We start from the raw sequence: 118,034 nt of genomic DNA, 5'->3' as shown, positions 1-118,034 counted from the left end.
ATCCACAACACTGGACTCTCTGAGAGCTACAGGACTAGAAATTTTATCCATGAACTAATTGGAGATGAGAGAAGTAGTATTTGACATTCAATGTGTGTGTGTGCTCATGTTTTTCATTTGATCCTCATTAATCATTACATGTAGCTCACACTTACACACTGGTTATTTCATCTGCCATAAATCCCTGAGATATGAAGGGGGTGGTCAGTGTTGTGTAACAGGCTATTCCAGATAAGAACTACTTTGTACCGGGTGAATTTTAGCTGAAGTCAGTGCAGAGAGCAGAGGACAGGTCATAAAAATGTATATTCAGTGTTGCTAATGCAGTGGAGGTGTAACTGCTTTCACCTCAGGAGTAGGAAAGCTCTTGGGACATCTTTTGAATGTTAATTTTTATACCATCTTTCTTAGGGATCTATCTTACCTATTTATCAGGGTGAAGTGGTATCTTTATTTTCCTCTCTGCAGTTGCCACAACATGGAGCAGGAGCAGGGAAATATAATTCAAATTTGTTTGGAACAGAATTTTGCAAAAATGAGAGGAAAAAACATTTCCTGTAAGACAAATTTTGAAACCTAACCAGAAATACTTCATTTTGATTATTTAGAATTTTTAATTATTCTTTGACTTTTTCAATTATAGCATCTTAAAGAAAAGTATTTCCAAGTGTGGGTTTATCCCAAACTTACAGATGGCCTTCACTCATTGTACATAATCCCAGTTTTATTTATGTTTTATTTTTAAAAATATATTTATTTGTCAAACTATCTATTTTTTAAAACATAGATGATTCTTAAGCAGTTTTTAACTACAATTAAGAACAAACATTCAAAAAGTTATGAATTGTTACACCATCATATACAGCATTTTACCAGTTATAGTCAAAGTTTCATGCAATCATATGAAAGCTTGAAGGCTTGCTTTTTAGAGTAAACATATCTGCAGGTAAAGCTGTAAAATAAGTGAGGACATTTGATGTTACAGCAACAAGAAAATTTTTCCTATTTTGGTAACACACAAGTTACACTGTTTTTATTTGACAAGTATATTTCTGCAGTTAATACTTGAACTCTTTTGTCTCTTTTTCAGACAAAAAGATGGATATGATAAACCTCTATGCACTTTCAGCTCATAATATCTCATGATTGGCTCATAATATCTTACCATTGGCATCACTTCTGTTTTTGTGGTTGCTGTCTGCTCAATATACTTCTTTTATACAGTATACTTCTTTTATACAGGCAGATCCCCTTCTAAAGCATAAGCATGAGTCAATGTTTTTGACAAGTTATCTCTGTAAGCTGCTGCTACCTGTACAGGAGTGATGTGTCCTGTATAGCGAGAAGACACTCCTGTTGTATTGTTTGGGTTTCGAACAAATAGTTTTTAGATTTATAGCCATTTCTAGAATGGTTAAAAGGAAACATCTACCTAATGCTGCATACTTGAGATGATTCATAGTGCCCCATTGTATACGTTCTTGTGTTTATTTAAAAACCTTGTTTAGAAAAGCACAGGATGTGAAGCAATGCAAAATTTCCAAAGCTTCCTTCTAGAATCATTTGCATTCCTTTAGATTGAGTACACTTGGGTTCAGAGCTAAGAGGGTGGCTTCCCTTTGGCTTATGATAGTAAAAACCAGATTGCATATTGATTTCCTGGACTTAAGTATTTCATGTCACCAAGAAAGCAATCAAAATATAAACACATGAGAAATTGCTCTTTGAATGTTAAGGTGATGAAATTCATTGGAAAGTTTCTTGCAATGCAATGTTAAGGCAAAATCAGGATCAAAATAATGGAAGTTATATGAACAAAATGATCAGTTTTGGTATCAATATTGAAGTATGTTGATTGATTGTATACTTCCAGAAAATAAAACATTTTTTATTTACTACTGACTCCTTGATTGCTATTTATCACTAATACCGAATATGAAAAATGGGATAAATATTGTCACCTATAACAAGATAAAATCAAAAATTTACCTCAGGAAAATACAATGTCCTTATTTAAGCAGGAAAGTCTGATTTATGAATCTTTTTCCTCATAGTTTTTTCTTATTTTGTGTGCATGTATGTGTGTGCACTACTCCTGCAGCAAATCAAAAAGCGTAAGATTAAGAGGGTGGTATGTCTTAGAGAGGCTATCTGAATTATTTTAAGATTATTATGCATCTGTTCAAAGTCCACAGACAATGGAGAAGCTATTCATGTGCAAGTTGTAAAATTATGTTTATCATCATAAAAACAGAGATACTTTTGGTTTTCTGGTTTCATTGCTTGTGAATACCTTAAAGTTGATCTAAAGGCTCTGAAATTTTTCCTGAATTATTTTTATGTCACTTTGACATAGTTTGACAGAACTATTAAATGTGACTTATGAATCAAATGACTTGCCCACTGGATTTCATTGTTCATAAAATGCGCATTTTTTAAAGTGTTCTCCAAGTTGCTTTCTATTCAGCTTAAAGTTTGGATGTTTTTTGCCTTCTCCTAACACCAACGCTTAGTGTTATGACCAATAGCTTTACATGCCAGGTGAGCATCTCTCCAAAACCAGGTGCCTGCCATGGAAAGGCAGTGCTAGGAAGGTACGGAGGTCCTGGGGCTCTGTGGGAGCTATAACAATTAGCTGCAGGCACATGTGATGTGTGTGATTTTCGCCAGGCAACAGCACCAAACAACTTGTTACTTTTTCACATGCTATGTCTTTGCAGCACACATGCAACAATATGAAGTACTTCATTACCTGCTTTAAACTGAGATGTTTTTCTACATGGTAATACTTCTGTTTACTGCATCTGGTGGGCTAATAAAATGCTCATTCCTCAAAAACCACTGGCCTATGGAACTACACAATGCTTATTCTGTAGGAAGAACTGGAAAACAACCGGCCCAGTTGTGCCAACATCTACCAATTCACCAGGCAGTCAGGGATGACTTTGGGGTCATTGACCACCAGGGACCACCAAAGAGACTCCCAGAACAGAAGACTGGATGTGTAAAGGGGAGGGAAAATAGGTTAACAATTTTGGGGAAATGATTATCATGTGTATGTTTATTCTGGGAAAATCAATGAACATGTATGTAACGTACAGTACATGAACAGGAGTTCTTCTCTACTCAGCATGCATGATTTTTGGAGGGGATATCCCCTTGTGCATCTGGCTGAATAAAGAATGACTACTTCTTAATGCTACATTGTGTTAAGGAGTATTTTCATTTTTGTTGATTTTTGGTAACACTTCCTTTCATTGCTGCAGTTAGAAAACCTAAGTAAGGTAACAGAAGAGATTGAATACGGCAATTTTAAACAGTCAAATAATCCATTACTGAAGTTAATGTGAAGGTTTTTTCTTCCATTGCACCAATTTATGCTGACAGAGTTGCCTTGGTAGAATATTATGCTTTTATACACAAGAGTCAGATCTGTCCCAGAGGTTTCAAAGTGAATATGTCTGCCAGACAGGAACCATAAAGTGTGCCAGAAGTCTGAGAGCAAATTAAGACAAATGTTCTTTATATCCTTTGTGATTATAAGGATTAGCTGTATGTAAGCTTTCCTTTATCTCTTTATCTCTCATATTGCCTTGATGAGTGTTATATGGGTTAGCAAACCAGCAGAGCGTCAGAGGAACTGTGCTCTGTTGGTAAGTTTTAAGTGAAACACGTACTGTGGTTGTCGCTGTTGGTATCCTGCCTCTCATTTGTGTTGAGGTGAAATGAAGCAACCAAGAGAGCTTAGAATTCTCTGATTGCCTGATTCTGGAAGAGGACACTTCTGCTTCATGCCGGGAGATACCAACACTTTTGGGTGCTGTGTGTGGGTGGGTTTTTTGGTCTGTCTCGGAAAAGTGGGGAAAACCCGATTTATAATACTGCATGAAGCTTCCTTATAGAGACTAGTCCAAAGCAATCTGAATACCTGTGAGCACATCTGTGATGAAACACACCACTCTGAGACACTTATAAACTCTTGGAAAGAGTGGCAGAATAGGAAGTTACACTGGGTAATAATCTGTTGTACTTAAAGGAGAGGTAATTATTTATATTGCATAAATGCAATAGAATATATTGTAAGTGTTAATCATAGACATGGCTGATGAAATTGTGTAAAGGAATAATCAAATATCCATGGTTACTTTGGCTAAAAATCATGTGAACATATTTTGATACATCTGAGGAATAAGAGACCTTCATTTAGAGACATAGCTATCATTAAATGTTTATTATAAATAATAATACAGATGCAAGTGGTTCAAGAGCCAGCCCTGCTCTGAAGCAGAGTAATATCTCCATCATGTAGGGTGTGGTAGGTAGGTTGCCAATTGTAGCAAAGGGAATTGTGAGACATTTATCAATGAAAATTAAACATCTCAAATCTACATGTTTTGATAGCATATACTTGGACCTTTAAAGGCACTCATTACGTGTATTTTTTTTTTACTCCAAACTATGTTTCTTCACCCAGCAACCCATGAGGATGTTGAAACAATACAGCTGGGTGATATTAAAAAAAACCCACCAAACAAAACTCCACCTTCCTCCCTCCCAAACACAGCATTCAGTAATACCTGTGACTTGACCACGAAGAAAGCAAAACATACAATTGCTGAGAACATTATACTAATCTCCACCAGTGAGCCACTGTCCTGGGTTGCAGTGTATTCTATTACCATCCTCAGGAGCCGTTGAAACCAGGTGGGGCAGTGTTTCCTTGCCTCCTCCCCCCAGACTATCTTTCTGTTAATTGCCCATCATTGTCCTGCCGCCTGACTCAGAGATAACTCCCTCCGGACTATCTTCTGTTAATAAGCCTAATCAACACTCTGCCTCATGACTTGTTACCCCATTGTGAGATGCTCTGCCCAGAGGGAGGAACCAAGCATCCCATCGTGGATATAATCTGAGGCTGAACACCAGAGACACTGGCTTCCCACTGGATTTCCAGAGGACAGGAGCTACACAGCCACCATTGGACTTCCTGAGGAAGAGCAGACTGTTTTACTACAGGATCACTGCTTCAGAGGACTGCAGCCACCATTCTACCAGACTGCTACCACCACCCTGCCTAACAGGGTGTCAGGTTGTACCTTGACTCTGTCAGTTTGACAGTGTTTTCTTTTACCTTTTTTTCCCCTTTTCTTTAATTTCCATTAAATTGTTATTCTGACTTAGTGCCTCCCACTGGTTTGTTTTCAAACTAGTACAGCCACCAAACCAGAAAGCATTTCCTGATCCACTCCTATCTCCATCAAAACCCAGGGGATGTAAGCTGAAGTTAGAAATCTCCAGTTTCAAAGCAGAAGGCACCTTCATATGAGGATAATTCAGTATTTCAAAAGAGGGGCACTGGAGATATGACACTGCACCAATTTCTGATACCTTAAAATGGATGCAAAATATTTCCTACAATGGTTTTATGTATTCTATTTCTCTCTCTTTTTTTTGTTTTAAAAAAAAAGGATGCACAACTAAAATCTGTATTTCACTTGGGATGTTTTTAACATTTTCAGCTACGTAAAAGAGAGAGCTGGATATGAGCTGGCAATTGTGCACTTGCAGCCTAGAAAATCAACCATGACCTGGGCTGCATCCAAAGCAGCGTGGTGAGCAGGTCAAGAAAAGTGATTCTGCCCCTCTGCTTTGCTCCAATGAGACCCCACCTGCAGTGCTGTATCCAGCACTGTCCCCAGCATAGGAAGGACATGGACCTGTTGGAGTAAGCCCAGAGGAGGCCACCAAGATGATGAGAGGGATGGAGAACCTCTCCTATGAGGAGATGTTGAGAGAATTGGGATTGTTCAGCCTGGAGAAGGGAAGGCTTTGGAGTTACCTAATTGCAGCCTTCCAGTACCTGAAAGGAGCCTACGAGAAAGATGGAGGGGGATTTTTAAAAGGGCATGTAGTGACAGGACAAGAGGGAATGGCTTTAAACTGAAATAGAGTAGGTTTAGATTAGATATCAAAAAGAAATTTTTTTACTCAGAGAGTAGCAAAACACTCAAACACGTTTCCCAGAGAAGTTGTGGATGCCCCATCTCTGGAAGTGTCCAAGCATCTGGGATGCTGCCTTCCCTAGGTTTGGCTGGCAGGGATTTTCTCTTGAAACTGAAGGTAGTAGTGGGGCTTCTGTAAATGATTTTGGATGTTTCATTATTTCCTTGCCTTGGGCATTGTTGTCTTGTTTCTTGCCTGTAAAAAATCGGTTTATTTATTCATCTAAGAACTGTAAAACTTCTGTATAAATCAAGTGACGAGTCTCTGTCTAGGTGTGTCTGTAGGAAATTACAATGATTCATGAGAGTGGTTACCTAATCTTTAAACCCTCATACATCACTGTGAAGCATTAGATTTACTTGTAGCCTACATGCAAGTCATAAAGAAATGAAGAATGTGTGCATTTTGTTGTTTAGTAAGCTGTAGATCAGCAGTGATAGGAAGGCCAGACAGATGAATGGAGGTAAAGTAGTGCCTTTCTCTTTGTTTAAGCTCTGTAAACATGGCATGAAATTGGAGCTTTCTTTCTGTCTTTTGTTTAGTCACTTATATTTTAATTGGCTGGCCGCTTTCTGCCCCCATTTCATTTTTTCTTTATTACCCTCTTCACCATTGCAAGAGATTGCTTCATAGATAACTAGACCAAGATTGCTGTTGGTAAGAAAGGACTTTCTTTCAAATACTTTCAAATACACCTGTTAGTATTCTTAGAGAGCAAAGAAAAGTGGCGTCCATAAACAAATTTCTTTCTTTTTGTTACATTTTGTAGAAAAAACCAGTATTGAGTCATCTTTGAACCTAAGGGCTTTGTCTTTAAATTAGGTGTAGTGTGTCTGAGGGAAGACATTTGGAAATATTTATTGCCTGAGAGACAAGAAAAATAGGAGAAGTGGTGATCTAGTCAAGAGTAGAAAACATAAATCATAGGAGTTTGGCTTTTCTTTTCCTCAATGAAATAAGAGCAACCAGACAGTCTTATTGTTAGTCTTTGAATAAACTACCTCTGAGTGCCAGTGTTCTAGGTAGTCCTGTAAAAACTACTGTGGCTTGAAAAATGTGTGGAAATACTCCATGAGTGTTTGTGCATCTCATTTGACACAGAATAGAAAGCTATCCCAGAATGACTTCATATTAATTGCTGCTATTGTTCCAGTTAAGAAAGGTGCATACAAAAAAAGGGCTTGTCATTATAACAAAATGTTTTCCATTCTCATTACTTTCATTGCTCAATGAAGTACGTTAAATTTGTGATTTTTATCTGTTGAAGGTGGTATGTGACATACTAAATTATGCAACTGATCTTTGGGTGGTGTGATTAAGTGTTTTGTAAAAATAAGTCTGCCAAGCTACTTTACCTTTCATGCCTGTTCAGATATATTTTAATTTAGGTACAGCTAAAGATAAAAGCTTGATGACATAAACTTCAAGTGATTGATGCATGTATTTATTTATATTCCTGGATTACTGATCAAGGGCAGTTAATTACTAAATCCAAAAGTCCTGCCTAATTTGAGTCTGAAAATCTAAAACATGTTGTGACAGCAAGTTCTACCCTCTGCTGTGTCTCACTGTGTGGCTGGAGCTCTCAGGTGTACAGACACTGTGCAAGGAGCTGGAGACCCTTCATAAAGATGTATACTTTAACTAGGAGAGAATGAAAGAAATTTTTCAGTCATTTTGGAAGAAACCTAAGAGAGGAGGGAAGCTAGGACTTTTTTGTGAAACACACAGCGTACTTGGTTCTCCAGTGACTTGGGCAATAAATAATATTTTGCTTTAACTATTTACTTATGTGCTTATTTTAAAATACATAATACATTTAAAAAAATATATAATATATATATTAAGTATATGCTTATGTGTTTATTTTTAAATATTATACATAGACATCTTTTATGACGCCAGTATTACTGGTGGTAATTTAACTAGTAGTACAGCCTGCGAGGTTATGGGAAGAATACCATTGTGGTATCACAGTACAAGGTCAGAATGATTGATTAAGAAGCCTGTATGACTGAATTCTTGATACAATGACATTAGTGGTATGAATTTGGTTTTGGTGCTCCTAGATGGGTAGAGCCTATTCTGCAAAGTGATTGTTTTCATGAGGAGACTTCACGTTAGGCAAAATGGTTACTCCTGTGAAACTCAGTACAGCAAAGCTCCAATTTTCCCTGAAGTGCTGCAGAGTTCCATCAGAACTGCCTGGTTCTTTTCACCAGAACAGTTAATTTTAAATAAAATGTCTGTTATAAATATTTATTCATTTTTTTCTCCTTCTAAACACCAAAAAGGGAATCCAGACGAAAAATATGCTAAACTAACATCAAGAGTCTGATTAAATTTGGAAGATGCAGAGGTAGGACTCAACAAAACAATTCTTATTTTTGTGCTGAGTTATTTTGCATTGTTTAGTTTGCAATGTTCCTTTCCTGATAGACTGTAACAGCTGCCAAAGCATAACTTTAATGAGGTAAAGACTGGTTTAGCCTTGACTGTAAATGGTTCGTATGTTATGCTTCCCTGCATTAGCTGTATCCTTGAGAAGCATCCTTTCATGTAAAAGAGGTTTAGAGAATAGAATGAGAAAGAACAGACTATAAAATGAACATGTTAACAGGAATTTAAATTTTAACCTCCACTGTTGTGCTGGTATTATGCTTGATGGAAAGTTACACTTGAGCATGCTCACTGCAGAAGTAGTTTTTGACTAAACAGGACTTTTGTATGAAAATAGGTGCTTTCCCCAGGAGGAGAGACTGACCTACAAAGGACAGCTAAAGAATGAAGCACACAAATTTTCCTGAAAAAGCTAAAGCAGTGTTTCCAAACTTTGACCAAAATATTGAGATTATTATATTCTCTTCATCTTTGTGTAAAATCTAACATTCTGGTTATGGCTACAGGTACAAAGTGAATTCATAGATTCACTGGAAGACTTAAGAATGAACTACAATAACGCATATACGTCATTAGAAACTAGGTAGCAATGAATTGAGTCAGAAGGGACTGCTGCGCGCAATATTTTGTGCATTGCTCGGAGAAGCAGTTGGAGGGCAGATCAGATTTGGTAGTGAAAAGCTGGAAATGCTCTGAGTAATGAAGCTATACATCACGAGGATAAAGTATGTTGTATGAGTACTGACTTAGTGAATGGCTCTAGACTACGAAATTTGCTTCTGCAGAAGCTTGCTTCAGTACAAATGTATAGAGAAGTCAGCTAAACCTTTCCAGATATCTCAGGGTTTGTTCATCTTGTTAGATGAGCAAAAAAATTTATCACTTCCCTGAAGTTGAATGGGCTCTGACCCAGCAAATTATCTTGGATCCAAAAGCCATTTGAATATTGTAATCAGGCTATGCTTAAATTCATAGCCTTTTTGCCTTATCTTCTTTCCCACCAGAAATTTTTCTGGGAATTTTTTTTTATTGTTCTTGAAGTCAGCCCTGTCTGTCATTCATTCTTTTGTAGGAAGGGCAGCAAAAATCTCTGTGTGTCTTTACAAATAGCAGGAATTTGTCCCTTGGGACAAACTGTAGTCATGACTTTAAACTCGAAGCTGAAATTATGCTAAATGCTACCCAGGAATCATGGCACTGTTGATGTTGTAAAGATAAGTGAAATTGGCTATTTTCTGTAATGGCCCCTTTTGCAATTTAAACTTAGTAGGAAATATTTAATCCTTACTGAAGATAATAAAAGACTTTAATTTCTTTTCAGAAAAAAAAACCTATCAGGTGATGTTTGTCCATTGTATACAACTTAAAATGACAAGTCACAGACTAGAACATCCTTCTAGTTGAAAGTAAGTGGTATTGATGTTTCTCTGAGAGGAGATTAATCTAGATGATTTCCTGGGGTCTCTTTTAGTCCCTCATGTTCACAGTTCCTAGATGCTGACAACAAGGAAATATTCAATCAGTTCAACATGAAGCTAAGTAAAAAATACTTACAATTTTCTTGCAATGCATAATTAAACTCTATCACGTATTGCCCCAAGATTTCATTGCAGACAGATGGCAAACAGGAGCCCAAAAAGTCTTAAAATTTTATATCTCTTCACAGTATTTACAGTTGCGCTAGAAGTGGGAATTATAGAAGGGATATAAACATTCATACTTCTGCTGTTTATCAGATGGGAATATGAAATAAAATTGGTTAGTGTCAAATTTTCTTATTTTAGAAAACCATACATTTTTGTGTATGAGACAAATTGTCAGGGTCTGTGTGCTAAATTCTGTGCTGTTTAATTGAGTAAATGGCTTTTGCCTGGCAAAGGCCTATGGAATTCAGCCCAGTTATGTCTTTTCTATGTGAGTCCTTTTTCATGCAGTGCTGTGTGCTGCAAATTAGGAGGCATTAGTGCAACAATGCAAGTCCTAAAAATTTTACTGTTTTCATGGAAAATTATGTCTCTTGCCCATCATTAACCAGCAAACAGTGGCTCCCATTCAGTATTTTATACACCACTGAATAGTTTGACATGTCTTTAAACAGCCATTTTAGCAGTTTAGTTTTAAAAGATTCTGTGTTGCTGACAGAGCAATTGAACAGCTGGCTGACTGGCTGTACTTTGAGCACTAGTGTAGTTAGAGCACAGCTTTAGTGAAGTAAATAATAAAAAAATACTAACTGTTAAGTCTTGTTTGTGATAGAATGAAGAGTGTGTTCCCATAAGTTTGGGAAGACAGAGATTTGTAGTTCTGTGATACTAAAGCAGAACTAGCATTCATAGAAGATCTAAAAATTTTTTTCTGTGATGAATGCTTTGAAAAATCTGTTCAGAATGTTGCTAATTTACACTACTGGAATGAACAAATTTAGAGGTGATTTGTATGTACACTATTCATAGCACATCTGAGTGCTGCATATGCTGAGCACCAAATTCCACCAAAGACATCAGTGCACTGCTCCTAGATGAGACTCTGCATTAAGGAAAAGACACTCTGCTGAAAGAATGATTATTGTTGAGAGAATATGTGCAGACAAACCGGATGGGCAAAGAATAGATTTTCAACCCAGGGCTTATTGGAAAGAAAAAAAGCAGTCAGCTGTTTCTTAATATCTAATATTGTAACAGAATATACAAGTATTGTACTAATAACTTTATATTTTCTGAAGTGTGTAATAATTTCAATGACTTTAATGTGTTGCCAATGTTTAAGCTGACTTAATTGGTATAATCTTTTTAAATCTTTCAGAGCTATTCCATCAACTTAGTGACTATTCCATGAATCAGTCAGGGAATGTGTGAAAATACACCTAGGTTTTGGAGGAGAAAACTTCCACTGTAATTTCAGAAATTCTCTTCAGATCTTGGGAGCTGTTTCTGAGTCCTTTTTGGTTTTTTCCAGTATCATATTTTATTTGGATTTCTTTTTTTAATTATTAATTGTGGTAGGTAACCTAAAAGGAGCAGAAAGGCAAGGATGACATATGCCTCATTGTGTATATGATGACATATGACCAAAATCTGGTTAGAAAGCAAAAAAGTGCTCTGGAGGGCTCTAAACAGGCAATAATATAAATATTTTTAAAGTGGAGGAAAAGCAGAAGTTCGTGTTGCTCTTTCAAGCTTCTGTAGGAATACATCAGCTGTAGAAAAAAATGGCTCATCTTCAGTGGTTTTTAGTCCAGAGAGAGCTGTCAATCACCTTGACTCCCTTGAGCTACCCACTGCGGAGTCAATAACAGCAGTTGCCAGTGTTGTTGCCTATAATTTGAGGACCCAAATGGCTTTGGTTTGAAATTAATTTATAGAGTTTTGCAATTTTTTTTTTCAGAAACATTCCCTTCTTCTGGTTTGATGTCAGTTGAGAGGAAAGAGGAAAACACTGTGCACATACAGATACTGAGGTGCACAGGTCTCCACAAAACCACACCCAGCAAAACCTTCTGTAGCTTTCTGTCTGGGACATCATCTCTACTAGATGTGCCAACATAGCATGAAATTGTCTTTCACAAATAGAGCAACTGGTTACTCTGAGAAGTTTGGTGAAAGCAGAGTGAGACAAACAGCAGAGAAGAAAGGGAATTTTCGGGAGGGTCAGGAAAAGCATTCAAAGTAAGAAGAAATCAAAGCGTACCTTCAGGGCTGGAAAATATTTTAGCTATTCTAGAAAACACTTTGGCTTCCTGCTGCTTGATTTCTCACCAATAACACAAAATCTCACACTCTCCTTGAAGACTGGAGACTCAGCAAGAGCCTCTTTTCCTTAGCGTGTTCAGGCACCCACACTTCTGCCCATGGCCCCAAGCACAATAGGATTGGACATGCTCCTCTTCCCATAGGGGTGCTGAACATGTGGCTCTGGATGCTGCTTTTGAAACCTGCTTAAAGAGAAATGCAACAGGAAGGAGACTTGTTTTAGTAACTGGCAGTGCAGAAGGAATGAAGGAGTTGTCATTTATTATTAGCTATTTTAATCATAAAAATTGCCTATAGCAATCACCAGTCTTCTGGCTGGAATAATCCCTGTGTGATGGGTTTGGTTCATTCGTCTATACCTCCATGCATGAATAAAATGCTGTGCTATGTTCAGTGGTGTTTACATAGCACTGGCATTCTGGGATGAATGTAGCCAGAAAAATATTATAGGTATTTCTGAAAGAACCAAGCATTTTCTTTTGAAATTGATGTGTTCAGTGCTTTGAAGTCCCTTGAGAACATGACTGGGATAAATTCGTCATCATTAGATTGTGGGGCACCTTTGACAACTGCAGCAAGAAACCACACTAAACTTGAACTGAGATTTTCTAAGCTCACAGGGCGAAGTTTAGGTCTGGTGTAGCCAGTGTCTGTATTTACAAATACAAATACTTTGGCTTTGTATGTCTTACTTGCTAGTACTTCCTAAAAAAAATGTAATATCTTTAAAGAACTTGGTCCATCACTAGTTTGTATTGATCATCTGTAGGCAAAGAAGGGTGTTTTTTGTAGACATATGTAGTTAAAAATAATAAGATTCACAACATTGCACAGTACCTGATGCCAGATAGTTTCACTGTTGGAGTTTTATGGGTATATTAGTACTGATAATTCAGTGCTATTAGATCCACTTGCATAAAGAGCCATTAGTACTAAGAAGTAATGATTAAAGTACTCAACAACTGAATTATTTTTATTATGAGAGGAGAAAGAAAATGTGTTATTACTACAGATGCTAAGAGGTTAATACTTGTAGTAAGGCAGCTCTGCACAGCTTTGTGAAAAGAGTGGAGAATTTTTTCCCTAGAGGGAACAGGAAAACTGTCTAATAATTCTATTCTTTAAATTTGCTGATGGCTATGCATAGTTAATGAAGTTAAATCAGTAAGAATTTTCCTTCTATTCAGGAGAAATAAAGCTCATAACATAATAAGTGCTTGACATATTGCTGGCTGAAAAATGTCCAAGAGATTTAGACCCATCTTCCCACATGTAGTAGGATTTAATAGCTTGTTCCGAAGTACCTTTTCTAGTTAATTATTTCAAAAATATACTCTTTTTAACAAAAAAAGAATTAAAATTGTATTTGAGCTTAAAATTATAAGGATTATTTGTTTTGCATAAAGAAATAAAGTTGGAAGAGCCATTTTCCATACAGAATTTGATAATTATTCCAGGAATGTAGGAATTTTTACAAAAAATGCTTAAAATTCTTAGTTAATTATATACTAACTGGCTAACATCCTGATTTTCAAGAATGGCAAGAAAGACGACACTAGAAACTACAGGCCTGTCAGTCTCAATTCAGTGCTTGGTAAAATCATGAAAAAGATTATTCAGGGAGGTATTGAAAACACCTCTGGACAATGCAGTCATTGATCTCAGCCTACAGGGCTTCATGAGGGCAAAGTTCTACTTGTCCAACCTGATTTCCTTTTACAACAGGCTAACCCACCTAGTTATCTATGAAATCCAGTAGATACAATCTTTTTGGACTTCAGCAAAGCCATTGATGCTGTGTCTCACGGTGTCCTTGTGGACAGAACATCCATCCCAGAGCTGAATAACTGCGTTATGCGACAGCTGAGCAACTGGCTCACAGCTTGGGCACAGAGAGTTATAGTGAGTGGTTGGTGTCTGGTCATTCGTGGGGTTCCACAGGGCCCCATCCTCAGCCCAGTGCTCTTCGACATCTTCATTAACAGCTTGGATCTAGGACTCAAAGGAATACTAAGTAAGTTTGCTGATGACACTAACTTGGGAAGCACTGTTGACTCCCTCAAGGGCATAGAGGCCCTGCAGAGAGACCTGGACAAATTAGAGAGATGGGCAATCACCAATCATATAAAGTTTAACAAGGGCAAGTGCCAGATTCTGCGCCTGAGATGGGACAACCCTGACGTGCCTACAGACTGGGGAATGAGAGGCTGGAGAGCAGAAAGGGATCTTGGTGTTGCGGTGGCTGTCTCACTTTACACCCCCTTAGTCGCCTTAAAAGTGGTCTCTCCTTACAACACTGTGCTAGGAAGTTCTCCCTTTGTCTAGATTCTGCTGGTCACTGGCCCTCTCCCCCTCCCATCCCTTTTCCCATTGGCTCCTGTTACGTCATTCAACCTTGCCTCTGCCCCCTAGCCCTCAGACTATTGGTTTTGGATGCTCTGCCTGCCTTTGGGAGTTTTTGGGATAAAACGGGCACAGGCTTTTGGTTTGGTTGTTCTTTCTTGCCTCTGCTCCCTTTGGGTGTGTTGCCGTTAAATGCCTCAGAATGCATGCAGAGAACCCCTCTTGCCTCTTTGTCTCCGGTTCGTGCACAGACTGTGTGTGTGAGGGGCTGTTTGCAACCACCTGCAAAGGTGAGACTGTGTGCATGTGTAGGTGCTGGCAGAGTGTTGCCTGAGCGGTCCACGAGGGACCCAGTAGGGACAAATGCGGCACCGATCCACTGAAGCCGTCTTCCATATCTGGGGGTCCTGGTTGATGCCAGGTTGAATATGAATCAGCAGTGCCCTGGCAGCCCGGAGGGCCAACCATGTCCTGGGGGGCATCAGGCACAGCATCGTCAGCTGGGCAAGGGAGGGGATTGTCCCGCTCTGCTCTGCACTGGGGCAGCCTCACCTTGAATATTGTGCGCAGGTTTGGGTGCCACAATGTAAAAAAGACATTAAGCTATTGGGGAGCGTCCAAAGGAGGGCAGCAAGGATGATGAAGGGTCTGGAGGGAAAACCTTATGAAGAGTGGCTGACGTCACTTTCTTTGTTCAGCCTGAAGAAGAGAAGACTGAGGAGAGATCTCATTGCAGTCTACAACTTCCTCATGAAAGGAAGAGGAGGAGGGGCAGGAACTGATCTCTTCACTCGTGATAAGTGATAGGACTCAAGGAAATGGCATGAAGCTGAGTCAAGGGAGGTTTAGGCTGGATATTAGGAAAAGGTTCTTCACCCAGAGGATGGTTGGGCACTGGAACCAACTCTGTCAGGCTTGGTGCTGTGGCCACCCAGAGAAGTGGTCACAGCACCAAGGGTGACAGAGCTCAAGAAGTGTTTGACAATGCTGCCAGGCACATGGTGTGACTCTTGGGGATGGTTCTGTGCAGGGCCAGGAGCTGGACTTGATGATTCTTGTGGGTCCCTTCCAACACAGCATATTTTGTGATTCTATGTCTATAAATTATATCTTGTGTTTTTTTCTAATTTGAAATACATCAATGTATCTAAGTTGTCATCTATTTTAAACTAAGGCAACATGTGCTTTAATACTTTCAGAAACCTTACTAGTTGACTATGTCAAACTATCAAAAGAATTGGCAGAATAAGTGGAGATAATGATCCCTGTAAATGACCTTGAACTGTGGAGCCATAAATAGACCATAAATGCCATTTTCAAAATATGACATGAAATTTTATTCTCATTATACAGTATGCATGTAACTCCCAAAAGTGAGTCAAGCAGAGATGATACATTCCCAGACTATACCAGCTTTACCATGAGAACAGAATGGGAAGTGAATTATAGTTTCTTCAGTTATAATATCTTAATAAGATATATATGACGAACTGATTTATATGTGAAAAACTTAAAATGCTGACTTGTTCCAGTTGAGCTGCCACACTTCATGTTTTCACATTTATTGTTTTCACATAAACTGGTAACACTTTCAGTAATCCCTACTGAATCCCTTTAATTGCTACATGGAAGAAAAACAGAAATGTTACTTCAGAAAAAACTGATAAATCACTACTCTTTGATTCAGATTCAGATCAGGTAGGGACAATGAAATTTGTATAATGACCATGTAATTGAATTTTGTTCTGGTAACATACAGTACATGGCAGGAAAATGCTGTCTGTATCCTTGTGATGTGTGGTACACAAAGGCTGTCCCTTTGTGGCTGCTTTTTGAAGCCCTCAGAATAGCCACAAGGAGTAAACTTTTTCCTTAACTTTTGCTGCTAGGTCTATACAACTTCGGTCCAGTGGATATTTCCAGGCTCTTTTCTTGTTTATCCTAAAATATAAAGAGAAATAGAGGTGCTGAATTTCTTGGAACATCTGCGCAAAACTTGAAGGGACTGCAACAGAGGGGTACGAGGAAGGCTGCATATGAGTGTAACATGAACAAGAATAGGAAAAAGGGAAATGGCAGTTGTTTTCTTTCTGGACAGCAACTGTGGGAAGGCAGATAATTCAGGTGCAATCTATAGGAGTAACTTAACAGAAACCAACAAAAAAATTCTGGTTTTGATGTCTTGGTTCCTCAAAAATTACTAAAAGCTGTGGGAAGCAAGTTATTGCAATTTGTATCTTGTATCTTTCCCTGAGTTCAACACTAGTGAAATAAGTTTCCTTCAAATATATTAGGTCGATTAATGATTTCCTGCTCTAAGTTTATACAAATAAAAAATCACTGACAATTTTAATTATGAATTGACTCAAATCCTAATATAATTTTAATTTGAAATGTGAGTTTCAGCACCCAGTAACTTGTTTCCTTGCCAACAGTAACTATGATCTCTCCCTTACAGCTTGTGTGTGTCTGTGTATAGAAACACAATATAAGTCTTCAGTAACAAAGCAATAAAGAAATCAAAATGGATAGACAATCAAATTATACTCCACTCTGAACATAGCTGAAGCAATCTGCTCTTATGCATCAGGCTTTGATTATAACTCTAATTCCTTCTTCACATAGTCTACCTCCTATATTAATGTGTCAATTCAAGTACTCTTTACTCTTGTCCTACATTTGATTAAAAGAGAAAAAAATCACATCTGGGCTATATAATTTTAGAATAGGCTCCCTTAGTAATGGTGACCTTGGCTGACCTTATTTTTTGTTTTAGAAATGTGCATATCACATAGTCAAATGAGCTAAAGACCCATTTTCTAATAGAAATGAGAACGTAATGGTAGTGAAAAGAGAGTGAGCCTGATCTGAAATCAGTGTGTAACATTCAATCATACAAGAGGGTAGGGAGAACAGGAGGCATGGATAATCCAGTAGATGTGGTTAGCAGCATGCAATATTCAAAAACTTCTCTCCAAGTAGTATGGATAAAGTATCTTCTCTTACCCCACTTCCCCTTACCTTGCAATATATAGGAAATAATGTGTAGCTCAGTATAATGATCAGACTGTATATAGGGGAGAATTTATATACATAAATTTTGTGCCAAACCTGCACAACTTTATGGTTCCAGCATGGTAAAAGTTGCACTGGGACATACAGTCTGGTATACCTGTATATTTCCTGATTTAGACGCCTGAAATCTTGAGCTTTCCATTCCAGGATGCTAATGATCATAAAAGGTATTTTGTACACAAATTCAAATAATTGCTTTCATGATCCTCAGAAAATAAATACTATCCACACATGTGAAGGTGGAGAGGCACATCTTCAAAAGCCGTGAGAAAGATTTTGTCTGCAGATGTTTATAGAGGAATAGTTGAGGGGGTTGTTTTTGTTTTCATCTTCTAAAGAGTCTAATCAGACTTACATGGCTTAGAAATAAGAAGTCCCAACAAGTCCAAAACAGATGTCAGGTCCCGTTTTCCCAAACATTCAGCTTCTGTTATTCATTGCTGTAGTGTGTGGATTCCTCTGGGATTTAGGCCACCAAAACATGTTTCTTTACTGATGGCTGGGAGCCCTCCATGCACTGAAAAAGTGCTGCCTTTTTTCCTTTTTGAGTAACTTTAACCTTAGCAAGAAATTAGTTCATTAATAAATGAAGAGGAGTGAATTAATTATGAATTGAAAATGGCAAAGATTGAGATTCTCTGCAAGATTTCTTTGTCGTATATGCACACACAAACTAGAAATAAGGGGAGGTCATACAGAAATAATTTCAGGGCAGGACAAGGGAGCAAGTGAGGAAACAATTGAAGAAACAGAGCCTGGGGGATTTTCCGCTCTGGAGAATTTATGGCATTCAGTTTTGGGGTGAATACTTAACCTGTCACTTGCTTGAAAATGGGAGAAAGCACATCTGGTTGTACTGATTAGTAATTTGGGAGTAGAGAAGAAAGGGGTAGAGGTGGCAAGATAATCATGAGCCTTCCATAAATTTAACTTCTGCTTCTAGAAGCATAATAGAATTGTAGCAAAAACCATCTCTCTACACATATAAAACCATTTTGAGCAGGAAGTATCATGATTCTTATAAAAGTTGCTTTTTATCAGGCATGTTTTGAATTGTTCTTTTGAAAGTACAGTAGAAAATCAGTGGCTGTACAGACTGCAGCAGATGAAATAAAATATCTTTGGATTTAATTTCAGAGTTTAATCTCATTCTATGAAATCAGCTGACAAAAATTAATTTGCATTTACTTGAAAAGAGTAATAGCATATGTTCCATAAACAGAGCTGAAGGACTACCAGATGTATTAAAAATAACAATATATCAAACAATATAGCTATTTAATGACCTGTTTTAGGGACTAATAATTTAGCAGCATAAGTAACGTATTTCTTATGGAAATGGTAAAACATAACCATGAGTTCCAAACATCCAAAGTAAATCGTAGAGCAAACATTGATTTAGAGTCAAGAGTCTTGATATACAGGCAAAAAAAAAAAAAAAAGAATGTGACAATATGGAAAGATGTCTGTCAAAATGGGTGAAATAATTTTGTAATTACTATAGACGCAGAAAAATTTAACTTATCCCTCTCAAGATTGTCCTTAAAAAGGAAAAAAATGCACAGGTGAATGAAAGAAAACCTGTCCGGAAACAGTTTTCTCTATTTTGCAATTTTGGCCTTAGTGTTTGTATTATTATGTTAATTCCACAGTCTTCAGAGAGCTTTTTTTCCCAGAAGTGGAATGCCTTGAAAAAATATCTTTGGAGGGAACTGTGAAGTTTCCCTCCTCCAAACCATCTTAATTAAAGATTTCATCAGAGAATCTGTCCTTACGTGGTTATAGATGAATCAGGCTTTGCTGGAGAGTGAATTACCAGATACATCATCAGCTTAAGGTGAAGAAGAGCAACAGAAATAGATGGAGTGACATATGGGAAAAGATAAAATGGCATTAAAAAATGCATAGCTTAGCTTCAGAAATGACTTCATCTGTGATGGGCTTTGACGATAGTTTGCAGCTATTGGGAAAAGTGTGAAATAAAAAGAAGGAAAAAAATTGTGTGAAACTTAAGAGTATTTTTGTTTACACCAAGATTGAATTCAGCCATATGTTTTCTGTAGAGGTGGCTGTACATTCCTTTCAGCCTATATCCACTAGATACTTCAACAGTTTGTGCTCTGTGAATAAAGAGGGTATACAGACCTAATATTTCCCCAGCTCTTTGCCATCCATATCTCTTCCCAGATCACATTTTTATAGGTTTTGGAAGATTATTGTCTTCATTCAACAGATAGGAAGGCTTCCAGTGTGACTGCAGGAGCATACAGGTACCCCAGTGCAGGCTTGTGCATCACCTGCAGAGCCCATTGGAAAGCCATGCCAAGAATATGATGGTATACTGGAAGGAGTTTAATTGCCTAAATTGGCTTATAAAAGTTTACACCAGAAGGATGTGACAGGGCACGGAATTGAACCTTCTTGACTCCTCACTTCCCATATTGATGTGTCATATTTCCTCCCTCTCTTTAGTTAGACGTGGTTTTACGGGGAGATTGGCATGGTAGGAAATACTGCTGTGGTGTGAAAGGAATCCTATCCTATGAACAGAAACACCACTCAATTCAGCCCTTTTACAAACAGGAATAGGTGAGCAGTTAGTCTGAGGTGGTAAGTAATCCTATTCCTATGACCATACCTCATTTTCTCCAAAAGGAACACAGATGTTTTAGCACCTGGAAGTCTCTTCATTTCATTGTGAATGCTGCACTAAACTGCATGAGGCTGTGGTCAAAACTCAATTAGTTTCAAATAATGTCTGCAATGTGGCCAAAATCTTCCTGCAGCTTTACCTTCAGGCTTCCCTTCTTCCTGCTTTTTCCTCTCAATACTTATAATTTTGTTGGGATGTGAGACTGGTTGTTGTTTTCTTCTCAGTGGTGCCAGGTGGTCACTTTTCCATCGTGGCAGTTTTAGTTAAGAGTCGGCTTCCTGGTAGCTGGATGTCTTTCCCCATTAGTTGGCTGTTGCTTGTTAATGATTGAGCTGCTGCTTCATGTTTACCACTTTCTTTTCACAGCTCTCATCTTGTTTCATCAGTTGACATGCCAGTAGACTCCCTGACAACATCAAGTATCTCCTTGTGCTACCTCCCCTCCTCTTGCTGCTTCTTCTCTTTCCTGTGCCTGGCATTCTGGTTGTTGTTCATTGGGTTTATTGTTTGGAACAAAAATCTGCATATCTTTGCTGCCTTTACTTCTGAGTTTTTATTGAGCTATTACTTTATGTTCTGTTGTATTGTTGGCCTTAAGATCTAGAATTGTACTATAGATAGGTGGGCTATTTGGAATTTTTGTTGCATATTTATTGTACATAGTAAGGCAGTGGATAATTCTGGGTATAGCATGGTGGTTAAATCATGGATGTTTTATTTGTGCAAATGATTTGGACATTTTTTTGCGTTTCTGTTCCTAACCAGCTCTCTGTGAATTTTATTTGTTAATGGTGTTAACAAAGACTTGAGACTGGACTTTGCCATCTATTTCAGAAATGCAATACAGGTAACATAATTAAGCCTCTTTCTAAGGAAGCAAGATCTGTTTTAAATTGAAAGATATAGGTTAATTAGCATGGAATTTAGATCAGAGACACTGCACAGCAAGACTTTGTTTTTCAAATTCTGATCTTCAGAAGTCAATATGTATCTCTATTGACCATGCCAATGAATGACTGAATGGTGTGTTTTACAAAATCAGACTTTAAAGTAGGCCGCTACAAGTGTCAAATCTTTTAGAGGAAGAATTGAAGCCAGAGTATTTACCTCAGTGGAGAGCATTAGTCATGCATTAATGGGCTTCTCTAAAATTTTGTATCTGTGTCACACAGTTCCATTTTTGTCAAAAAGGGCTCTCTGCTTGCCCTCTGTTTGCAAGGAAGGTGTCCTAAAACTATGACTGCTTCATGTATGCTTATAATTATTTCTGTTCTGAGGAACAGAATAACTCTTAGGCCACTAAAAAGCTTTTGCCTTTACATGCATTGACCATGTTTTTTGAGATGAAATGATAGCAGCATGAGAGAAAATGTCCTGGGATATAGTGATTTTATTTTATTTTATTTTGTTTTGTTTTTTAGAATTTCATGAATACTGTATGTGTACTTTATTGTATTGCCACTATGTATAGCATTAATATGACAGCAATAGCTTATACTAAGTTATTACAAAACCCTGGGTTACAAGGGGTCTGCAGTAGCACTGTCTCCAGTGCTTTCCTGATCACCAGCACATGACTAAAAGGTTAAAATCATGTGACATGTGACATCCAAAACCAGCTGGTGGGACTTGGATGATGAAGCCATCTTTGATTGTCTGAGCTTCAGTTTTGAATTAGGCACTAAGCCAGAAGGAACCTTCTGACTTATGCTAGGAGCCAGGGTGTTTTTTATCTTGAGTCGGTGGGTACTAGCCCATGACTTGGGCATTGGATAGTTGTGTCCCTCTCACCTTTTTGTGTCCCTTTTCATGATTCAGACTGCTTGGCTCTTCCCAGCCTATGCAGAATAAAATGTCAGCTATTCTTTTGTGCTGTTCCAGAGCTTTACCAAGACTCAGGCGCTGTCAGAGCTGTCTGCAGTCATTTGTGTGGGAGGTGTGTGAGGGGACTTACGCATTAACTGTGCTGAAATAATTACTGTATTTGACTTGACTAATAAGTGGTATTTTTTGCCAAAAAAAAATTCTGGACAAGGGATAGAAGAGTGTTTTACTCATTTAACTCTGTACTCAATAATTCCACAACGATGAAAATATAAAATGCTTTGATGAAAAGAAGCAATTACTTCTAAAAGATGTAGGAAGCACTATTTAGGAAATAGGCACCATTTGTTATGATTTTTTTGCGCAAAGTTTAAACTCAGAATACTGAAGTCTTTGGAGAATAAAATGTTAAGTAATTCTGCAGTCTTATTTTTTTTTAGATGCTGCAGTTTCCCTGTGTTGCCATGGTAACATACTTTCTGTATAATTGCCAGGCTGCCTTACAGTGATGCAAATAAGCAAAGAAGTTGTCACATGGAATGACCTAGGCTTATATTTGAGTGGAGATTTACTGCCCACAGAGCAGCAATAACACCAAAGATATCTGTCACCTGCAGGATAAGGAATTACATGTCGCTGAAGTGCTGCTGAAACAAATGGCAGTGGATGTGAAGTGCTGGGACTTGCTGTTACGCAGGAGGACTAGAAGCCCTCCCCCAAGCCTACTCCTGCTGAGATTATTTTTTCTTGTGCTTTACATGAGTGGAGGATCAGAACTTTTACAGCTAACACCAGCCCTAAGCATGTTATTTAGGAATTTAATTTGTCTTGGAGATACAAGAAGTCTGGAGCAAAGAGCTTTGCAAAGAAAGAGTTACAGCTCTTACCAGAAAAATCTGGCCTCTTCTCTGAGATGAATTAGTACTGGGATCCAAAGAACTCCTCTCAAAAAGGGATGAAAAAAAGGGGAAAATTGTGGGAGAGGGAGGAGAAAGGGGAAACCAAAGGGGAACAAAGGCATTAACAAGTTTTCCTTAGTTTCTATTTGATGAAGGCAGCATTTACATCTTGCACTCTTCTTCAGGACACTTTTGATGTAAACCACAAATCCCAGTGGTTCCTGGGAATACCCCTTTACAGGAATCCCTCTCTTGGCCAAGCTTTCTGCCCTCAGTCCTCACTATATTGTGATGTTTTGCTCCATAAGGAAGAAAGAGCTGGGGTAATATCTGGTAATATCTTAGTGATGAGCCCTGGGCATTTCTGACAAGCAATCTGAGAGTGCTCATCACCACATTCAGCTCAGGCTAAAAATAAGTTTCTTAAAATACAAGTTTTAAAACATAAAAGTCAGAAAAAAAATTAAAACCCCCAAACCAATAAGCCACCAAAAAGTGCGGTTCTGCATCAGTCTTGGCACTGTAAGAATTCCCTAGTTGCTCCAAATTACCCATTTTTAGGACACAGTAAGTACCTCAGATGTTCTGTATACTTTTGCTCAGAGGTTTTCCTCTCTTGTTGGACCTCTTTGTTCCTTTGTTAAGTATGGATGCTGCTAAAGCTCCCTTTTTCACTGCCTCAGCATCTCTGCTAGGATAGATGCTGGGGGATTACCCTATTTTGTTGGGGTTTTTAGCAGTTTTTTCTGTAAGACGTTCTTTTGGTCTTTGTTAAAACCATATTGTCCCTAGAGTGAGTTTCTCTCCTTGTGCTCACTCGACTTCCTTCTTGGTTTTCTTATGCATGGCTGTGAACTTACTTCCTCTCTTGTGAGGCTAATTGAACAATAGTGGTAAAAATGATGTTTTCTTATCCCTTGCTACCAGGGGTTAGGTTTATTTTCTCTTCCGTCCAAATTTGCCTCTAATTATTTATAGTTGTAGCGACCTCACACAGATATTTCCACCGTGTTCCTTAATTAGTCTTCCTGGCTTCGGGCTCTTTCTTCAAATTATTTTAAGGCTGTAAGAGAACTTCATCTTCCTAGATTAGGAGGAGGATTCATCGTTCATGCACAACAGAGTGTTTGTGACTTCAAACGTCACATTAGCTTCTTTCTCAGAGACCATATGTGACAAAACAGTAAAAATAAAAAATCTGACATCTCCTGGTTTCTATTTGTCTGGGAAAAGTCTTATCATTGAAATATGTATCATTGTGAATTGTGAGTTATTATGGATACATCATGACTGTTTTCTCCCTATGAAAGCAGACGTAGAATAAAAAAATAGAAGTGTAAACTAGGGGAGCTATTATACATAAAACTACAGGATAGATTCAAATTGCTCGTAGCCCACAGCCTCATGGGAAGCACAATGATGTTTTTTCCTCTTTCTTTTTCCCCCTTTCTTTTTTTTTTTCTTTGAGGAGAAAAGTATGGTAATTGAATAGCTGTATTTCAAATCATGATTGGATTTCAAGAGTAACTTTTTGCTTTCACAGTATGGTTGGTCTTCGTACTGTCTTTTTTGCAGGAATGGATTATGGATCCAGCTGGATTGGCAGAATGCAAAAAACAATGTCTGAGCATATCTGACAGAGAATGTTACCTAAGAAAAACCTTTATCCATCCCTCCTATGCAGGAGCTGTGAAAACATCAGTATAAACATTCTGAGCATGCAAACTGAAGTCCATAGACTTATCACTGACACTCATGACAGGATAATTCAATTTTTGTTATTCAGGACACAGCTGTGTCAAAATCAGATTCTTCCTTTTTACTTATTTTAGAACTCTGATGTTTAAAAAAATGTACTAATTGTCACTGGATAAAAATGACCATGTCCATATTAATTCTCTATTAATCTTGCTTTAAAACTCTGGTTATTTTAAATGTAAGAGTTACAAGAAAAAAAAAAAGTCTTTGAAGTTTCTGTACATGCCATCATTTAATCAGGAAAATCAGTGCAATTCAGAATCGTTCTCATTATAATATTTTACACATCCCATTAAAAAGAATGTGTAATTTGTTTGAAGCAGGAATGATTTTGTTGTTGTCTTTATAATGGCATGTTGGTCTACTACTTGTACCCAATGCTAATAATAAAGATAATAGTCTATAATTGCTATGTTCAATGAAATGCTTGTAAATGGGAACACATAAAATTATTGTGTGAACCTCAGTAAGGTAGATGAAAACTTGCTTATATGAGTCTGTTGGGGTTAAAAAGTGACTATTTCAAAAATAACACAGGAATTTTAAATTGCAAGATAAGTTTCTTTCCTCCTCTTTCTGAGTATATTCTGTTTTGCCCTTTTTCACATTCTCTTTATTTTGTTGTCCATCCTCTGTTGTTCAGATGATCCACTGATACTTAAAATCCCAAGGGAAAATATGAGACATTTTCAACTTATGCCAGCTCTTGTTTCAGCCTCAAAACATCAGCAAAGAAATACTCTTCTCTCCCTAGTATTTCTGAAATAAAAAAAAACCCAAACAACCCAACTGTTATTTATTTTTTTACTTTCTTAAATCAGCTTAACTTTCTGTTAGTCATAGCACTGAAAATCATGAGGAAAGCTATGGATTTCCATCCTGAAAATTGCACCAATAATTTTTTTGGTATCTTTCTATGGGACTTCAGTGTATGAGATCCACTCTTAGGAACAGAGTGCCCAGACACACACACAAAATAAATGTGTGTGTTTATCTCCCATATCACTCTGGTTCTGCCACTTTTATGACATGAATGCAGAACAGAAACCCGGAACCTCAGGAGTTCTCGCCCTGCTGTTCCTATCAAAGTGCTATTTAGTCTTGGGCATATTACAATGACAGCTTGTTTCCGTGCTTGTAACCCCTTCTGCAAACTGAGCAGGAAAATATTTCTTACAAAGTCGTCTCCCTGGGGTGTCCTAAGGATTAATTGCTTTAAGTGCAGTTCCTGGAACACATAAAGTTCCCTATAAGTATCCATCATTAAATGTTATATCGCCTCAAGTACTTAACCACATTAGTTTTTCTTAGTTAAGTAGCCCCAGTGATAGCTGTTTCTATTAATTATTTTTACTATTTTGCATTATTCTTAAACACAAGCTAAATGGCTTTGGCTGTGAGAAAGCAAATTCACCAGACAGCTGCTTTCTTCTGTATTTAAACTATACATACCACAGTCTTTTTTCATTACTTTACTCACTTAGGTTTATCTTTGTCAATGAATTTTTTACTCCAGTGATTTTCTGACTCTTATTTTTGTATTAGGGGAAGTGCTTTAAAATATTGGAAGTAAAAGATTTGCACAACCCAGTAGCAGAGAAATTAAGTAGAAGAGAATCAAAAAGCATCACACATCCTTGCAACTTGCAGAGGTTTCTCTACCAGTTTGAAGAATGAGGAAGGAAGACGTGGCAATGAAGATTTCAGGAAGCTATGACTTGAGCTGGCATGCAAAAAATAGGTATGTTTTTTAAACCAAGTTCATTAACTTCTAATTAATTTAGCATCCAGTTAAAATTTTGCTTAGAAGGCTGTTCTTAAAGCTCACTGCCTATCTACCATTTTTCTATTCCTTTTATTCACTAGAGCTGCCTCCTCTCTTCATGTGTAGTCTTACATATGCAGACAGAAATTTTTTGTCCTGGAGTCCTGCAGGCAGAGGGTTCAATTTCCTGCATTTTTCTGATTTCCTATTAGCGTGCCTAGTGTATGTACAAAGGTTTCTAAACATAGTTAATACATTATCCAAAACCAAGTCACCCTGTCCTCTTGTCTCCACTCTTTCCATTAAACAAGTGAAGAGAATTTAAACAAGAGAATTTAAACAACTCATTTGGTTTAATCTGCATGAACAAACAGGTAGAGAGACCTAATGTGATGATCTAAATGCATTCTTCACCAACAAGGAAGGTACTTCATTCTTTCTGCTGATGTGGTTGCATTCCTATCTTCGGGATTTTCTTTGTTTCATTCTCCTTAGCAATTTATTTTGTAGCATTAGCAATGTCAGGATAACTCCAAATTTAGGAGTCTTGTCTCTCTCCTTATTTAAAATAAATAAATACTTTGATAAGTATCATCGTGAAGCTGGTTAATTACTTAGGACATTCATGGCTAGATCAAGATAACCCTGGTTCCTGACGTATATGAAATGTTCCAACCAAGATGTACTCCAGATCTTCCTTAAGAAGCATTTAATAGGACTAGAAAATAATTAAGGCTTAATTCCTCATATGTTTAAGCATGTTCCTTAGCTGGGGGACACAAGCAGTTCTATTGACTCCACATTCTTATCCGTAGCCTTTAATTTGAGTATCTTGCTGAATCAGAACAAATAATGAAGATGCTCAAAGGGAAAAAAAAGTTCATTTGCTCTAAATGAAAGAATAGACAAGATACATTTTGATTTTGGGAAAAATATGCAGTCCTTTCCCAATCCAGAGGAAAAAAACCTCAATGTATTGCACTTGCCAAGTACCAAAGGGATATTAAGGACTTACTACTTTCAAATTTAAAATCTGCCTTTGATTTATCTCAGTTCAAAGCCTTGGAGCTGTAATAAATTTCTGAATGACCTTATCTGGCTTCTGATACATCCTTGGCAAGGACACATATATGAGACAAATTAAAATCTTGGACATTCTGTATGAGAACTCTTATCCTGGGATTCTGTAAATAAATATCTTGCTTATGAATTTAAACTAGCCTATACTCATGTATCAACCTATTTGTGTCTCAGAATATGACAACATATTGAGCATATGAAGCTGCCCAGAAACTGAAATCACAGGTGTTTGGTATACCAGAGATCACAACCCACATTTTTCTGTACAAGCAATGATACATTCCTATGCAGCTAATGCTCAAGGTTCAACGGGAGAACTTCCACACTCCCAGACCAAGAGTCTTAATTACTCAGAAAAGAGCCTGAAATTAATCTTTCAAATTCATCTTTAATTCCTCCATGGCACCTTAAAAATTGCACTATATGTACAATTTTACAGCTGTCAGATCACCTTCTTTGAGTGTGAATATGGTTTTCTTGTGGCAAGCTAGCGGTTGATTAAAAGAGCATGCAATTCACTGTTCTTCAACAAAATGTTAAGTTACAGGTTTAGCGGCAGTTCTTAGATCTCTGGCTAAATTAGGTTTTCCAGTAGGAACCTCTATGGATTCCAAACGTGTTCATATATAATAGTAGAAGCTAAATATGTGAGATAAAGATTTTGGCATCATGAATCAGAATTGATACATTATTTTTGACTTTAGAGTTTGAGCTTGTGCCCTTATGCAAATTTATTAAAGAATATTCCATTGATTTTGAAGGGCACTGTAACAGGGTAATCTGTTTTCTGTACACGTAACAGCATCTGGGACCAGCCAAACCTGTTAAAGACCTGCTATTTCTAAGAAATCAAATTCTGTGAAGCATCACCAGCCTTGGCTGGGATGGTGCAAGAAAGAGAATACAGGTTTCCTAATGCTATGATTATCTGCCCATTGAAGGGTGTGTTTTTATAGCAGAAGAATGTTTAAGATCAGGACAAAACTTTTGATGACTTACCCTTTAAAGTACTTTATGCATAAGCTGGGGTCAGAGACGATGCATTATTTGGATTCTATCTAATGGAACTCTTGTTTTTTTAAGCATTATAAGTTTTGATGTTAGAAACTTTTTTCCTCTTGTGACTTACTCATCATAGTGGTTCACTAACTGATGACAATGATCGTATATCATCCTTTAGGCACTGAGTCACTCTGGAAATGTGGATTTCCTGGCTTCTTCTCAAGAGAACAATATATTGAAAAGACCAAATAGAGAAGATGGGAGAACAGTTCTTAACGGTATATTTCTTAGGATATCAGTAGGAGAGAAATTATGATTATGAAACTTAGGGTTGACTTTCCAAATAGCTTTGTCCTTACAACGTATTAAGTCTGTCTCTGAAACTCTCCCTCTGGGGCAGTAATGACTTGCATTAGGAGTCTGAGATACATCTACCAATAGCCCGATAGCCTTAAAAAGCCCAGTGCACTCAATTGTTTGTACTAAGAAGGAAGTGCAGACACGTTACATGTGATCCACCATTAGGCTCAAAATTCCTAAAAGCAAGCAAAAAACCCCAGGTGGCTGATGCTTTTGAATAAATAATATAGAAAGATTGTGAACCACTGTGGTTCAGTTATGGCCCAGCTATTTACTAAGTTTACAGAAAATGGATGTCATGACACCTTTTGGGCACACAGTCCATTCTGGAAAATTGATATTTTTCTGATCCTTTTGCTCTTGGGTGCACTGGAAGGCATCCTATGCTGTGGCACTTTTTTTGTCACGATAGATGAAATAAGCTCTTACTCTTCATGGCTTTTTCCCCCGTCTGTTGTCTGAAAATAAGTTTGCTGCTTGTGTCTTATATACACCTTTCCTCAGTCTTGTACTTGCTTCACAAATGTGGGCCAAATACAGCTAATTCAAGATAAACAAAGCCAGAAATGTACACCTTCAGACTGAAAATGAATCCTCTTTCTGCAAGGTATGGAGTCCTTTCCTCAAGCTGCCAGAATTAATTGAGTCAATGGACACATAGAATCACAGAATATTCTGAGTTGGAAGGGACCCACAAGGATCATCAAGTCCAACTCCTGGCCCTGCCCAGACAATCCCTGAGTCATACCAGCTGCCTGAGAGTGTTGTCCAAACACTTCTTGGACTATGTCAAACTGGTGCTGTCACTGCTTCCCTGGGGAGCCTGTTGAAAAGCCCAACCACCCTTTGAGTGAAAAACCTTTTCCTGTTACCTAACCTAAACCTCCCCTGGCTCAGCTTCGTGCTGTTTCCTCGAGTTCTGTCACTGGTCACCAGAGAGAAGAGATCAGTGTCTGTCTCTCCTCTTCCCCTCACGAGGAAGGTGGAGACTGCGACGAGGTTTCCCCTCAGTGTCCTCTTCTCCAGGCTGAACAGACCAAGTAACCTCAGCTGCCCCTCATACAGCTTCCCCTTAGGATCTTCCTAGGTGAGATCCTGTCCTGATACTGGGATGAAAAGAAAGTTCACTGTGGCTAGTCAGTGGTTAATGAGAAAAAAATTCTTCAAATAAGAATTAAAAGATATGACCTGATACCTAAGTTCCTTTATACATAACAGTTTGTGAACACATAATTAAACACTCATTTGACTGTGGGCTTGATTTATGGCAGACCAACTCAGGAATTTACAATCAAGTTCCAGTCTTGCCTATTTAATTAACTAATGAGAAACTAACTTGTTGTAATTTAATAAAACTGAAAGCAAAAAACATTTTCAAAGTGTTATTATTTGTATTGGGATATGGATTATAAAATATGCAAGATGACCCTCATTTCTTGCTGGATTCCAAGACCCAGGCTACTTTTCATGCACAGCTTCTTTTTTTTCCTCCATAGTAAATCTCAGTCTTTCTTTTTCAACAGAGGCTCAACATATTCAAGCTTGAAGTCTTATACATTGTGAGCACTCAAACTGCTTCATTGTCTATTTTTCCCAAGATTACCATCACTTTCTCCTTTTCCCCAGAAAAAAATATGGCTGCTAATGTCATCTCCGTTCACGGTATCTGTGAATATATTGCTACTACTCTTTCTTGGAATCTCCATATCCACTGCTTTCCATATCAACATCTAGAGCAGTTTTTTAATGGAATAAGTAGCAAGGAGAAAAATCATTACCGTTCTTCATTTCTTGAGATATTCGTAAATGTTAACTAAAATCCTTTGTGCAAACATTTTTTTATATGTGTATGTAAGGTTATGACCATTGAAGAAATTGTTCAGTCAAAAAAAGCCTCAGAGCAGAAACGATATATCTGCTGGTGACACGGGACTTACTGTGTTTCATGAGTGAACACTGCACAGTATCACTAGGGCTTCATTGCAGAATGTTGCTGTATTATTGTTCAGTTACAGACAATAAATATAAATACGGTATCTAGAAAGAAAGTAGCTGAAGGACATACTATATTTGTTCCTGATCTTAGAGAAAGGTACAAAGAAATATATTTGCTACTGTCTTTGGCTTTTGAAAGAGATTTGGTGCTGAGGCATTATTTTTACTTTGAAAACTTCCTTCTTAGAAAAGGTATCATTGTTAAAAAGCCATGTTGGTAGAGTACAGCCCTCGTGCTGGCTGCTTTCCTAAATCAGAATGGCTGAGTGTGCTTCATATGTCTTGGCAGTGAGGATACCTTGCACTACTACCAGAGAAGTTGTGGATGCCCCATCACTGGAGGTGTTCAAGGCCAGGTTGGATGGGGCTCTGAGAAACCTGGTCTGACAGAAGGTGTTTCTCCCTGTGGCAAGGGGGTTGGACCTAGATGATTTTTAAGGTCCCTTCCAACCGAAGACATTTTTGGGTTCTATGATATGCTAGCACTCAATGAAAAATTAGCAGCAGAAGCATCTCTAGTGGCAGGTGGGAGAAGTGGGAAGGCATGACTAGGAAAATGCAACAGTGCAATTTCAAGATAAAGTTAAAAAGCATCTTTAGGGAAAGATCCAAACAAGGGGGCCAATAAAATGTCCAGCATGATGGTAGCAAGGATTAGCATTGCCTAGCAGCTATTTATTTTAGTGTTATATAGGAATTATAGCCGTGTGGCAAACCACGCACAGGGAGCAATTAGTGGATAAAAATAACATAAATCCAATCAAAAAAAAAAAAACATAAAAAAAGGTGGTTGGAATCCAATCTAACTTCAGAAACTATTCTTTGTCTAACTAGCTAAATTGAATTAGCTATTAATAATGCAGTGACCTTTTGAGACATTCAGCCCATAGAAGTGATTTACTCTTGATATGTCCAGAAAGCAGCATTCTAAAAGGATAAGCAGAAGTTTCAGACTACAGAGGTTTCTTGCTGCTTATGTACTTACGGCTCCTTCACTGAAAAGGAAGCAGAATGTATATGCTGGGATCTTACTTTTGACATGAGATTCAAGGTAAGACTGGATAGACATCACATCCTAAGAAATAGAAAGTGTTCCAGCTTCAAATTGACCCATGTATCTAAATCTATTAATTGTATTTTCAGGTCTTAAGGAATAAATCTTTCTTGTGTCAAAATGTATATATGTAATAGTAGATATTGCTAGGTCCAACAAATCTCTGCTGAAAAAATTCTTCTTGGCTGACAGTATGTTTGGAAGTACAGCTGGGCCTGTCAAATAGCTGATGGCTGACACAAAGGCCAGTTCTGCTCCTCCTTCTGCCTCCCAGTTAAGCACCTTCCTTTCTGGGTTCCAGCACAGCCTCACCAAGATGGGGTCCTGTTCCATGGTTAATTTATTCAGGGACCTGAGATGACAGAAGTTAGGATACAGTAGTGCAGTTTAGGGTTTGAAACTGGTTCACTGCAAGTGAGACAAATGCTAAGGAAATAGTGTAAGGAGAATGTTGGGATCACTTGACTGCAGCTGGGGGTTAGTTTCTTTTAGCTGTAATATGAAACTGCCTCTTTCACATAAAAACATGCATGTACATAGACACAAATATAACAGATTATAAAGAAACAGTAAAGAAACAGCTGTAAAGAAACAGTCAGTAGAACTGGACATGAGATGGACATAGCTTCTCTGCCTTTATATTTACTGACATCTGTTGTCACTTCCCTTTCGCTATTTTCTTCTTCTTCTTCTCCCCTAGGACTGGCACATTTCCAAGTGGTATGGCCCAAAGCTTAGATCAATGTCCTAAGCCAATCCATCTCTGGACAGTCTGAGGAAAGAGGGAGCCCTGTGCCGTTGACAGAAGAGGTGGCTACTGAAGAAAGGCAGATGCTTGATGACTGTGACTTTAGCCATGGTTCTGTGCCGTGGGTGTACTGAGCATTCCTATCATGCCTCCATTTTGTTAACAACAGGCCCAGAAACTGAGATCAAATATTGGTCTCCTGACTATCTGAATTAACTGATAGCTTGCTACCTGATCCTGTTTTGGACCATATCATCTCACTTGCTATGTCAAAGTGTCCTTAAGCATGTGGACACTTGCCTGACTGACTTTTATTTAGCAATAGAGACATACCTTGAGTGATTAAGAGAAAAGTCTTCAGGGGAAAATGCTATACATATCCCACAGCAGTAATTTAATCCCAGTCCCTCTAGCAATAGTCACCTTTCATACTCCCTCTAATGAGTCAAGTACTTCAATGTGCAGGACTAGGGTGAACGCTCCCTTCCCCATGGCTTGTGACTGATACGAGTAAGTCTTGCCTCTGCAGGCATGAGGTCCCAGTTGTTGATCCATGAAGGGGCTGGGCTCTTGGCTGAGGACTTAAGTCACAGCCAAGCCCAATTTATGTATGAAGAGAAAGACAATGTTGCTCAGCTACTAGTAAATAAACCTGATCTCAGCATTCAAATTACCTTTACTATCACATCTGTGAACCTGGCTGAAGTTTTGGATCAGGTCATGGAATGTGTTTCCACACTTATTTTCCTTCCATCAAATCAGCTATTGAAAGAAAACAGAATTTTATCTGAGTCATTGCATAATAAACCCTCAGGTCACATGCTGGCACCCTTGCATTCTAGGTACCACTAGTATCTAGGATCAATCAGCAATCCTACTGCAGTTAATAATAATAAGGATGTGACCTCAGAAAAACCAAAACCATCTGGACTCTCATGAGTATTTGGAAATGCAATTCTCTGAGATAAAGGCCCCACCAAATAGGGAAAGTGATAAAAACTTTGAAAGAGTATTAAAGTTGGTATATTGTCTCTTGTTCCTCTTGTGAACCTCTTGGATAGGATTGTGTGGAGAAGCTGACTGTGGTTTAATTGAGACACATCAGAAAGCAGTGCTCTGGTGTTGCTTTAATTACAACATAAGGAAAAATAGCAACAGCAAAAAGTACTTGAGTAGTAATTTCAGCAGGTACATTGGCAGTAATAAGAAATCTCATTCTTGCTTATCATTGTCAACAGGGGGGACATTGTTCCTTCAGCTCTTTCCAGTGAATCACCAGATTATCACAAATCAGTCCCCAAGTGCTATTTCAATAGCACAAATTGGAGAGACAAGCAGTGTTCAGATGTATTTTTTATCTGTTGATTTTAACATCTGTTCATTTACAATGGCATTTTCCAGTGGATAATATGGGAAATTAACTTCCTGTGTCCTCCTGTTGCCACCATATTATTTCTGGGGAGCAGTATCTCCCAGACATACACACTGCAGAGATTTCCACCACTACGTGTCAGCACAAAGACTACAATGCCAGTCATACTGATTCCTGTGCAACAGTGACCGGGAAACAAGAAACTTGAGAGCAATCTAGAGGCCAGAAATGCTTATTAAGTGTCCATGTAAAAAGGATGTTAATTTGGAATGGAGAGTAAATTGAGCTGAGTGATAGATACACAGGATTTCTACCCATTTTCTTTAGGATGCCCAAACACCTATCCCTGATGAGAGGGAGCTCAGACTGGTCACCAGGGTTGAACATTAAGCAATGAGGGCATGTTCCAGTTTGGTGAAGGTTTTAACTGTAACTAAGCTGAAAGACTCAAAATATTTTAATTGTCTCTTCAGATTTTTTAAGAGCTGAAATTAAAATTTCAAAGGAAAATGTGATCTTCTTTTTCAAGCTCTAGGAAAAAAAAAGATATATTTTTGCATAAAGAAAGGAAAAGCTTTCCTTGTAAAACTTACAGGGTGTACTTTGCTCATACACTTACACTTCTGCACAGCAATCCCTATGCCAGAGCTGTCTCAAATACATTTGAAGAAACAGCGTTACCAGTTAGAAAAGCCGGTGTCTATAGGATGTCTGAATGCTGGGTTCCACTGAATTGAAATTTTTTATCAAAAGTTTCTTTCTTTCCTTTTGAGATAAAGCAGTTTCAAGAAAAAAAAGTGATAGCTAATGCCAATAATTCTACATTCCTATGTTCCTATCTCTTTTCTGGTACATTTTACAGTAATGTAGTGCTTTTTGAGTAGGACAAGAACAGTGAGCATGCTATGGATGTATTTCAGAGAGCAGCTGAAAAAGACAATAAATTCAAATAAAATCCCTTTCCTTCCTTATTCTGCTACTCAAACATTTAATTGACTCAGCTATAGATATTGTGAAGTGTCAATCTAAAATACTAAAATGAGATTATTGGAAATGCTTGTTTAAATCTCTTGACTACAAGCAGGCAAAAATAATCCAGGGTATAATTTTATAGCACAGTGTTAAAATTTGATTATATTTAACTCAGATTTCTTTACCCTGTATAGCTCTTGTGATCTTTGCACAAAAAAGTAGTAATTTATACCTTCAGTAATGTCTCTGAGATGGAAGCAAATATTGCATATCAGGGCTGAAATGTACAGTCCATATCGCAAGAGTTCACTGGTGAAGATACTTATGAGATGGAATAGCAGTCATGTCTCTTGAAATCAGAGACAAAAGATTTCTGTTGACCATGAGGACTGAATTTATTAAATGGCTTTTCAGTCTACTTAAATAAATTAATACTAAAGGGAACTGTATTGTGAAAGGTCCTAAATGAACACAATTTAATAATGTAGTCGGTTTCAAATATATCAGACATGTTTGTGTCCCTGGCTTGGTGAAATGTAAGATTTTTTTTTTACTCTAGTTGTCTGTTTAAACCTTTATTTTGACTGTAATACTTACTAAGCATGCAAATGCACCATAAAAAAACTTAAGAGGGTAATAGCAGAACTATAGCTATAAATTCAGAGGAAGAAAAACGTAGCAATTTCTTAGTTTGTTTCTTCCCACACTTATTTTAAAGACTGATCATTTAACACACTAATTCAACCTTATTAATCACATTAAAATTTTACATAAAATCATATGCTCAGCATCTTAATATATTGAAACAACAAGGGATACAATCTCTTTGAAATGGCTGGCGAGACATTTGCTTTATATTCTAAAATGAATTTTTATGAAACTCCTACATGTGAATGAGAAGCTGGGTTAACAGCTCTTTTAAATACTCTTGTGAACTAGCTTTGAAAACCAGTGCTTTCTTTGCAACAACCTCAACACAGCACAGCTTGCATTTTCATGCAACACTTTCCTGTCTCATGTTGCATAAACCACTGGATTTTAAACTTTTTCTCCAAAAAATATTTTGTGTGACTTGTGTATAAGACACCTCTGACATTAGGAAGAGAATAGTATTTCCCTGCAGCACAGGAAATTCAAACACAAATTACTTTATTTTACAGTGGGTATGATTTGAAGTAACAGACTGATTAAAAGGGTTTGCACCAATGGGGAATGGTGTCTGTCACCTATAGGCAGAAGTTTGGGCACTAGGTTCAAGTAAGGATTTACAGGTTTTGGTGTTTTTACTTTGCTAGCTACTTACACACTTTCTGCTCTGCCAAAAGCAGAATGGATGCTGAGCTTTTCTGTACAATTGGAGCAACTGTCCCTGAAAATCCAAAATACCCACCCACCACTTTTCATCCAAATTAGAAAAATCTGATGCATATGGGGAAAAGAAAGAGTAAGTTAACGTTTCTCTCTCTATTTTTTTCCCCCAAGCAAATTCTTCAAAAATCTCAGTGAGAAGTGCAGAGAGTAAAAACCCTGTATGTGTGTGTCTGTGTGTGTATGCATGTGGTGGGGGGTTATTTGCTTGTTTGTTCTTGGGTTTTGTTTTTGTTTTCTCCAGAACACATCCCTTCTGGAAATAGCATGTACAAAGTTTATGGTAGCTGAATTCTGGACATGTCTTGATAGCAATATCCATGAATCTTCTCATGATCTCCATCCTGTTTGGTCATTCTTTTTGCTTCTACATAACAGCCTGTGGTCCCATAACCGAGATGGAGTTTGTTCTGTTGTATGTTGATAGACAAGTTTCCATAGTGTCACACAGAACTAGGACAGTGACTGGGGTGCCATTATGGGAGAGGTGGGTCAGAATGTATTTGGCAGATAAATATCCACCTAGAATGTAAGAACCAAGTGCCTCAGTATTTTCTAAAAATAGAAAACAGCTTGGTTTTGAGAGTAGTTGTAAGCTCAGGAGAAGATGTGTGTAACTAACAGGCAGCTGTTCTGGACCTTGTTTGAGGTATCTAACATGAGGTCTAGATTCTGCTTAAGTCCTGGTTTGGATACAGCCTCAGCTGCTTGTCTCAGCACAGCGTGCCTAGGACCTAGGGACTGAGCACACACCAACTGGAAAAACAAGGGGACATGCCAGACTATGACAGGTCCATTTTCCTCCTGGGTGCCCTATCTGAGGTGACAACTGCACATGCAGAAGGGAAATTTTCTCTCCAGAATAATACTCCTCTGGCTGTAAAGTACATGCATAGAGTTAAATTGATTTCTTGAGTTTCCTGATATGTTTGCACTTGACCGATAGAAATAAAGAGACTCTAGCTGACTAAAGGAAGAATTCCTAATAGTTATATCCCTTTAAAGTGAATCACCATTGGCAAAGCTCTTATGATGAAATACACAATTGTCTTCAATATATGTAAGTCAATTCTCACCAATTTAATACTGTTTCAATGGGAATTATATCCTTGGGCCTTTAGGAAGGCCTGTAAAATCAAACCATACAACTAGAACGTGTCACAGGACACATTCACTGGTTGGTTGCAATCACAGTAAGGCTTGGACACTATGGTGGGTTTTAATTTGTGAAGTCTATGGTTTCCTTCTCTAAGGGTCTGAGAAAGGGAACCATGAAATGTTAGCAGGCTTAAATTCACTATATATCTCCACGGGGAGGATTTTAGAGGTCTGCAAATTGAAAATGTTTGAAACCAAACTGCATTAGGTCATTATATAAAAGGAGGGACAGAAAGATGATAAAAATACATATTTCAAAGTTTTCTGTGGAACTCTGGGCCCTTTATTGGAAACATAAAAGTATACAAAAGTTAAAACAGTGATCACTGTCTCTTCATAGTATTGGGAGAACTAGCGGCCCAGCCTGCACTTGTTAAACGAAGTAGAGAATGTCCAGAGAGGGCCAAAGGCTTGCCTGGCAGGTAAGGGAGGTAGAGGAAGGGAAAGGAATGCTGCACACTGGCTGACTACTAGTTTCAGGTTGCACAAACAGCCTGGATATTGCTGATATTTAGTTGTATTGTAGTTGCTGTATAATTAATTCATTTAAGCCCACAGAAATGTCTTTGTCATTTTAAATCTAAATAAACCCCTTCATCCATTAGGGCACGATCCAGCATTTTGAAGTGTGTGTGCATTTTTTGAGAGCTTGGGCACTTAACTGAATCTCCAGGTGGACAGCTTTCATGCTGCAGCTTAGTATCAAAAGCAAAATCTTTACCTGGCAGCAGCGCTGTCCTGGAAATGCCTTTCTGGCATAACTAAGGCAGCTTCTGCTGGGCACAGCATGACTCAGACATCAGCAGTCCCTCTCCTGGCCAAGTGTGTGAACAACTATTCCTTGAGCTGCAGGAGACATTTCCTTTTTTTTTTTTCCCTCCCCGATTCTTAACTGCTTTTTTGCTGCAGAAAGGCATCTATGCTAACTTCAAGTTTTATGAGTGTCCTACTACACTTATCCATGTATTTCCTTCTTTAAAATAGAAGAATTGTCTTTTAGAAAATTTTAAAATAACATTTTGCAAAAGCTTTTCTGTATTTCTGGTTCGTAATTCTGGATAAGGACCTGGAAGTGAGTGACAGATGTTGCGAGCTACTCTGTTAACTGTGTCCCATAGTAATAACAGCCCAAAGTATTAGCAAACTGTTTTTTCTTTGTATTTAAATGTACCTATTTTTCTTCTTTAACTAATCAAGGTTAAAAACAAGGCTGTAGAATTTGCTGGGGAATACACCCCCTTGAGAAACAAGGAAGAGAGGGGGGATTCCTGACCATTGAGACTGGCTTTGACAGATGACCACACTGTAGGAAATACACAAATGTTCAATCCAGCTTTAATACAGCAAAACAACAGTATCCAATCCAGCTACTAAAGAAGCCTTTCCAATGGAGTAAATACTTCTGTCCCTCTTCCACCTCTGTAAAACTGACTTCTCTCTACTAAAAGCATTTTTGTTCTACATTTTCTTGTTTTAATGACATACAATTCTATGTCCAGGTATCTCTGAATCTCTGGTTTCTACTTTTAGCCTTAGATATCAAAGTTCCTAATTGAATTCATGAGATAATTTTCTTTTGTTATTATGGTCTTCTATTAACCTTTCTCATTTCTTTGAGATTTATTATCTAATCTTTGCTTGCCAGCGGCTGGAATACATTTGCCATTTGCTCTTCAGAGTTCTGGGTACAGTAAAAAGGATATGGATTGTAACCACATTCATTCTTAAATGACTTTGCTAATAGTTTTCATTCATCTTTTATCTTCCATCCCTTTTGGGACTTAATCAAAATCAGGCCTAATCAATCACAGTTTTTTAGTGTGTCTATACATATATACACACACACACACACACATATATGCCATGGTTCATTCTGTCTAATAGAGAAAAAGTAAATTTGAGCTGGTAGCATTTCAAAGAAATTATGGTGATGCTGTAAGGCCAGTAATTTTTACTATACAGTAAAATGAGATGCTATATTATTAAAAATATTTTTTTATAAATACTTCGACAGTTCTGTAAAAATGCTTTCCTGTTCAGCAGAAAAACTCCAAACTTGAACTTCACCCACGCATACATTTTCATGAACCTTGAGAAACCTCACTTCTTTCTGACTTCTGTCAGCACTATCTTACTCTTCTGAGGCATTCAGAATATATGTTGTCATAAAATATACAACTGTGATGTCACTGAACCCATATTGAGCCTTAAAGGGAAAATCCTGAACTTATGAAACAAGGGAAGGAACTGTAGTTTGTTCTTGATGTCTGTTGGAAGAAGGTAGAGTTTGTCTCAACCAGCTAAGAAATCTTAAAAAAAAAAAAGGGGTTAATTTTGTGTTTAAAAGCTCTAGAGCAGGCATGGTAATATATTTTAATACTAAATATTTTTCATAACCATAACAAGTGGACATAGTGAGGTTTCTTGGAAAACGGCAGGTATCACATGTAAGGAATCAGCATATACATTATTTGTTTGAAAATACAATTTTCTGCAAGACAGGTCCATCCAAAAACTGGACAGTGGTGGTATTTAAATATCTGTGAAATAAATGCTACCAATGTTGCCAAACTAACACTCATCAGCAGTGTCTGTAGGCTCTTACGATAAAGTGTGCCCCTCAGTTTTGTACCATATTTATTATAAAATTGTTGCTATCATTAATTAGATTTTATTTTTCTTCTACCACCAAACAATAGTGCTGAAACATTCAAGATGTATAGAAGTAAAATACCTCACTCTGCCCCTGCCTATAGCTTTTCCAGTCTACACTGCCTTTCAGTAGAAAATATAGCTGAAGATGATGAAAGAGGTGTTTCCAGTATTTTCAAAGTTTAATCAAAAAATGAGAAATATATCCCAAAGCAACAATCATCCAGAAAAATGATGCTCAAACATCTGGTTTGCTCCCTTTTGCTTACCAATAGTTGTGTTTTTCTCTCTCACAGTGTTCTGTTGCAGGTGTTCCACTTTGCTAGAAACCCTCTGCTTTCATGGGTACATCTATTCAAGACCTGTGGTTACCCACCCCTTTTTGTCCTTCAGCAGCAACATCTCTTTCTTGCTTTGGTGTTTCCTAAAGACACCTTGTCAGAGCTTCCTATCTCTCTTTGCCTCTCTTTTTTCAGCCTTCACTATTGTAGGCACAAGAAAAAAACTCTTGAATTTCTTCTGTAATACAAGTAATCCTGTCATTTCCATGGCCCTTTTGGACCGAGGTTCTGATTCCTTCTTCTGAAACACCCATTTAGAAGTTGATCATTATTATTCCTGACAGGACCACATAAGCATCTTATACTGAGGCACTAAAACTTTTATTTCTCCTGCAAAAATCTTCCTGGTGTGTCCTAGGATCACAATTGCTTTACAGTGCCACTTTACAACAGTGATTCAGAACCACCCCTCTTCTCTCTTTCTGATTAATGAACACTTACTTTAGCAACAGTATAAAAGAAGCTACTCGCAGACATAGGACACACTGTGTGCTGAAGATCCTGACACAGCAGCATATCCAGACCCCTGTACATGTTCCTTTGACAATCTCCCTGCATCCATGCCCCTGTTCATAGTGCAGTAGTAGTGGTCACTGTCACCTGAGTAGACTTTGAGGATCTTGAGGAATCTTTCCCTTCTGTGAACACAATGAAAGCTCTTCCTTCTCTTTCCCAGTTCTTTATATGCACAGATTTATTTCTGTTCCCCTTGCCTTTGATGTTTCATGCCTTCTGAAAAGAATATAGTCATTCACAAGGTCTTAACTATTCAAGGCCATAAATGCTTCATTTTAAACTGTTACCCTTGAAGTCTTTGAACTCCCCCCAGTTCAGCATTAATTTTCCTGGGTTACTTGCCTTGAGTTAATTAGTTCTCTGTGCTCACTGCCCACATCTTTGATTTGTTTTAGAGGTTTCCTTACTTGCTCAGAAAAAGATTTCTTCTTCCTGCATGTGAGTGAAATGTAAAAATGGTCTTCAGTATTTTGCAAGATTATTAATTCAGGAAGATGAAAATCATATTGTCATTCTCTACGGGGAAACCTATTATTATATCACCATTAAGTACTGATTAAATGTACATTGTCCTTGTATAAATACATTATGTTAATAGTCCTTCCGTGGTCTTATAATACTTCAGGATTATTCCAAAACCAATATATGTAGAAAATTCCGTTTTTTTTTTTTGGTTGATAATGTGTTAATTTTCCTCTACATCCCCAGTCCATCAGATAACAGGTACAGAAGAGAGATTGTGGAGCATATGCAAAACTTTAGATCTTAAACATGTTTTATAAATACCGTATGAAAATCATAAAGCTTTTAGGGGGATTCATCCTGATACAACCAGTATAGAGCAACCTGCAGACAAATCTGGGTTAATAGCACTAAAACCATGGAGTTACCTACCATCAAGTGTTCACCCTACCATCTCAAAAGTGCAAACATTATTGAGCAACTTTTGTTGCTCCTATTGCCAAATTACACACTGTTAACAGAATCTGAGCTGCTTTGAAGCTTCTTCACATTTCTTTCCCAAAAAATTGCAGTTTACAGATGCTCTTGCTCAGACACAGGTATTTGGGTGGAATAATGTGCTAGTCCCTGCCATTCTTCTGTGAAATATATCCAAAGAACTCACCTTCAAATCAGTCTCTGAAGTGAAAACTCTTGGAAAGAATTATGGGCCCTGTGGAAATCATGAGAATTGGTTGGGGTTTTAACACTACCGCTGGTTAGCCAGGTGACTGGAATGTAAGGATACATAAAAACTTGAGGAAACACAGCAACAATATGCAACTGGTTGCATATGATTAATGTTTTACAAAGTGCACTTTGAGAGAGTTGAAGTACAAAACATATAAAGTAATGAAAACTGCAAACAAGCAGTCTTTGTTTAAATAATATGTTTGAATAGTATTCAGGATCAACTTAAATTTACTCTTTCATTTTCAGCCAAATAAAACCATATTGTGTCGTTTGAGAAGACTTTCATGGCTTTGCAAGCACTGTTTATATTTTTTGAGACTTGTTCTCAATGCTGCTGGTGTATTAGTGAAATACAAAATTCTTCATTGCCAAAACTTTTTTTCAGTTTAAGGGATGGAACACCAAAGACTCATTTTACATTCAAAATAATGTTCACAAAATTAAAAGTAATAACAATTAACTTTGAAATAGTATTTTTCCCAGTGTTTTGATGATGTAACACAGGAGCAACTTGAAGCCTGTGATATTTTTCTTAAAATGGAACAGGCTGGTAGAAAATGCAGGAAGATGAGAAGAAAATCACCCTGAAGAAGAAGGATGATTATATAGCAAAGATGTATTTAAATAAAAAAATCTTTATCATCTCATTGAATAGCTTGATGCATTTGATTTTTTTTTTAATGCATTATAAGAATTAAGTAGACGAAACACTGTGTTTATGCTGAATTAAAGACAGACCTGCTGCTGTGCAGAAAAAAAAATAATACCCCCCATTTCTTGAATATACTCATGAGGGACTGGATTGAGTAACATAAAACCAGAGAAGAAAGATGTTCTCTGCAATCCAAACTACTCCAATGAAAGTATGTGAAAGCTACAAGTCTGCCAAATTGGGCTGCAGGTGCATCTCTAATATAAAAAGTGCACAAAGACTATCTTGCATGTTTTCTTCAATTTCTTGAATGTACGCTGTTGGTGGTTTTTGGTAGACTGATCTCTGAGTTAGCTACAGATTTTATGGTAGGCTTTAGGTTCAGAGCAGTAGAAAGGTCTTATATAGACAGAACGTTCTGCTAGTCCTTTAAAATTTCAAAAACTAAATACGACTCCATTCAGCTACAATTTTTTTCCTTGAAAATAAATTGATTGGGAATTGTAACAGCCACCTACACTTTTTTTTTAAGGAAATAATCCTGTTGGGCAAATACATAATTCAAAAAATGCACAGCCGAGGATATGCTGCTATGAGGTTCCTGGTCGCCTGTGAAGCAAAAGAAAGGAGTGGGAATTCTGTGAGGAGTGTAAAGTTGGAAGTTTAAGCTGTGTGACTTGGTAAATTAGATTAAAAAAAGACTTTTTTCTTCCATGCCTCTTCAATCTCTTGCATCCCAGATCCCTGTCCCTCTGCCTCTGGTGTTTGTGGCAACAGATGGAGGTGCTTAGGCAGAGCCAGCACTGGGGAGGATCTTGTCCCAGCTAACAAGCGTGTTTGCGACATCTGGCCATGTTCATGCCTGCTTTTCAACACAGTGGCAATTTGGGGTTAGCTAAAAGCTTCCTTCTTCAAATGTGGTCCTGCACTCCCCAGGTAGGGTGGGGAAGGAGCTGTCCCTGTACAACCCAAAGCATCCCTTAGGGCTTCCCTGGAAAAGGGGACTTGCAATGCACCAAATGAAGGCTCTGAAGCCAGGAAGCACAGTGGGAAAATTGTGCAGAGAAAAAAAGGAAACCCAAACAGGGAAGAGGGGCCTGTTGCCATGTTCCCTAAACAGGGCATGCAACTTTGTCAGCCCATGCCAGGGACTGACCAAGCCAAGGTGAGAACCTGTCCAGGTTGTTAGAGAGACAACAGAGACCAGAATGAGCTCAGAGCACAAAGCCAGGTACCACAGAATCAATTTAAAAAGACATAACAAGCTCTCTCTTCTCAGATAATCTTGGTGATGTTTAATGAACTCTGGGCACCCCTTTTTGTGTGGCAAGCTTGAATAGCACCATGCAGAGCTTTTGGGTAACACAGTGCTTACTTTGTAGACAGTAGCATATTAATTTTATTGCAGATGCTTTCTTGTGTCCAGCAGTTGGTACCCAGAAGCTCACAAATACAATACTGTGTTGACATAAACTATCTGCCATGTGCAACTATTTATACATTCTCACTACATCCATGACACATGAGGGCAGCTGTTTTTCCTTGAAAATCCCTTGGCACTTACAAGCAGTTTTGACTCAGCCTTGTGGAAATGAATATTAAAATGCAGCCCAGTTTTTTCCCACTTTGGAGCATGGATGGCTACTGCAGACTCACATACGAAAGAGAAAGCATGTTTTGGATTCCCCTAGTGAGTCATCACTCTTTCACTGCTGATTCATTGCTTTAAAGGAGAGGAAGGTAAATCAGGACTGTTTATATGAACTGCCATCCGTTTATCTGGTTATTTATTTATTTTAGCCCGGGGCATTCTCAAAGCAATAGAATGCAGCTGTTCTGACAGTGGCCGAAGTCTGAAGCTTCTTCTCAGGCTCTGGGCTGTACTTGGCACCTGCATGTTTGGAAGTGTGCAGAGATGAGATGGAGAACCTTCATCCACATAAAGATCTCTTACACTCAAGCATGGAAGAGTGAAAGAAGGGTTCATACTGTCGGCTTAGGTGCATGCTAGGAGCAATCACTGGGTAATTCAACCTCCTCCAGCAGGGCAGGCTGAGAACCCATCTAATCAGCTCCTCAGGACCTGGGGCGGTTCTCATCTGCCCAGCTTGGAAGCTTCCTGATCTCTCTATCTGTTGGTGTAGGAAGGGGGAATTTAGGAAACAGCAATACATAGAGCAGGCACTGAAATCCAGCAGTTTGTTTATGCAATTGTCTTTACTATGATTTCATTGCCATCCTGCATAATATGTCATCTGCAGTGTGCTGAAAAGCTAAATTCTTCTTTTAAACGCATAAAAATATTGTAATGACAGTTAATTAACCCAGATATATTTATATATCGCTCCATGCTTCTGCAAAATGTGAGCAGACTGTTATAAACTACAGCTACACCCCTAAGCAATTATGTGGTTTATGTTTTTTTCTAAAAAACATGGGACATAGCACAACACTTTTCCTCCTAGACTTCATCGATGAAGAAGCTACATTTGTGTTAACTCAAGTATGGAGTGATGTGATTTTTGTCGTCGTTGTTGTTGTTGAAGCTAGGCAAGACATTTCATGTTAGAACTGTCTTTCGATTATTTGTTGTTAGTGATAGAAGAACACCTTTGTGTGTGTTTTAGCTAACATTAGTCAAAGACAGGAGGAAACTCTTTGAAGTCCTGGGAGGCAGAATGACTTTTAAAATGCACGCTTTTTGCCACCCAAGATAATGTAGTCTTGGATCAGCAACAAAAGCTTTTCTGACTAGGAGAAGTTACTGAACAGACTGCTAACTGAATTCTGGCCATTTTCTTGAGCAGCACTGAAATTAGGCCAAAGGACGGAATTTATTTCATATAAGGAATTTAGAAAAGCATCAATTTTTTTAAATTTAAAATTTGAATGCACTCTTAGTAGGAATAAACACCCCATGATTATTTTCCACTCAAAAACTGGTACTGCCAGAACAGCCAATTTCAGCAATTTTCAGGCAATCTGAAGGTCTGTTTTGTGCTTCTTGTTCTAGAGAGACTTGTGCTTGTTTACAAAAGACAGTACTTTTTGAACCAGTTTGTCTGAAAAGTTCATCCCTCCTTAATCACTTTGTTTGTCATACGACACTCCATTTAGCTTTCTGCTTGTTTTTACTGATCTTTCATATTACTGAATCTCCAGAAGCAGAATTTAAGTAATTAAATAAATATTTTAAACATAGAAATATCACTCCTCAATTGTGTCATCTGCCTGCAGCCTGCATTATGGTGGGGGAAAGAGGTGTGCAGAAGCACATTCTCTAAGAGGTTTTCTGAGGCCCTGAGGCTTTGGCAAATCCTGTGGCCATTGATAAATTCGTGTGCATTGAACATTATTTAGGGTGGCCAGTATCTGCAAGTGACAAGGGGAGATGAGGCCTTTGCAGAAACAAAGATAACCATTGACAAATGATTTATCATATTACCAGGTTGCAAAGTCAGCACATGGCAATTTTGTAGGCCACACAAAGTGGCAGAAGTCTAGTGTCTTTCCTTTCTTTGTACTCCTAGAGAAAGGGTTGATCTGAACTGGCCCTACCTCTGTAAAATTTTCTCTGAATATCAATTTCATTGCAGAAGTAGAAATGGATTTGATTTTGAGCTTCAAAATATATTCAAACAAAATGAAACTCAAAGTGGTTCTGTGTTGTAACTCTGATTTTTAGAAATTAAGTATATTTCTAACTTTCTAATAAACAGGCTCTACTTGCCCCAAACTGGACACTTGAAACATGAAACATCACAGATCTGTGTTGCTTTATACTAAAAAAATCTTCAGAGTCCAAGGAATACTTGAGTGAACAGCTGAAAGATAAACTGTATTTATATAAATAACACAAAAGTAATTATATTTATAGAACAATTTAACATATATTTTCATTTTCAGCATTCTGTCTTGTCTACTCCAGCAAAGGTCTCATTTTGCTGTAAACTCATTTTAGCTATAGCTATAAAACAGAAAACAGGGATTTGCAGATGAAGAAAACTGTTACTTTTATAAAAGCAGATCTCCCCTTCCTCTCAACTCAGACCAAGAGCGATTAGCCAGTTCTATTTACCTGAGCTTTCCTGTCCCAGCTGGTGAACGTGTTGTATCGCCCTCTGTCTCTTGTCTTACATTTCTCCCGCCAAGGAAGAGCTACTCTAAAAGGATGATGAAAGTTTCACTACTCCTGATAGACAGCAAAGACTCTCTGCTAACTCTTTCTGTAGATATCTGCGTGCTTGGAGAAAGCTAAAAAGCCTCGTGAGGTATTTAAGGTTCAGATCTGGGAGAAGTATAATCCTGGGAAAGAAGAAACATTCATCAATGTTCAAGGTGGGAAAGCTCATTTCAATTTCCTGTTCTGCTGAACTTCTCAGTGCACATTGGAAAGTAACTTAAAGCTGATTACACACAGCTGAAATGAAGCTGGCACTGGCACTTTGCTTTTGTTCTTCCATCAGGAAGACTGTATGGTAGCTAGAGCTTTTGAATGAGCACAGCAACTCTTCCCAACTCGTAAGTGTCACAGATTGAAAACTCTAAGATTCGCTCAGACCCTTACAAAAGTGGATACTGCATAAAGTTGTAAGATTTTTCTTGCTTTCTTGTTACACTAGCATCTACTGTTGGGTTGTGCATCTCAAAACAATTTCAACTCTCAGAGAAATTTGGGCTGCAATTTTGCATAAGGAGGAGGAGTTTTGGACACCTGAATCGTCTCTTCTTACAGAAATCTGATTTCCATCATCATTCTATGGGGTTCCTGAGAAAAGCCAGCTTCTTCCTTCCTTTCTCTCAGATCAGCAGTCATGTACCTGCATAATGAGCCAGTTTAGGGACTGACTAGGTCAAAAACTAATTGCCCCTTCAATTTTTTTTTCATCATTATTTACAAAAAGAAAACAACATACATGTTTAAAATTACGTAGAAATTATGTCTTGGATACATATCTCAAACACTTGAGCATATATTTAACTATTTAATTAATATAAAGAGAAGTTTAAGAAGGATAAAACAGTCTATAAAAATTAAAATAATATTGAAATGTTTCATGCCTTTTTAGAGATCAAAGCATCTTTAAAAAGCATAATTTATACTAAAAAAATCCACTGCGTATCACATACAAAAATTTCTGATATATCACTTCAATTTTCACACTTATGCATCACTTCATTGAACTGCAATGATTATTGTTTATATCCTTACAGCTCAGAGTGCTGCTGGCCTAGATATAAGGGTGGGGATTATTCTCAAGTAGTACAAAGTAAATGCTGATTACCTCAATCTGCCACATTTTTTCTGGAAATGTTATACTGCAGAATGTACCCCAGATCAGAATTATGTGTTAAGTTCTGTTTTGCATTACTTGATTATGTCCATGACAGAAAATGATTACTGCCACCTCCCTAGTGGCTACAAATCAGAGGTATTGTTTCTGAGGAATTTATTTTGCCTGAAGGATGGTGTAACTTTGTCATATAAATGATTCTTTTAAGCACAATTTTAAAGGAAGCATTCAATCTAGTGTTTTGCAGTCTGGATAATGACTAGCCTTGGCTTAACCTCTCCTGTGTTTCTATTACCTCTCAACTGTAAGAAGTGCTTATGAAATGTCACATACCTACCCTGCTATTCAATTTGTGCTCACAGAGGAAGTCATTCCAATCTCACAAAAGAATTCTGAAACATCATTTATCAGCCTGTGCAGAGTTTTGAGATCCTTGGCAAGGGGGAATAATAGGATTGTAAGGTCCTTTGTTTGTTTTTAAGATTTTTAAAATATCAAAACAGGGATTGAGTTCTATTTATATATTGCAGCAAATATAGCACAAAAGAAATAAAACCTCTTAAGTAAAATATTTTATTTATAGTTTGAAAGAAACCATTTGTAGACCTGCTGCCTTTCTATGGACTATTTCAAGCCCTATTCAAACCAAGGGCACGACTCCCCACCTTCCAGGGTGCTTGCATCAGGACTCAGGAGAGTCTCACAAACCCAGGTGACGTGTTAGGTGCCGCATATCACTTAGAGTTAATTGAAATTCAATAATGAATGACAGCATTCAATACCATACCACAAATTATAACACAGAAAGGGAGAAGGGTTCCCTGCTGACTGTGCACCTGAGGGGGCTCAAGCACACTTTTTCTAACCAACTAGAGCAAACACATCTAGCATTTGTTAGCTATGCTTGCATGTAACCCAAAAGACCCAGTAACACCCCAGCAATACCATAGTTTTCTCCCCAAATGCTTTCTAGCTCACCAGCAGCACAGGTTAAAAGTGTGTGGGACTAGCAGAAAAACCTTTCTCTCTGCTAGTAATTATACTGTCTCTGATTTTTCACATTGCCACAGGAGTTTGTCCCTGTACTGAGCTTTCCTGTGATATGGGATACCCCATAGGGCTGCCCAGCTTGTTTAAAATGGGAATGAGGGGTTATTTTAAAATTTCAAATCTGAGGCATGACTTCAGTGCATGAAGCTATGGTAAATCTCAAAGAACATCATGGGTAATAATTGTGGTTAGAGCCTAAAACCCAGCACATTTTTCTTGGGAAAATGTATGAGCACAAGCTCATTATAAATACATACCTACCCCATGTAGCCTTTGAAGAATGACAATATCCTATCACAGCAACAAGGAGCCACTGAGACTGCTTTCCTTAATGAATGTGGTTTTCTATTTTTTGATGCAACTCGCATATGAAAATTAGATTATAGTTTCAGTGTTATGATTACTGGAAGTGTGTTTTGAGAAGGAATGCCATGAATACCTGTGGAAAAAAACCATTCTGCTTTGATTATATAACGTGTTTCATTTAAGAATAAATCATGAAGATTCTTCACTTTCAGTGATTCTTTTTTGTCCTCCATTTTGATATTTGTGAAGTCACTTGTTCTTAGGACAAGTAGTTAAAACTAGTTTTCTTTACTGTGAGGGTTGATTCTGCATGTAGTGTCAGTCATTAACTCCTAATACATGGGACATACAGGCAGATCCAAAGAAGACCTTAGATTGACCATAGATACCTAACTGACAATGAAAAGAGCACATTTTCACATCTGGACAGGGAAAGATGAGGGCTTTGTACCTTAGACACAGCCAGGGTTAGATGGCTGCTGAATGCGTGTTTTTCAGATTTCAGTTTTTGCTCCTGTGTCCTTATCTTTGTCATTTTCCACAGTTCGGGCTGTCATTTTACTGGTTATTTGAAAACAAAGCCATTCAGCTTATTCCCTCTCTCTTCCCAGTCTTACTCCAAGTCATGAAATATTTCAAAGTTGGAAGGAACAAATTGTCTTGATAGCCCAAGTGTTTTTCTTCCTTCTTTTGCTTCTCATCCTCTATTGTGGAGTCATTAAACCTCTAAAGGAGAAGGAAAACAAGGACACCTCCAATTGCAAGCTGCAACAATTAGGAAGCAGGAACACCCCATTTCTACAGGCAACATAAGAAATTTTTTCATCTTTTTTTTCCCCACTTCTTTCTCCTTCCCCCCCTTTTCCCTCCCCCTCAGCCGCCCCCCCATCCCCCCCCCCCCCCCCCCCCCCCCCCCCCCCCCCCCCCCCCCCCCCCCCCACCCCCCCCCCCCCCATGTCTGTGCATCCTATTTCACATGTTAATTTTGGAACTAATATTGGTTCAGAACCAAACTGCATCAGAATAATTTCAGTTAAACACAATAAGCAGGCCAGTGACATTAAGAGAGGATAATTGAGACGGTGCTTTGGGCAGTTAAGAGATTGAAAGGAAAGGAGATAGACGAGGATTGGTTTAAAAAGGAAAAAAAAAAGCTGAAATGTTATTGCCAGCGTTACTTAATTATTTCCGAGTTAACAACGCAAAATGAGGGTACACTAAATATAAATCCTTATCTTTAATTATCAAGCCTGTCCTGTTCTACTTGTACTGGAAAACCTGAAATCAATGGGAATGAATCCTAGCAGCGATCCAGTTACTACCAGAGCAGGACTACATATACGAAAGGAGGGCAACGTGCTTGAAAAGACAATACAACAGAAAGTAATGCAATTTGAGGCGGGGGGGGGGGAAAGGAGGGGGGGGAAGCGAGGTTTGTTTCCTTGTCTGCCTGCATCCTGAGCTCACTTTAAATGATAGACTTTTCTTCTCTCTGCATTCCAATTAGACTGTGCCAATGGACAAGTGGGGAAGGGAATGTTAATGAGGCAGCCGTGAAGCGGGGTGGGAGCCGGGGTGGCGGCTCCCCGCTCCCGCCGCAGTCCGGGGGAGCTCGGCGGGGCTGCCAGGGCTGTACCCAGGCAAACGCGCACTTGACCAGAGGCGATTGAGAGGCTGAGGAGGGAGGCCCACGGGAAATGTGTTGTACCGTTCTGGGGAGCGCTTTTCGCTCCGTTTCCCCTTCGCGCACCGGCGACGCTGCCGCGCCCGCCCGCTCCGGGCTGCCAGGCCGCGGCAGCCGCCCCGGGCCGGTGCCGGTGCCGCCGCGGGCGGGGACCCCGCGCCCTCCGTGCCCCGCGGGGCAGCCCCGCGCCCGCGCCCCGGCACGCGCAGGCACGCGCGCGCGCGCCCGCCGCTCGGGAGGCGCTCGGTGCCGGCCGCGCTCGCCGCCGCCGCCCCGCGTTCCCCGCCGCCGCCGCCCCGCGTTCCCCGCCGCCGCCTGCCCCGCTCGCCGGCGGCACCCGCCTCCCCTCCCTCCTCTCCCCCTCCCTCCCCGCCCCGGCCGCCCGCCCGCTCCCAGGTAGGGTCGCCGGGGGTCCCCCGCGGGCGCGGGCAGCGCCTGCCCGTGTCGGGGGTTCTGCTGCGCTCCGCAACTTGTCGCCCTGCGGGGGCTGCCCCCCTCCGCCCCCTCCGGCGGCGGCCACCGGTGCTTCGCCGAGCAGCTGTCAAACGTGCTGGGCGCTCGGCGGCGACGGGGGGCGGCTCGCCCGCGGTCCCCGCACCGAGCCCCGGCGAATAGCATGACTCTGCCTCCCGCCCGCCCCCCCGCCCCCCGGCTGCGGTGTGCCGTAGTGAGGCGAGGGGTGGTTAAGCCCCCATCCTCCCATACATACGGTTTTTATTTTTTGTTCCTTTTCGTCTCGGGGCTTTCACATCACGGAACAGGAAAGCATCTGATGCGCCGGCTCACATGCCACTTCTGATCATACGTTGCCTCTTTGCACAGAGCAGGATCGTTGGGAAAGATGGAGATACAATAAGTTGCTAGTACTGAAAAGTGCTGCGGAAATCCAGTGGTTTCCTTTCTCCAGTGAAGTGACATATTTTTCCTCGGGTTAAGTTGAAAGCACTGCTTGGCGGAGACTGACTGTGGCTGAGAGTGGGTTTGTGTTTTTCTTACACCGTTAGGTTTTGCAAAGAGCAGCGATGAAGAGGAAGCTGGCACTCTCCGAGATGCAGTTGGTTCTCGTTTTATTGGTGTGGCTACCAACAAGGTGAGAGGATATTTAGTTTTGTTGTTCACTGCAAACATGTATGTTACAATCTACTAAGGGTAAGCTTGTGTGAGTGGTTATAAAAGTACAGTATGTAGTAACGTAATAAAATACCTTTCTTAGCTGTTTGAATGCAGTATTACATAGTTTCTTGAGCAAATGCAGTAGAATGTAGTTTAGGGACCAAAAAAGCCTGATCTCTTGTCCTTAAACGGTTTTTGAATTGATGCTTTATTTCACCATTAAAATAACAATTTCTTTAAATGCCTTATTGAATCCTAAATAATTATTGAGTTACTATATCACTGTGATTCTGTACCATACAAAATGGAGAGATAGATTATCATGAAGTCACGCTGCAAATCACAGTCTTTAAAATAATGCTCACATATTTAGTAATACGGGCATGCCTTTTTTTTTTCTTGTTTTTTTTTTTTTTTTGTCAAACATAATAGAATTCAAAATGATGCTTAAGCTTTAAACCTCTAGGTGGAGATAGCATACAACTTCACAATCACATATAATAAAACAATAGCATCATTTATTAATCAACTTTTCTTATGTTGCTTAAAGTTCTCCATTTCTAAAGTGACAGTATAAGAGGAAGTAATTTTTATCGCATTATACTTTTGTGTTGCACACAGTCCCGAAATATGTAATTAATCGTAGTTTGTAACTTTGATTTACTTGCTTTAGTTCTGGTTACAGTAGGTCTTGTCCTGATATAGTAAGAATTGTATGCTAAATAATGCAAGTTTCCTATGATTAAACAAGTCTCCAATATGTTTGTTTGTTTCCCAGTGATCAAAATATTTCCTGAAACTATGTTTTCTCTTTCACTTTATACCTAACTATGGTGCAGTATTAGTTGAGTCACAGTGGGCCAGATCCTGCAAACCCTACTCAAGTGAGTAATCTTACTGACGTCAAAGAGACTACATGCGTTATTAAGGACTTTATGCCCGAGTAAAGTTTGCGGGATTCGACCCTAATTTGATGTAATTGTATTGATCTAATTTTTTTTCAGTGGAATCTTGAATTCAAAAACTGCTGTATCTCAAAAAGAAGCTTAAAAATGGCAGAGATGTACACTACCATGAGTACAGTGATACATTTTACAAATCAAAAAGGAACCATGCAGTAATTGCAATTAATAAAAAACTGACACATGAGCAAATCACACATGATGTTTTCATGGGTTCTTTATAAGTTATCTGATTTGGGTCGATTCTGTAGTTTATATGATGGAAAGCACAGACTGCAATGATTTACATTTAAATACTTCCTTCATGCTCTTGAACTGGGGACCAACAGACAACCTTGTCTTTAATAATTTTGTAGCTTGCTTTAGAGAAAAGATCACCCAAACCTACTTTTGGTTTGGAAGAGGAGGAAAACATGCTTGCTGTTACGGCATTCAGAATGCCTTCATCCTGAAATGATTAATACTCAAACATTTAAGGTTAAAAATTTAGGTGGCTGAAAAAGGTATAAATGGTAATGTGTGTAGCATATGATGCTTTACTTCCTTGATACTAATATGCTGGTATTAAGTAGATAAGACTGATGAGCTCATGTACTTCACATGCATAATGCTTAAAATTGTTGGCACAGTAACATTTGCATGTGTAAGGCTTTCTACATGTCAGGGTTTCCTTGGCACAAACCCTTTTGGTCTGGGTGCCCAGGTCCCGGAGGACTGTGGAGCACCCCAGCTGCCTGGACAGCAGGTTCATATTCAGCCCGTAGCATGTTCCACAGAGATTTGATCCATAAAGCCTGTAATGTCTCTTTCTTTATTGGGGAAGTTTGAAACAATCAGTGATCTCTAGATTCTTCTTGATATATCATTTATGATTCCTTTTTCCATCCAACTTTTATAAGGTTTGTCTGCATCTATTGGGAGATCAGACAGTGCTATTTGTGACAAAATAACGTTTTAGAAAGATGAAGGCTGTCCACAGCTATCCTGCAGCTTGCTAGTCAGCACTGGTGTTCCCTCCCACCAACTGCTGGCGTCAGAGGACTCCCTGAGCATGATCGCTGGAGTTTTCCCTCATGTTAGTTCTTCTGGTCATGTACATTACATGACCATTGGGTGGAAGCAAATCCACAGGATTTATCCAGAGATAGAGTATAGCTAGGTGAGGACAGATAAGATAGAGCTGGAAGGAGATGGGTTTGTGCATGTGATCCCGGGCTATCAGTCCAGGAGTAACATGCCACCAAAGCCTGGGAAGCTCTTCCTGGGTTTTGCACCAGCACAGCCTCCACTAACAGTGTTAGTGGAGCTTGAAGTAGCACTCACAGTAATGCAATGATGACTACAAGTAGAGGCTACTGGAAAATGACTGCCTGGGTATTTTAAATAGTATGTTGTTGACTCTTACGTGTCTGAACTTGTTATATATAAATTGTGTATTTGTATACTGTTAAATACACCCTTCCTGTTAGAATGCAGCAAGTTAAAGGCCAGCCTGAAAAAAAAAATGCATGTTGAGTGTATGTTAAAGCATACTTAGCACCTTCTAAAATGTAAAATATCCATTTAGATCAGTGCTGGCTGACTCCCTGGAAGATGAAGCTAAGAATAACATCACCATCTTTACAAGAATTCTAGACAGACTTCTGGATGGTTATGATAATCGCCTCAGACCTGGATTAGGAGGTAATAAAACCAATTAAAGATTGATTTAAAAAATCAATTTGAATGTTCAGATTTTATGCAGTGATATTCTTCCTTCAGGATTTTTTTTCCCCTAACAACTGGTATGTATCTTGATAAATTATTTATAACTACATTCACCCAGATGAATCATTTGAAGTTGAAGAAAGATAACATCTATGAATGGAAAGAAGGCACTTTCACACATTTATCTTAAGTAAAAAGAAAAAATATCTGGTGTTTTAACATAGTAAAACAGAATTTGAACAAAAATAACATCTAAAGCTGTTATTCCAGTCAGGGAATTTTGGTTGAACAAGGAATGCAGGCTTAATTCCCTGCAATGCGATAGGTGTATGTTTTCAGAAATCTGCACAAGTGTTTTGTGTGATGTTTATAAATTCCACATTTTAGATTCATTCCTGGGCCCAGTAAATTCAGTGAAAATGTTGTATTTTGTCTTCTTTGAAATTAGGGTTTCACTGGTAGCATGCATTTTGTTTCTGGGCATCTTGCACTTATTTGGGCATTTGGAAAAAAAAATACAGGAAAAGAGAATATTGGAGGACAGAGGTCACTGCACTCTTGTGCCATGACTGTCAGTTATTTTTCAAAATGTCAGTTCACATTTTGATTTTAAAGCTGTATGCCATCTTATGTCAATATGTGTTATATAGGCAAGAAATTGAAATAATTTTTATAGTTTTGAAAATATTACTGTGTACAGAAAAATCTCTATGGCATGGGGAGGGGCTGAATATCTTAGTTTTGACAATATTTTATCTACTATTATTGTTTATCTGTATTTATACTGTCTAACATTGACATGTATGATTCAAATATACACTCCTACTGCTATTAATATTTTTATTTGTAACAGTTTTGGTAATTGTAATTTTCAACCTGGAGACTGTTTCAGCTTGGTGAAACTAATTCTAGTGCAAAATCCTTGGGACCCATTCCTGTTCCTGTTGATTTCAGGAAGGTCAGGCCCAAAGCTGATGCTACAACTTCCATGGAAATTACAATAACGATTACAATTAGAATGATCAAATTAGGAATTAGTTAAAGCTCAGAGGTTTTATCCCACAATATTCCATGCTGACCTGTGGCTCTGTTGCTGTTCTGGTCCTGGAGAACGGTGGCTTGCATCTGACACAGCAGAAAGTGGGAGCTGACGCTGACTGAAACAGCTTTCTCACTATACATTACTTTTAACCTAGGATGTCTTTTCATTTCCATTTCTGGCCTCTGTACAGAGGAGGCTTGTAAAATATTTTACATTCAGAGAATTTTTAATTTAGCTGACATATGAGCACTGTTGATGTGAGAATTTATATAGTGATGTTTTACATGGAGTTTTGATTTCTTTGCAAAATACTCAAATTTAAGAATTTAGGCATAGTATAAATATACAATGACTTGCACAAACATTTCATATCACCAAGCCCATGTTCAATTGGCAGGGCTTTTAAAATAATATATTTTATTAGAAAAATAATCAAATTTTTCTTGCTTACAATGAATGAGCCATTTAATGAGAGTAGTCTGCAGTTCCTTTACATCTCAAGTATTTTTGTTAATATTGAAATTATATTGTTGAGAACATGAAGTAAAGAAAAAAATTGAATGGATTTTTCTTTTATATTTTTCATTAAATTTGCTTCAAAATAACCTCCCTCTTTTTCTTTATGAAGCCTCATAGGTAATTAAAACATACTCTGAGAGCAAAAAAATTAAAGAATTAACATCTGTTTGATATTGGTATATGTGGCAATCAACCCATGCAGAATATGTGTGAAATGAAACTGTGTCATGCATATTAAACCATGGTGATTCATGACACATTAATCTTAATCGTCAAGAATACTTCAGTTGTGGGTGGATGGATTCTTACAGTTTAAAAGAACACTTGTAAATGGCCATTGTGATAATTCACGACACAAAACATACCAAACAATGCTTTTGTACATAGTGCATAGTAATTATGTAGTTTCATATTTCTGAAATTTTCTAGCAGTTTATTCCTTTTTCTATATTGACCTGTAGTCTGAAAAGAGATGTAGAAATAATTAACATTTTTTTTAACACTACGTGCCTAGTAAGACCTGGGAATTTCTGAAAGTGTTTTTGTGAGAGATTACTGCATTCTGACCATGCCACACATCATTAATCTAAGATACTTAGTCTCAGTTATGTTTCACTTCCATTCATATGAATCTGAAATAACTCATTTTAAACCAGTAGAATGTTTACTTTGGCATAGCAGTTTGCATTATTGTGCACATATCACTACTATGACTGGGATCACAATCTGGCCTAACGTGCTACAACAGAAATAGTTCAGGGTCTGAGATGAATTCTTCTAAAGTCATCTGAAAGCAAGAGCTGTTCATCAGCCCACTTTCACTTCCTGTGAAAGACATTCTCAGAGATGTCTTACAGCAAGAATTTAGCTCATTGTAAAAAATGGCTCATTTAGTAATGAAAAGTTTTAGGTTAATACTGGCATTTTATCTAGTTATTGACCAACAAAAGGGAAGTGTATAGGCTTCTTGAAGGACTGTATATTAAATTCAGCTAAGTAAATGTCTGGTTGGGAGGTAGTTCTTGAATTCAGGGATAGATTTGTTATTCATTTTACTGGCAGACTTGGTGTGAGTACTGACAGTTTGTAACTTGATGCTTCACTGATGCACTTCAAAACTGAGTGCTATATTCTATAGACTGCTGAGGAAAGTTTAACTTTTACTGGTGATACACCTCTGTCAGATAAACAAGTTTTGGCTGTTGGCTATTGGCTGTCCTAGCAGCTGGGATCCTTGAATGATGTATGAACACTACAATGATGCCATAACCTGCAAAATGGGTGTGGGCAGGGAGAAGACGACGCTGCACCGTCCCCTGAGGCCAGAGACATCTCATATGACTTAGATATATTCCCCAGCCTACTGTACTGATATGGATAGGCATGGGTTTATTCAAGGGGAGATAATTTTTTTCTCTGTACTCATTTTATGCTAAGCACAGGATTGCAGCTGGAACACTCTTGACTGCACTTTCAGCTCTGAAATGAACTATTTTACCCAAACATTCCATGCTATTTCTGTTTAGTCATCAAAATAAATTACAAGTTTGACTTCAAAACAAATTCCCTATGTCATTAGCATTAATTTGTATTAAATACAGCCATGCAAATGGCAAGTCATACAGACCTTTATTGTTTTTGGCTTTCTACAAATCATGAAGGTATTTTTGTCTTTTTATTTGCTGTAATATTTGCAAGACATTAGGGTAGCACTTTTTCATAAATACTTTGCTTTTTATTAGCATGTAGAAAAGGAAATCCACAAAATAATGGGCACTAAAACTAAGCAAGGGACCAAAAAACTGGAAGTGATTGAATTACCTGTCTGCTCTCCTCTGCCCTTTGAACATGATCATGCTGGATAGTTCAGTATTCTGATTATCTCCATAAGCTTTTTAGGCTTCTTTCTCATATTTGAAATTGGTCTTTCCAACAGCTATAGAACTTTTGTCTTTTCTACTCTCTGAAATTTATAAAACATAATTGAATAGAAAACTTAAATATTGGAGAAAAAAAACCAAAAACAAAATCAAAGGGAAGTTACAAGGACAGAGGACTGGACTCCATAGCCTAAAGTTTCAAGTTCCATATTGACATTGAAAAGATCTATGGAAATGTGTACAAATTGAGGACCCTTCTGCAAACTCTGGTCAGTCTCACCAGCTTCAGGAATGGCATTCTTATTGTAACCAAAGAGGTGAATGCTGGTTGTTTAAAAAAAGAGGAAGATAAGTCAGTAGGCAGATGAAAATTAAATGCACTGTGATTCCATTTTGAAGGAACCATCTCTGCTTTCAAAGGTTCTGGTTGCTTTATGCAAGCATCTGCATTGCATTTCTCTTACAGACAGACCAAAACCTCTTTTTTCCCAACATTTTGTAAATCAATTGAACAGGACTGAAGAGAATGGAGGGGAATTCTTGCTGACTATTGCAAGTCAGAGAGATGGTCAGCCATGAGCACTTGCAGGTGTGATCTTTCATCTTTGGAGCACTGGATATATTATTGCATAGAATCAGTGTAATGGTGTAGAATATCAGACTTGGTGGTTAAAAGCTGTGCGATGTGCTCACCAATATGAGCACAAGGGAAATCCATTTTTTCACAGATTACCCTTGTCCCCTGCTCAGATCAGGAGAGCTATATGCATATGTGTGTGTGTGTGTTTATGAAATAGTTGGATGTTTTCAGTTGCCAGGAAACACGGCCATGATCATATGCTGATGATCTGGAATATGTTAAATTTAGGGCACTGTATTTATACATCTCTATGATTCAGAGTTTTTAATGAGCTTGAGAAGAGTTTGTAGCTGTAGCAGTCCCTAGCTGGGGGACCCTAGCTTGGCTAGTGCCCTAGCCAAACCTAGCAGTGTTTGTCAGCCCCAAACATGCTTAATGCAAATTCAGAGTATCATAAAAGAAGGTTCTTTGACTATTTTTTTCTGCAGAATACTACTGGAAAGCTTTCACTTCTGCTTTTAAAGGAAAAAAGTGCAGTTCCCCTGCTCAGTTCTGGTTGCTTCCCTAGCCTTTCTTTGCTCCAGTTTCATCTTTTGGAAATGGTAATATCTCTCTGCCAGTGCTGGTGCAGAGCTATTCAGAGCAGCACTTGCATCTTCTAAAAGCCCACTATCTTTGTAAATTCTGGGACACAAAGGAGTAAACTACTGTATGCTCCTTTTTTGGGCATACCTGGAAGGGCCACATGGAATCTGGCCATAATAGTGCTTTCAGAGGAGTCAGCAAGAAACTCAGGTTAATTATGTTAGAGCTGTGGATACTGTATATTGGCAAAAAGCATTCCTTGTGAAAAATGGAAAAGCAATAGAGAGGAGGATATGAAAATCTCATTAATAACTTATCCAGGGCATGCAGACGGTGCTTAAATCCAAGAACAGAACTAACTCAGTAGCTATAAGCATTCCAGGGAATGATTCATTAGGAAAGTGGAAGGATAAAAAACCCACAGAAACCTCTTTGATACTAAAGAAAAAACCAGAAAAATTGTGTAGTACAGGATAAGGACTGAGTAGCTGGCAGAGGTTGTTTGGTTATTTATTTATTTATCTATTTATTTGTTGAAAGTCTGTGACTAAATCAACAGTGAAGGTGTAAAATTAAAATTAATGCTACAACTGTGCAGAGTACTACAACTGGGAAAAGTGTTGCACAATGTAAAGTGAAAAAAATCACAGAAACACAGAATAGGCTGAGTTGGAAGGGACCCACAAGGGTCCCAAGGAGCCCAACTCCTGGCCCTGCACAGCACCATCCCCAAGAGTCAAATGCTTTGCATCAGAAGAGTTAACAAAAATGTAGGTACTTTACAGTAGCGTTATATATGCCTATCGAGGAGCTAGTCTGGGAGGCTCTCCCAGTTCATGGAACATGTATATTCAGTACTTTTTTTTCCTCCCCTGGCAAAGCATCAGCGTTTGCTTCTAATGCTAGAATTACTGCTGACGACACGAAGGGTGAATTAGAGCTTTGCTTACTTTTTTCTCATCTACAAGGAAGATGTGAGAGCAGATGCTGCAGATTTCTGTGTAGCTCGTTGGTGCTCATTGTAAAGCAGACTGACGGGGTGGTTAAATTTTTCAGCCAGATTTGATGGACAAAGATATCAAAACCATCACCTTTTCTCTGTGATGCAATTATTCTGGGTTATTTAGGAAATGCTTGAGAAGCAGTGGTCTTGCTGATATCCAAGGTATTCTACTGTTGACTGCTTTGCATTAAGGCCTTTTATCATGTTACATAAATCTTGCAATGATGTTTTTTTCTATCTGAAATATACAACTACTTCTCATTCAGGCTGACTAGTTTAAATAGCTAAGTACCTAAGGAATGCAATATCGTAGTTCCAAAGTTTTCATTACCCTTGTGTAATGATACAATTTACATAATGCTACCTGAATTGGAAATAATTATTATTTAAATAATCTGACTCTGAAACATTTTCAGAAATATTTAAGTGCATTAGAAATTCATCCAGGATAACTCTGGGGATTTTAATGGATTTCATGGATTTTTAGCAGTGGATTTTAACCAAGAAAAAAGTGAATTTAAAATGTAGTAATCAATGTATATGTTGCTTACAATGAAAAATACTGTTAATCTATAGGAACAAAGAGATTTTGTAATACAGAAAAAATAGTATTATGGGTTATGCTAAAAGGTATACTTATAAAGAATGTCAGGGAAATCCTTTAATATTTGCTGCTACGATGCATCCATGGAGTACTCAGTTTTGTATATTCTTTTTATAGGAGACACACAGAAAATTACATTTCAAATATTTTTTTTAATAAGATATCCCCAAAAAAAAGTGCTAATTAAGAATGTAAGAAGGAAGCTATAGAGGTCTCATTCAGTTACATAATCACCTAAAGATGTAATGAACATTTTGGTGAAGAACTATTAAACCAGTTATAATAAAGCATTGATGGTCTTTGATATTTTGTGTTTAGCTGTATAGGATGCAGACAATATTTGGAATACACTGCCCTTCACAAAGGTGAAAAAATGTACCTTAAGAATATGTTATTGTACTGTGATATGGTTAGGCATCACTATTTTAGTGATGTCGATTTCTGTGTATGTGACAACAACCAATATTTAAGCAAATAGTCATGCATAACTCTCAAGACAATTCATTGGCAAGTTTTGACATTTTATTTTAAATGAAAACTAAAAACCTGGGATTAAATGGACATGGAGAACTCCTTCAGCTTCTTCGTGTAGAAAAGGCTGGGGTTTTTTAACCTTTGTTCTTGAACCCTGTAATGGCAAATATACAATTAAGTACATTTTCTGTATTTTAGCGCCCATAAAGAAAAAGCTGCCACAAGACATTAATTCTGCACAGCGCAACAGGCTTCTACTACATTCAAGGGCTGATTGTGGAAAAAACAGTGTAACAATACTGTCTTTCTTTATGAGACATAATCTAATAGGACCAAAAAAATGAAGAACAATTATTTTCTTCTCCTCCTTAGCTTTACTAGGCAAACTCATAACTATTAGGCCAATGATGGCAGTTTTCAACAGGTGCAGAGATAATGGCTGCTCAGAGTTGTGGTGGAGTTTCCACCTTTGTGGAAACCCTCACAGTTTGACAGAATATGACCTAGGCAACTTGATCTGTCTTCAGAGATTGCTCTGCTTTGGACCTTCCAGAGGTTCTTTTTAAACTCAGTTATTCTAAGATTTTTTTTACTGACGGCCAGCCGGACATTGAACTAATGGCTGCAGCTTTCCATCTTACTTGGAAAAGGTGAAAAAAATTAAATTTAGTGTGTTAGATCTTGAAGACATAGCTGAAGGAAAACATCTCTGTAAATGAAAGGTTTAAACTGCTTCTGAATTGCAGGATGCACAGTCTTCTATGACTCTTGGGCTTATTATTCGTAAACACTCCACTGATAAATATAAGATTTTGGGTAGACAGGAAGGATCTTCAAAAATGAAGAGGAAATATCCTTGTTTATGGTCTTTGCCACATTTTTCCTATTATCACCTTAAGCTGAAGTCCTGAAAAGGGTTAAATATGTGAAAAGACAGTGTTTTAAATGACAGACCCTGTATTTAATTGATTCCTTCTCAGTTTGCTTTGGCAGTGTACAGGGAACTGAAATGCTGCACAGCACAGTGTATCCTAGAGATCAACTCCTCCTCAGAAAGCACCCAGGAACCTCGAATCACTACCTTCTGAAGTACCCTGAGACACCTTCCAGAGTTCCCCCTGTGTTTTTCTTCTGTTCTTATATAGCCTTTTTCTTTTCTAAACACCTATTTTGTCCATTCTTATGAAAAACTCCAGCTGTCTTTTTTGACCAAAATTTGATGAATTTATTTAATTCCACCTAAGTATGGTCTTACCCAAATCCAGGTGAGACATGCCATGTAGATGGCAGCTATCTACTTTTTTTTGGCAGCATGAAACCCAGCCTTGCCTTACCCTTCTCCCAGGTACAGCCACTAACATCCAGCTGCGTGAAAGATTTCTTATCTAATGGAACTGGATGGAGGAGGTTGAAATGATGCAAAGGCAGACTCCTGGGTAGGTAGAAAGCAAAGGTTATCCTTTACCCACAGATTGCGTGGCCTTCCTTTTGTGCCAGAAGAGTTTTCTGGTGTTGTTGACTGGTCTGAGATAGATCTGTTGCTTCTGGCAGTACTCCTGACTACATATTCCTGTTTCTGTTTTCTATCAGTGCTACCATTTCATGACTGTCTTTAAGAATAACCTTTTCAATGCACAATCTAGTGCATCCAATTTTTAGAATTAATAGTGTGGAGAGAGAGAGGGGTATTTCATCAGAAAGGATCATGCAGAAGGACATTGTAATTGTCTGTATATTAAAACAGCACATGGGGTTTTTTTTAACAGTATTTTGGTCTGTATTAATTGTCAGTATTAGTGGCTACAATTAATATCTAACAGTAGCTTCTAAAGACTCCAAATAACAAGTAAGAAAAAAAAGCTGTTTTTCAACAACCTAGCATTAGGGTTATACAAGCCAAGGTGAAAAACCACTATGAGCAAGAAACATGGGAAAGGGAAGGAGGGCAGAACAAAAGAGATGAAGAGTGAAGGAAGGAGATAAAATTGTCATACTAAACATTGAGCACTTTTAAACAACTGGCAGATTTAAATAGCTGTATGCTGTTTTTTTCAAACATCCTTTGGAAACTTGAAAGCAGAATAGATAAGCAGTTTTATCATTATGGTATATGCATGCATTTAAATTTCTGATATTAGTGTTGTTCAACAATGAGTCATCTATCTCAAGAAACAGCTATAGAGGATGTGTTGCTGTACTATTCACCAAACTGCTAAATTAAAGCATCAGCAGAAGATTTTGAATTAATACTGTCAAAAGTCTAATAAATTTTAAGAATCAAAGCCCTTTAATATGCCAAGATTAATCTTTAAACACATTTTTGTATCTGTTTTTTTCCATGTTAATGCTCTAATGAAATTAATCACAAGCTAAAGGAAATTTTGTTTACCATTGCCATTCTATTAGTAGTTTGCTTTATAGTGCAGAGTATTTCACCACAAGTTTGCAGAAATGTTGTGTAAATCAGAAAAGTATGATTCTGCTAGCCTTCCAGAAGTGGTGTTGCTATTTGGGAACCATTTATGTGATTACTATGTAGCACATGGCTCCTGATTTACATTTCTTAATTCCTTGCCATATGTTGAGGGCTATTTAATAATTAGAGCATTTAACGTTGTGAAAGCAATGTAAATCAATTTCCCTCTTACCTGCTATTATTGTGCACATCAGAGGATATGAAACACTTTAGTGAAGTTGTGCAGCTGCAGCGATTGGATCTAGTCTGAACAAATTGCATTAACTTTTAATGTGTATACATACATACTTGGTCCTCCCCATGCATTTTTTTGCTGTTGTTGAACCAGTAGAGATCACATGTCCTTATCTGCAATTTGTTTGGGAAAACCTGGGTGTCCCATGTTCCATCTGCTTAATCTGTGTTTTTTTGCAGACTGTAAATTAAGTATTTTATGATCTTGTAGTGTTATGACTGATAGAGTTGATTGAAGTGCAAATTCAGTGTCACGCACCACTGACCTTCACATATGGTTCAATAGAAATCAGTTAAAAACTGGTGTGTGCTGTAAAATGACATGATTGTTTTATAGACTACTTGCATTTATGGTCTTGGATGGGAAAGTACTTTCCTGGAGTTACCTATCTTCATTTAGCACCTTCTTCTGCTTTAATTAAAAAAATTGCATACTCTCCACCCCTTAAATACCTAGATGGCATGAAAGCAATGTATCTTCTGACTGAGTGATTGCCCTGAATGTTGTTAGTTCTTCTTTGTTGGTCTCAGTTGCTTGCTGCTGATTCTCTCACTCAAGAGAGGTAATGGTCTTCCAACACATTCCTTCCTTTTTCTTTCTTGTATCCATTCTCAGTTGTTCTAAGACAATAGGTTCCTCAGACCACTTCTATCAGGAAATTGGGAGTTATTAGAGCTTGTTCTTGTTTCTATTCTTTCAAGTATGTAAGCCTCTCAGCACAACATCAGACAGCAGAAAAAGAGTAGAGCAGGTAAGAAAGTCTGTGTTTAAATTCAAGAGTTTAGAGGTGGGTTGAAGGAACTAATACACCAGCATAATGTTCTAGGTATTTCCTTCTGAGTGACAATCTAAAGGCTACTGTAGATGCCTTTTTATTCTCATTATTTGAAATAATAATTTAAAGACTCACTGAATGAGAAGCAGTTGAAGAGAGAGTTGTATTGTGGTGTATATAAGTGAGAAAACCAAATGTTTTAGGTGTAGATGCAGTGCTGTGTTTGTATAACCCCTCTGCCATCCTGAAGGCATTCCATAGCATTTCATGGACTTGTTCGTGTCAATAGTTTCAACTGAGCTTCTAACAGTGAACTTCTTTTTAACAGATCTTTAAATGTGAATTTGGTACTGCATTGTCTCATGCAGTTTCTGAAGAAAAGGGAAGAGACTTCCACCTGGGAAAATAAATAAATAAATAAATAAATAAATAAAGATGAGAAGGGAGAAATATAAATGCCTGTTTTTTGAGATAAGGAAATGGTCACATTTTTAATAATCCCTTTCCATCTCCTGGGTGCTAAAACCTGTCAGAGAATTCCTTATGTTTTACTAGACATTTTGTCTTTAATGACCATTAAAAAAAAAAAAAAAAGAAGAGATAATCTGGTTTGCTACTGCATAATATGCTGTTTTTAAAATAACCAATTGTTTTAAAATAATATCTGTGGAGATGTTGTCCGCATTTTCACAAAGCCGTAGTTTCTGCTTAGGAGAATATTTACTTTAAGAAACTGGATTCTAATTAAACTCATACCAGGCATTGTTTCAAATTGAAAGAAGAGACCCTGTTTTTAAATTTATTCCTGTAAAAAGTCCAATCTGTTAATATTAAAAGCAGATTCCAGTCCCAAATATAAAGTCTTTCCACATATAGAAGAAGCCTGGTAGATTCTGAAAGTCCCATGGACAGCCAGAGGCAAATTCTCTTGTCACAGGCAAAAATAAAAGACAGATTTGAGGCTGCTTAATCCGAGCTCTGGGAGTATGCTGGGACTATGTTTTAGAGGAGAGCTGGGAAACACTGTTATCTGCAAAGTAGCTTGGAGACATTCAAGTGACTCAGCTGCGGGATTTTTTTAGTGCTACAGTACACTTCTTGTAGACACTGCACAGCCTTAGAGGAAGACCTTTTCTGGTATTAACTGGATAACAGAAGAGTAACTGACAACTCTGTAACGTGTTAAAATGGGACTCAAAAATGTCTCCATTGCTGTCCATTTCAGTATTTTTTGCTTATTTGGAGGATGCTTGTTTAATTGAAATGATTCTCTGTTGGATCAAGCCATGAACTCGTTTGTCAGGTCTCCTGTTTAGCAAGAAGCTTATTACCCAAGACCATCCCAAGAGTTATCCTGCCAAGCAAAAAATGCTAAGAATAAAAAATAAAAGCTTGGCAACCGGTCTGATTTGTGCTGTGTCTTGAAACGTAATTTCTATTATTTCTATGTAATTCTCTTCTATTCTTCCCTCTCTATTCCTTCTTTCCCTGCATTTTAGCAACTGTAGGGCTCAGGAACGTGTAAGGAAAGTGTGTGTCTACATGTTCTTAAGCACACTACGTATTTAGGGTGTTAACATGCACACAGCCTCTGTGATTTTAGTAATTCCATGCTAGCTTTTTTGAGAATATAGAGTAGTCTGAATAAATATTAATTTCCTGTACTTCATAGTTATTTTACCTGGCTTAAAATAGGAACTGCTGCCTGGTTGATAGAAGGACTAAAATGCTGTCTAATTTTTGGGTTTTTTTTGATAGTGTGTCACAGTCTTCTGAAATGCTATTATAGAATTTCATACAGCATTACCTATTAAAAATATATTTGAGGACCCTGCTGCAAAAAAAAATGCATTAAAAGTACCCACTAATATGCAACTCTATTAAATAAAGGCACTACCTCTTTCTGCCGTTGGTTCCTGTCATGCTTGAATGCAAAGTACAAGGCTAGCAAAAGATAAAAGAACTGCAGCTCCATTTTTAATGACTATACAATCCAGGACTGTAGTATCCAGGCACTAAGAACAGACAGTAAAATTAATCTCATGTCTGTTGATCTCTAGACGACCTCCATCAGCCTTTGGGACTTTGGAATATGTGAGTTTCATGCTTTGTTCTGATAGCAGCAAGCCTTGGGAAGATGCCAGCTTCTGGTGACATGAGTGCTTGCCACAGAACAAGCAAGACAGTCCTTCCCAGAGCTTCGTCACAGTTTCTGTCAGCTCTAGGATGACAACTTTTTTGCCATGGCTGACCACAGAGACAGACACACTCCAAAGGCTTCTGCTGAAGCTGATAATCATTAGGGGAAGACTTTTTCACTGACTTCGGTGGGCTCTGGCATGCTCTTCATTAAATAATTAACGAGGCTAATAAGCACTGTGACAGTGTCTGTTTTCGATTAGACAAAGTAGTGTGTAGCCAAAGAATGAAATGTTCTGTGTGTATCTATGTATTATCACAGTTTCTTGGCCATCCCACTGGATTCTGTGGCCATTTCACAGGTGCGTGATGAAGAAGGACTTTGACTTCGAATGTTCTTCCAGGAAATGATGAGAATTTGTGTTTTTCTAATGTTTAGAATGTGGGAAGGTCCTGAAGGACAGCCTCCTTTCATAACCTGTACTTTCACTGGCAAGTTGACATGTTACATATTTAATATATATGAACCAAAGTGCCTTCTGAAATCTAACTTGGATAAAATCTAGGATGAGTGATCTTGGTTAGAAAAGCAGCTGGGCCTGTGTAAGAGATGTACAAGCAAATAAGCTAGCAACAAAAATCAAGTGAGTCAATAGCTACTATACAACAAAAGCATTGCTTAGGAAGCCCAGATTTGGCTGTGTTATGACTGCAAAGAGAAACTGGAAGCTGCTCTTTTTAAAAATGATACTGCTGTTAAGGGTAGATGTGGTTTGAAATACAGGAGAGACTGTCAGAATGAGTGTATCAAATGGGATGATTTATAAGTGACTTGGAATGAAGCACAGAGATTAAACCTGAAATTAGCCTAGAAGTGTAATGCAGCAGAGTTTGCCAAGGTGTTCCATGACTTTAAGTACTGAGGTCATAAAATTCAAACATTTAAAAAAGGGAAAAGAGATAAAAACTTCTAAGTTTCTACAATCTGAAATAAATTGGGGAGTTTTTCTGCCTTACCTACATGTTATGGTTTTTTTTCCTAATAGCACAAACCTCTAAGCAGAGTAGACAGAAATATGGTCTCATGCGAATAATAACTTTGCCCTCCCTACTTGTGTGATGAGACCGATTCAGGTCAGTTCAAATAATTACTGCTTTACTTTATCAAAGTCTGCTCCCTTCCAGACTTCCAGACTTGTTTGAGTGCTCTTTTTGTCTTCTTCTGTCTCATTCTTTAGAGAGTGTTGGGGCAGTCTGTTCATTTTAGCTCTGTCGTGCTCATCCAGTTGATCTGAACAATGCAGTAGTCATATTTGTTACTTGGCCTGGTATTTATAAACACTCTCTCTGCATCCTGATGGAAGCTGTAGTGTCTAAAGGACAAGGTTTAGTGCTGATGTTTTATTTTTTGTTTGAGTAACGTGTAGTTTTGGTTTGCTGCCAAATATGTTGTGTGTTAGCTTTTACCTTTAACCTTTTAAGTAACCCATTTCAGGAAGATCAAGTTTCTTCCAGCCAAACTCAACTATGTTTTCAATTTCACATTTCCATTGAATATTTTGTGCAACTTTAACTAAAAATTACTCACATTGGTACTTTATTTTAGAGCTGAATACTTTAAAATTATTTTTCTTTTTTTTTTTTTTAATGGTATGTGAGGATGTAATGAAAAGGGAAGAAATGGAGATTTGGCAGATTTCATGGCAGTCTTATGGGAACAAGTTTCATATTGCCCATGAGTTTAGACTGTCCTTCCCAATGATCTGATTTATTTCTTTGCAACATTTTCTCTCCTTTTAATTGTACCATAGTCTACACTACTGTTCATAATTACCCAGTCATCGCAAGTATTTATACAACCAAAGCATCCATATTGTATTAATATCTTTACAATGAACCTGTAAATTGGAGGACTGCTCTGTTTAAATGATAAGGAAAAAAATCCAAAAAGCTGTCTAGATAGTTAATTGCTTTCTTAATCGCTTGGCAGTCAATACCTCTGAGATTGTCAAAATATTGCCGGAGGTGACAAAAGCCTATGAAGTCCAACAGTAATGAGTGAGAGTGTCTAAATACGGTTTTTTCCCAGTGCAAAGAACCAATTAAGCTATGCACTTTTGGGTTGCTTTGAAATCTCTCTCATGTTGAAGTACTGGCATTATTCAGGCTAGACACTGGTTGATTGATTGGCCCAATGTGATATGAGCTGCACCAGTCAGTACAATAACCTTCTCATCAGAGATAAAGTACATTCTACCTTAAATGTCTTAGTTATTCCCTATCTGATTTGGAAAGGAATCTGAATTCATGTTTCTCACTTTCCAAACCTTTTATGTAGAGACAGGGCTTTTGTTCATTCTGAGAAAGTGGCTTCTTCCACTGGAGATGTTTTACTTATTTATTTGTATAAAATAGCTGCATATGTGTCAGAATATGGACTGAGATCTCTTTTTCCCACTGGCCTCTAGAGGCATTAATGGTCTTTGGCCAGTTGGCCCCCCAGACTGAGGGCTTAGGTTTGTCAGTTCCCACGTCTTCTGGACCCCACATACAGTGGAATTCATTGCTTCAAACGGGTGGGCATCCTGTGTGGAACATGGGTAAAGCTGAGCATGTTGGCACAGCTCAGAAATGGTGTGGGCATAGCCTTAACTGTCTACAAATGTGGTTCGTAAAGTGGATAAACTGAGTAGGAATCTGTCAAGCTAAGTAATTAAAAATGCTGAAGAGAGGCATGCAGCTGAAGCGTTTTTCTTACCAACACATGTGAAACAACCAAGTTTGTGTTTGAAAACATTACCAGTCTCCTCTTCATCTATTCAGAGGGATGTTCCCCCTCTAGAGCCCATGCCACTCCTCCTTTCCTGCAAAGGGCTATAGGGAAAGCTGATAGTCGGGTTTAATGGAAACTTTTAAAATAGAGAGCAGCTCTTGTCAAGTGCATGCTCTAATTTAGAGCAGAGACATGAACTCAGTTATTGTGTGTCAGGTTCTGTCTTGACCACAAAGGTGAATTTTCTGAGGTAGAGCATGCTTCCTCAGTCTTTGGAAGGAGTTCTGTTTTGTGTAAATAATTAGATGTTGAGCAGAGGCTTCAGTTTATGTCTTCTCTATCCCACGAGTGCTGCTAGGCTGTGGAATCAGTCTCTTGCTTGTTTTCTTGCTTTCTCTCTCAAAATCTTTCTGGCTCAGTAAATTTGTAATTATTTATAGTTTGAGGAACTCGTTGGGACTTGGTTGAGAGCCAGTTCTTTAGGCTGCTTGGCAGCACTGGGTTATTTTTGCCTTAAGGTAGAAATATAAGCAGCCAGGGAATTTTAGGTACTGACAATGTTCGACAGCAATTTAGGAATAAAGGGGATTCAGACAAATGTAAGTGCAAAATTTAGTCATTATGATCTGGACCACAGAGACATTCAGATTAACTTTTATTGATTTAAATGGAAACTTGGAGCTTAAATAACTTTGTGGAGCTTGTCCAATATACTTTAAGAGATAATTGGGCGCCAAAATCAGTCTTTTAGCTCTATCCTTGAGTGACTTTCTCAAATTTGTGGAGAAAGCATATAATAAAAACTGTGCCTCAGATGTCACTTGTATCCAAGGTTCTTCATTCAAAGGACCCTATGGATATGTGTTTAACTTTGTGACCTGAAATAATAAGGTTTGCAAATTAAAGGTCTCTTGGGAGAGAGAGAAGAAAAAGTAGTAAATACAATGTTTGTATGTGTGATCTGCACACTTCTTTTTGACTGAGAGTTAAACCGCAAATTTTTAATATGTGAAAATTATCTTAGTAATGTGTAAGTGTTCTCTAAGCACAGAGGGAATTTTTAATTTTTTCATTTGGTATCTGGTAATGGTGTAAAGGCAGTTTGCACCAGTGTCTTTTACATACAGGACAAAGAGTAAATACTATGATAATAAAACATTATTTGTGTTACAGATGTGCCTACATATCATTCTGTGCACATTTTGTGGGTAACCTACACCTAAAAAAAGCTGTTAGTTTAGCTAAAAACATATCTGAGAATGTTTTCCCAAGTAATTTTTCCTGCTATTTTGGACCAGTTTTATTAATTTCAGAATAATGGATGCTGCTTTGCTGAAATATAAGTGTGGGCTTGGGCAATGTGGGCTGCCCAAGTATTCTGTTAGTGTAAACGACATAATGGTATTTATGGTATTGCTTTACAGGACTGCCGAATTTCCTAAGTTCTGAATAGGCCTTTGGAGGGCCCCGATAGACTTTACATAGAGTTGTCAGTTTAATAAGTGATATAATGTCTGTTAATAGATATGAGCTCTTCAGAGGGAAGTCGGTTGGGGTCTCTGTGTCTACTGGCTTTCAATTCCTGTCTCTTCCTCCAGACATTTTCTCCAGAATATATTCTTGTTCCAGTCAACACCATGAGAAATTAAGTACAGTGTCTGATTCTGGTCTTCTTTACACCAATGTGAATCAAGAATGAAATTGTTAATAGTAATACTTAGAGGTATTACTGCTCTTACTGGTAAGCTTATTCTACATATACTTTGTTAAAGATGGAGATTGAAAGAGAATCATGGCTCATATTAAGATATTTTCTTGCTTATAGTTCATGGATAGAGTGAGGCCATTGGAAGTGAGAGAAATGAATTCTTCTCACAGCTGACTTCAGTTTAAAAATTGGAAGTGGTTTTATGTAGGGCATATGTGGCTTTGAGACTGTTGTAATTTAATAGTGGATAATGAATGAAGATGCTGAAGTCGGATAAATAAAATTGTCGCATAAACCACCAAAACCAAAAATAAAGAACTGTCAGAACACGATTTTGAAATATCTGTGTTCTCATGGATTTTGCTGCTTTTACAGCTCCATGTTGCATGACCTCCTCTGACCCCCATTCCCTGCCAGCCAGTCAGTGTCTTGAGCTGCCAACAGACACACTAAGGAGCTTGTCAGATAAGGGCAGCATGTTGAGTTGGAACAGTGTTTGATGGATTAAGACCCTGGCTGTTTCACCTGTGCAATTTCTGACTTGTATTATGAATGACATTTTCAAGGCCTTTGGGCAACATTGCCAAGCGTGCCCCTGGAGACCATATTACAATGTCAGAACAATGTCAATTCCAGTTAAATAATTTTTTTAGAAAAACAATTAAATTAACATCAAGCTTTTGACAGCATTTCCACAAAAACTCAGAAATCCTCAGTTAAGGCTCCCATAGCACTGCAACTTGACCTTTTATTTGTTGTTGTTGTTGACTATTAAAGAGCAGTATTTTATTTTCACTTTTCTTTATTTTTGGCATGCTGTAGCAGTCTTTCAGTTACAGCCTTGCAGTGTTCTCCCAGGCACTATTAATTCTATGTTTAAAATAGTGTTTGTCTGAATTTTTTTGTAGTATACATTAGAACTGCCTATATATATTTTAAAAGCTCTGTCCCACCAATAACACTTTTAATGGTTTTGGATTACCTCAAAGAGATTGTCTTCTATTTTAGCTGCCCAAAACCTGTATTTACAGCTTTATTGACTGAAAATTCAAATTAAAAAGAATAAAAAGTCCAACCCAACCTACTAGCCTGTTTTCTTGTGAAAACAGCCTTGACACATTAATCAGTAATATAGCCAGCTTCATGCAAACAAACATCTGGAACCTTTCTGATGGTTCTTTCTGAAGATTTTGCAATGATCACACTCCTTTCTTCTCTTCTTTTAAACATACATAGAATGAGCCATTAATGTTTTGTCCCTACTCTCTGTGAAGAAAGGACTGTAGATTATTTTGGTGCGAGAGGGAATGAGTAATATCCAGGTCATTCTCAAATATGAGAAATACTCAGAAATTTATTTCAAGAAAGATAGTGATGTCTCAGCCTTCTCCAGAAAAGGGAGAGCTCTCAGGTATGCAGAATCCTGCACGTCTAGCTACCTCACATCACAGACACTGGAACTCTGTGTTCCCTGTCAGGGGTGCAGGCAGCTGAGAAGGGACATACGAAAGAATGCAAAAAAAATTTAAAAACTACTGTCAGAAAGCAGACCAAAAAAACTCATTGAAAATTTATATGCCTCTGTGGAATCTTCCGATTTTGACAAATTGGTAAATGCTCATGAGGAACCTTTTCATCTGACTTTTCTGATCATCTCCATTACTCAGCTTGAGCTGGTTTAGACTTCAGCTGCTGCAAATTCTCTGCCAAGCAGCCTACTTCAGCTGAGCCAGCTCTTCTACTGAGGAGCAAGACAGCAGGATTTCGGACCATCAGAAAGGGTATCCCGACAGCAGGAGAGTTGGCATAAAGGAATTGACAATACCACTGATATCAACTCTAGCTGAGCTCTGAACCACTCTTCTAATTTTGACAAGACAATGATGTTGACATTTTCCAGTGTGATTATTTAGTGCTGGACAGCTGTAACCAGACTTGGCAAACACTTGTACTTCACCTTACTTACAATGAATTTAATCCTTCTGCCTCAGTTTCCCAAGTATGAAAAATTGAGGATAATAAAATTATTATCTTCATAGAGGAGTTGTTATAATTAACATTTTTAAAGTCCTATATGTAATTAAAGTGCACAGCAAACCTTCCAGCTAAGGACAGATAAGGATGTATAAATCTTCTGCAATTTGGTATATGTATTGCTTTTTCTTACTTTCTGTTTGTTATTTTTTCCAGTAATGATACCATGTCAGTTCAAGTAAGAAAAGGGAATCAGAAGAAACCAGTGCTTGAGAACCATGTGCAATATGATCTTAATAATTACTTCCATGGAAAGTGCTTTTATTCCTGCCTTTATTATTAACTCTATTGACTATATTTTGTCAGTTTACCTTTGGCTTGATCTATGTCAGATAGAGCTTCTCTTGTAACATTTCTGACCAAAGCAAGTTAGAAATGGTGCTGTAATAGCATTTGCAGAATTTTAGAGGACTTCATGTGATGGTGGCAGCTATATGTTATATTCTTTGCCTGAGATTTGTTCCCCTAAAAGAAGCATCATAAATAGAAATTACATCCTTACCCTTTCCTGTTCCCATTTCTTTGTATAACCTTCAAAAGCAGTGATTCAGAATAACTAAAGAGCCCACAAATATAAATGAGGATCCTTTAAAATCTAGACTGTTTTTCAATATGGGCTTCCGTTGATTTAAGCACTTTTGAAAATCAGGCCTTTTAGTTATGTGCTTGCATGTCACTTGAGGAAACAGATTTTATAATCCAAGTGTAAAAAGCTTGTCCTTAACTTTTCTCGAAAAAATAAGCTAGATTTCACAAACACATGTTGCATTGAACATCTTTTAGCTGAGTATATTCCTTGGCTTTTCCAGAAGAACTGATTATCCAGAACACTTTGAATCTCTAGTGGGCTAAGTATGATGACTTGTGCTGTTCTTGACAGAATATGAGTTATAAAAAGCCTGTAACTGTGACGCCTGCTGGATGAATTTTGATTAGAGAGTCCATTTGAAACTGTGCTTTGTGCTTTTGAATTGTTTATTTGACAAGCATATACTCCTTCAAAGCAATAGCTACAATATTTGTTCTAAGAAAAGGAGGATGTATTTTTTCTTTTTGTAGACATTGATTCTGAACCCCCAAGTTCAATTTTTTAATTCAGAGGAACCTTTGTTGTAACAATATGTAAAGTAACAAGGAAGAAACAAATGCAACACTCAGGCTGCTAACACCAGTGGATGGTAACGTGAGTAATTCAAGATTTATTACATTTCAGCTTCTTTTGTCCTTAAGGACTTGTTTTCTTGAAGGTAGACTAGGAATAGAAAGTTCTTAACTATGCAGAATTTGGAAAACAGGAGGCAGAAATAAAAATCTGCCATTTCTTCTGTAGTGTACATTTCTCTTTCCTAACACACACCAACAGAGGGAATCTACAGACTGTTTTAATAGCATAAGTTGTGGTCAATATGTTTGTTCTCCTCTCTGTCTCTGCTCATTTCTGATGGAAGGATGGATCCAGAATAGTGTAGAAATCATAGAATATGTGATTTTTTTTTAATTAAAACTTTGAATGCAAGGCAAGCTTGAAGATTCCATGCCCTGTAGTTTGTTATATACAAATATTAAAATTATTCCTCTGTGTCAAATAATAAATCAGATGCAAATAACTGATAGCAATAGAGCGAGGTTACAAGAGGACTATGCTTCCAAGCATTTGGGAGGTGGGGCGTGTGCAGGTAAAGATTTGCCAAGTGACCTTGTTACCTATAGTAGGGTCCCTTCAAATTATACAAGTATATTTGAAATTAGTCTTGATACTCTGCTGTTGGGATACTTGATTGCCAGTCATATTTTAGTAACACCAGTGTTTTTCATGGAATTATAATTAAGATGCTGTACAGTCATCGCAGTACAGGCCAAATTTCCCAGTTAGTCCCTGCAGCACCATTTTACCTCCTGAACAGTAGCTCTCTTGTCACTCTTCCATTTCATTCCAGTCTGTGCCAGGTAACCATTTGGAGATAATAATATTTTTTTTTTCTGGAGAGTCTCCCACGGGCAGCATGAATACTTCAGCCAGACCCATACTTTATCCTTGTTGAATACCAAGAGCAGTGCAGACTCAGCAACTTTTCTGTCCACTGATTTAAAATTTGTTTGTAGGATGTTTGGAGTAGAAATCAACTCAGCTTGCGTAAGGATGCTTCATAAGGGATTCCAGAAGTCTCTATCACACAAATAAACATATCTCAGGACATGCAGAGGAATTGTAGGAGTCAGTCTTTATTTATTCGCTTGAAAAGCAGACATGATCCTGGGAAAAAAGATTCTTTTTGCGAGGAAGGGATTATGAAGTCCTGTATTCTAGAGTTTGGATGAAGAAGGAAGTTTCCTTATAGATGAGAATGGATGAATATTCCTCGCCCATGCTCTGGAGGGTGTCTGAAAGCACTGTATCTTTGCAGCTACATCCCTTTGAAAATGCACTGCTCCTCATGCAGCTGCTCGTGGATCAGTCCTGGCCTTTTCCTGGTGGCTGATAGAGACTCTGCTGTCATGAGTGAGCACCATTCGGTTCTCCTGGTAAAGAGCAGGGATTATACTGTTGGCCTCAATATAATTAGAAGTAAAATTTGCTTACATCACATACTTGTTAAAAGGTAGCTTTTAGGAAAGTAGAAGCTATTAATTACCTGCATTTAATGGTGATTAAATATGGAAATAGAATCACAATATAACATACTATCATAATGTAACAGCAGGATCACTCATGTAACAGGCAGTTGTATTACTTTCGGGAATGGGAAAGTTTGTGATGAGTCAAATTGCACCTAGTTATATTCAAATTTTTCTTTTCCAATCAGCAGCTGGCTTTAAGGCAGAGAATTCCTTGTGTTGACTGTCTAGAATGCAGACTTTAATTGGCAACTGTTGTAAGAAATTTCCTGTGTGTACTACCCCTCTTAGTGAATATCGTTCTATTTTGAGCCTAATTGAAAACTGAAGATAGGAAACTAAGCAATTATTTTTCCCTGCAGTACAATGTCTAATATTCTGATTTCATGGCTGTCTGGCTACAGTGATTAGGAAGGACATTTTCTCAAAGTGTTCACAGTACCACAGCAATGTATCAGGAGCATTGTGTATCAAGGAAAGGAACTATTATGTTAAAATACGTGCCACTTAAAAACACACCCAATTAAAAAGCAGGATGCTGTTCTGTTACATTTGGTGCAGTCAATAATTGCTTTTTCTTGTCTTTTTTTTTTTTGAAAAGCTGTTGAGGATGTAGAAAGCAGCCTTCAACTAGAAAAGCTTTAATAGGAGAGATCTGTGACAGCAGAGATAACACCTCTGCAACAAAGGCGTTTTGTGTTTAGAACTGTACTTCCATGTTAAGTCCACTTCCATGTTAAGTCCAAGATGCTGTGGTTATTCTTGTTGGTAGAGAAATGGGATATACGTGTGTAGTTGCTGATGATTGTATAGTTCTTTAACTGAAACAAACTACTCTGTGGGACAAACTGTGTGTTAACCTCCCAGTATTTACAACAGGATACTGGCTAGGGGTAGTAAACAAGGAGAGAAATCTGTTCAAAATGTCCCATAATCTTGCATAGAGAGTTAGAAAAAATACTATCAATTTAAAATGTTTGCTTGTTTTTTTTTTTTTTTTTCTTTTTATATCAGATAGTATTACTGAAGTCTTCACTAACATCTATGTGACCAGTTTTGGACCTGTGTCAGATACTGATATGGTGAGTTCCTGAATCTTTTGCATATGTGGGTAAATGGTGTAAGATATATATGAACTTCCTTTAAACTTGTATTCTTCTTTTACTTATTGTGGATGAATTTAAAAGTTTCACTGAAATCAGAAAGTGCCTAACCCCATGTAGTTCTAAATTTGGAAACTGGTTTATAGACTTTATGATAAGTGTGCTTGTATTAGCTGTTTAGTTTAGACCTGTAAATCTTCAGACTGTCCCACTGACTGTATTTTGGTTTATATTCTGGAGTAATCTTGAGATGGATGAACTGGATTCCTCTTGGATGAAAACCTGGAATGAAAGGAGCACTCTTAATGTTGGCAATAGACTGAAGGACCTGATGGGAGTCAAATCTAAATTAAACTTCTTGAAAGACATAGCTTGGAAGCTGGGTCATCAACATGGTTGTGGTGTTTTGCAGATCTGTCCTTTGTAATTTCATTTCAATTCATAATTGTTTAGTAAGCATCTAAGGAAGTCAATGGCATTAAAAAAGAAAGAAAGTTTCAGATTATTGCTCTGGATTATAAAGAATTGTTTGTAGGCTCACTGCAAGTAATACAGAGATGAGGGAGAATGTTTCACACTGGGTAGGAAGACCTGATGGATATAGCTTCTCTAAAAGGGAAGGGAAGGACAATCTCAAACTTTAACTACCTCTTATGCCCCTGTCCACTTGACAGGTTTAGGGCAAGGTTGTTTAATTTACTCTGGGCAATGTGTAGGAGAGAAAAAAATTCTCTGCAGATTCAACAACAAACATTTACTTGCAAAATTTAGAACATTAAGGTAGAATAAGGTACTTGACACATTTTAAAACAATATCCAGGCAAAGTAAGTACTTCATAAATTTTAATTTAGCAAACTTAAACTTAGCCAGCCTTAACAAATCCAGACACAAGGCACTTATTAAGGCATTGACAGGAATTTTTTAGTCTGGCTTACAATGTATTTTGAGAAGTTAGGAGAAAAAAGGGAGAAAGAGAAAAAAAGATAAGAGTAGAATGATATCACCATCTGTGGATTTAGCGGCAAGACTTGATTGTTGCAATTTTAATGTCCATTGGTCCAAGTAGTGGTCGCAATCTTGACCCATCAGGGATGGCAGAAGCCCACGAAACACAAAGTTCAGTGGGTTAACATGTGCTTAGCTTTAGGTGGAATGCCCAGGCACCTTTCCCGGGGTGGGGGAGTTTTAAACTGTCTTTTGCCACACGGTGGATCTGTTGCAGCACTGTAGATCATGCGCAGTCCTCTGGTGGAAGGCCCCAGAAATGAATCTGGGGCATTTCAGGGGTCTTTGGTTTATGACACCTTCTAAGACATGACAGCTGCCTCTCAGTCAGCGTAGTTGAGCCAGTTGTGCCCCATCAGAAGGGATGAACATCAGGCCTGTGTGTAAATGTCCCAGGTGGGGGGGAGTTTTACAACTGAGCCACTTGTGTAAGGAAGGACATCAGCATGATAAAAAGTATTAATCCACCTCACAGGATCTGCTTCTTTTTGGCCTCTTCCCTTATATGTCTCAAACCCCAGCTTCTTGCTAAACAAAAGTTGCATTGTTGTGGTCATCTCCTGGGGCTTGAACCCTCTGTACTTGGGCTCATCCTCAGCAAAGCCCTGGCTGCTTTTTCAAATGGCTGATTGTTTGAGCCATTAACCATTAACATCTCAGTCTCCCACACTACCCTTGCCAATCCTGCACGAAATTATTTTTTAAGTGTTTTGAACATTCATTATTATATATGAGACATATAAAACAGTACCTAGATGTATCCATAGGTGTTAAAAATGAATATTTTTTAAATCAGGCAACATTTCTTTTTCTATGAAAAAAGTCAGGTTATGCATCATACAAAACAGGGAACATTGTGATGTAATGAACAAATTTATGAAACTAAATTTTTCATGGTACATTGTATATTTTAAAAGTTATTTGCTTACTGACTAGCAGGTAATCATAGCTTTGGAGAATATATTCTGGTGGGTTTTTTGTTTGTTTTTTTGTGTGGGATAGTTTCAATTTTCAAGTTATGTTTTGATATTTATGAATACATTAGTGATGCTTCACATGAAAGGCCATTTCATAGGAGAAATACACTTTTTTGTTGTTTTTATTACATGTTGCTGATTCTCTTGAGGTGTTTTTTCCTAATGATTTTAGGTTTTTGAAATTTTTATTTTATTAATAATTTTGTAAAAAAGGTATCCACAGCTATTTACAAAGATGATATGAACATCTTGACCTTGTTGGTCTAGTATCTCATGACTTTACAGGGGTAAAGTCTTGCATTTATTGTAGTCCTGTGTAACAGGGACATGATACTAATCCACTTTTAAAAATGAGTACTGAGACACGAGGAGACTTACCCAAGGCTGTGCAAGTCATCTGTGCTTAAATGGAAATGTAATGAAAAGCTGCCTGAGCCTATTCCCTTGCTCCCAACACACTTTTGATATCAGTGGATAAATGTGTGGAGAACTCTGGGTGTCTATTTGCATAGACATATAGACAGTGCAGTAAGGGGTCAGGTCCTTTGATGCTACAGCTCTAAGAGATCTATGCAGAGGTGTTAATCAAAGAGTGCAGTGCATCAGAACGGCAGCTGTTGCTGTAATGGGTAGGTTTATTTGCAGATAAGTAGATAGATAAGTAAGAGCAGTTTAATTATTATTACTACAAGCTTCAGGGTTAATTTAGCTTGTTCTGTTGATAATTATAAAATAATTTTGAAACGTATGAGCAGTCAATTAGAAAATTTCAACATGTGAGTTTTGAAATAATAGCTTCCAAACCATCACGTATTCTGTCGAACATGAAGGTGACATTAGAGTATTAACCATGAGGACTTTTTCATTTAGGACCTGCATGACTGAATTGATAATGTAAACTATTGTACAGAACATTCATTGATATTTTCTTCTGTAAATGTTGGAAACCCTGGGATATTATAATTTTTTAAATTTCCTCCTTAAAAGGCTTCATTGGAAGAATAGTTTGACCCTTGCCCATGTCCTCCAGAATTTTCAGAGCATCCCAAACAGATTTTTCAGGAAGGTTGGGTCCCAGCCCCTGAGGTCCTCTGCTGTCACAATGTGAATGATGAGGCCCTCAGTCACATGAGGTTTTTAGGCTGAACATTGCTGTTGCCCAAAACTCTGATGATTATTGCTGCCCCTAGGATTCCTTCAGCTGGGGTTTCTTATAGTAAGAAAAAGCATTGTGTGTGTGACTGCACCGCTTTGCATGATCTATTTTCCAGTTTGTTTTTTCCTCCTTGGTTAGTATCTTGTGAAGAATAATGGTGCTTAGAAGAAAAGGGGTGCTTTTGAAAATAGGAAGGGGACTCACATACATGGGAGATGATTAATATGTGTTTAGAGTATGGAAGAAGGAAGTGGCACACAGGCAGTGATGGGTTGGATTGGAGCTAAGGACGCTGTTCTCACGCAGCGATGATTCACGAAGCTGATAAAATGTAAGTCTAACCTTTGTTGTTGAATTGCTATGACTTTGTGAGGTTTCTGTTTTCCTCACAAGCATATTACCATTAATGATAATATAGTATTGTGTACAATCTGTGACTTGGTATGGTTGCTAGAATGTAGGTTTTTATTCACATTCACGGTATTTTTCCAGTATCACAATTTTGCCAAAAAATAATTAAGTCCAGGAGAGTTTGGTCTTTGACTGATTTTAAGTTAGCTGAAGTTGCCATTGATAAATTCAGGAGGTAGAAGATGAGGCTGAGATTTTTCTCCAAATGTGTTAAGAGTCAAAACATTTGGTCCTTGTTGTGGATTAACATTTTGACAAAGTTAAAAAGATGCTACTCTGTTCTGACCAAAATAGTCAGCTACCAAATCTGTTCACTCTTGGCCAGGAGAATGTTGCAAACTGTGCTTCAAATGAACAAAAATATTTGGGTATCTGTATCATTTGTGTCAAAGAAATGCTGTTTTATGTCAACCACTCTATTTAATGTCAAATATACAATGCCAATATATAAGAATTTTCAACTTCCTTTTGCAAACTAGTGAGAATCAAGGAAGGCAAAGCAAAACATGGGATCAAACAGATTTTACTTTCACTCTTCTGTCTTTTTGACCTGTTATTTCTCAGAAATGTTTAAGTTCAGTATTGTGGTGCTATGCCTTATAGGCTTCTAACCCAATCAGTGATACAAATTTATTTTGACATTAGCCTGAGAGAAGAAAAGCTGCATTGTTTAGAAAAACAAGCAAATGAAAAATTGGACAGAACAACTGAAAAGCAAAGCACCTCTGAATTTTCTAAAGAGTTATAGGATTAAATTATTATTGCAGATGCTAATTAAAGCATTTATCGTGAAATTAAAATATTTAATATTTGAAAATTCAGAGGTAAAGGATAAACTTGGTTGAATTGTAATTTGTAGGGTAAAAGGGATTGAACATTAAACCTAATTATTTTTTCTGTTTTTAAAAATTAATTACTTGAAGTCTGGTAAACTCTACCATCATTAAAACTCTATATGCTGCTAGCTTGAATTTCGGCACTGAAAGCATTGTACTTTGACCTCTTTTTCTCAGACTTGGTGGTTTACAGGCTCTTCTGACACTTTGGCTCTGAAATTTCCCCCATAGCCATAGACATAGTAAGTGCTGATGTCCATAACTGAAAAAAATATATCTACAATAAATGAGACCTATTTACTACTCAAGCAATAGTTATTTTATGTAAGACAGATTATGTAGGTACTGAGACCCTTTATATAAGGTCTGCTGTGGAAAAAGCTTTGCCAAGATTTAGCAAATTTTGCCTCAGAACAGTCTTTCTGATTATCACGGGAACATCTTCCCAGCTTTCCTACAACACACGGTTAGTAGGTGGCAGGACTCGAATCAGTTTAGCTTGAATATTAAAAACTAAGAAGCTTTCTGAGACTTTTGTACTCCAACTTTCAGTCTTAGATTTTCATTGTTATTGGGGAGTTTTGTTTACTGTGGTTACACCTTTGTTCCCAAGTTGTTTGTAAACAAGTTTTTCCTAGTTTCTTGGTGATAGACCTGCAGTTTTTCACTTTGAAGTCAAGGAACAGGAACATTTCTCTGTAGAGATTGTCATACACAGCTAGTTCATCACTACACACACTTCCATCTCGTCAAGTTTTCAACTAAAATGTCAATAAATGTTTCTGATTTTTCAAATATAGCCAGAATAGAAATTTTCAATGAAGACTGAAAGTCAAATACAGAAATGATCAGAAGGGTTACAGCATTCCTCACTACAACTGAGGATGGTTCTTTAGAGATAGTGACTGAACTTGGAACCCTATTTCTTTTTTTCTGTCTGTTTTTCAGATTTCCTCATTCCAGTTTGCATTTCAGATTTTGCTTTGGTTATTTTTCCTATGCAACTTATTTTTAGCTCTTTCAAAGTCTAATTATTAGCTAGGATTCCTTAACTTAAGAGAAGTTTTACAGGAGTGGTAGGATATATAATTCTGGACAGAATAAGGGAATGCATCAAGATTTTTTTTTTTTCAAAAAGATTAAAAAAGTACTGCAATTACTTTTATGTAGTTATTATTTGAACTCAGTAAGAGAAGACTAAAGAGTAAAAGAAATGGTAAATACACTTGGATTTTTTGGGTATTGGGGAGCATTGGGGAGCATCTAGGTTGTGTTTTTATAATTGATATGTTTCTGAAAAGTCAATGAACTTGTTGCTTTATTCCCTTTTAGTACTGGCTCAGGTAATTACCTTTGCAAGTTAAATCCATACGCTGAAATTTTGATGAGAATATCTCACATGATCTCTTGCAGAGTTTCTGTCCTTTTATTCTGTTGGGAAGTCTTTTTCCTCAGGATGTGCAACATCCTGCCAAGTGGATCAGTATTGGAGATTGATTTGTCAGAGGCTGTGTCCAAGCCTGTCACTGCTGTTAGCTCTCTCTGTACCTTTGTTTGGCTTCCTGTTCCTGTCACCAGGCATCCACTGTGTTTCAGGGTTGCTCTTTCTCCAGGTCTGAATAAAAAAAGGATAATGAGAAGTGTTTTTATTTTTAGTGACAGTAGTGGGAAAAATGTCCCATAGTCTCTCTTCTAAGTAATCCCTATTCATATCTCTTACATGCCCCTCTTATCTCTCCTTGGTGCTTCTTTTAGACTCAGAGTTCACTGTACATCAGCTATTTGGAAAGAAAGAGACAGAAATTTATTCAGAGAAGGTCCTTTTCTTACATTAATATGAATAGAAAGACATTCTCTTCCCTAGACGCTATCATTCAAACTGGTTAAACACATTTTTTTAGAAATTTTTAAAAAATACTTCATGTTGCGATTAAATGCTTAGACAAAAATGACTGAAGTTGACAGATTAGGCAGAAATAAAAGGCTTGTAATGAGTTACTCAAATAGAGAAAAATCATGCTGCAATTCCCTAGAAATATTCCACATTTTCTTGATAGTATTAAAGGTCATATGTATCTGGCAGACATTACTTTATGTATTTAAAAATGAATACGTGTTCCTTTGAAATGCATTGATGGGGTAGTGTTTCAGTTTTTAACAGGGCTGTTAAGGGTTTTGGTAAAAAATAACCAACAAGGCAGTTTCAAACCACAGTCCTCCTTCATCAGAATATTTTCAAGGATTCTATTCACTAGTATGTAAGATCTACACTCCGAAAGACCTGAAGGGAACTTCTGGCTGTCTGCTATTTCCTTCTATGTTCTGTGCTGTGCACACATCAGAAGGTAAGTTTTGGAGAGAGGAAATGGACTCAGTTTACTTACCTCTGCAGTGGGGTTTGATGTTGATACACAAGTGCTTGTGCAGAGCCTGAGTAGTCAATGCTTGTGATTGGAGCTTTGAGGAGGATCGGAGGAGAACTCTTTCAGTCCTCATATTGTTAGACAATTGCTTGCTTTTAGAGAAGAGATAAGTAGCAAGTGAGATAGATTGTTTGTCCAATCTGGTGGGTGGGCCTAGGTGAAGCCAAGCCCGTACCATGATGAACTAGTTTATGCAGACTGCTGTAGTGTGTTATTCCTTCAGTGTGCCATCTGCACCCTGCATAGATCTGCCCACAGAGACAACCACTAAGACAACCAACTAATGATGTGATCCTCCTACTGTAAAGCTAATTTCAGCATTCACTGAAAATGTCTAGTGTGCAGGTTTAATAAATTGAATTGCAGAAGTTGCATCACAAACTTACACTCATCACACTGACGAATATCATCAGGTTATAATAAGTGTGCATATACCGGGCAGATCATTTTGCTTTGAGTAATTACATTTTTTGAGTCTTCTGTCTAAACTCCTTCTTGGTTTTCTTGAAAGTGATTTTGATGCTCAGATGCATACCAATCATGCTAGTATTCTACAGCACCAGTTACATACTAATATTGTTAACATTTTTAAACAAATCTGAAAGTAAAATTACACATTTCCTTAAGGCAGATATGAAAACTAGAGTGTACATTTTAAGAATTAAAATTAAGAAATTATACCGATGTAAAAACAAATACTAATATGCAGTTCCTATATTATCTAGGTGAGATTTAGGTCCATGAATCTGAACTGTTTATCTCATAGTGTGTCAACCACAGTATTTCTAACTGTTTTAAGGACTCAGTGAAAAGCTGTATATGCCATTTCCCCTTCGCTTGTTTTTAATTTTTTTTTATTTGCCTTTTAAAAGTCTTATATCTTATAGTATTTAAAATTTGTTTTTGTGGTTATATATATATATCAGTTAATGGCTTTAAGAGTGGTCAGGAAAAAGACAAACATACTTTAGAGAAATGACTATTAAAAATTTTTACAAGTAGGGAATGAGGAACTCTGGCTTGAACTCTTCATTAAACAAAATGCTGTGTTTTAGAAGGTAATAAAAAAAAATGTTCAATCTGCTTCAGGACAATACTGCTTGCTAATGGACAGTTACAATTTTTGAGATATTTGGAACATGTCCGTCTTTACTCCAGATGCTAAAACTGCCAAAATCTGCCAACCATTATTGGAAAGGATAGGAGTATGGTTTTTGTTTTTTGAACTTTTCCCATACAAGACTGGCCTTAGCAAAAAAAAAAAAAAAAAAGAAAGAAGACTACCATGTAGTAGAGATTGCTTATACTCAGGTCAGTTAAATCTTCTCCCAGAGATACTAATGTCTTTTTTATGGTGCATACTGTTATGCACAACAACCCCATATTAAAAGAGGAATGAAATTTCCTCACCATTTTGTTCTTCTGACCATTGAAGAGGGTCAAGTGCTTCTTAAAACTGCAGTAAGAATCTCATCATCTGTACCTAAATTTCATGGAAGGTGCTATAATACATATTTGAAAGATTATGTTTAATTGTACTGTGTTAGAGTCTAGCTGTGTAAGCGCCATTTTAGACACCACACAGTAGGAAACACTTTCTTGTCTAGAAATGATCGCAGGAGTCCTTTGAAGACCTGGAATTATGCTCCTGTGATTTTGTGGAGATACTGCACTATATACCGGAGAGTGGTTAGGTCATGTCCAGAAAGAGCACAGGGTTTTTTACATAGTTTGTTTTTTTTTTTTAACATCTGCAGAATGAATGAAATTAGTATCAGGTATTAATCGGAGTATTTTTTCCTAGAGTCCAGATTTGCGTTTCTCACAGAATATTAGTCTTGATTGAAAAAAAAACATTACACAGGATTTACCACAAAGTGGCATATACATCAAATAGGAATTATTTTCAAAATCTTTATGTAGCATCTTTTGATAAATGCTGGCTTTTTATCATGTTGATTATGTTCAAAGTACTTCAATACCTTCCTATTTTTTCATTTATTTTATATGGTAACATCAATAGGGATATCTATGATCATAAGTAGAATAGATTTGGCACGGAATGGAACATGGGATCACTGAATACAGCACTGCAGAGGCAGAAGTTGTATTTTGCTTTTCATAATCATTTTAAATGGATCTTGACAAATTAATTTCACCTCTGTGCCTTAGTTTCCCTTCATACAAAATTGAGATCCCAGTACTTCCACTGAAAAAATGCAAAGAGGTCTGTAGAAAGTTATTTAAGAACTATGTGAGATTTTACTACTATTGTGGTAAACAGAAGCAGAAGGTGTTCATCATCATTCACACCAAACCTTGGTTTATTCTGTGTTTCCATCTTCTAAATGAGATGTTCTGAAACAAAGATCTCCAGCACAGGCTGGATGGTGTTACAGACCACCCCAAAGGTGAGGGTAACTCAGGTTCTATATAAAAAAGTTAGTTTTGGAAAATTTTGGTTGCAGGGGAAAGGAGGTATGTAGCCATTTTGGTTATTAATATCTATAGCAATATAGCAATACAAAAGCATAAAAATAACACTGAAGAAAATTTACAAGGAAAAAAAAGAAACAGAAAGAAAGGAGAAGAGCAGAAAGATATCATCACTCGTGGATTCAATGACAAGACTTGGTTGTTGTAATTTCAGTGTTTGCTGGTCAAAGTGATGGTCTCAGTTTTGATCTGCCGGGGTGGAGGAAGCCCATGAAACATAGAGTTCAGTGGGTTAATATAGTTCAGATTTACATGGGAATGCCCAGACACCTCTCCTGGGGAGGGGAGTTTTATACTGTCTTTTGCAACACCATGGATCTGTTGCAGCTGTGGATCGTGTACAGTCCTCTGGTGGAAGACCCCAGAAATGAGTCTGGTGGCTATGGTCTCTCCCTGACAGACCAAGCCAGGGCTTATTTTCAGTACATCTGCTGAGTTGGGTTTTCTTGTGGATGCATTCCTCTCAGCCTTGTTTACTTCTCTTTAGACCTGAGATAATTGGACAAAAGCAGCACCTTTATCTTATCTCAAGTTCCCATCAGGAGGCTTAACTTACTGTCCGGATTTCCAGGAATTCACAGAGGCATACCGGGGAGAGGGAGAGAGGGGAGTTCTGTGGTCTCAGATGAGCAGTTGCTTCTTCATGCAGTTTGCCATAGTGGGCAAAGTCCTTTGGTGGTTACCTTAAGAGTGTTTGAGCCATTAACCATTACCTGTGGACCAGTCAGAGATTTATCAGCAGGATCTCTCAAGGCTGCAGTTCAGATTCTTTCCTGCTCATTCTACTTCCTTAGCTGTTGCCTTGCAGCAGATGCGAGCTTTTGTGAAATGTTGCTGTTTTGATTTATTGGTGTTTCATGTCTGCTTTTTTTCCTGTTTTATTTCTCTTATAATTCTTTTTATGTATGTTGGAAGACAGTTAAGAAGCAGGATCTTTGAAGTTCTTTATTGATGGAAACATTGCAAAAAAGTTGAGATTTATATTCTAATCATTTATGTGCAGGGGTGTTTGTCAAAAGAACCTGCAGGACATATCACTCACTCCTGTTGAATTTCAGTGGAATTTCAAAGTCTTACTCCCTCAGGCTCTTATTCCCAATTCTTTATACCTCAAACATCAATCTTACCACAAAAATGATTTATTGGTAAGCCCCTCAGACAAAAACCATGAGGAAGCTCTTAGGGCAGTTGTTTTCCTTTAATTACCTGGTATTTCTATCCAGATTTCATATACTCCCCTGCTGCTCCTGATCCTCCATGATACTATGCGTTTTGTCACTTTCCCTTGTCTGCAACTGCTATTTGTAAATGGGATTTTAAGTCACATGATGTTTAACAACTAAAACAACATATAAATCAGCAAATAAAAGAGGACAATTGAATGTGGTCTGTCATAGACAAATGAGCAAACCACTTGTTATGAGGCAGTGTCTCTGACAGTGATGAGGGACTGTACAAAATCGAGTATAATATCAAAGTAAGACATGTTTTAGAGGTTCATAATTTTGTATTAAACAGATATATTTACTGAAATATTATTAGAGATAATAGAAAATGGAGTTAAAGAGAACCAAATTAATTTTCAGTGTATTGTCACATTAGTTTTATTTAATATTATTTTAAATACTTAAAATCTTAATTAGAAAATTCACAAAATTTTATCACATTAACGTACGACCTTCTGGTATAGTTAAAAATTGAGCTTCTGTTTTTTGTCAGATTAGTTTATAAGTATCCATAATTTCCACAATATCTCTTCCCACTTGTCACAGTTCGTAATGAGAACTGCTTTCTCTCCTGCCCCTGTCATGCTCCTTCACATAAAAAACTTCTCTTTCCTTTATTCCACATGCTCTCCTTAGCCTCTGGCCCTGACCTGGAAAAGGTCCTCACAGCTCTTTGGCTCACAGACCAAAGGAGCTGAAGAGAGCTGTCACTTGTCGCTGTCTAGTCAGCACTCCTTTTGTATTGCTGTATGATTGATGGAGAAGAACCTTAATGCTTGTTAAGCAGCACACGAGGGAGCCAGCAGAAAATGATAGAGGCTGATGAGTTCTTTGAAGTCACTTTTATATTGAAATCCCTTGAAAATTTTATATTGGTTAAATTTTATCAGGCCTTTTCCATTCAAAGACCGTTTACTTGAAAATGGTTTGTGCAGAGCAGTTGCAGTAGTACAGACTGCTGCAGCATACTAATACTTTGAAATCATGAGACCATTTTGTACCTGTCCAACAAAACAAAATTGCACCAAGGTAGCATTTGCCAATATGCTGAATACAGTTTGCTTCCAACATAGTTTTTAAGCTCTCCCATATCCAATTTATGTGCTGTGCTGACAGTAGCAAAACATTAAATCCATTTACAGTTCCATTTTGAAGATAGTTGATGAATTTACATTATCAATGTTTAGTCAGTTGTTTGCTTGTGTTGTGGTTTAACCCCAGCCAGCAACCAGCTAAACAGCAGCAAACCCCACCAGATGGGATACCCAGCACTGGTTGACACAGGCATCTGGTCTAGGTTATCTATTTTTGCTTGCATCCTTTTTTGCAGATTATACTGCCTTCCCAAGACTAGGCATCAGAGTAATGTTCACCAGGCAGTGAGTGTCACCTGTTAATCATCAGCTATTGTTTCCTACCCACGTACTTTTGTTCATAAAATCCACACCACTACAGAGCCTTACATTCCTCTTTGGAGAAATCTTACATCATTCTGCTTGTATATACTCTACCCTTTAGGGGTTGCCTTGTTTCCTTACTTCCAGTCTCAGCCATTCTCCATGCTCTTGAAATGCTGGGTTACTCTACAGGAGAAGATGCTGAAAGAGCTATTTAATGTCTTCCTGTGTATTTTTTCCTTACTTTCCTTCCTTACTGTGTTTAATGAAGATACCCATGTCACAGATACTTTGTGTATCAGATATACAGAAATCTAAATATTGAAAGAGTTCAATGTAAAAACAACATGAACAACAAACCAATCATGAAGAAGAATGTCATACCCTTAATGCATTGACTTCCTGTTTATTATTCTCAGTATTACACAATTTCTTGTGATGATTGTTCTCCCTTGACAATTTTACCAGGGGAATTTTGCAAACAGAGGTTTTCTATTCTTTGTTCTCAGAAAGCAGATTAGTGTTTCATTGTTTCAAAAAAAGCATGTATTTTTTCCATTACAGGAGTACACGATAGATGTTTTCTTCCGTCAGAGATGGAAGGATGAGAGATTAAAGTTTAAGGGCCCAATGAACATTCTTCGATTGAACAACCTAATGGCCAGCAAAATCTGGACCCCAGATACATTTTTTCACAACGGGAAGAAGTCAGTGGCACATAACATGACGATGCCAAACAAGCTTCTACGAATCCAAGACGATGGGACACTCTTGTACACCATGAGGTATGTCTGTTCATCTGTTCATCTCTTCTCCACTCAAGCTACTTCTTGATGTGATTTTTCCATCGAACAATTAAATCAGGTTTCAGGAGAACTCTCCCTTGTTTTATTTCTCTCTAAGGAGAAAGAAAGCTAGGAAAATGTGTGTTTAGTTTCCAGTTCTGTTAAAAGTCTCTTGGCTGATAATGAATTAGATCAGTTTTCCTACCCATGCCTCAGTTTTCATATTTTTGTAATATATTAAAGATACTGAACACCTGAATAAAGTTATCTGAGACCTTCAGATAGTGTTTACCAACTCTGTCTTAGAATCATTAAAATAGTATGAGAGTTTTTCCTGTTACTGCAGCCATTGTACTGAATATGTGAGCCCCTTAGTAAATTTATTATTAAGGTCAGGAGCAGTTAAAAAACAGAGAAAGAATAAAGAAGTAATAAGGTCTCAAACTCTTTCCAGCGAGAGCTACAAGGAATATATGTCTTACTCTGTAATTACTGTTTCTTTATGTCTAATTATAATATTTTACTTAGAATTTTTTTTCATCCTGTGCATCATTAGTAGCTAGATAAATATTTAGCTGATAAAATGTTAAAATTTGCTTAGAAAATAGAGTATAGAATATGCAAAATTATAAAAAACCATGTATACATAGATATAAAGCAGCATTTTTATAAGACTGATTTCTTCTTTGGTAACTCTTTTTGCAATAATGTTACCTATGTGAATTTTTTTGAAATTTTTAACCAAATTGCCAGAAGCCCATGACTTATTTTCTTTCTTTTTTTTTGGACAGTACTTAATAAATTGAAGGTGAATGTAGACTTAAAAACCCCAGCCTAAGTAAGATAGAAAATGTGAGCTCTAAAGTGAATGTGTACCGTGGTACTTTCTCCGTGCAGCCATGCCAGCATCCTTGAAGCCCAGTTTCACTACACAGCTCTGAAACCCTTACAGTATTGAGTGTTGATGGGTAGGCTGCTAATGATGCTGGGTAATGTAGTGGTCAGAGAGATTCAGAAAAGTTTGCTTGGTGTAAATTGAGACCTCATGTGTTGTATTTTTGCTGGGGCTCAAATCAATATTTGAGCTATTGTCATTCTCTTCTTCCAGAAGGTATAATAATCATATACTATAAATACAGGAAATACTGTTTGAAGCCATTGTGAAGTATAAGCTGGGTCAGATTAATTATAATTAACTAACCATTTTCATTACTTGTAAGTCTGTTGGTTCTCAGGGTACGAGGTTAATGTGTGCACTGTTCTAACTGTTTTGTCTAGACTTTAAACAGCTATTTTTATCGTGTCTACATAAAATGATTGTGTGATTTATATCAGAGGCTCATGCAGTTCTTTCCTTTGCCTTCAGCTGTTTGCTGATTCTTATCTCTCAGTGCCCCTTGAATTTAGAAAAACATTCCTGGGGAGTGGAGGAATAGAAACATGAAATATCTTTTGGTGGAAGGCTGGGAGAAAATAGCAGAGAGTACAATGACTAGGAACCACTGGGAGTACAGAAGGATGTAACTGATGTTTGAGGCTGAGTGAAGAGAGGCATACAAAATGAGAGAAGAAATCTCTACCCAGAGGAGACTTGCAGGATAGGAAGGAGAAACATAGGGGTGTTTTTGGTTTTTTTTTCTTAAATTAACAATAGTGGGGTAGTCCATGAAAAGCTTTCTTCAAACAGTTTTAAATTATTTTTTATTGTACTGATCCCCATATATGAAACTGGGATATTGCTGGGGTTTTTTCACAAAATGAGCAAAAGTGGATGCTTTGTTAATATGTGGCCACACTTTACATAAATATAAAGAATAATCACAAGTAACATGGAGAATGAGAAGCAGCAATCTTTTGAAAGAACCCAAATATTTTTTCTCTGTATCTTCCATTCAAACTGTAAAAAAATGAAATTCAGAAGACTGGAATACAGTTCCTTGGCAAGTTAATTGTATTCTAGATGCTTTTATAATGAGCCTTTAAGAGCCATTTTAGGCCACATGTACCTCAGAATATTATGAGAAGAAAATTACTGTTCTTAACAACCTGAAAATACTTAATTTGTATTTTTCTTTAAATGCCCTTGGCTCATAATTTTGAGGTCAGCTTTTACAGGTTCTTGATATGATAAGTAAATGCCTTTCAAAGGAACACGTAAAATGGGAGAGGTAAAAGCTGATTTAAATTCTTGTTAGTTTAATATAAAATTTCAATTTAATCTACTAGATCGGCATGAACTCTGTTCACTTCTGTGGAACTGATTTTCTTGTCCTGCTAAATGACTTAAATGCAGAGCGGTCTTTTGCCTTTTAGGCTTACAGTCCAAGCCGAATGTCCAATGCACTTGGAAGACTTCCCCATGGATGCTCACTCATGTCCACTGAAATTTGGCAGCTGTAAGTATGTAATGTGAAGTACAGCCTTTGATTAGTGAATATCTAACATTTCTCAGCATAATTTTGTTTCAGTAAATTGTTACATGAGAAATGTAAACCGCAAGATGGGACTTTTTAAAAAAGTTGTAACCTGACACATCAAAATCTCTTTTGCCTGTCCAGAGTTGTGTCTTCTAGTGTATTTTAAAGATTTCATGACTCCAGTTATCAATAAACACCTTGCACCTGATCAACTCTGCACTGGTGTACTTTGATTGCAGTGTGCAAACCATACAGATGAACACAGAACTGGATGCACGTAGCCTGTGCAGTATTGACAAAGAGCAGATCAAAGTCTTCAATGAGTGGGTTTTCTCATTTATCACAACAGCTTAGTTTCTCCTTCTTGTTAATGATATTTTTTATGTTCTTAGTCAATGAAGGCAATAATGAATGGCATTATGTGATAAAAAAATTTTTTCCTTAGTGCATCGGCATGTTATAGACAGGTGGAATTTGACCTCACTATGTATTATGTTAACAGCAGCATTATTTCACTTTCTTAGATTACAGCCATTCTTCTTCTTCTTCTTTATAATATATATTTTCTGGATCTTTTACACAAAAGTTTTCTCTTTTTTTCCCTTTGGCTGCAGCCTACATTCTCTTCTGGGCCCAGGAAAGGAAATGGGGTCTTTTTGAGGCAACAAGTTAAAACATATAAGTTCTGGCTGATTTTACAATAATTGTAGCAACCCCAGAATACAAAACAGGATATGCTGCCGCTAGGGACATCATTAACCAGATGATGCTTGTCATAGCACTGTGCATTCTCTCCACTGTGCTCATATCCCTTTTCCTTGGAGTTTGTAGCAAATTAAACCAAGCCTGCTCTTCTGATGATGTTTCCACACTTGAGGGAAATCTTAGCTATGGAGATAAAAGATCATTGAAATGAATATAATGTGCATCATGGAGCCTTTTCTTGCCCCCTCAATATTATATTTATAATACATAATGCAGCCTGAATAACTAACACCAGAGATGTTAGCCAAAATTGGCTACTGACTGATAATATTTACATATACGTGCCCAGCAAGGCATGTTTGATTTATAAGGTGTTGCAGGAAAAGGAGACTCTTATGTAGCCTGAAAACAACTTGAAAACTCCTGTGATAATGAAACTCATACTCAGGCCAAAAGGCTACTTTCTGCATGTGCATTTTTAGATTGGAAACCCTTATGACTAGGTATATTGGACTTTGTGTGAACCGCTTCCTTTTTTGTCTTTTTTTTCAGGCTTGATTGTTTGCTTTTCTTACCAGCTTGTCCTTTATTCCCTGCCTATGGTTTTCTAATAATCAGAGGAATTTTAAATGTGAGCAATGTGATTTTAAAAAAAGCCTGTCTTTCATTTCCCTCAAAGTCACTGTGCTCCAGCCTGTTGGCACATCCAGGGGACTCTTATTTCTGTTCATTTTGAATGGCTTCACACACATTTTATTTCTTTATCTAGGAGTTATTTCTAGAGAACTGTGCATTTTTCAGCTTTTATTCTGGGATAGAATCTGAATGATGAATAGTGGTGAAAATAAGCAGGAATCCTGAGGATTTTGGTTTAACTAAGGCAAGTTTGCCTGTGATATACACTGCTAATCTTACATTGCTAGGAGGATCATCAGCATGTACGAATGTCTCTTTTTATACATAAGAGAAAAGCCAAACTGAATGTATGGGAGAAACTGTAGCTTAATAGATTGGTTTTCTTTATTCTTTTCAAAAAGTTTAGCTGACAGTGAAGAGAATGGGGACAAGTCAACAATTTGCCATACTGCTGGTTTGCATTAAAGCAGAGATATTTTTGTGGAAAGCTGGAAGGATAGATGGGAAGTGTTAAAAATCTCTACTTGCTACCCACCTGCTAGATTTTGTTAGTCATGCAATTTATGGCTAGTTGCATGAAGAAGCTACTTTCTGAGCCTCCAGAGATTTCTTAAGTGAAAATGTTTGCAGACCAACAGTAATGATGCTTTACTTTTTAATTGCACTGCAATTATTGTGTAAGATTTAAAATGCACTTGTCTCAGTCAATCAAAATGAACACACAACTTCTTCCATCAGTGGTTTACTCTTTTCCTTTCAAACTCCATTTGTTAATAGGATATTAGACTGGAAAAACTTTCATACTCATTTTTTTCTTACTTAGTGGAGAGGCATTAACGCTTTTTAAAATACAGGGTTGATTTGCTTTCATACTAGTTTATCTTGACAGACCCCAGGCTAAATGTATGTTTGAGCAAGAATGTACTGAGAGAGCAGCCTGTTTAATGTCAGTGTGTCCACCAATACAATGGCAACTAACGAGATTTAAGAGGCTAGGCAGGGCAAGGTACCAGGGTGTTGTCACTGCTGGCTTCCCATGTTTAAGTCTGAATTTCAGCTAATAATAAAATGCTTGTGATACGTCCCTGAATTTGAGAGTGGAGACAATGGAAGGTCAGAACTACACAGCAATGAATTTTCAAACTGCTTGTCTAAATCTTACAAATTGTCATTCTTTTCATCTGCCTTATCACGAATTATAGGATACGTATAATATCTAATCTCTGACAAGTCTTTTAACAGTGTAGAAGAGATGTTGTTTGTAGTTTAATAAATTGTGATTAATAAGCCCTGTTCCTGTGCTACAATAGGCACTTACTTTACAGTAAAGCTATTTTAAACAGCCAAATATATTTTTTACCATATCTTTTAAAATTCTTTGGGGTGAGTTTTTATTTGAAAAATAAGTATCTCTTGTAATTCTGTGAGTTTTGATGGTAACTGTTTAATTTGAATTGCTGACGAAGTATTTTACCTTGTTTCTCACAGATGCATATACAACTTCAGAAGTGACATACATTTGGACTTATAATGCTTCAGATTCAGTGCAAGTGGCACCAGATGGCTCAAGACTGAATCAGTATGATCTTCTAGGCCAAACAATTGGAAAAGAGACAGTTAAGTCAAGTACAGGTTAGTAAAAGATATTTTGGAGAAAAAGGCAGTTACTGACTGTGAAGACTGTATTTTAGGTGGTGTTAAAAGCTACTGAAAAAGAATGTTGCAAAATATGATCTATTAGGCATGTACTGTACAAGTCATAGTCAATGTACTGTACAAGTAACACAAAACAGCACTTTACTGATTCTTTCAAATTATAATTAGCTGGTGATAACAGACGTGAACTTGTCCTCAGTAACTGGTTTTTTAAATGCTATCTGGAGCTCCATGTTGAATCCTAATATTTGTAACCCAGGGTTGGGATATTTGTTAAATTTCATATTGTAAATGACATAGATTTTGTCTAAAGCAGACAGATTTCAACCATGTTTCCCTTCCATCATAGTTTTGACATTAAACACTGGAGTATTCTACTAGACTCTGGACTGTTTTCCTGCATGTGCCGGGCTGTGATGGACCCCCATGACTGCTTTCTAGTCGTGATTAAGCTCTCAGGGAGCTGTTGTGTGAACACAGAGTGCTGCTTATGAGCAGAAACCTTCAGGGCTGGAGTTCTTCTCAGTGCATACAAGAGTTCCTGGAAGTTCCTTAAAACTCACCTTTCATGGAACGCAGTGGGAATAAGATATAGCTGTACTCAAAATCTTTCTTATATTCTGTAGGATGCTTCCTATTACAAAATATCTGTGCTACAATATAACCCCAGAACATTTGTTTCACATAAATGCAGCAAACTTTCTCTTATCAAAGAAATGGACATTCTTAAGATGATAATGTTTTGTTTCATTGTATTTTGTTTGTTTGTGGCACCTAGGTGAATATACGGTAATGACGGCTCATTTTCACTTGAAGAGAAAAATTGGTTATTTTGTCATTCAGACTTACCTCCCCTGCATCATGACTGTCATTCTCTCTCAAGTGTCATTCTGGCTGAACAGAGAATCTGTACCTGCCAGGACAGTCTTTGGTGAGTATACTGAGTAGCATTGTCTGTTTGCAACAGCTGAAGATGCTAGGAAGTACTTCTGAAGTGAAGGGCTTTTCATTCAAGTTAAAGTGTTTGTAGAATGTGATACAATTTCTAGTCCAAACAGCTTTCAACTGCATTTTACACATCTCCTGAGAATCCCAAAGATTTTGGAAATTAGTACATACAAGCAAAATGTCCTCATATATCCTTGACTTTTTTAAGAGGAAAAAAAATTCACAGAATAGAAAAAGATGACAATGTTTCTATTTTAAAAGTAAATTTAGTAAACCTAGATGATTTTCTGAAATATCTTACTTTCATTGATATTATCCAAGTATTCTTGTACTTGGTAGATAAACAAATTTCTAAATTTATCTATAAACTAGGCAAATTGAATTTGAATTTGCTGAATTATTTGTGTTAAAGTTTTCAAACTGCAGTTCTTTTAAAGAAACCCTGTTCTGGGATTTTGGGCAACGCTTCAAACTCGAGATTACTATGAGGCAGCAAACAGATTCAGCAGAGCAATATAATGGTGTTTCTCTTACAGTGAGGTTTGGCTCTCTATTTAAGCAAAGTAACAAATGTCTTTCTTATTTGCAAAACAAAGTTCATTTAGTTTGTTTGCTTTTGAAGGAAAAGAGAGCACAATAAAATTAATGTCTGTGTGGAATCAGCCATCAGAAATGTTGCATAAAATTGTATTATTAGTCATCAGTAAACACCATGTACGCTTCAAAAAATAGGCCAAACTCAAATGCATATTAAGTATGATGCACAACAAAGCATTTACTGTTGCTCCTGGTAGAGAAAATGCCACAAAGCATTGTGAAAATTGCAGGTTTGAATATGAGCCTTATTGAAGTCAGATGAAATAGGTCAGTGGTTACAGTGGGACCAGAATTCTATCATGGTTTTCCAGGCAGCTATCAGGAAGACTTTTTTTTTTTGTCTCTCTTCAAAATCTTCTGTGAATTTATCCATTTTTGCTTATGAAAATGTACATTCCTGTTTTCCAGCTTTGCAAGTACACTGTCAAATCCTTCTAAACCTGTGTCTTTGCCCTTTTCTGTACCCACTCCAATACATTTAGGACAGTGTGACTGGTTTGTCCAAAAAAAAGTCTCACATCTGCTCTTCCTAAAATGCAGTTTCTGTTACTGTGTCACTGTTAACAAGCTACTACACCCATAACAAGGCCCTGGGATAATTTTCCTGAAATGTGTCCTTTCCTGAAAAATTCTTTCTTGTTCTTGATTTATTTTTTGTTTACTTTTTTTGGAAATAAGTAGTATCTTCACGGCAGCCTGATGCTTAGCTCTCCTGGGGTTTAGTCTAATGTGGATAATGAAGTGTCCTGCTTCAGGATGTCTTGAGGGAAGTGCGTAGGAGGGCTGCAAGAACAGAATCACACCACTCAGTGACACGAATCCTGAAATCTGTTTACTAAGAACGATGGGTTTATTGCAGGCATAGCAGTTCTGTGCTAGTATTTTATTCCTGCCACACAGACATGCACCCTGTGTGCCACTCAGGGCTCTGTCCCCTCCAGGCTATCTTAGCCTGGCACACTGAACCTGGGGAAACAAGACACATCCAGTCTCTGCCTTATGGAGAAGCCTTAGCCCCAGCATGTGGCATTTGCTCCTCAGACTTAGCCTTTTTCATTTCGTTGGACTGGATTTTCCCTGAGGAGCTATTTCTTAACATTCTTCTACACTCTAGATGCGATTGTCAGCATAAGCTGCCAGTGGGCTCTCTAAATCCACCGCCTCAGGTGGATCTCCCAGTCTTTCTCCATACCTACTGGCAGCAGCTGTCACTGGGATTTCTGATATGCTCTGGCCTCTTGCCAAATGTGTTACAAAAATGTGCAGTTAGCCAGAGTTTCAAAACAAAGTTCATCTATTGCTCTTTAGTGGTTTTTGGCTGTACTGAATTATTCTTGTCAGTTAGAGCTGGGCAGGTACACTCAAGTTTCATCTGGGTGATACTTTCAGGTAGACTCCATCCAGTGACACAAGAAGTCCATACTACAGTTAATAAAACAACCTACATTCAGCAGGGAATATAAAAATTGTAGGGGGTATTCCTTTACACTCTTACTGATTATACTTAATTTTTAGTTTTTATATGGAATAGTCGCTTGCTAGATACCCATCTTTGCACTGTATATTAAATATATCCATATTAAAATATAGTTAAACAGAAGTTACTCATTTTTGACAAAGTGTTTTTGAAAATTAATGAAAATCAATGAGAAATTTATTTCAATGACCTTCTTGAGAGCTAAGGACTAACTACTGGAATAGTGTTCCTTTCAAAGAAACATAACTTCTAGTTATTCAAAGCACCATTGAGCATGTATTATTTCAAGGGTGAAAGAAGTTACTTTTCTTTTCCCTTTCTATTCACTTGCAATGTAATCTCAAGTTCTAGGCTAACATTAAGGGATTGATACAATGAGGCTTATTTTATAGTTGAGCTCTTTAATCCCTTTACTTTATGGTATCTATTTAATACTGTTGACCTACCCTATCCCAAATGAATTATGGCCTAATGCTATATTGCTTCAACTTTGCTTTAAATTATCAGAAGATGGAAGTTTTGTCATCGTTGATTAAATGAGTCTTGAATCTGTTTTCTCTAGCAGATAAATCTGATTGCATTCTTAGTGAAAGAGGATAAGCCTGGTTCATAATGCCTTCGTTTAGTGCAAGATTACAATCTGTTTCATTTAGTAATGTGTTTATTGTTATGCATTTAGTGTCAACAATATTAGCAAAACTAATCTTGTACAGCTTATTGGATTCTTGCTTCATTTTTAATGGGTCATAGCATTTGGAAGCATCACATGTATTTGAATAGCAGCATTAGATGCAGGTGACAGTAAGTCAGAAATTAGTTTTCTTAGTGCTATAGTTATCTATGTTTTAACTCACCTGGAGTGTCAATGAAAATGACAAAACAAATGTAGTTAGGTATATGTTCTTTTCTAAGTGAAGCAGGAAAGAACAAAAATTAGTCTTATTATTTAGTATATTGTCCAAAATGCAGAATTTTAGATTCACATAGTTATGTTCTTTTGTCAGTTCACTGTGATAATTTTATTGTTACTCTGAGTTGCTGTGTCTGTTTTCACTTGTTCTTGATGTGGGTCCTTTCCATGGGGTGCAGTGCTCCAGCAACAGACTGATCCAGCATGGTCCCCTGTGGAGTGACTGGTCCTGCCGGAAGCCAGCTCCAGCACAGGTTTTGCATAGTGTCAAAGCCTCCTTCAGGCATTCAACTCTTCTTTTATGGGGTCCTCCGTGGGCTGGAGGTTGATCTCTGCTCCACCTTGGACCTCTCTGTGAGCTGCAGGGGCACAGCTGCTTCACCATGGTTTTTACCACAGGCTGCAGGGGGATCTCTCCTCTGGTACCTGGAGCAGCTCCTCCCTCTCCTTCTCCACTGACCTGGGTGTCTGCAGAGCTGTTTCTGTCACATATTCTCACTTGTCTTCTCTGGCTGCAGTTGCTTCTGCTTAATATCTTTTTTTCTCCATCTTAAATATGTCATCCTGGAGGCACTGCCAGTGTTGTTGTTGGCCTTGGCCTTGGTCAGCAGTGGTGGATCTCTCTTGAAGCTGTCTGGAATTGGATCTCTGAGACATGCGGGAAACTCCTGGAAGGTTCTCACAGAAGCCATTGCTGTAGCTCCTCACTACCAAAACCTTGCCATACAAACCCAAAGCAACTTTATAATTGTGACACTACAGAAAGAGGAACCCAAGAAAAGTTCAGATTTGTTCTCTGGTTATTTTTACAAGGGAATTGAATAATAGAGACCCGTCCTTTTCAACAGTTCTATATATACAAAGTACCTTTTCCCACTTCATTGAAAAAAATCTCAACTGTCTTTATTCTTCTCTCCTTTCACATGCTGCAGATTATCTTTTGTGCCTTTAGACATATCCTACTACTCACATATTTCTGTATATAATTTCTTAATTGGGGATTTCTGCTAAATGTAGATATAATAATATAATGGTGGACAGTGAAAAACTAGCCCTGAGTAAGAGACTGAGCTGGCTGCAAACAAACTAGTATGTCTCCTCAGCTCACTGATGTGTGAAGACACTAGCTCATATTGCAGTGGTGGCATAATTGCATGCAACTTTTACTGGAGTTGGGGTAAATAGCGCTTGCCATTCGGCTTTGGGAATAAGCTTGTCTGTTGCTCAATGGGAAATTGTGTTCCACTGCTCAGTATTGATACAGTGAAGCAGCATGGTAGCAACCTCACCATATGGATATGTAGCTTACGCAACTGATTGAATTCAACTCTTCTAGAAACAGATGATGTTACGGTTCTTGCCTCCCAAGCTATTTAAAAAGGGTGGTTTGTTGTTCTTTTAGTAAAAAGGGTAGACAAAGTGCTTGAGCTATTTTCTGTAATCTTTCTTTCAATCGTTGTTCAGACGCACCTCCTGGTGTTCGAGCAAAATCATGGTACACTCCTTTTGTATTGCATTTTCTAGTAGCACATACACATTGAGTAAATAAAAGCAAACAACATAGTGGGTAGCCAAATGTTGTGGTGCAATACTTTAATATCATGCTGCATCCAGAATTTTCAAGCTTTTGTTTACAGCTTTAACCAGTTGCTCTTGGAGTGATAAAATGAAGTAGTAATCTGTATCTTTGAAATGGTCAAAAGTCTTTTCTTTCTGCTGTTATTTGTATTTATGAATCTATTTGGGTTTTGGATCAGGTTGGGATATCTAATTACCAAACAAATTTGCACTTGCTGTTAAAAAAAGTAGAACAATGAAATTACTTTCCTAAATTAAAAATAAAGTAATTTATCAATCCTTTTGTGGTATGTTCTTCAACCATTATGTGTAACTTTGCAAACTTCTGTGATAAAATGATAAAATAGTGGGACGAGTAGCCTGAAATTATAAGAAATAGAGCACATTTTAAACCTTTTGTACAAATTATTTGCTAGGATGCAGTGCCTCTTTATTACAGAAATGTCCTTTGGTAACTCATTAATTAGGCCTTTCACTTTCAAAGAAGGTATCTACATTCTAGCACAAAAAGGCTAGGATATGTTTAGTTGACTAACATCTCTTCAAATTAGAAAAATCAGACAATACACAAAAGGTGAAATTAGGGTCCAAAAATTTGTCCCTGTCAAGGAGTTGCCTGACTTTTGCACACAAATGTGGGCATAAAGTAGTCATCATAACAGATTTTAACTTTAATATATATGTGCTAGCTCCTCCAATTTCCACCCTATGCTTTTAGTTAGACATTTCTAGTTTTTCAGGTTACCTCTTCCACTGTTATAAGCATAACAGAGCTGGTGTTTTCCAGAGAGGTGAGTTTAGTGCCAGTGAAAAGTGTTGAATTTGCAGCTCTGGAGATGGATTTTCTCTCTCTAGTAAGCAAATGCCATTTCAAAAGCAGCACCATAAAAAAAAATTCCCAGGCAATCAAATAGCTCCAGTCTTGGCTTGAATGGATAAACCTGTAGTGACAGAAGATATTTAGCTTTATAGCCATGCACTGCTGAGTACAAACCTTGTAAGGATGTTTACTGTCAAGTAAAAAATGCTTGGTCTGCTTTGGAGAAAGGAAATGTCAACGGTTTATTTTTTGGATCTTTTTCAAAGACAAATTGATGCTCATGGTCCCTTACAAAATAATACCTGACCATCTCTTCTGGCATCAATTCAGTTGCCACATCTGCTGGGTGCTGGGCTATAGAAGATGGTTCTTGATCTGTATGTAAACTGTGGTTTTTTCCTACATCATAGTGAGATATCATGCAGTTTTTACATAGACTTTTAAATATTTTTTTGACTACTTCATTATAGGGGTGAAAATCTACTCACTGTTTTTTATACCAATTTTAGTTCACTAGTGCTATGAATTAGATAAGCAATGAGGAATGCTTTTGATCTGGTATTTTAAGTTAAATCTTTGTGAAATAAATGAGGTTTTTTTTTACAAGTTGACCATGTTCTTCCACATTAATAATTTTTCAGTCCTCTCAGGTTTAGCAGTGGCAAGGAGGCAGGTTATTTCCATTCAGTCCTTTTTCATAAAGAAGGCTTGATAATACTGATTTTTTCAAATTAACTATAATGTGCAAAATCATCTGTCTTTTCTCTGCAGAATAATAGCAATATAAAAGGACTAGAGAATCCTAAACTGACAAGTATTACAGATTAAATTTTCTGTCCAATTTTTTCCCATTCAGTTCAGCTTAAATAACTGTGGTGGCTTGAACATCACTGAATTTATAGAGTGAAGGAATAAATGGAATAAATAAATAAATGGAAGCATGTTGACAGTGTGCTGCTTGATTAGCATTTGGGTCACAAAGTGGTCTTGCCGATCTTTTTAGAGAAACTGGCAAGTGGTAGCAAGATGCAAGATATAAATTCACAGTGTTTTAACTGATACTAGGAAAGGTCAGCAGTAAATCTTACATCAGATTTCTGAAGAAGTCAATAGGGTTTCTAGAAGATTAATTAATTCTATAAAGTGGGACTTAAACAGAGTGGTACCTTAGCAACTGTATATATTTACATGTGGATAAGGTCACCTTATATCTGAGAAACATTCACTTTACTGATACTTCTGTATAATTATAATGATTTATCCGCAGCTCAGGACCAGTGTTAAAATTTACATGTGATAATTTTAAATGTAAGAGAGGCTGTCTTTTCTCTGAGCTGCTGAAAATAATTAAGCTGTATGTTGTGTAAGTGTTAGGAGAGACTAGGTTCTTTACAAAATATATTTTGTCTACGCATTTTCATCTGGTACAGTTGATAGCTGCTTCCTTTTCATTGTATAGTCTAGTAGATTCCATCAGTGTCATGGCTGATTCCAGGCCAAATCCACTTCTTTAATTTATGGTGGCTGAGAAACAGCAATTAGAGATTTATGTTTGCTGAGGCGTCTTGATACTGTGTGACTCAGCAGGATGCTTCCGTGCCTTGTTTTCCCTGCTGCACAGACCTTTGGAAGCACTGAGGCTGAGTCCATATAGCTTTGCTTTGTCACCCTTTTTAGCACCTTCAGAGATGGAGATTCTTTACTGGAGGGATGAAAATTTGTGAAGCCTGAGGAGGTCTCAGTAGATGTAATTGCTGCCTCTCTTCCCTTTCACACAGTGGTTAAAATTGCTTCTCTTGTAGCAGAAGGAAAATCAGAGCTATGTCAATCCCCCAGAACCCAGGTGACAGATTGCTGACATCAGATCTGGCTTAGGGAAAGTGACTTTACTTTCTCTTGGGAAGCCTCCTACAAGAATTTTATGAGTGTGTATTTGTTGAAGCTGTGATGTGCTGTTACTAATATTTCTGCCATGGCATCTCCTTTGCCTGTCATAGTGAAGTGTAGGTTTGCTGATCTGTGCTAAGTATATCACTTTGTGTCACTTTTAATTCTGGAGATGTACTTAATGGTGTGCCACAAAGGGAATAGTTTAGTTTGTCTAAGTGTGATTCAGCCTGAGGTGGGAGAACTGATTTACTTAAGGAATGGAGACTGTGTTTATGGCTGTGGGTTTCTGCTTGCTAAATCTGATTCAGAAAAATGTTCTTCTCTTCCTTTCCTCCCATGTATATTCTTTCTGGATTCTTTTGGGAGGCTTTTTTTTTTTTTTTACTGGGTCCTCATTATGTAAAAAGTACTGCAAACTTCTTTTAGTAACTGCCACAGTGAATGAACAGTCTTCCTGGATCACCAGCTCTTGTTTTCTGACACATAATACAGTTATAATAATCTGTCATTTCAAATCAATGCTGTTCTAGAAAACAATCCACGTTACCTGAATGAAAACTTACCCTGTTTATGTCTTCAACTATTAGTTAGACAGCTACTGTAAAAAAAAAAAAATTCTCATAACAAAAGTGTATTTGTGTGGTAATTTCAGTAAATATGGGTGCCAGACCTGCAGCCATTGCAAAGAAGCCAGCTACCAAGCATTAACATATTAATCATTATCACTCTAATGTTGCTAAATATCATGAATCCATTAAGAATTGTTAATTTTGTTCCTTACCTGCCCTGATAGGTTAAAATAAATACATATTTTCTGTAAGTAAGATCATCAGCTCATTAAAAAAGGGAAGTTTAGACAAGAAATTGAACTGAAATTACTTCAAAGGAAAATCCAGATACAACCTTTAATATAATTGTAGCAATGTTTGTCACCAACTTAGATAAAAAAACATTAATTGTTTCAAAATCATACCTTAATATTTTTTGGTTTATTTTTGCTAACATTCAAAATCCAAGTGAAATTGTTGATGTTCTGTTTTTGTGTCCCCTTGCAGGAGTAACAACTGTGTTGACAATGACAACACTAAGCATCAGTGCTCGAAATTCACTCCCCAAAGTAGCATATGCAACAGCTATGGATTGGTTTATTGCTGTTTGTTATGCATTTGTATTCTCTGCATTAATTGAATTTGCAACTGTAAATTATTTCACAAAACGAGGATGGGCCTGGGATGGAAAAAGTGTAGTGAATGATAAGGTAAGTCCTAAGGAAATAGTCCTATTTCTAGTCAATTTCCTAAACCAGCTCTAATATATTGTTTTGATATATTGCAATATATAAAAAAATAAAAAGATGCTTTAAATCAAAAGAATGTAGATGTATTTTCTGTCCTGAACAGAAATATATCCACTCCTTTTGTAGCTAATCTTACTTGGTTTCACTAATCCAGATTTAGTTATCAAGAACTTTTTTTTTTTTGGGAACTGCCTTGTCTTGTTTTTTGACTCCTCAGTTACAACTGTTTATCTGGTTATTCATGAAATTTAATCCAGATTATATTGGTTGATCACTTTTTAAATTTTTTTAAATTCAATTGAGATGGAAATAAGAAAAAAACCCCCAGAAATATATAATGTATATTAATCTTCATGGTACATAAGGTTTAGGAAAACAAATTAATGTCCATATATGTAAGGACCATGAATAACAAAATCTAGAGCTTCTGAGCATTTCCAGTGTTCTGAATCCTATCCCTAATCATAGGTAAACATTAATTTTAAAACTAATTTAGATAGCAAATGTACAAAATTCTTCACCTATGATGTATTGATGCTTTGAGTACACAGAAACACAGTCACACCTTAATTTTCTGGTCTTTATAGTGGTGTAGCCATGATAACATGAAGAAGTTTTAATCTGATAGAATTTCTCATTTCATGAAAAGAATGAACTGGTGATACACCTAAATTTGTGTATTTGCAGTTTAGAATTGGAATAACACAGAAAAAATATTAAAGCTCACTTGTTTTGACTGACTTAATATGTTATATAATTTTGTCCTTTCCCAGTCCTTGATTTTACCAATGAAAACAGATTTCTTCTGACAAATACATAGATTTCTGTGATTCTTCTTAAAATTAGGATAGAATTTTATTTGCTTCCTAAATGATTATAGTAAATGTGAAGCAGGATTCATTAACTGATTTCTCATCATTTCGAATGCATAAAGAAGCAAAATGTTCAGTCAATAGTAAAGAAGAATTAGAGGAAATGTACATTCTTCATGATTCCCTGTAACTTCTGGAATGGCATGAACTATCCATAACTTCAGGATCTGTTACCTCCTGCTAGAGGTAGATACCAAATTACTGCAAGTTTATCATCATGTCATGAGTGAAGCTTTTCAGACTGGCACATTTGCCCTGGCATTGTAAGAATGTAGAGAGCCCTTACAAACTCTCTGATCATCCTTTGTTTATTCCTTTAAAGTTGTACAACAGTGTTGTCTCATGATCTTAGGAGTGGCAACTGTTTAACAGCTAGGCAGTATTCCTTCCCTAGGAGTGACAATATTATCCATTACATTCTAAGATTTACATACCATTCACATGTCCAGTTCTCTACTTTCTTCAAACTGACTTAACAAAACCCTAAGCTTTTAACATAGTCATAGTTTCTCATACAAAAATATGGTTCAGCTTTATTATGCAGGTCTCATTAATGGTATTACAGATACCTTTTAAAAACGCTAATTGTGTCTGAAAGGAGGGACTTATAGATGAATTAAAGTGTTCCGCATAATTTGATTTGGTAATTTGCTCTTTTTTCTTGCTGAATGCATCTGTACACCTAAAGCCAGGCTTACTCTTCACCAGTTAGAATGAAATATGTTTCCTCAGTGACAGTCATCTGTATTCACATTATATGCAAATTCTTGTCTAAGTGCTGTTGACATGGAATTTGTCTCACAGGAAAGCAGGTGCAGGAACAAGCTACATATTTGATCAACTGTTTTCCACACTCCAGTCAATAAGGAACAATGCTGAATTCCCAACTGATTCCCAGATTCTCTTTTTATGTGACACCATCTCCTAAGACAAGGCACCTAAGACAAGGCATTTTGGGCACAACATCTAACCATGAAGATCTTACCAAGATTTTTAGATGGCCCAGATAAATATCAAATTGGATGTAATTTAAAACCACAATTGCAAATGGAGTAGATGCCTCCCAGTGGAAGTAAAAAATTGAAATGCACGTGTATGAGAAATGTCACAAGAATTCTCTTACTTGTGTCACTTCCATTAGATTAAAAATCAAAACAAACCAATACAGCAGCTGATGATTTCTTATATGATCCAGAAGTTAACTATTTCTTCATCTGCTTAATTCTGTATTTCGTGGAAGAGATGGACTAAATCTATTATTTATTTGCTTGTCTCTAAATTATATACATATATTTTAAATGACATAATATTATTGTATTGTATTTTATATATAAATAATATATGTTATATCTATTTAAATAATATATATTGCTTCCTGAGAAACTGCCTCCCATTCTTTCCTGTAGGTTATTAGAAATTCCTCAGTTTGAGATTGCTGCAAAGCACTGGATCAATTTATAGCATTATAGTTTTATTGCAGAGCTAGTTTGTGAACCTATGTAGAGGTCTAAAACCCCAAGCCTGAATTCACTCCCTAACATCCCTGTGTCCATGTGTACACATGGACTCTCCATTGAACTGCCCCTGGTTAAAGTTTAGCCCTTCGAAAGCGTACACAATCCTATAACAACACAGAATTGGTGGAGTTTGGACTTGATCTCTGGAGATCATCAAATTTATCTCCCCTAGTGCAAGCAGGGTCAGCTAGGGGTGGGTGCTCAGGGTCATTGTCAAGATATTTTTTTTAATATCTTTGAAGATGAAGGTTTCACAGCCTCTCTACGTTACCTGTGCCAGTGCTAGGTCATGCTCACAGTAAAAGTTGGAAGGTTTTTTATATTTAAGTGGAATATTCCGTATTTCATTTTGTGCTCATTGCTTCTTGTTCTTCCACTAGATTTCACTGGGAAAAGTCTTATATCTTCTTTATTCTCTCCCATCAGATATTTATATACATTGATAAGATTGCCCCTGAGCCTTCTCTTTTCCAGGCTGAACAGTCCTAGCTCTCTCGGCCTTTTATATTTCAGATGCCTCAGGCTTTAAATCATCTCTGTGGTCCTTCACTAGACTAGTTTCATTACATCCATGTCTCTCTTGAACTTGGAAGCACAGAATTGGATCCAGCACTCCAGATGTGCCTCACCAGAGCTGAGTTGAGGGGAATGATCCCTTCCCTTGCTTGGCTGGGAACACTCTCTGTAATGCAGCCCAGGAGGCTGTTGGCCTTTGTTTCTGTGAGGGCTCATTGCTGGCTTGTGTTAACCTTGGTGGCCACCCAGACCCCCAGGCTTTTTCTACAAAGCTGCTTTCCAACCCATTAGCCTCAACCTGCAGTGGTGCATAGCTTATTCCTCCCCAGGTGCAGGACTTAAATTGCCTTTTTCTGAGCATCATTAAATTATTTTAATTCCATCCCACTCTTCTTCTACAGTTTTTTAGGTTCTTATTCCTGTTTTCATCATTGTTATGCATTTTTTAAAACAATAATCTATGAATAACCCTAGAAATAGTTCTAGGGCTAAATCTCAACTCAGTTCTACAACTATCAGTCTGGAGTCCTTAATTCACTTGCAATCTCTTCCTGATCTTTCTGTATGTGTGTCTATGTATATATATGTGTAAACACATTTCTCCAGAGTCTCTAAAAAGGGTACACCCTTAACTGAAATTCATTTATTTATTAGTGGTATGTTATGACATGTCCAAATAATAGTGATGTTAGTTTTATGTGAGAAAGGTGGCCTAATTTTAATTTTACTACAATGACGGATAATTTTCACAGAAAACATTGTAAAGACCTTGCAATTCTATTGTAAGGAGATAGATGCAAAGCCACTACAGAAAGACCAACTCTTTTCCAGTTATGCTTACAATCACAGTAACAGAGACTTCTTCACATAACTTTGGTTGGGCATTTGATGGTGCAAGAGCAATCTTATGTCACCTCAACCTTCTTTTTGGATAGACTGGAAATGTCTTTCTTTATATCTGAATTTTTCAGTATGGTACTATTTTAATATGCTCACTTGTTTCTTTTACTTTTGAAATTATTTTTTACTAAGTCTATTCTGGCAAATATACATGAAATATTTAACTTCCTGCTGTCTTCCAATAGAAAAAAGAAAAAGCATCTGTCATTAAGAAAAACAATGCCTATGCAGTGGCTGTTGCCAACTATGCTCCAAATATTACCAAGGACTCAGTGCTACCAACCATCTCCAAGAGCGCTACAACTGCAGAACCCAACAAGGCAAAACCAGAAGCGAAGCCACAAGAAGCGAAGAAGACATTCAACAGTGTTAGCAAAATTGACAGAATGTCTAGAATAGTGTTTCCAGTCTTATTTGGTACTTTTAATTTAGTGTATTGGGCTACATATTTAAACAGGGAGCCTGTCTTACTTGGCTTTGCGCCATCAACCTAAAAGCTGACTTGCACTGAGGACTTCAAGCATCATTCTAATCAGATAGGTTGTTCGCTATGTACAGTCCGACTAATAACTGCTAATCTGTGAACCATTATGTACAGTGTGTATATAAATGTCTTGTCTGTGTGTCTCCAAAGGAGGGACACAGCGTTAATTCATGGGTCTGTAAACAGATAGCACCCATGGCAAATACAGCCAGCTCTTTAAAAGTTAAACCCAGGGGACTTCTGTTAAACTAGGATTCAAATATACAGAATTATATTCTCTCCGTACAATGAAATGAAGATGTGATCCTACATGATTATTTAGGAACAGTATTTTTTTAATTTAAAGTTAAAATATTTTTCTATAAAGGAACTAATTCTACTTTAGTGAAAGAAACTGTCATTTAAAAAAGTGATTTTTTTAAAAAGGTGTAATTGTTTCATACAATAGCAGTACCCATGTACATAACAGAGTACGGAGGTCGTGCAGTTCTGCTCTTCACAAACATTCTGGATACTAGTTAGATTGAAGAGGTAGTAAACACTACTATATGGCAAAAGCCACAAGTTTCTTGCTTTTGTCCTCTTTGAAGTTTTTAATAAATTAATCTAATTGATTTCAGGGAAAAGGGTTAATCAAGTTCAGTATCAACCAACTTCTGCTAGTGAGATACTTGTTCTTTTCACTGTTTTATTTATTTGATGTTACTAAGCTGGGTTGTCTGGTTCAGCAAAGCAGGATTTTATTTTTATTTTTGATTTTGTTCTTAATTGGATTATTTTCAGGTTTATAAAAGCACTCAGAAATCTTTCAGGGTTAAGTTTATCAGTAATATAATATACTTTTTTTCTTTGTTTAATGTTTTCCTAAAGCCTGCCATTAAAATATTTACCTGTATTTGTCCCAGGAAGCACTGTTTTCAAGAGAGACAAGAACCATGATTTAATTTCAGGAAATTGTCCATAAAATAAAAATTACTGCTGCTTTTGTAAATTGCAACTTTACATTTCGCTGACATAACTTTACAACAACTTTGTATACTAGAAATGATTTTGCTAAGATTTGAATGTTATTTTTTTAATAAAAGGTCATGCATCATCAGTAGGCATCAACTGTATTTCATATACACAAATCTAACAAAATTGGATCTGTCATTGGCAATTTTATAAGAACATTTAATACTATCAGTAAAATTGTTTTTCATCTGAGCCTTTGCAAAGATTCTTTATGCCCCTAAAGGCCTGGTAAATCATAACATGAATAATAATTGTGTACTGTATTTAGATTTTAGTATACTTGGCCAATCAAAAATATTTTGATTCACACATACATTAGCAGTTATTAGTTGACCTTTAAAAAAGATACACCTTTATGATGATGTCTTCTAGTAGAGACATATGTAGTCGTATAGTGTCATTTATTGCAGTTTTGTACAGTAACTTGAGTATAGTGCATAAAATAGATATGTTCAAAGTTTAAAAAAAGTTGTACAAATATTTCTAAAATCAAATAAAAGAGTATCTTAAGACATGGAAATGTGCTAAAAACAACGAAGAGAAACACTGCTTTCTTTTGCTGTTTTATTTTCTTGCTTTTTCTTTGCTTTTGATGTGATTCTGTTTTGTACTTTGTGTGACAGTTTAGATGCCAAGGTCACAAATGCATATTATAAATAGAATTAATAGTTAAGACAGAGTTGACATCAGTAAAATAAAGACATTTAGTAGGTTATAAAAGAAAGGGAGAAGCATGGGCAAGGTGTGTATCCCTTGAATTTCCTGTAATTAAACTGTCAGACTAAACCTTTCTCATCAACAGTAGCTTAAAAATGAGCACTTTACTCAGAACATTAAAATAAAAATATCCTTATTTTCATATATATTTATATGTAAATGTAGATCTTCCATGTAACATGGAGATGTGTGCAATAGTGTGATTATGAACAAAAGGCTAGAAGGCAAGCAATAAAAAAAAGGGTTTTTTCATGGTACAAGCATACATTTTTAAAATGTTTCATTTGTAAATTATAAATTTTCCCTTCAACATCACATTGTCCAGGTATGAATAAATATATAAATATGTACATATGTACAAATAATTGTAAATATTAGGACTGTAGAAAAATCCCTTCACTTTTAACTCTGTTTTTGGAAAAGGGCTCTGACTGTATAGTTTAATGGAAGCCCCTGCTAAAATGCTCTTGAACTTGAATAGCTCGATTATGTTTTCTGTGGCTGAGGTCTCCTTCCTGTGACCTAGTGAGAGTTCTTACCTTATGTTCACATCAGCAAGATCTAGGGACCCTCCAAACCTCACCAGACTGGGGTATGAGAAACAGAGGTTTGTTTTTCACCCTTGGCTACATCCCAGGTACTCAAACCCTTCACAGTGCTGAAACTGTTGTGTATTTCTCCAAGCACGACACTGTATAGTCAGAACTCTCCCCATGCCAAATATGAGTGTGCTCAGTCATGTCAAATTACCTGATAAGGAAGGGTTTTGCATCCTTATCCAAGAATGGACCTCCTCAAAGGTTTTTAAAAATAAAGTCTTCTCCAACAAGGCTTGTCTGGAAAATAACATCTGAGTAACTCAGAGCTGCATGCAAAAAGCATATCTTCAGTTTGCACAAGAAGCCCGATGCTGTCTCTTGTTAGTCAGCTCTGCTGCTACCACTTTTATTGGGTACAACCATTTTTTCACTCACTGACCCTTTTCTCTACACTTGCTTGAGTTGGTAGAAAAAAAAGGTGTTTCTCACATGCTAAAGTTACATTTATTGCCCACTTACATAGAAAAGTAGGCATACTATATAAACTCATTTAAAAAAAAACATTTAAAATATTTACATGCAGTTATTGTGGGCATCAGCAAGGCTTTTAAATGGGCATGCACCAGAAAATTTAGTTAGTTGTTCTACATTAAAGCAAACTCCTTCTAGGGAAGAAGGAGTATGCTTTACTGTTTCACTGCTGAAACATTTACAGTGGCCCAACTGAGTACACATAAGTTGCAAATTTGTAGGACTTCCAACTGGATAAATGAATATAAATGTAAATATTTACGTGAATGGGAGCCTCGTGCAAAGGATACCAGAATACAAGAGTTAGGCCTTATTTTCATTTAGAATGAATCTGTGTCGTTTCATTTAGTATAGAATCTGTGTCTGGGATTTTAAAGCTAATGTCACAAATTTACGTGCCAAATATCTAGAGGTTTCATATAATTTGAGTAAAACTTGCAGGTCTTAAAAAAGTGGGGAGAATGAGTGAGAAAATGCAAGTCACTTCTCTATCAAAGACTTGCACATGGAATCTGCCAGTGAATTTTTTGGTTGACATATTAATCTAATTTACTTCTCCCATTATTCTTGGGTCAGCGTGTCATATTTTATGGCTTAAGAAATTATTAAAATAAATACAAAGATAAAACATTGTGGTAAAGTTAGATTGGAATTACAGTAATTCTAAATTAAGTTTATGAAATAGGCTTCCAGTGTAGTACTGGGGCACATACTTCTGGATGCATGTGTCAGTTAATTTAACAGTAATTTATAAATCAGCATGAAAACTAGAGATCAGCACAGTTTATCAGCCAGAGTTGTCTGCTGGAGATGTTGTGGCAGAAGAGTGGCTTTGAAACTTCTCAGTTATGCTGTGGCCAATTAAATTACCTTCACCTGCCATATCTGGGCTAATTCAACTTGTTAAATGCTGCATTGTTGAGCATCTTTTAAAAAAATATTATGGTAGGTGTTCTGAGATATGAGCTTTAGTTTGGGAGACTACTCATACCACTGAACATTATTCTAAATTAAGGAGCCAATTTGCCCATATAGTCACAGGAAAGAGCATCTAGACACCAAACAGGAGCCTTACTGAATCACCTTCTCTTCCCAGTGATTACAGATAACATACAGGGTAGTGAGACTTTTCAAAAGTGACCAAAATCTGCCTGCACGAAATCAACCAGAAGCAGCAGGGAGGAGGTAGGGGTGTATGGGGGAGGAAAAGAGAAAAGAGAACACACAAATGGCTTTGTTACCATGGCAGTGGAATGTGAGATAACTGAGGAAGAAGTCACTGAGGGAGGTAATGTGTATTTTTGTTTCTGAGCCTTCATTGCCACATTTGAGTTGTGGGACAGTAACTTCTAGAGCACATAAACTGGAAATACTTGTATAATTCTGCTGAACTTGGGGGACATGAGTTGTGCCTTTGAAAGTACTGACAGCTTTGAGAAAAGACCATGCAATGCTGTGTGTCTCCTGCTGTTTGGGACATCTTGGGTGGAGGCAGAAAAGAAGCTTCAGAAATTAAGTAGAATTTTGTTAATTCTACACTTTGTTTTCTTAAGAAGCGTGGCTTTCACTTAAGCACAGAGAGTCAGCATTCCTCCTCCATACCTCTCATTCCTATTGTGAAAGCTTTGTAGTGCACAAGTTTTGCCTTGGCCTTCACAAAATAGATGAAGTCTATGCTGCTGAACGTTTCCATTTCTAACAAATTTGCATGAAAGATTATTTGAATGTGGATACGAAGCTATCATCATCTATGCCCGATTATGTGTAGACACATAATGCTAAAATTTATAAAGCCATGCAATGAGTTTAGAAGTAGAGGAAGAAAACATTTTAAAATAAACCCAGTAATTTAAATAGCTTCATTTAAAAAACACAGAATATGATAATTGTACAAATGTCTAAACATATCTAAATAGAGTGTGGTATAATTTCATGTCACATGTAAAGTTTTTGTCTTAAACACATTAAAATGCCAAAATACTTAGGTGAAATTATGTGAAAGTCAGTTCACACTTCAGCCTTGAGTAAAGGCAATTGTCCTTTATAAAGCAGTGATAGGATTCCTTCCATCTTCTCCCAGCAACAGTGAAGCTCCTGCTAGAAAGCTCTTTTTGTGCAAAACAACTTCAAGTTACGTCCCTTTAATATCTCAATTTTTCTTTTTTCTTTTTAGTCAAGGAAACTTCCTCCACCTCATTTCTCTAGATGACCCAAACTCCCTAACAAATAGAACTTTTAATTATTTTCTAAATCCAATTATTAATTACAGCCATCTGAGTATCAGTGAGGAACTTTAGGTCTTTAGTACTAGAAGTTAGAGGCTCAAAACTTTGTTTCAATATACGGCTTTTGTTAATCACATAAAATGTTTTTTTTTCCCTCTACTTTAAACCACTTAATTTTCTAGATTCAGATCTTTCTCAGTGAATCTTTTAACTCATGTTTTTGGAGTCTGTGATTATATCTTACTGGAAAAAGGACAAACTTTGAGGGCTTGACATCTCTGATGGAGATCAGGGCAAAATTTGTACTGAATTTAAAATAAAACTTGTCCACATCCTCATCATATTTATCAATGAAGTAGGTAAGGACTTTTACAGAAGAGGAGTACACCTAACAGTACACCTGGGCTCTCCTTTGGATATGGGTTGTCAGTTCTTTAATCCATGAAAATAAGCCCTTAAAAGAAGTGTCAACCATACTGAAATATAGGAGTTTATGTCTGGTTTATTCTTGGTATTTATTAATGCGCTTTAAGAATATTGTGAAAGTGCTGTAAGTTAGGATGAGGTGATAACACTAACAAAAATGAATTTGGAGGATATTTTAAAATATGCAAGATGATGTATACTCTTCCTCTAGTTGGAGTTGGAGTCTACATAAATATATATGATTATATTTTTATTGTTGGATAATTTAAAACTTCTATTTTGCTTTCAAATTTTAATTCTTTACATAACATTGTGAATACTTCACTTGATAAGGTGTTCTGGAGTGTTTCCTTACGCATTCAAGGTTTTTAATGACTGCAATGACTGCTTTCATTCATCTGATATTAAAAGAGGTGAGCTTCAACGGGTTGAAGAGTTATATTTTTTTTCCAATACTTCATCCATCAAACTATGCCATTGAGGATGGATAGAAATAGTGAATGGAACAAGATATTACTTTGATCAACTGCTTTTGATATTCTTTATTAGATGTTCATTTTGGCTGACTTTATCAGTTTATAGGCTACTGTAGCTTAGCAATAGCACGGAATGCAATGCAGTATTTTACATCTATTAGAATACATATGCACCGTATCTATAAACTGTTAAAAAATCAGTTCCTAAACTGCACCCCTTCACCCTCTCCCCTCCAAATAGTCACTTTATTAAGAAACAATTGAAGGCACTTTAATTTTAATGGAAGTGATTACACTAAATGTTGTTATATTTGATTGAAAAAAATAGTAAAAATGAAGTGGGCTGTGAGTCATACATGTTGCGATTTCTCAGCTGGGCTGGAGTCAGAAAACATTTATGCATTGTATGACAAATCTACTTTAGTGAGTCACTTAGATGTGAAAGTGTATAGGACTTGGAAAACATGCACTCCCAGTATATTAAAAAGAAATAAGGAAATGGGAAGAATGAAACCAATCACTTTAAAATTAAACACCAATCAGATATGCACAGTAAGAAACTGCATGATAAATGTAAGTATACTTAACCTTGAACATCAATGTAATAAAATCTGCTGGGTGACAGTTTACTTATTTAGTAGGCTTCATAGTTATAAATAATTAAAGAGGATGATAATATTCTGTAATTTGTGACCTTGTTTTAACTGGGAAAATTGTTACTTTTCTAAAATGTAAAAGAAATAACTGGATTTATGTTTGAATGTGTCACTGCTTGCTGTTGAAGAATATTTATTAACCACATGCAAAATATTGCTTAACATTATCTTTTTGTACTTCTTATTAAAGTTAATTTAAATATAGCACATTTTGTATTTTTGTTTTTAATGCTTTGACAGCACAAATATTTAATTCCCTTCATGTCTTTTCTCTTAGGACTTGTGTGTGGGTTTTTCATTTTCTTGTTTTCAGACAACCCATTACAGCCTCTATGAAGGTGCTTTTTTATTAAAGACAGTATTTCCCAGAGGAAACAAACAATACATTGGAAAGGAAATATTCTTCAGCTTGGTGAGAGTTTAACAGGTTTCCTATTTATATAATGAGAATACACTCATGTATTCATATTACAAATGACAATGTTTCATGTTTTCTGAAGGTTATAAAACATATTGCCGCTGGGTATACACTAGCCACCAGATGATGTGGAGCATAAGAAACCTCCTACCAGACAGCTTAACTCATCAGAGGGAGTATATAGGGTAACAAAGCTTACTTAGAAACAAACAAATGACTATACTGCTAGTAAGGTGTGGGTTTGGTTTTGGTTTTTTGTTTTAAAATGAGTGTTCTGAGTCCAAGTCTTTCAGTGGAAAAGCTATAAATTTTTCTGGGATGGCCATTTCTTTTCCTGTAAAGTTGCATCTTCTCACAACACATAAATGTTCATCTTGGATGATGAAGAACATGACATCCTTCTGTCCAAACTGGAGGCACGTGGATTTGAGAATGGACTGTATGATGGGTAAGGAATTGGCTGGATGGACACAGACAGAGAGCTGTGGTCTATGGCTCAATGTCCAGGTGGAGGCCGGTGACAAGACGTATCCCTCAGGGCTTTGTTTTGGGATTGATGCTCTTCAACATCTTTATCAATGACAGAATGAGATCCCAGTGCACCTTCAGCAAGTTTACAGATGACACAAAGCTGAATGGTGCAGGTGACACAATAGAAGTAAGGGATGTCATCCAGGGGGACCTGGACAAACTTGAGAAGTGGGCCCATGGGAACCTCATGAGGTTCAGCAAGGCCAGGTGCAAGGTGCTGCATCTGGGTTGAGACAGTCCCTGACACGAGCCCAGACTGAGAGATGTCATAGAAAACAGCCCTGCCGAGATGGACTTGGGGGTTCTCAGGGATGAAAATATGGCCATGACCCATCAGTGTGTGCTCACAGACCAGAAGGCCAGTGGCATCCTGGGCTACATCAAAAGAAGTTTGAGGGAGGTGATTCTCCCCCTCTACTCTGCCCTGGTGAAACCCCACGTCAAGTACTGTGTCTGGATCTGGGGTCCGTGGCACAGAAAAGAAATGGACATACTAGAGCAGGTCCAGAGGAGGCCACGAAGATGCTCAGAGGGCTGGGACACATCCTGTGAAGACAGGCGGAGAAAACGGGTTGTTCAGCCTGGAGAAGAGAAGACTGCGGGGAGATCTTGTTGTGATCTTCCAGTACTTAAAGGGGGCTTATTAAAAAGAGGGAGAGGGACTTTTTACATGGGCAGATAGTGATAGGACAAGGGGCAATGGTTTCAAACTAAAAGACATGAGATTTAAATTAGATGTTAGGAAGAAATTTTTTGCTCAGAGGGTGATGAGGAACTGGCACAAGTTGTGGGTGCCCCATCCCTGGAAGTGTTCAAAACCAGGGTGGATGGGACTTTGAGTAACCTGGTCTAGTGGAAGGTGTCCTTGCCTATGGCAATTTATGGAGTGCTGAGGGATTAACAGCAATGCAGAAAATGGTCTAAAATATAGCATATTTTTTCAGGAAACTCTTAATCCAAAAATCAGACTGTA

At 37.4% G+C, this 118,034-nt stretch overlaps 1 protein-coding gene and 1 long non-coding RNA gene across 2 annotated transcripts; one reads left to right on the top strand and one right to left on the bottom strand.

Moving 5' to 3' along the window:
- Window positions 1–7,743: 7,743 nt before the first annotated feature.
- On the bottom strand, window positions 7,744–52,225 carry LOC116444016. The gene is made up of 5 exons (XR_004240152.1): window positions 51,977–52,225; window positions 50,035–50,309; window positions 16,258–16,436; window positions 13,888–14,144; window positions 7,744–12,334 (listed from the first exon to the last, which is right to left on the bottom strand). It is a non-coding gene; the product is annotated as an uncharacterized LOC116444016 (long non-coding RNA).
- Window positions 51,645–116,317, top strand: GABRA2 (gamma-aminobutyric acid type A receptor subunit alpha2). The gene is made up of 10 exons (XM_032109042.1): window positions 51,645–51,663; window positions 52,272–52,357; window positions 54,910–55,025; window positions 77,507–77,574; window positions 90,088–90,308; window positions 92,622–92,704; window positions 95,555–95,698; window positions 96,501–96,653; window positions 104,998–105,200; window positions 109,230–116,317. The coding sequence occupies exons 2-10, from the start codon at window positions 52,290–52,292 to the stop codon at window positions 109,536–109,538; spliced, it is 1,365 nt and encodes a 454-aa protein (XP_031964933.1). The 5' UTR covers window positions 51,645–51,663; window positions 52,272–52,289; the 3' UTR covers window positions 109,539–116,317.
- Window positions 116,318–118,034: the final 1,717 nt, after the last annotated feature.

Source organism: Corvus moneduloides, chromosome 5, assembly GCF_009650955.1.
Source record: "Corvus moneduloides isolate bCorMon1 chromosome 5, bCorMon1.pri, whole genome shotgun sequence".
Taxonomy (NCBI): Eukaryota; Metazoa; Chordata; class Aves; order Passeriformes; family Corvidae; genus Corvus; species Corvus moneduloides.
Note: the sequence above shows the minus strand (reverse complement) of the source record. Positions and strands in the feature narration are given on the sequence as shown.

Coding starts and splice junctions, on each gene's coding strand:
- GABRA2 (XM_032109042.1), top strand. CDS start 52,290: ATGAAGAGGAAGCTGGCACTCTCCGAGATGCAGTTGGTTCTCGTTTTA. Junction 77,575..90,087: donor CTGTGTCAGATACTGATATG/GTGAGTTCCTGA, acceptor TTTCCATTACAG/GAGTACACGATAGATGTTTT. Junction 90,309..92,621: donor ACACTCTTGTACACCATGAG/GTATGTCTGTTC, acceptor TTTGCCTTTTAG/GCTTACAGTCCAAGCCGAAT.